The sequence below is a fragment of the Cygnus atratus genome, chromosome 2, assembly GCF_013377495.2.
Source record: "Cygnus atratus isolate AKBS03 ecotype Queensland, Australia chromosome 2, CAtr_DNAZoo_HiC_assembly, whole genome shotgun sequence".
NCBI lineage: Eukaryota > Metazoa > Chordata > Aves > Anseriformes > Anatidae > Cygnus > Cygnus atratus.
Genome location: NC_066363.1, coordinates 120,778,872 through 120,911,456, shown reverse-complemented (window position 1 = coordinate 120,911,456; position 132,585 = coordinate 120,778,872). Strand labels below are relative to the sequence as shown.

The window sequence follows — 132,585 nt, the reverse complement described above, 5'->3', positions numbered from 1 at the left end:
GAAATGATTTAGTAAATGGTGTTGTGGGTTCTCCGTCACTGCCTTTGTTTAAATCAAAATAGAATCTCTCAGCTGAAATATAGTCTTTAATTCAAAGAGAAATTAATTCGTGCCTGGTTATAATTGGTGTTATGGAGAAAGTTAGACAAAACAATTACAGTGATCTCATCTGGCCTAATAATCAATGAGTCTATTTAAAAGAAAAAATAAAATAAAATAAAAACCAACAGCATAACAAAACTCACTCAGGAGAAATGAATTTCCAGAAATCACACTTCACAATGGCATATTACTTTCCACTAATGCAAATTCGTATCTGGGATGACAGTGATGAATTTATCAAAAACTCTGTTTAAGGAGTTAAATTGCTTTTTAATGAAAGTTATTATTATAATTCCTGGATGAAGTCAAAGACTTCATGCCAGAAAAGACAGGAGTCCCACTGCTGCAGTGGGTCTGAACTTTATCTGTTTTTCCCTGCTTTCACCGCCATAAGCGTGGCTCAAACTGCAGTACTTTACAGAAAGATAGAGGGGATTTTCTGCTCTGCAAGTTGTGGTATTTCCTTTGGAAATGAAAAACCCAGCGTACTCTGGCTGAGTGGTTAGCTTTGATCTGATGATATCTTGAAATCAGGGATTAGATGAACAGAGAATTGTTGCTGATAATTTTCATCTACAGAGGTTTGGAGTTACAAGTGTGACATCCTCAGCAATAACGATTTGGTGTTTTTTTTTTTTATAGCCTGTCATTGAGAAGGACTCAAAATCAAAGCAAAAATACAGAGTACATGGAACAAATCACTGCCACCAGAAACTTAACTACTGATGTAAAGGAATAGGATGAGATTTTAATACTATGAAAGATAATAGATTAAGCAAAAGAGACAATGGATGAGCTCTCCCAAACAGTAGAATGACAACAACCTTCTTTATAGCAAAGTTACAATTTTTTCACTGTGCAGCAGTGGTCACAAAACTATTGGGACCTCAGCAACACAAATCCACATTGCTTCACTTTGGCACTCTGAAACGCTATCTCAGGGTGCATGCTGAATTGCCAGAGACATTTCACTCGGTGTCCAAGTATCCTGAAAAAGCCTCCTGTTCAAACCCTGACTGGGGCTGGCTGCCATGTTGAAATGCAACATTTTGATGCTCACATTCATGTTTTGAGGCGGCACTTCATTTGAGAGAGCAGTCAATCCAATCCCACCCCTCAGCAGCTGCTGACATGCAGCTTCAGAATTCAGCTGCCCTGTCACCTGAAAACTGATCTGTAAAAAGAAAATTCACTAGTCTCCTTTTATTTAGAGTTTTCAGTGGTTTTCATGAAACAGAAATGTACATATTTTACACATTTTACAAATACGTACAAATGTACATATTTTACATTTTATGAACAATATTTGTACAATTTTACATTTTACAATGTACATATTTTACAAAATTTTACAATTTTACATATTTTTTTTATTTATTTTGGTGGAAGCAGAGGCATATTTTCAGTAATGTGAGCTTTCCTGGAAAGCCAAAGAAGAGGAGACGGCAAATAGATACCTTTCCTGATTACTTTCCAGTTTCTATCCTGCATTTTACTACAGAGTACACTTCACTAGGTTTTGTAGATTTTTCTTGGGAAGAACTGAAAAAAGGAGGGGTTGCAACTGCTGTAAATTCCTGCTCGACTTTACAGATTAGCCTGAAACAACAGCTGGCAGCTGTGCTGACAAAAGCAACCCTGTGTCAGGAAGGAGCTCTCCCCAGAAAGACTGAGATCTCAAAATTCAGTTCTTAAAGAGTTTTGAAAGCTCCCACGGAGTAGGAAATACCGGTGTCTGGGGTGGAGGGGATATCTTGATGGCTGCCACAGAACTGTGGGCCTCAGGGACCCAAAAGGGAGTGGGCCCCTGGCCCCCATGTGCAGCATCTCACAGGCGTGTCAGGATGGGAGCTGAAGCTCCTGAGGTGTCCAGCCCTCCATCAGCTGAGCTTACTGACAGCTGACGAGCAGGGCCTGAGAGCATAGTGTTTTCCACGGGACACACTGATTTTGGTGACCATGAATTCTCCAGGCTCCAAACACCCACCCAGTTCAGGCACCAGGCGCCTCTTCCATGCTTGATGCAAATTGGTCCATCAAGGACGGCCAGCTGCTTCTCCATCCATCGCTGGCTGAGATACCATACTGTGTAAAAACACCTTCACTCTTTGTGGTGCCTGCTCTTACAGACCACGTAAGCTATTTGTGGTGGAGCAGGAGTTGCCAAGACAGACTGAAGCACGCATTGCTAGAGACAACAAGGCCTAACCACGCACAACACCACCAGGAGAGACAACTGTGTAATGGCTGCAGTTGTGAACACTCTCTGAAGGAGACTAATCTTGTGAAGCAGGCCAAAAGAGGACGGCTGCTGCTCTACCAAGTCCTAAAGGCAAAATGCGTCCTTATTTTAAAGACAGATCTCACGCTGCTTCTGAGCAGGAACCTCTGTGTGGTGGGCCATGATAGCAGAGAGTGGGCTGCAGAAGGCAGCAGGGCCTTAGGAACCACACCGCCATATTTACTGCTCTTTCACAACTCTTCTCAGTCAAAGCCTTTGCTAGAAATAAAACAGAAGTGTTTCAACTGAATTATTTCATTTGGGTTTCTTCTAACTTGAAAGTGGCATTTTTTTTTTTCCCTGTTCCACAGAAAGTTTTCTCAACGTCAGTTCTATTATCCGCTTTTGAAAAATAAACAGGGCTCAAAATTAGTTATTTCTTACGGGGAAATGGTCTGTCGGGAACACATTACACATTCCATTTCCTAATCAGAATCTTGTGATAATTTTTACTGTGCATTGCAAATACAGGCAGCCTGCATTACATCTGCAGTGCTCAGATAGACTGGAACTGCTCCAAAGTGCTTCTCAAACATTTACTTCTAAAATTTCCCATATATTTACCATTCTTTTATTCTGGTCACTAATGCATATTTATCCAGTGGACTATGTGCGTATTGATAGTTTAGTAGAGATACATGTGCCATATTGTTAACAGATAATAGACCACCTTTCAAAGTACATAGAAACAGTTGCCTAAAAAAATAAGTGCTTCAGCCTGAGGAAACTCAGATTAAAAATTTCAAGGAGGAAAGATAAATGGCCTCAGCTTAAAGGAACAGACACAAGAAGAAAACTCAAATTTTAGTGATATGCTTCGTGAAAGAGCTTCATATGGCTGGTCAATAAATAAAGTGGAGACGCAGGCTGTTGTCAGACAGATTTCAAGGGCAAGCCGAACTGGGAGACAGCTGCAGCTGTAATTTCTGCCTTCACCACTCATCAGCAGAATGATGAGGGCCAGGAGAGAGGATCTTCACCTCCTGCAGGACAGACATGAAAACATGGGTCCAGGAAAGAGATGTCAATGATGAAGCACAGAGCAAATACAGAGTGAGAAGCATGGCTCTGCAGACACGTACCTTCCTGCAGCGTGGTGGGAAGGGACGTGTGAGGACACGGCTCAGCCACTAAGGTCCTGAATGTGCCATTTCCCTCCATACTCACTACATGGCTGTAGAAATGCTGCTTCTTTGTGGCAGCAATCACGTTTGAGGTGCCACGCAGGGCAGGGCTAAAGAAGAGTGACAATTTTTTTTTCACCAAAAGCCCCTGAGGGAGCCTGCAATTAGCTTCTCTTTCAAAGAGGCCAGTAATTCCTTTCCAAAAGGATGCAGTTTAAAGGATGCAGCTCCCACCTCTGCTGTTGCACATCAGTGCTTCCCCCAGCGGGGGTGGTTTCTGGAGGGAGCTAACAAGATAATTTCCTGGACTCCTGGACCTTTTGCATCGTTCTCATCCCTGCTGTGTTTCACTGCTGCAAGTACAAAGCCCTTCAGTATTCTTATCTTGGCATCCCCCATTTAGGGCAATAAGGGAAGCATCACAAATGAGTCTGTAGGGATGTATCTGGAGAAAGGCAATAAAAACTAAAAAGCCGGCACTGGGGGCCAAAGGCAATTAGATCTTTTGGGAGCGCTGAGCAGTGAAACTGTTCAGCATTGCTGCTCAGGAAAGCCTGTTCACTTAAACACAGCAACCAGCTCTGTTCCTGGGGAAGACCTCATGGCCGAGCTGTCACCACCGATGCTGTTTTCAGGTCCCATTTCTGCTTCCCCTTCTGTTCTTCTACAGATACAGCAGCATCTCTCCCCACGCCGTCCCCCCGCAGCAGGCAGGACTCGAGCAGGACATGCAAACATCTAAGGTTGTTCTGAAAATTCATGTTCTCTCTCCTGCTTTCGTGTTTTGATGGTTTTATAGACAGCAAGCCTAGCACTTATTTCTGGAGCCTAAACACTTTTTTTTTTAGCTGTTGGGAGAGACACACATGCAATAGTCAGCATCTGTCAGGAAAAGCTTCTCTATGTGTTGTTTTAAATCGGATTTTTTTTTTTTTTCAGAAGAGCTTTGATTTTTCCATAGCCCACTGACCAGTATCTACTGAATCTAGGTGCTCTGCCTTGATTTAAAACACCTGCAATGCCGTTTTCTATTCAGCAAAATGTGTGTTCAGGAAAACCATTTCCACAGACCATTTCCACAGACTTTCAACACATTCCACACTTCCATGGCATTGCACGTGCAAACCTAGCATCTCCCCGAGCATCAGCTCTCTGTGTACTTGGGTGGGAACGAACCCATTAGGAAAATCTCTAATGCCACACCACAAGTGCCTCTGTATATGGACTCATACACATCCCCCAAACCCTGGCAGCACTGGAGTGCCCTGCTGGTGGTGGTGGAGGTGCCAGGATGGTCCCCTGCCCCTCTTCCACAGCAGATCTGGAAGGAGCACAATCACAGTGAAGAGGACACCTTTGAACAGTGAGCTCCAAGGAGCAGGGTCCGCCCTGAACATTTCAGAAATGAGCCTAAATAACCTCCAAGAAGATTTCTGATATCGCAGCTGACTACTTTCCAGTTTATTACTTAAACGTGGTTCTCGGTAGGGTCAATTTGTTTGAAAATAGCACATGGCTACTGAAACACCTCATTGGTGTTCAGAAATGAGCAAAAGGAGCACCCTTGAGGCTTGATATGAATATTGATGATGGCTCATTAGTCCCCAGTTTTTCCATAAGCTGTCCATTAGCAGTCCAGTAAAAATTCAGAGAACAGTTTCTTTGCTACCTTTGTGCAAGAAGAGACGTTGTGTGCTGGGCAGGTAGGTCCTGACACCAGTACTAGCATCTCGCTAAGTTGCACTTTGCCTCTTCTTTGCCTCACCTCACAGATCTACATCCTGTAGAAAAAACATTTTTTCATTAAGAAGTGATTAAGAATTTATTTCAGTGAAGAACATTATATTTTTATATATATATTTTTTCTGGGGATAAAAACAAATTGCAAAATTAATGATAGTCTAGGTGCAAAACATGCAGCTACAAAGAGCTTGTTTTTTTTTTGTTGTTTTGTTTTGTTTTTGATCAAATGCTCATGGCTACCATGTGACACACCTACAAGCCAGGAAGATGAATGAGTTCAAAGACAACACTGGATTTTCACCCTCTGGACCAAGTCAGGCCCCACTGTGACCTAGGCTGCCAACAGCGGGTGCAAAGCAGTGCTCTGTGGGTCTGTATGAAAGCAGGGGGGATGTCTGAAAGCAGGGGGCATGGCTGAATGCCTGTGCAAGATGTCACCATTCCCATGGCTCTTACTTGTGGTGCCTGGAGGGATGTCCTCCTCATTGCTGCTGGAGGAGACAGAAGAACAGATGAGGAAGCGGGAGAAAAACAACACATAAGATTCACAATAATGAAAAAAAAAATACAAAATAGGGTAAAATATTAAGCTCTGACAGTGGGTGAAGTCCTGCTCATCCCAATTACAGTCAGCAGTAAAATTCCCATTGACTTCAATGGGACCAGAATTTTGATAGCAGTTTTTTCATGGCTTTCTCAGCACACAGGTGTATTTTAATGTTTCTTCATGTCACCGTAGCGAAAACCTGCAGAATTTTGTTAACTTCTTTGCCTCTTTTTTACTCCACAGCATTTGTAAAAATAACAACAACAAACCTGCAATATCATTAGGAAACAGCAACAGGAAAAAAAAATCATTCCATGGTTTGACTTCTCTCTACCTCCAGACATCAGTATTGGAGCATATACTGCTTTAAAACTCCTATTTTCACTCAGGCTATAACACAGGGTTTGAAAGGCCTCATTTGTCGAACGTGCTAGAAACAAAACCATGGGAAATATAAAGCATTATGACAGCTCTTTGTTCGGAGTACTTCAACACAAAAGAAAATTCAGCAGATGGACTCAAATCCTTAAGCTCACAGAGCATTTTCAGGGGGCTGAGTTAGTTTTCTGCTGGGCACGTGTGAGCTGATACCTTCCAAGATATGCAAAACACGAATAAAGAAATCAGGCTTTTGCCAAACCTATTCATTTTCATGCATTCAGACACCTTAACTAAACCAGTCCTCCCAAGTGTTATTTGGGGTCAACATTAATAAATAAGATTATGTTAATATTTCCCCCCCCAAAAAAAAAAAAATCTATAAAGAACAAAACCAATATCCCCCCAAACTTCTTTATAAGGTTCATGCTCAGCTAAAGCTCCCCTTTATCCTACTGCTTAAGCCACTCCAAATCACTGTCAGTATGTTTCTAAATGCTCTGAGCTGAGAGTAGCAAAACTTTTACAGTTCGGAATGGCAATGGCAAGACCGACTTCATAAAAGATTAATATCCTTGAAAAGCAGGTCATTTATTAAAAGAGCTTTTAAAAGCTTCATTTCTTAAAAAGCAAAACTATCTACCCACTCCCACATCTCTTCTGAAAGCATTTGCATACATAGCTATTCCCTAAATTTCAACTTTTTTTTTTTTTAAAAAACATTTTTCCCCTTCCTCTTCATTTCTAAGCTACGAGTAACAGGCATTTATTGACACACTTGCGTGCTTCACCAGGTGCCTTCTGCTTCCAGGCACTGATGTGACCCATGCCCAGGTGACACACTGGTCCCCCTGTCCTGTTCACAGGGATGGGGCATTGGAGCATCAGTCCCAGGGCTGTGTTATGCTGCAGCCTGGGGATTTTGGCTTGCAAACCTGCTCTTACCACTGCTGGAAGTCTCCTGTAACAGCTGGGCAAAGGACAGACTTCTCTCCCGGATCTTCCATGGTCCCCTCACTTTACGACAGCCGCCTTAGGCAGCACTCTTCAGGTGGCAGCCGAGGAACCGAGCAGGCAGTGCAAGTGGCCTAGATGCCACAGGTGTAAAACACATCAGTACCGTATTACCAGATGGCAGAAGATAAAACAGTAACTATTGCTTGGACAGAGGGCTCTTGTCACTCTTTTCACTGGACGTTGTGTCACCTTTGCACACCCTGATCCTCAAGCCAGCATTTTGTATGAGCTAAAGAGGTAACGAGAATTTTCAGTGAGATATAACAGAGAAATACAGCTGATTTTTGGCCAAGGAGTTGGTATTTCAACAGATGTTTTCCATGAGTGTTTTCAATGACTATTTACTCCTGAAGAGCCACTTCTTCCTGTTAATCTTGCCTGCAAATATCATGGCACATAGTGGAAAAAATATCAATTAAATATATCACTACCTGTTTAGGATGTGGCAGCTCAATTGCAGCTTAGAAACACAGGCTGCCGTGATTTTGGGGTTGTAAAAGACAGGACAGGTTGTGGGAAGCTTGCTATGGGATTCAGGAGTATTAACCGAGCAATGATGCTGCTTAAAAAAAAGAGGCAGAACGGAGAGGTGTCCTTGGTCACAAACTTCAGAAAACAGAAGAAAAAGCCAGACAAGACAACAAAAGGATGAGCAGAAAGGAAGAAAAGGAGCTGGGAAAACTCAAAAAAGGCAAGACACCAAGAAGGTGGAGAAGACATGCAGTGCCAAAAGCAGGAAACAATAATAGCACAGATACTAGCACTCTTTTACTCTTGTCATAAGACCATCATGAAAATTACTTTAAATTTAGAAGAATGACATTTAAGAGATTACAGTTTTTGTTACATAAATGATTGTTTTTCGTGGAAAAGAAAAAAAGAGTCACCACCGATCATTGCTAAATTTTGATGGGCAGCCATGACCAAATTCTTAAGCGATCAAATATAAACTGTGCTCGAAGGCTGCTCATGCTTACCAGGGCAGGACAGATGGTGTGGCATGTAGGTGTCTCCACCTTGGATTGCTCTGCCCCCCAGATGGACATCATCTGAGATTTTAGCAGCCATCTACTGACTTTAACAAACACCAGGACAAAGGTATCGATCACCACTTGGGCTCCCAGGGAGAAAAATTCAAGGTGTTCATGGGTTAATACTTCTGACTGAAGTTTGCTTATTTAGAGCTTCACTTAACAGATGCCATTATCGAGAGATAAAAGTCCTTGCTCTGAACAGACAATTTAAATGGCTTTTCCCATTAAGCTATGGGTGATATATTTCAAAGGGCAGATTATTGGAGCCTTTCTGCTGACAGCAAGGAATGTCAGATGAACTCACAATACCAGTGAACATCTAAGACTTGGTTAAAAAAAAAAAAAAAGTAATATTACAATTCAGGACAAGACACCTTGACCAATTTATTCTCCATACAGCACAAAGGGACCTTACAATATATATCTGCATTTATATTCATTGCCAAAATAGGCAACGGACCCTTACTGTTCAGGGGAACAAAGCTCCAGATGCTCTTATATTCTCAGCCTAATGTGCTCAGCTACTGGTGTGGCACCATTAATCACATAAAATATGAGTTTTATAGCCTCAGAAAACTGGCACCTCCCAAATTTATTCATTTGATTGCTCTGCTAAATACAAAAGCTTCTCATGAACAAGCAAACTCTGAATCCAACACGTGAAACATTACCACCCCATAATCAATAGGTATTGGGAAGGGCGTGCTGAGGTTTAGCTCCTCTCCAGTTCTCCGGCAGACAGCAATCACTCAGCTCTGTGCTGCAGAGCTCCATTAAGCACTTTGTTTTGCATTGAATGGCTCGAATCAAACGCGTATGGCCTCCACAGATGGATAAACTGCTGTAAAAAGAGATAAGTCAGCAACACTGATTGGCCCCGTTGTCTGAGCGTGTCTTTTGATTTTGGGGTTTCTGCCAAAAGCATCATCGTTCGGGGTTTACCCTTCAAGAGCCCTCGGTCACTCGGATGCCGCACGCGCTTGCAGCTCAGCATTCTCCCCAGCAGAAACCAAATTCATCAAAAAGAAAATTTCCGAACTCATATTTATTGAGAGTAAATGTGTAGCACGGATCCCGTGTATCTAACCTTTCACGTTGTTATGAAACGAAGTAGTTCAAAGACCAATTCAAAGACTGTGCTGCCTATCTTTCGCTCAGAGGAAGGTTTATCTTTGTGCACAACTGCAGAGATTTGAGAGTGTACCTCGTTGCAGCATTTTCCTCCTTCTCTCATTGCAAATCAAAGTAACAGAACCACTGTAAGTCCTGTTTTTGTTGTTGTTTTGGGTACATATGCACCCACGCATACATGAATTTACACCAACCACTGAACACACGCTGTTTTTCATCACTTCTTGGGCCAGCGCTGTCAGTGCTGGGCTCAGTCCCGGCTGTCGCAGGATGCCACAGCCCTGCATCTCCCTCAAGAGCTGCTCGTACAGCAAAAGCTGCTGTTTAACCAGGGATGCTTGCTGTGCATTTTGCACCTGAGTAAACGCCTGCTGAAGGCAACAGGAACAAGACCAGAATGCATCCCAGGTGAGGCGTTTGAGTTGGTTACAGCCATCTGCAAATTCAGTGCTTGGCACTCGGGAATCTCCGAAAACAGCCACAAAACAAGGGACGCTCTGGAAATGACTGTTACCTGCCTGCAAAGGCAAAGCGGTTATTCCTGTTTGAAAACAAAACCAGCTCAGACACCAAATGACGCGGCTTTTATACAGACACACCAATAAGAGCAAGACTATAAATAAATAAATCCTGTCTGCATAAATGCTAATAAAGTGATAAATGAAGGCAATTGTTATCTGCTTCTTCAAAGCCTTGTGGACCTTCTGCAATAGATCTTTTCTTGTGATTTCTATTGCTGCAGCATCATCAGAGTTGCAAGTACGGCTGACTGAGGAAGCGTGGGTCCTGTAAAATCTTATTCACATGCCTATCCTTAAGAAGCAAGGACTGTGGGGTTGGACTCTCATTGAGCTGTGTCAGAGGTGCTTCTTAAGAGCCTGGGTGAGGAAATGTTCTCTTACAGACAGCTTACAAGCCTAAACCCTTGTGGCATTAGAGGGAAATAAATTTGGCTTCTCAGAGACCGCGGCTTCAGAGCAAACCTTGGGAAACAAATCCAGAATACTAGCATATGCGCTAATCCATTTTTCTCCTGACAAAGGCTTCTTTATTAATGTTTCTGGCTGACAACAGTTGAGATAAGTGTTTTAAGAATGATGATAAACATGCTAAGAGAGAACAATGTGAGTGCATTTTTATTTCAGTATTCACTTCTTTATTTCACTGCTGTACAGCTGCATTACACTTGGCTTTAATCCCTTCAGCATTATTTTCCTTGGCAAAATAGTCACTGAACTGAGTAGAACCTACTATTGGAAAAATATGCTTGAAAAACCAGCGTGATGTCAATGCCAACTGAAAGCTACGGAGCTTAAAATGTCACAAGTGTGCCCGTAGCCGAAATGCCTATCTCCTCATTTTTTTTTGACCAAACTAGGAATGTTGTAGTCTTAAGTTGTGAAGCCAACTGTACAAAGCATAGAGTAGCCTACTGAAACTGAAAAATCATTTGGAAAGCAATTTTATAAAAGGATGTAGGGTAATTCCACAGGCAACAAATGACTGCATCGCTCTAATGGTAGTCTTGCCTGCGTTAACTGTGGCTACAGGTCAGAAGCTGGGCTACAGACTTCTTAAAGAAAGGGTATAACTCAACTTTGTAAAACATCTTTAATAGTCAAATATATAAATAAGCACTACTGAGGAATAACTCAGAAGACTGTGGTGATTCATTATGAACAGATGCTATAAACAGGAGCAGTAACATTGCTAGGTAAAGAAGCAGCAAGCTATTTTAGGAGTCCTGAAGAATCTCTTCTAGTTCTTCAGATGGATCATGCTGCTACAGTTACTTTATAAAAAAAATGTATTCTGAAAAGCACTTTCAGGAAGAAACCTAACTGGGACTATTTTACTGGAACTATTATTTAACCAAGATCTTCTACAGCACTAAAACACACTGCAATTGAGTTCCCGATACAGTTTGAGAATGGGAGGGGTCAAAAAATGAACCAAGAACCCACCATACCTGCACCAGGAGCTATTTATTAGCATAACACTCTTCCTTTTAAAGATTTCATAACAACTGAAGTATATACAAAGTCTTACAGCATTTACACAATAAAAAAAGTTTCCTATTAGCTGATGAAGTATAAGGTAGTGCTGCAATTTACTTCGAAGCATGTATACAATAATAATGAAGCAGACCACTGTACTTTCAACTTCTCCGCTACCACACCAAAACTGTCAGTTGAAATGACAGTTAATTAAACCACTGGGAAGACACAGATTGTCAAAAGATTTGTAACAGGTTGACTTGCAGCACTAACCATCATAAGGAGGAAAAAAAAAAAGAAAGCTACATACTGTCATGTTTCTACACTTTTCTAGAGCTGTAACAAACTTTCACAGCCTTAGATATAACATATGCAAGACAACATAACCACAAATTTTCAGATATAGTTCAGCTACTGAGTGTATTTACTTCTGAATAGGAGGCGTTATATTGATATGGCTGTGTGTTTCCATTTTTGTTCATTAACTGTTCAAATAGGTCTACAAAAAAAAAAATTAAAAGACAGCATGGAGTTTGTAGTCATGATGTGTTCGACTAATAAAGGCATTCAATATCAGCTATAGGATCTAATCATTCCTGTCAAAAGTTTAAGACCAGGAATCTTAGAGTTAAAACCAAACCCACAAAATCCCCCACCTTCAATGTTTTTGTCTGTTGACTCCAACCCTCTTTAAACTTTTACCAACAGGGTAATACAAAATCATTACAATACTTACACCGAACCAAATGTAAGACTCATTTCGTTTACGAAAGGTCAAGCAGATTCACGAGACCGCTTCAGTTGTAAAACTGAGGGTGCTTTATCTAGAAACGGAAACCTTTACTTAACAGTCCCTCACCACAGGTAGGGATATATATTTTAGCAAAGAACAGAGCATCCTTTGCCTTTCAGAGACAGTTTTACAGGTGTCAATAAGCCACTTTCTACAAGAGATAAGGCTGCTTTGACTATTGTTGTATGTCTAAACCTCTTATTTTGTCCAAATTTGCCCCACCCCCCAAAGGGATTCTACTTCAGCTTTGAAGCCAGTAACGTCAGTTGACAATATCCGTATTAAGACAAAAAGTGACATATAAAATCCACAAGGAACCACATAAATACCAAAGAAGTCATATAACCTTTCCATGTAAACACTTTGATTATACTGAAGCCCTAATTAGATTCTTGTCTTAAACTTTTGGCAGATAATGTGTATGCTTAGCCAGGCTTTGCAGTTGGTTATTGTTCAAGTGGAAGCCAGGTCAGTTCACATGTTGACAGGCATGCAACTTGGAAACATTGCACAACAAGCAACACAAAGAGATTTGAGAAGTGTACAAGACTTCAAGTAGACTTCACAACCCTTCACAACTGAATATTCACAGACAAAGATACAGTCCTTGCTTTTTCTACTGTGGATTTTCTCTCACACATGGGACACTTTCTGTGACTCTCTAGCTTGCTTGATGCTATATAACCACTTGATGATTCTGGCATTCCTTTCAATTGCAGAAATACCATATGGCACACGGTCATTGGCACTGTCATCGTTTCTAAGGTCACTGTTGCTGTCCTGAGACTGTTCACAGTCTGAGCTAATCATGCTTGCACTGCGAAAGTTGAGGGATATAATATCAGAGTTAGCCCTTGCAAAGTTTTCCATCCCAAGGTTTTCAAGCTCTTCAGGATCCAGTCCGCAGTAGTTAAAGAATCGTTCAACGTCTGCGTCGACACGAAAGTATCTGTCGCTTAAGTCTGATTTTGACCGCTGCAGGGAGGGTCTTCTACTAACTCCGCATCCAGTCTCGACTGCCTCGATCTCTGGGGACTTCAGGGTGGCAATGGCAGCGATTTTGGGTTTTGGAGGAAGAGGTGGGGCTGAACTACTGCAGGGTATTGCTTTTAAGGGCTTTGCGCTAGTTACTTTCCTAATGTCTGAGGAGCTGTGAGAGACATGCAAGAAAGTCTCTGCCGACTGATCTAGGAGCCTTCTGCTGACGTTGGAGCTGCTCTCCTGCGGGCTGCTGCGGCCCTGCGTGGGGTAAACCTTCAGAGACTCGGCGAACGAGTGTCGGTTCAGTTCCGTCGAATCGGCTCTGTGGGGAGGCCAGTTTCGGGGACCGTGCTTGTGCCCTGAACCGGAGCTGGAGCCCTCGGAGCTGTTGATGATGTTCTTCAAAATCTCCAGCTTCAGGTTTTCTCTCTGGACGCCGCTCTCGGTCTTGGCATTGTTGCTGAAGACTTTCAAGGTGGGGCTCCCCAGCGCTCGCTTGGCCGCGGGACAAACCGGCGGCTTCACCAGCACCGCCGGCTTCACGGGCTCCTGCTTGGCGTTGATGACCTCCTGGCTTTTGACGTACTTGGCCTTGTCGGCTTCCAGCCTCTCCACCGCGCTCAGTCTCTTGGGGTTAGGCTCCGCCTGCCTGCGAAAGTAGTCTGGTCCTTTGTTCAGGATGCGGAGAGGGACGGCGGATGTGAAAGTCACGGCAGGGCTGACCGGCTTCACCATGCTACCTGTCGGTAGTGTTTCTGTAGGCATGTTTGGTGGTCTTTCCCCCGCAGCCGTTTTGGATTCTTCTCTGGGATCTCCTAAATGCACGGTGTAGAAACATGTACATTAAGCACAATGAATAGCCGATGAATCCCGGGATCTGAGCGTTAGCAGCAGCGCCTCCTCATCTCACAGCTCATTAAATAACGCTGCGCTTCTCTTTTAAAGGCAGCCTTTGTACCGCCAGGCCACCAGACGCAAGCCCGCGTTAGTCTGCTCCGCTGCCTCCTTTCTTCTCGCTGAAAGACGTGGGAGTCTCGCCGCTCCCTTTGTGCTCCGCTACAGGCAGCGATCTGAAAGGCAGAAGGACCAACCACACGTTAGCAGGAGCGCCTGACATCAGAGCGATAGCAACAGCCGACCGACCCTCCTCTCCCGGCCCTCCTCTCCCGGCCGGGCCGCAAGGAGCACGGGGAGGTGGCGCTGGGTGGGTGCTCCTCTGCCAGCACCCAAGGGCCCGGCGGGGGGAACGCTCCCTCGGCACCCCCAGCGTGGTCCCAGCACGCCCGCGCTGCGGAAGGCAGGGGAAGGAAACCCCAGCCCCGCCACCACCCACTTCTGCAGGCAGACAGGGGACGGGGATGCAAAGCATGGCAGGGCAGGGGGTCAGACCCGCGGGGCAGAGGGTTAGACCCATCTGCCTCCTGAAGATGGGTGAAAGAGCGCTTCCGAACTGCTAGCCTTGGCTTTGACCAGTTGATTTTTCTACCTATTTTCTCTCAAGCTCCTGATCAGCAATATACTCTGTATATCCCACAACTTCAGTGTTTTCCTTTTTTTTTTTTTTTGTTAAAAGCTCCAGAAAATGAGCTGGTCTAAAAAGCAGCAACCCTGTTGACATGTGACTTTTTAACTGCAGGGTACACGCTCCATCATTAAGCTACCAAGAAATCAACAACCACAAAGTAGGAATCATAGAACCATTAAGGTTGGAATAGACCTTTTCTTCAAGATCTCGCTAAAGCCCCATATTGCAGCTTTGAAGCCTGTTTGAACATTGGTCCCCACAGCATGGGTGCTCCAGCAATGAAGCAAGGATTTCCAGCTTCTGCTCATCAACTTACAGGCTAAACAGAGGGAAAAATACAAATAATATTAAAAATTAAAAAAAAAATAAAAAATAGCTTTGTTCTAAGAAAGATTTTGGAGCATGTAAAACATTCTGACTGGGCTTGAAAGAGAAGAACTTGTGTTCACGTTTGGATACAATTGTTCAAGCTTTCTACGAAGCACGGATTCCAAGCAAAGTTTACCTCAATTTAAATCCTTTTAAGTTTCTATCACTGGATTGTCACAACAATCTGAAATGCAACACCATGGATGACAGGACAAGTGCTGTAACAATTTTTCCCACATGAGGCACTGAAGGGCACTTATCAAGGAATCTACTTTTCAAGCAGTGATTTAGCTAATGGGTCTCATTTGTTTTATTACTGCCCCATTAATCTATGCTGTCCTTTTTAATATCCCATTTCTGCTACTACTGCGTTCTTCATGGAGAGAAGGAAAAGCTGCTGCTGCTTCTCCACTCATCCTGAGGTGCTCGAAGCAGCAGCCTTCCTGGTGATGACCTGCTTTCACGTACATTCCCATGCTCCCTGTGTTCATCCAGCAGCATCCAACTTACTAAAATAGGGTATGCCATCAGGATCCTGTTTGGACCAACAAGAAAACCACCCCCACATCCCACAACAGAACCCTTGAATTCCAGCTAAAGATACATTAAGAGTAAAAGAAAGCAGCCTCAAGTACTTACTCCCGGAAATACATGATACATACATTGAATATTCCCTCTAAATCACTCAAGGCCAAGGCAAGGAAATCAAATATATAAATGTTATAACGAGATTACAGAAAAAAAAGCTGAGCTTTCTCCTGAAGGCTCACTGTCGCAAGCATTCTTCAAATACAAACTAACATATTTAGGTGGGTGATAAACCAGACACGCGTTTGGTGCAATTGAAAGGGTAGTGAAATGTTAATTAAGCTTCCCTTTCAATGTTGTTTTATAAATCCTAGTGCTAACTCCTCAGCAGTTTGACTTCCTGAATTTTAACTAAGTCTTTCTGAAAAAGAAAAAGCTCTCTTTCCTCATTTGAATCAACATATTTATTGGTACTATTTTGAAATTAAGCATCGAATCTCCAAATGCACTGAAGGCAATTCCAGCACGCATCTGCTCATACACATTTCCATTCCATACACACAAATCAAATCTTTCCACGTCGCCAGCTCAGAGCTTGACGGCTAAGTGCTCGTAAAAATACCCGATCGGTGTGTGCACTTGATGCTCATGTGCAGAAACCTAATATATGAGAGAACATAGGCCTTGTCAGGAGGAAAAAAAAAAAAAGAAAAAGACCACCAAAAAAGACTCAGACCCATAATTCCACATACTATAACAATGATGTTACCCATCTGAGTTAATACCACTTGAATAAGAGACAACTCTGCATTTCCTCCTTGGACATGGCCATCGAAGGTCTCAGTGGTTTAATAACTTCCTCACTCATGACAGCCCTAGATGATGCCAGCCAGCATTGCTCAGAGGGTTAAGCATTCACCAACACCACACTTAAAAGGAAGAAAGAAGAAGAAGAAAAAAAAATCCCACTGTGCACGCATGTTCACCCGAGGGAACAAGAGTGCTTTTTCATAAGCACTTATGGGGCCAAGTTCCTCGAAGTCACTGGAAATATGCTGTGACTGGCAATGAGCTTCAGGCATCCTACAAAGAAAAGCAAAGGGCTCTGGGGGACCGAGGGCAGAGATGTTTACCAGAGCCGGTAACAGCCAGGGGATTATGTGGCCAGCCACAGAGGCTTTCTACCTGTGGGGCCACTGGTAAAAATTAAGGTAGATACAGCTACAAAAGAAGGATTAAAGTCCATTGTATTAAAGTGCGTTGTTTAAATTTTCCTGAGGTACTGCATTTAAATATCACAGGAAAGTTTATTCAGTATTCTCATCTCAGAGCGCTAGAAATTATTAACCAGACACCACTAGAAAAGCAGGTGGGATGAAAAAGGGGTGGGATGAATGCAAGCGCGAATCAAACAACTTCTGCCTGTGCTGTGATGGCTGCAGCCTAACTCTGCTGCTAATTGGCGAAGCTAGTGCAATGCCTATCAGCCCCTCTGCTGTCCATCGGCACCTGAAACACAGCAGTGACACTACAAGAGCCTTGTTACTTATAAATTTCATCACTAATGAAAAACGCTGAGCAGCAGCACTCCAGCGTAGTCCTAAAATGACTAAATTGTGCCACTTAAGTTTCCAATTGTGAAAACCATCATTGCAGCAACGGAGGTAAAACGGCTTTCTGGCGGCTTAAACTCCAGAGAAACTCATTGCTTAGCCATCTGAATTGCCTGTTGTGGACAGAACAACAGTACCGGTTTTGCACTACAGAAATTCAATGGCAAATTTTCACTCCCAGAAAATGCATGAGATATACTTAGGGACCTAAGTGATGATCCTTTTATTCTATTTTGTTTACATCCAGATGTCTATTCTGTAGGTGCATTTCGTCCTGCAGACCGGGTTGTGTTTTTCAGGATTTGCTCCAGATTTCCATTATTGTTCTTCTATATAAAAATCACTATACTTAAGAGATCATTTTAAAAAAAATGAAAACTTATGCAGCCATTCAAACATGGCTCATTTTAATACTATGCATGCACAGATAAAAGCTTAAAGTTCATACTAACTGACCTCTTCTAACATCAGCTACTCTTGCAGAACTGCTCAGCAGAATACAAAACATACAAAGGGGTTGAGGGTTTTTGTTTTTTTAAAGCTACATTTTCAGCCAGGCACTTAGATTCAGGATTCCTTTGTGGCAAAGGCAGAGATCCAAAGCACTTACTCATTCTAGGCATCATGCTCTAATCGCTCTTAGGTCTGCAATATGTTTGTCAGGTATTCACATTTAAGTAACAGGCTCACTACCTGCATGATTTAGGGGGAAACAATACAGTCGAGAGAAGCAATAGCTATATGACTAACAGTAACTACAAACAAGTTCTCTATAAAATATTCTTCCCTTGATTTAAAGTCAACACAGTAGGAGAAAAACTATGCAAAAACTTTGGAATTACAGTTCCATGTGTATTAAATATACATTTTTTAAAATTTAAACAAAATTTATGAAGTGGTCACACTGACAAGTATTTATTTCTAGACCTATTATTTTATTAATGTGTAACAATCAAGTTTATTTTCTCTCATACCTAAAACTGTATTCTAAACACAAATCGAATGATGCTATCTGACAGCAAATGCTGCACTTCTCTCCCTGCTCCTGTGTTGCCTTGTAGCTCCTGTAACTTGGCCAGATTTCAACCAGCCTTTGCCTAAAAGTCTGTTCTGAAAACCACCACATATTTTAGCAATATTCAAGTTGCAGCACAGCATCAAAAAACAACAGTGAAAGTATGGCCTAAATGACATCAGTGGAATTTTTACTCTTGACTTCAGTGAGGACACAGCTTCATCCAACAATGCCGTGCTGAAGCTGATGCTCTTAATTCATCCCTCTGGGACAGTGGATGAGGGGATTGTATAGGAGGTAGGATGAAGCACAGTGAATAAATATAACAAAGGTTGACAGCCTTTCCTCTGCTTTCCTTGGTATTTAAAGGCCCGTGTCAATTTTGTTTTCCAGATGGTAAAATGTAACTACCACAGTCTCAAGATGCACCATAAACATCACAAATTCAAGTGTAAGTAATCAACAGGTGATCTCAATAGGGCTCAAGGAAATCATAAAACAAAGTTTGCAAAGGAACATAGTACACAGATGAAAAATAACAGGCTCTGCTAATGACTAGGTGCACTTTAGAGTTGAAAGTCCCATTACGAAGATGCTGCTTTGGTAATAGTTCCTATAAAGCCTGTGAAGACTTCACTGAGAATAACTTGCTACAGTCTATGTACGAGGATATACTAATGTGTATGCCTGAAATGAAGTTAAGTTCTGTGGATGATTGTCACAGTAAACCTCGCATGTCTATCTTATGTTACTAAGTTTAAAAATACGAGCTTAGTCTAAATAAACTAGGCTTACATTGAAATAAAATAATCCACATCCAGAATGGCAACAGTTATTACATTTTTGAAATCAATTTTAGATAAGCATGTGCATGGGTGTAGACTTGGCCTCAGTTAACATTAGCTGTCAAGATAAAGCATGAGGAGATTAAAAGATCTTTGAGATCTACCATGACCCAAAATACTAATCAATGTGCTCCCCTTTGGGAACATGAAACATGAAACAGAGAACAACAAGCGAACAGCAGTATCTGTTCAAGGAGTTAAAGCCTTGGAAAGGTCACAAATATGGTATACACTGGCCTAAAAGCGGGAGTGGCACAGTTATTATAGAAGTGGGAATCACAGAATCATTAAGGTTGGAAAAGACCTCCAAGATCATCTGGTCCAACCATCACCCTACCACCAATGTCACCCACTAAGCCATGTCCCTAAGCACCACGTCCAACCTTTCCTTGAACACCCCCAGGGAGGGTGACGCCACCACCTCCCTGGGCAACCCGTCCCAATGCCTGACTGCTCTGAGAAGAAATGTCTCCTCATTTCCAACCTAAACCTCCACTGGTACAACTTGAGGCCATTCCCTCTAGTCCGATCACTAGCTACCTGTGAGAAGAGGCCGACCCGCAGCTCCCCACAGCTTCCTTTCAGGTAATTGTAGAGAGTAATAAGGTCTCCCCTGAGCCTCCTCTTCTCCAGACTAAACCCCAGTTCCCTCAGCTGTTCCTCACAGTTTCAGAAACTGGTGGAAGTTTCCACCAATTGAAAAGGTAACAACTTTGGTAAAGGCTACCACTTTGCACTGATGGTATATTACATACAATCAAAAAAACCCTTAAACACTTGCAACTATCATCAATTTTCTACTACTTTGCACAGGTGAACTGTACAACAGCTTGATATTTACACTAATTCAGCTCTGCTCTTGCATTACACTCAATGACACCCATTAATGCTGCATGCTAAACATGACTGTGAAGTGCTTTCAGGCTGTAAGTTTGTATGAGAAAAAATTCCTGTAACATAAAACTCTCCATAGACAATGCTACAATCACTTGACACACTTTTTATTTCAAATAATTTCAGCCTCTCATTTAAAAATACTTCAGGAGAAGGCCTAAAAAGTATAAGGAATGCGATGTAACTTATTATATTTGTAGTTCTGGCTTTTTGTGGATACTTCTACTTTAGTGCATATTTTATCAGAATATTTCTCTAAAACCCCTTGCGAAGCTTTAGGTGACACCCTTACCACTCCTTCATCAGCCAGTCTCAATGGTCCCAAGTACAAGTCCCAAGTATCTTAATTCTGCTCCTCTCCAGAACTACTGCATTTAAACTTATGCCTTCCTCCTTACAACCATCTCACAGCCCTCTATTTTGGTTTCCTGGCCCCCATACAATTTGCCCAGGATCATCTCTGTACTTTTAGAAATGAACACAACCACTTTTGTTAAAGAACACTTGGCTCCAGTGCCTCGCAGCATTTCAGAGTTCATCAGATGCCAAGACAGGTCCCAGCGGTTTGGTCCCTCTTCTCTGACAGAAGCAGAGTGAACCCTTACTCTCTCTCCTTCATCACCTCTTCACACAATTTCCCCCTTTCACCATCCCATTTTTGCAAGATGCAGTAACTCCCGTTCTGCTCTGGTTAAAGCAGCAGTGCTATCTACTACTCTCCTTTCTTCTCCTCCACCAGCAGGAACAGCCAGCACCTCAGGTCTCCTTGCCCCTGGCAGCTGACCTTCACAGCCACGCTTGGATTTGGTATCCTGGAAAACCACTTATTTTTCTAGCAGTAACATTTCAGATGTGGAACACAAATAATTAATTGGCCAGCTTTGTGTGTCATTGCTGCACACTGGGAGAAAACAGAGGGAGGCCGAACAACAAAGCATTTTTAATTAAGAAACTGAAGAAAAATATTTTAAACGGAACACTTCATATTAATTCACATCTCAGATTTCCGGTAATTCCTAACAAATCCATTTTGAGAGCGAGCAGTATTTTAAGCTACCCAAACTTCTGAGGTTTCTGTACATAATAGGTTCAGCATAAATCAGGTGCAAGTGCAAATTCAGTATAAATCACAGGCAACTGAAGAAGGAAAATCAGCATTTTCTATCTGCAAAAATGTGAAAATACAGCAAAAAAAGCACCCTTGTTCCAGCATTACTACACAGATACAGTGCCTTGCTAGCAGGGCTGGCAGGCTCCGTACATCAGTCACCTGCGTAAGCAGTAATCAGGTAGTCGGGAAACAGCTCGGTATCTTCTGAAGAGTGGTGCGTCACCAAAAAAAATGATCACCATTAACTCAGGATAGAACATATATTTTGCTAGCAATATTTCCAACTTGTAGTCTCATTTTTCACCATTTAAGTGACAGCAGTATTCATAAATTCTTGGCTAGCTGATACTTAGACTCGAGGCACCTGCTCCTCTGACAGAAATTTTTTGCTCAAGCCAAAAATGAGAATCACTTCTGAGCTCTTCCAACCCCATCTAGATCCTAACACCAAATGGGGTCAAAACCTGGACACCGTCCCCATCTCCCACACTGGACTTCCACAGAAAGGGGCTGTGAAAAGGCTGGAAGCAACAAGCACATGTAGGCCCAGCGGCATGCTAAGGACACAGGCCCGTGGGCATGCCCTGCTCCCACCTGCCACTCAGCATGGGTGCAGCCCTATTATTTATATTAATGGGCACGCACACAGCTAACTAAGCCTGATGGATAATTCCCAAGCTGTAGAGGAACCAGGGATTTCCTTGCCTCTCCTTGCCCATTCATACTGCCTTACCCAGCAGGTACCTTCTGAGTATGCTGCAGGCCCCAAAAACGCAGCTGGGGATAAGCAGGATGACACAAGAAGCACTTCTGCCTCTCCTTCATTTGGAGTGCAGACTGGAAGTCAACTTCCACAGCAAATGAATAAACTAGTATAAAATGCACGTAGAGACAGACCCTTCTCCAGCACTTCTGTTCAAAGTTTTCCACTAAAAGACAAATTTGCAAGCTTTAAGTTACAAAAAGAATGACAAAGCCCACACAGGGTACTTGGTGAGGCAACCTGGTTAATGACCCTACTCTAGCATAATTAAATAATTTCTAGGAAGTAGGATGGCTCCAGCTGAAATAGGAAGAGTCACCCAAGAGTGCCAAGCGGGTTCTTCCTCGGCACGTGGAAGAGGACTGGAAGCTGGACTTGCCCCAGTTTGGGGACTGGGGAATTGATCCAGTCTCCCATTTCTCAGAAGCGTGCAGTAACCAGTGATCTCATGGTCACAAATGGCCAGCAGCTGCTACTGCTATGTCATTTTTGTGGGAAAAAAACAGTTTACCAGACTGTCATAAAAGGCCTCAAACCCTGAAATCTCTAGTTGCCATGTTTAGACTATATTTATTGAGAAAGTTTTCCAAAACAGTTCACAATGAGAAATATAATGAAGGAACATAATATTGTAGCTACAAACATGTTTTATTTAAAAACAATAAACCCACAATAAAAATAGCTGCAGTTAAGCATTCTCTTGCAGTTACTAACACTGTAAAACTCCAGAAATGTTAAAGTACGTGAAGATCCAGAGTAAACAAATACAGCCCAGAAGAGAAACAATCCTAACAATTTATGCTGTGAAAAAAGATACCACAAAGAGCTCTTATAAATGGAAAAAATATATCAGACTTAAAATTTCCTTTCCTTTAGTAGTCAGAGATTTAATTAGTAAGAATTTTTAAAAATACTTAAACTTTCAATACTAAGCTGAATAGCTTCTTTCTGAAGTTTCTTACTGTTTATGAAAACATATTTGAAAGAAACAGTGCACAAGTATATGGAGAATTTCTTATAATACTTACAAATTTTTACAAGTAAAAAACCAGAAAGTCACATAGATTACACAGATATATTTTCTTTCTAAGTCTAACGGCTTGTTGTTACCTTACTATACAGAAAATTCTTTTTAGTAAACGCCATACACAAACACAACCATTTCACTCTTTAAAATATAGAAAATGATTATTTTCTATTACAAATCTAGAAGACAACCTTTAATAAAGTAGTTGGGGTCTGGAGTTAGATAATCTTTAAGCTCCCATCCAACCAGAGCCATTCTGTGATTCTACGTAGTACACTAGGCACGATTAAAAATTGGGTATGCTGAAAAAAATACCATTAGAAAAATGACAATGTTCACCCAGAGGAGTACAACAGAGTGGCCCAGTTTTGACAACTGAGGACTTTCAGTCACTTTGCTGATTAGCTGTGGGGTGTTGTTTGTCAAGTCTTTGTACTAAACATCCTTTCTATAACATGACATATTGCTGCAGTAAGGTCAGCATGGCTATTTAAAAATAATTTCTACACCATAATTGTCCTGGGCTAACCATTTATAAACATTCAGACTTTAAATACATGAAATATTGCCCATTTATTTTTTCTTAAATAAACAAACTCTAAAAGTTTTGACTAAGTAAAAACAAATTTTTTTTATTTTTTTTTTAGCATGTGTTGGTGTTTTTTTTAAGCACCCAATTTACAGCAGTGTTCCAGGGCACTGCAACCTTCAGAGTGACTCAGTGAATGATATCTTTTATTTTTGACTGGTATAGCTATGTTTTTCTCTAGATAAGAGGACATTTTCCCATACCACAGGATAGTTCATTCCTTTTTCTTCCAGCCTCAATTCTAAACATACATGGCATTGGAAGACAAGAAAGAAAATCAAAGGAGTGCATAGCTCTACATCTGCATATTTAAGATTTGTTTAAGCACATGGTTAAACATACCAATTTTGGCTCTGGAACACAATACAATTTAGGTCTTCAGTGATTCTAAGATGTTGCAATCAATATGATATAGCTGTATAACCCTACACAAGTACTATATTGTACACGCATGGCATGATTGCACATTTGTGTAACTCCTTAGACTATACCAGATGCATTTACTGTAGCTGCTAGAATACATTGACTATATTTCCTATTACTGACATTTAATGTAATGACTCTTCACTAAAATGGTGCACTTAAAAAGCTGAATTTATGAAGTCAGAAATGCCCAGGGTCTTCTTACTAAATGGTTTTCAACATATCTGAGGACCCTGATGAAGTTACAATTATGACAGAAGTTCTTCCTGGACACATCTTCTGAGACACCATAAAAATCACACTGTCTAAAAGAAAATAAAGTCTGTATTGAGTCATCATGACCAGGGCACCAGGGCATTTAATAAAGTGAGGAGGGAGGCAGCATAGGGAGGGTTGAGGCATCCCATCTCCAATTAAAAAACATAACAAAACAAACACACAAAAAAATGGGAACGGGGAGTATGGGGACGGGCACAAGAAGCAGGAAATGGTAAGAAACAAAGTCAGAGGAAAAATGCAGTTATTAGGAAAAGAGCAGAGAATAGGTGATGGGCACAGAGATGGGGGAACCAAAAGAGTGAGCTGGGAAGAAAAAGATTATAAGGACAGCGAGGGATTAAAGGAAAAAAGGAAGACACACTTCAAGTGTTCTTCCTCATCACCCCTGGCTCAACTCCTGTGTTCCACATGGGGAACAGAGATGTCTAAGGGTGCAGGGGAGAAGTGCAGACCACGTTGGGGCTGCAGCCAGGAGACACATCCCTTCCCTGCAACCTCCGTGCCTGGGACAGGTCGCCCATTGAGCCTGATGGGTTGGCAAGGAGGAACTGGCAGCGGGAAGGTTAGCAGAAGGAGGTGACAGAAGGAGACCAGCCTTTGAGCCCTGTATATTTTCAGGAGGAAAAACAACGGAGGAAATCCAATCAACCAGAAACACCTGCCAGACAATAAAACAAGTGCAGAGGTTTGCAGTAGGTTTCCTAGCAAAGCCAGTTCTTCCTTTTGGCGCTGCTTCAGCTGGCTTTCACGTGCTGTCGGCTGCTGCAGTGCCAATACAAGCAACAGACTTGCCCTTGGCAAGTCCTGAAGCTAGGATCACTGTTGACCCTCTCTACAGAAGTGCCTTGGACCACTGCTTACATAGACTGACTTGTTATTTCTCTACTCGTATCCCCCCAGATTACTTCACCATTGCCTACATATCCGTCCTTCTCTTGTAGCTGTGACACACGGCCATGTTAATAGCTCCCCTCTCTCCAGTAAGCAAAACAAATTCTCCGAACAGGACTGAATATGATTGCCCAAAGTAACAGAGGAAATTTGATTCCAGCCTAGAAATTGGATACAAGTCTCCTGAGTTCAAAGCTAATGCTTTACCCTGATAAATTGGTATGTCTTTAGAGGTGAATAGCAGCGAACTTTGAGTAGGTGGATCTAGAGAAACTGAACTTCAAAATGAGAAGGCCAAACCCCCTAAGACAAAAGAATTATGGGATGCTGCAATCAAGGTGCTGAGCCTCAGGTGAGGAGATGCAGTGCCAGCTATTTCACCTGCCTGTCCTTGCCACATAAAGGTAACCGTTCCCAGCCAGACCACTGTCCCTGCCACTGCCAGCCTCTCTAGCAGAGGGGACGCCCCTTGCTCACCAGCACCAGAGTGTCACTAATCTGGGCAGCCTGCTCTGGGTGCCCTGCTTGAGCAGGGGGCTGGACCAGATGGCCTCCAGAGGTCCCTTCCAGACTCAGCCATTCTGTAATTCTGACCTGCACTGGTCTCCACACATCCTTTAAAAGCGAAAAAATCTAGGAGGGCTGGCTGTGTCACTGCATCCAGGACCAAATGCCGTCATTATCATAAATCACAGACTCCACCTTTCACACTTCAGAATGTGCGCTATGTCTCCCACACAGTTACGGACCTCCCAGATCATCTGTATGAACACCAAACATTGAGTCCATTCTCTAAGACAGTGGAAATAAATTCCATACAGCGTGGCAACATGAAGGTAAAAACATGAAATGTGATGATGGAATTGGTGCAGGTTTGCTTCTAACTACAAAAAATGAAACAGAACAATTACAAAGCTTTGAATGTTCCTCATGTCAGTCCTTGCAGCAGCTACAACAGCTTTGCCGTTTTTAATTTCAGACCACAACATATCTGGAGTTTCACATTCTGAATTTTCTCAGCTGACAGAAATCGGTTTTGGGATGATTTCAACATTCTGGGAACTGATTTTTACCCTTATATTAGCCATCCATATTCTCAGACCTAACACTTTAATCTAAAATAAAACCAGCAGCGATAATTGTTAATTTAAGACCCCATGCGATGCAAATTTCTATTCTGGAGCCAAATACGGTGATTGGAAACAGATGAACATAAAATGCCTTCTACTGAGTGGAGTTAAAACTAAGTATTAGTGAAGCGTGTTGCTAATTTGATGCATCAGAAATTGATTACTGATTTCTTCTTTGCCACAAAGAAATGCTGAAAGTGCTCTACTAGCCTTTCGAGAATTGCATGATCATGGGTACGAAGCGCCATGCTCATATAACTGCTGTCTCCCTGGGTTTCAGCTGGTTTCCTTGTACTAACTGAGCACAAAGCTACTCAATATACAATATGCTTTCCATTATTTCCGATATTGGATTTTCCCCCTTTTGTTTAGCAGCTTTTAAGATTAAGTTAAAGATTTTAACATTTAATACTCATCTTCTGCTCCAACCTTGAAATCAGGCTCAGTGCGTTGTGGACAGACTCAGGGATGTTTAAGCTTTCCTCTGGTTTTGAGCACATATGTAGTTACCAGATAAATTACAGAAGGCTCTGGAGCACTAAGGTTACAAGGGATTGCTTATGCTGAAAGTCTTTGTTATGAAACAGAGTCTACTGAACTGGAAAACCATAACCAAAGTACAGGTTGGGAATAAAGAAGGAAAAAACACTGGGAGCTACTTGATTATTTTGAGAGAGGCTTCTGCCATGTTGACATGTCCGTCACTATGTGACTGAGGCTAACAAAAGTAAACCTTGATATTTCTGCAATAGCACTAATGAATCCACCAACTCAATCAATTAGTAAAGGTCAAGAAAGAGAGATTCATTACCAGAACATACCTCCCAGGACAGCAGAGGAGGACAAAGAAAAGTGCCTCTGGACCTGCCCTCCTATCAACCCCTGGATAACAATATGTATTTTAATTCAAAAGGGTACCTGTAAAAGTGCAAGGCCAAGCTCTTGTCCAGGCTCTGAATGGTAGGCTGTAATGCTGCAGGGGGCTCTGGAAAAAAATAAAAATAGTATGAAAAAAGCAGTTTAAAAAAGGAAAAAGACCAGAAATATGGCAGTGGCATACAGATCAACTGAAGGATGTGGAAACGAAGCACCAAGGCTGGTCCATGCCACTAGAAGGGAAGGAAAGCAACATGCCACCAGAGCAACCAAAACTATTCACATGGAAGACAAAATATGTGATGAAGTCAACATGGCTGCACACTGGAAAAGCTACAAGTTGTGTAATTATAACTAATTAGAAAGACATTTGGGAAACCTCCGATCATAAGGTCACATATGCCACAGTATCTCAGGTGCAAGACTGAGATGTAGCCATACTGTGGACAAATGCATAAATGCAAACAGGGCCAAATTTCAAAACAGAATTTAGTATTCACAGATGAAGGGCAACATAAAATTGCGCATTTTAAGTTCTTGTTATTGATTAACAAACACTTTTTTTTTTTTTTTTTTTTTTTTTTTACCATTTCCAGATGAAGAAGGGAAAAAATAATGGTAAAAACAAACAAACAAACAACAACGAAGCTATTTCCATGAAATAGCTTTAACAGGGCGTGGAATCAGTGTCAGCTACCCTGGTGGCTGTTTGTCTGAGGAAAACTATCAATACTTCAATGTACTTTGCAGAAGCTGCTAGTTGATTTTGACATGGAAATATGGACCCCACAATAATGATCTGTTTTTAAGTGACCTCCAATATTTACAGTCAAGTTCAAGGAGTTTCACTTCATATTGAGTATCATCTTTTTCTCTCCAACACTGTTAAGCAGTATTTTGGATTTATATCAGTTATTAAAATGCATGCAAAAAAAAAATCATAACCTTTGTATTTTGGGTCACCTGCTAAACATGTGTAAATATCTCCACGATATATTGGGCTGATGTAAAACCAAGTAATTTAACATTTTGAGACTATAGTCCTGTAATTAAGTATTTGCATACAGAAAAGTCAAGAGAAAAAATAAATCAGTGTACTAATTTTGACAGAAGAATAGTTCTGCAGAAGAACGCAGCTTTCTTCCCAAGCAGAAGTGTGTTGGTTTGAGTTTAGTTGAGTTCATGGTAATTTGCCAGTCCTGAACATGCAAAAACACAGACATGCTGTAAGGGCAAGCACCAAAGAGTATCTTTCTCATATCAATCTATACACTTTTTTTATTGATAGAAATATAAATGGCTTACTCAAATACTAGTAATTCAAATGGACTTGAGAACTATCAGATAGTAGCTATACACAAAAATAAAGCCCTTCAAAATACTGGCAATACTAGAACACTTTCTATCATTTCCTCAAAAAACGTAACGCTTATTTTAGATCATTATTTTGAATAGCAACAGGGATCAACACATTTATGACGTGACTGTCAGTGTGAGCTCTATAGCTGAGTATGCTCTTACTTTGTGAACAGCAGCGTATACTGTTTCAAAGATGTGTGGCCTACTGAATCTCCTATGTGCTAGAAAAGAGGTCATGATAATAAAAAGTGCAAGTATTAATACTGGAGAAGCTCTCGTACAGTGGATTGTCATAATTCTCTGGTTCCACAGTAAACATCCTCCTCCACGTCTCAAGGGTTTCTTGAGAGGATATGCATTAAACTGTGAAATTACTAGGAAGGGACACGCCACATGGGCTTCACTGAACTTGGATCTGGACCCAGGATAGCAATGAAAGAGAAAGATCTACAAACAAAACCCACACAGTTTAATGTTCTGTGGAGCTTTTAAGCACATTACTGGTTTCAACATTCATGATATGGAACGAAACACCGACGACTCCATTTAGCAGCCACAAAAAGAATGTACGGTGACAAAACTGTTAATAGATAGAATAATATGGAGTCATTCAGCTCACGAAATACAGATAAAATGCACAAAATTCAATTAAGTAGTTTATACAAAGCATGTTTCTAATGGCTTATACACACACATTATCTACATTATAAACATTCAACCATGTAAACTACTGTACTGCATTGCCACAAGGGCTCTTTGTACCATTCCCAGTCAGAAAGCGTATTTCCAAATAGAAACCTAAATATTATGCAAGTTCTTCGATCAACACCGCAGCACAATGCTCCCCAACCTACATGGGCCATCCACAAATGGGACCAACCATGAAGATCTACCTTGCGCAACCACCTAGGGGGGCTTGGGTGCCTCCACCAGCCAGGTGTGAGAGCAGGCAGAAGAGCAAATCCTCTGGCAGGTGGCAGTGGATTTTGTAGGTGCAGGAATGAACGGCCCAAGGCGGAACTATACATTAAGTTCACTGCTTGAAGTGGACGTATTGTTTTGGTAACAAATCTCCTCCAGCACTCTATCAGTCCAACACAGTGCCCTTCAGTGACACACTTCACAAAAACTTCTTTATCTACCCAACATCCTTAACACAGTTGAGAGGGACTAGGTACGCTATTTTATACGTTCACAAATGTGCAGCTGCAAGAAAAAACCTTGAGAAAACTCAGCATACAACCTAGACCTCAGCAGAAAATATGAATGAGGATTGTTCAGCATATTTGACAGGACAGCTAAAGGCACCAAATTCCCCTTTCTCAGTTTATCCTATCCACCCCTCCTTTTTTTTTTTTTTTTTTTTTTTTTTTTTTAAGTAAGAAAGAATGTAAATTTTATTCAGTTCTAATTACCCAGGTAGATTTAATTCTAATGTCTTTAGAAAACCTCATCCCTTCTGTCTGCACTACACCAGATCCTTCTCAGAAACTTTTGGTTCCCGTACCTATCTGTGTAGCCCAGCCACAGCTCAGACCCACCCAGGAAGGCCACCAAATAATCATTTATCTTCTCAATTAGGCAGAAGGAAGGTCATGAAGATGTTCTGCACCTTCTGGGGAATTAACAGTACGATATGCAGCCAGCCTTGGCTCAGAAGAACTCACGTACTTGTGACTAAAGCACTACCAATGACAGGCCTCCAATAACGCAACAGAGCTTATTACTGTTGACAACCAATGTCACTGATTCTTTGGTTCCTTTTAATGCTTGCTTGGATTTCGTCCTGGGCCCGAAGGTCCAGGATTCCACTTCCTCAGCAGATGTATGATTCAAGTAAAAATACAGCTAGGCGTGCTGCCATACAGTTTTTTACGTTGGACACGCAATACAATGTGAAAACATTTGCTAGCATGTGCAAATGCTAGCAGTGCTGCTTTCTGGGGATGCCCAGATCTGCTCCATGCAGACCGGGTGCAGCAGGCACCTGCCTCAACGTTAAGTGCAATGGCATGCACTGCCAGTTTTGCAAAGTTACCACTCCACCTATTCCTCATTTCAACTCTTAGATTTTTTCCCTTTAATCAATCTAACAAGACCAGTGATTGCAAATTCATATCACACCTCAACGGGAAAGACTGGCCTCCAAAATTCTTCCTTTTAGAAACAGCAAGTGGTCCAACAGCACTCCTCTTAAAAATCAGTAATAATTATGCTGATATAGTGCCAAAGACATGGTAGCTGAGATCTGTGCAAAGAAATGATTGATCATGAGCTCCTACTAGACAGGTGCATGGGATGTAGTTTAACTCTGGCCTCAAGGCAAATCATTAAAGCAAGTATCTTCATCTTTCCTATTCTCTTGTTCTAAAGAGTGGGGAGAAAAAAAAAGAAAAGAAAAAAGATTTTAAGATATGTCAGATCTAAAACAGCACAAGGAAAGTGATGTCAGTCTTGTAAAAATCACAGAAATCCATGAAACTGAACTGCGTACACAAGCCAGTTTACCTCCTGAGCTTTAGCTGAAAGATTTAGCATCATTTATAAGGGCAGAAGATATATAACACCTAGACAGGAAGCACCAAAATAAAAAACTGGACTGGAATCAGACTATAAGAAATGATAATTTCTTCAATATATTTCTCATCAACAATTTATACAGGTTTGAACTATCATCTTCTTCTCTGAACTGGTGTTTATCTATTGCTTTGTTCTCTAAAAAAATCCCACAGCCTCATTCAAATTTCTCTCAAAAAATCATTTTTGAATGCCTATAAAAACACTCCATAATGGCCAGGCAGCTGGCATACTGCAATTGCTTGTTATCCTAATTTTAACAGTCTCTCTCATCTGCTGGAAAATCAAGGTCAATGAAAAACATTAACAACCACTATAAGGAGATCTGGGGATCTTAAAATTAAGTTTGTAGCTAAATGCATTCTGAATGTTGCTACTATTTTCTTCTTTTTCTGTATTGTGTTTTTAATCATTTGACAAGCAAAAGGATATACGAACCGTTAAGGAAGGAATAATGCTCCTTTTTGAGCCTGACTAACTTGAAGAAATCCATACCCAGGCTGGATGCTGGCAGGACCGAAGTTCTCCTTCCACTTGTAGGCCTGGGACATTCTAGTAACATGCTACATTTAGAAGACTTATTAAATAATACATATCTTTGTAACAGGGTTGAGATCTTTAGGACTAAGAATCATTGAAATGCAGAGGTAATTACAAGAAAATAAAAGATCTCCTCCTCTTTCTGGCTAGCTTCTCTACTTCTTTCTGTGGGTCAGCATTATCCCTAAAGGTACCTGGATCCTCCTGAGGTCAAAGATGTACACTTTCAATTAGTGGAGCCAGAAAATTTCACTTTGTGAAGCGACTAAGTGGTCCCTTTAGTCATCTGCCTGTTAGTTTAGCATCCTTACAATGGAAACACTATGCTACGTGCAAAAACACTGAGGGGCCCAGATTGTTTCAAAATCTGAAAGGAACGGCCAACTTGTCTGCCATGCAAGCAAGATCCCAGAGAGGATTTTTAAAGAAGAGAGCCTAATATCTGGATTCCTTGAGATACATTGGAAGAAGGAAGAGACATCCAGCCCTGGATACTATGAGCAGAGGGACATAGCTCGTAACCAGTTCTCAAAGACACTGCCAAGGATGCGTCTTCCTCAGCAGCTCTTAACTAAAGAGCATGGTGAGCCCCATGCCTGCCATAAGCATACAAGGCATCACGGACAGGATTCAAGGAATTCCCATTTTTACTTGCTGGAAACCAGAATGCTTGGTTGCTGAGCCAGAGCCTGGCTTTTCCTTAGATATTCACAACCTGAAAATTACCAAAACCTATCTTACAGAAAACAATGAAAAAAAAAAAAAAAAGACTGTTTCGTCTTGTTGAAGAAAAATGAAGAAAAAAACAGAAGAAAGTTGTTACAAAACAAATTTTGGGTATTTTCTTGGGAAACACCATGTCACTGTTTGTAGCCTACCTTCTTTATGCAAAACTAAAATATTTACATCGAAATATGCTTTCCATAGTTGTTCTACTCTTTCCCTTCTTCCATGTTTAGTGTCTCGACCCTGAACAGCAAAACCACAGAACTGCCACAACAGGAGAAGTGCAAACCGCATGTGCAACTTTATTTGAACAACCTGGATGGCAAAAAAAAACTGAATCAGAACACTAATGAGTTACACGTGCAGACACAGAGAGAGGGGAACACTGTGTGCCCAAGTTGACCAAGGTGGAAATGAACAGAGAAGAAACCCAAAGCTGCTGCCTATGCTCCACGGAGGAGCACCCCATACTTTTACTGCAGTAGGTGGCTGGAAAGTGCTGGCACAAGTTAGGTGAGAGATAACAGCTTACAACATGTCTCCCATGACTGAAAACAAAAGCTGGAAATTGTGTGTTAAACACCTCACAACCATCTTTCTATGTCAAAATATTTTTCTCACTGATTTTTTTTTGTGTGCAAAAATGTCATAATGGAAAAACAGACCAAAAACCAAACAACCAAACAAAAAACAGCAATAAAAAAACAACGACAGGACAGTTACAGAATCACAAAAATTAAATGGAAAATTTTAACAGAATGAACTTTAAGTCATCAGTGATCTTTGCCTGCATGACTCAAGGGAAAATTTGGCTGGCTTTGGTAATGCCAGCAAAGATGCCCTAAAATATTTGATGGTTTATGTGAAATATTCGCAGCTGGGTGTGCCACATCCTTACCTCATTCAAGACGTGTGCTGGCATTTTCCATGATCGAATCCCGCATTCCTCTACTTACATTGTTAGAAAAAAGTCTTGCAAAAATTGCAAAAAGAATGATTAACAAACAGTTGCAGGTAGTTTTTTGTTCCGAGTTAACACCGAACAGATGTTCTAGCACAACTAACAGTACTCAGTTTTGCTTAATCTACTACAAAAGAAAACCGATTGTTGAAATGAATAAATGTAGCTCAAACAGCATGGTTGGAGCACATCCGAAGTACATTACCTTCCCCAACAGTTACCACATATAATAGATATAAAAACATTTCTATAAATGTATATATTTTTGTATAATTTTTGCAAAATGTGAACTCAAGTACTGAAAAGTTGGACTTGTGTTTTTCAAGGAAATGGTTAATTAAGCCTAAATTCAGAGACTCTCTGTGTCCTTTCAAGAGGTACTTAACATCCACAAGTTGAAGTGTGATTGCAGAGAAGGAGGAGCTTGGTGTCTCTGAAAAAAAATCAAACGTAGCAGTTCAAACTAGAGCGTATAAAGTTAAAGGCTACCGCTAGAAAAATGAGACCCCGTGCCCCTTTGCTACATGAAGAAAGGCACCATGCACGATGTAACAAACACATTCCTCCTAATCCCTGGTCCATCATCCTTGGCAGCAGATCATACACATCTGTTACTAACACCTCTTGGTGAAGAGGTGGAGATGAAAATAGGACTCCGCTACATTTGTGCTCTAGTACCAAAAGGGGATTCTTGCTTCCTCTCTGAAAAAAAAAAAAAAAAAAAAAAAAACTTTGATTTTAATGCAGTTACCTAATTAAATTTCACTGTGCATTTTTTCTGATGTCTAGCTGTTTTATGTTCAGCCCAAAATCAAAAGAGCACGCTTCCTTTTCATTAAAGGCAACCAAACCAAAAATTAAGACAAGGTTTTATCATATGTAAAAATATCCCCTGCTCTACTTCAGTTGTTTCCTCAGTTCAACCGGGGAAAAGAGATCACGCATGTAACTCCTAACTAGGCTACAAGTGCCACCTTTCTAATGCTTTATTCATGTGCCTTGTAAAGGAGTGCACATGATGCCAAGTTCCAAAAGGAGCATCACACTCATGCTACGAGCCACAGGAACCGATCAATACTGTGTTGGTATTACTGTGTTTTAGAGAGTGAGAGACGCATCCAGTATCTGCAGTCAGCAAGAAATAACAGCGTAAAGTCAGGTTGTCAATTTCTTGACATACTGTTTGTTTTAACCTATGGTCAATAGTTCCTTGACGAGTCTCAGGATTATTCCAGAGGAATTCTTAAGAATACCTATTAGAAGAAAATGTACTGTCCACGGCCTGAAATTCTTCATATCAAATTCATACACACATTAGACAACAATAATGGTCTGCACACCAAAAAAATTACAACCTACTGCTTCACATGATGTACACTAAAAACAATAATACGTTTAGAATTATATGCACAGAATAATTGCATAGGAATTTCCAGATGGAAAACGATGGATATCTTATAAAATCAAATTTGAATTCATCGGGTGCCCTAGCTCTCAGGTCATTAACCTGGATGTTTACCATATGCCTGATCCTCAGGGTTCCTTAGGAATCGATACCTTCTTTCAGATCAATACTCATCACAGGTGATTCATTAAGATTTAAAAAAACCTTTTTTTTTTCTCTCTCTCCTGGTTTGAAAGTTTTGGCTATCCCCCCACCCACACCATGCTCAGCACTGCTGAAAAAGAGAAGGGCCTTTGCAGAGGTTAAAAGCAGACTCTGGGCACAGAGCCAGTCTCCAACTGTGCTTTGCCCTGCTAAACTGTGTTTGGATTTGCTGCAAGAGCATACAATATCTACATAAAAGCTCTTGAAATACCAGAGGCAATCTAATCTGAACAAAATCTGGAAGCAGCAGACACCATTAAAGTGCCATTTTTCCACTTCAGTCATTAAGGGCATAAGATTTACACCCAAACCCTGGATCCGTAGTAGCATCCACCTGTCTTTCTGTTGGATGTTTGCTTTGGCTGATGCAGCGTTTTTAATTTCATACAAGCCAGCATGTGTTAAGTTCTTCAAGAAAAGAAACCAGGATCAAGGCTTGCTGAATGAGGACAGTTGTAAGAATGGACACTATGAGAGGAAAAAAAAAAAAAAAAAGAGCTCAGAAATAATAGGATGTGGTGCCACAGCATACTGTGTACGACAGTCTGATGAGTTTCCAGGTCTTCTCATACTGCTTGCTTTTTTGGAGATGCTGTACAAAAAGGTAGAAAAAGGGAAAAGATTAAGACCAGTTGAGATGAAAAAGGGAGCCGGTCTCTGGATTACATCTCGGGCGCTGCAGAGAAAAAGGAGAGCTTGTCCATTAGGCACGCTGCTTGGAACGATGCCGGCTGCCCGGCGCCAGAGCGATACCGACCCACTGGGGTGAGTAATGGGGTTGGAGCACATGCCATGGGAGGCTGAGAGCACTGTTTGTTCTGCCCTGGAAAGAGAGGGCTAAAGGGAGACCTAAATGTGGTCTGCGAGTACCTAACGGGATGGGACACAGACCCTTCCCCAAGGTGCATGGGAAATTGCAGCTCTATACAAGGAATAAAAAAACGTCTCTTCATTGTGAGGGAGGTCAAACACTGGAACAGGAACCCACAGAGGCTGTGAGATCTTTGGAGATCCTCAAAGCTGTCCTGGACATGGCCTTGAGCAACCTGATCCAATGGGACCTCGTTTGGCAGCAGGTACCTTCTGGAAGCACTTTCCAACCTACACAGTTGCTCTCATCTCATCTTGCTACCCCCTGTTCCAGTGGTAACAAAATCAGTGACTCTTTGCCTCATCCTATCCTCAACAATAAGTGACCCAAATGTGGGAAACATGGTAATAAATATCACCCTGTAGATGTCAAAATTCATCAACATAGACAGCCATTTCATTCTAATGCTCCTCTTTTCCACTCTTGAAAAAAATAAGATATTTGCTTCTCAGTATACAAGGGGCATTCCCTTTGTACTTCTGCTTTTTGCATCTCTCAGTGATTCAGTTGTCAACTGCACACAAAACAGAATAACTTGAGGAAATAAAGAAAGCAGGAGGAGACAGAACAAGGCCTACCTATACAAAAACGCATGATCTCTCTTTTTTACTAGTGGGCACCTATAACATTCAGCAAGGCAATCAGTTAACGGGGAGTGCTGTGCAGGACTTCTTTGCATTCGGCATTTTGGAACAAGTTTGGGAAAGGGCTGAGAAGGACAGGAAGCTGCTGATGTTGGTGTTAAACTTTCAGTGGAGGCTGAAAGAAGAGCTAATGTCCTTTGCCATTCTGTGCTAGCCTTTGCTGGCATGCTGTAATATTCAAGGTACTACAAGAACTCCAGATACATTGTACTGGTGATACAGCTATGCAGGGACATAGAAGGATATATAGGATATGTTGGGACAAAACTACGTGTTGGGTACAAAATCCTGCTATTTAGAAACTGTCTAATCAGAGAGATTTTCTGATGCCACCAAACAAGTGCCAGGGAGGGAAATCACTGAGGATCCCATGCGAAGTTCTGCAGTACGTAACACATCTACTGCATTAACTGATTTGATGGCAATGATGCACAACACAATGATGGTGTTTCTGCCCACAGTGCAGTTAGGAACATACAAATATTTGTAGCGATACAACTCTGAGGCAGTATTCTTAGCAGGCTTTGAGCAACAGAGATCACCAAACTCATTTTTTCTATTTAGTGGAAATAAATAATAGCATTATTAAAAACTGACAGAGAACAAACAAACAAAAGCAACAAAGCAAAGCAAACCCACGCAGAAACTAATTAAATAAATTCCATTTTTCACAGCACAAATGCCCGGAATCTCAAGACTGTGAAACATGCAACTCCTCCCCCATTCCATTTTCCTAACTCAGCTCTTTTTCTTCAGCATCCCAACCAAAAGCAAACTACCATTTTAAAAACATCCATCTTAAGAGATAAACACAGGTTAATAATGAAGCTACTGAAATTGAAGTGCAATCCTTTTTACTTGTTGCTCCTGCTGAACACCGCAGGGAAGAGGCTGTCCTTAAAGAGGCGGGTTTTTCTCAGTGGCTGCATATCCTAAAGATGTTCAGTGCCGGATCCCAGAGTCTGGTCTCGGAGTTATCTTCCCTGCTAATTACTGACGTATATGAAGCAAACTTTGCGATGATAACATTAACGTGCTCATTAACGAGCCTCCAAATAGCTTTATGCTGTGGATGCTGTCCAGACTGTACGTAAGCCATGCTATATCAAACACTGCTTAAGGTTAGTGAGGTTTCCATACAGCATCTCTGCACTACCAAAAATCTCTTCTTCAGTTTATTTTCTCACCAACTTGTCTATTGTGGAACTACCCAACACGATTATTACAACAGTATACTAGCAATCCACTAGAAAGGCATATTTTTAGGGTGGATCTGTTCTACTTCAGTATTTCCTAGGAAAGAATAATTGTATGCGGCTCACATCACTGCATCTTTGTTTTCAGATTCCAAGCGGTGTTACCAAGTCTTTTGATAAGGAAGTTATTATTTATGTTTGCACAACAAGAGCTGATGCTAAGGATTAATAACATATATGCAATGTTTATTAATTTTGTACTGACAACTTATTTGCACTTACAAGCTACACCTCAGTTACAACGACAGCACAGCTGCCCTCTATTAGTGGTCACAGTAGACGATCCCTCACCAAATCTTACAGTAAAGACAAAGCACCCCTTATGCAAAATTCTTCACTTCTGAATCGCTGTTTTAGAAGTTACAGTAGAGCACCTGCAATGTATTAATTGCAAACCGCTAAACCTGCTGAGGTCTCCTCCAGCAACCTGCACACCTGGTGTGGCCAAAAACCGTGGCAATGGGTGGCCAGGTGCAGCGGGTACCCTCCCAACAGCTTCTGCTCTCCAGGATGGGGCATTGAGGCAGGTGATGCTGGGGTACAGCTCACCTGTTAGACGAGAGCAGCTTCAGGTAGGATCGCCCCAGGACAGGGCTGTGTACCACAGCTCTCTGTGCAGCTGAGCACTGGCTTTGCAAACATTCTCATCCTGTGCCGAAAGCTGGATCGGCTGTGAGAGCAGAGGGAGGCAGCCGAAGTGAAGGGCGCTGCTCGTGCTGCAGGTCAGCTCCTGTCCCCGCTCCTGACAATGGCCGATCTCTTGGTCACGTCACTGGTCTGGGAACAGAGTATCATCGGGTGAAATTATAACGCCGTTTTAATGCTACCATTATTGGCATTGTCTTCAGACAATAAAATGTTCCGCCGTAGTCGTTGTGGGATGACAGCAGTGAACACACACTGAGTCACCCCACGTTAATTTAAATAGCACAACTGTGTGAACACATGTTCTTCAGTTAAATCCACACACACACAAGTAAAAATAATCAAATCTCCAAGGAAGAACTCACTTTGGACACAATGCAGCACCAATCCTTGTCACTGTACTTCTACTCCCTGAACAAACATGAGGCAGAGGGCTTTGTACAGCTACTACTATTTTCCAATCTGGTAGTAGACAGGTACACAAAACCACCCCTAGGGAGTTATGTCATTAAAAATGTATGTGCCTAAACCTGGCTTTATTTGGTGACCTCCACAGCAGAAGCAGAAGAGGTGCCACCACGATGCTGACACAGTGAAGTTTTGGGTTCCCCTCCTCCCCCTTCAAATCAGGGCCGCATCTTTCAAAGAGAAAAAAAAAAGGAAGAAAAAAATCACACGGATGTTTTCTCACCCTAGGTAATAACGTACCCGAGCTAGTGCATCGCATTCAGAGCGGGAGATACCCAGAAGGTTTCCAGATGGGGCACAGAGGGATGTCTGCTGCCCAGACGTTTGCCCTTATCACAGGACTTGCTGTCCTGCCAACTCACCACATCGTGCTGATACCAATGCATATTTAAAAAAAAAGTAAAGCCAACAACTGCTCTGTGTCTAGACTTGTCCACGTTTGTTCCCCATAACTAAACAGCCACCAGGAATAGAAACTGGACAAAGCACACCATTAATGACAATACAGAAGAGTTAAAGTGAGCACACTTTTCTTCATATTAACGCCTGTCAAACTACCCTCAAGCCATCCTCACCCCAAAGCTGCAAGGCTGCCTCAAGTGGTATAAAAGCTTCCTAAAACTAAACCTCCAAAATCTAATGCTCCCAACACAAAACTGCATTTACTCAAACCAGGTGCTGTTATTGTAAAACAACTTTGTTATCACAGATGATCCCAACACTGGGCACCTGAACAACTGCCTGTCTGATACAGGATGACTGCAGTACCACAAGGATTCAAAGCACATGAATGGAGGCCAACAGAGCATTCATACCCCCAGACCCGAGTTATCTCCACTAGATTCTGCTGTAAGGAGCTCTGGTACACACACCTTCAGCCCCTGCTCTTGCCTGGCTTCCTGGGGGAACTTCTCTTCCTCTCCGGTAATTCTCCATACACACGAGCTGGGGAAACACATCCCCTGGCTCAGGATTTTAAGTTCACGTTACACAACGTAAGTGAGTAACATAGCATTAAAAAGTGTTCCTATCAAGTGTAGATAGGGCTGCATAAGAAAAAGAAAATGCCAACAGAAAAGCCCTGTGTTTTTCCACAGAGGGTATCTGAAGGGGACCAAATCTCACAGGCAAATCCCTCCCTCCCTCCCTCCAAACAAGTGTCTATGGGAAAGAAAAGGGATTTTCTTGCCTAATAGCAAGGCATGGTTTCTTAAATACCCAAAACGTAGACAATACCTACTGCAATTGCCTACACAGAATAACATTAGACTGATATCCAGTATACCTTAAGCCCCATGTACGGCAGTGCAGGAGCCAGACACATGCTGGCAGATACCCTGGGACTCAAGTGAGGGCCCACATGGGAAGGAGGATTGCGGAGAGAAAGTTGTAGGTCCTTGCTTCAAAGTCTCTCCTGCCCTTAGGTTTATCATTCTTAAGCTCGTTTCCTTCCCCAAAGGAGGCCATTCAAGCCCTGGCTGCAAGTCACAGGCAGGCTGGCTGTCAGCTTGGATGTGGCATCCCGGTCCTTTCAGATTAGACAACTGAGCCAGAAAGTGCTCCTCTAACACGGAACAAAACCAGTGTAAATTACAAAGGGAAGCAGTACGGGAATGGAGCATGATCATAATATCGTATTCCAGAGCCAAACTTTTTAATTGGTCCCATGTCACTACCACAAATTGCAGGGTACACAGCTTCTGAGAAAGCTAGTTATAACAGCCCTTCACATTTTTGCATCAACATCAATTGACACAGCACTACACACTGACTAATAGCTAACTTGTAGTATTACTCACAGCTGTTTATACGTAATCAGGATGTGTATTTCTGATCATGCTTCATAACTGTTACCATTTTCATGTTAATGCTCCCAAGCAGACGAATACTTCAAATGACACTATGCAAAAACGATGTCAAACCTCAAAATTTCAGGTCAGTCAATGAAGTCTCTCCTACTTCACCTGAGACTTTTTAAACAAGGAGAGACTTGCAATGCAGAGAAGCAGTCTTCCAGAAAAGTTAACTTTCAATGACTTTTACAGTTTATCCTCTGTAGGTGACGGAAAGGCTTGTGCTCTAACTCTGTGAAAAGTTATTAGGTACGGTATGTTTCATGGTAAACATTTACATCCTTTTCTCCAGTGCCAATAACTCATGCTGATGTTTTAAATTGGACTCTGCAGACATGAGTCTTGTATTTCTGGCTTGTGTCAAGTACCACCCCCCAGACACCAACATAAACTTTAAGATTTATTCAGGAAAAAAAAAAAAGAACAATGAAGTTTTGCTGAAAAAAAGCTTCTAAGACAAAAAAAAAAAAACCCTGAGGCATTAAAATACATTAAAAATATATTTTTCATTTCACAAATTCAAACCTTGAATGATTTTTACTAGCCCCCAGAACATTAAAGCCTTGTAAAGTCAGACTGACTTCAGAAAATGAACCAGGCCCAGCTATAGCCTATGAAGTAGTGTTATAATACAAACTTCAGAAGTGTCAAAATCCAGTGAATTATGAAACTCACTGCTTCCTCCATTTTTCTTTTAGCTGTAATCACTGCTATAGAAAGCAGTTATCACAAGAACTACCTGCCCTTGTGCTGTAAAGATTGATTTAGTTATTTACAGCTGTAACTATGATATTAGAAGTGAAAACCATTCATTAAATCATTGACTTTGTGAAACTTTCTTAAAAGCTGGAATATCAGTATGAGCAGGTCTAGACTCAAATATGTAGATAAAAGCAGAAGGGACAAAATGAACCAGGAATGAATAGGTATATCAAAAAAGTCAGGTTTATAAATTTCATATTTTGAAATATATGCAAGGCAAAAAAGATAGAATGAGAGATCTGACAATAAAACATATTCTGACAGTAATGATACAAAACTTGCAGATTCTCTTTACTTCTTTTATGCAACGGTTTTCTTTTTGTATTCCTTCTTTCTGGTTTCTCTTAGATTTCTGTTTTTGCTAGAGGATTTCAGCAAAAACACAGTATTCTGGTTTGGGTAAATCTGTTCATTTTCTTCTCTGTAGATCAAAATGAAAACTAACAAGTATGAATTTCTACCTATTTTCCACAGGGCATGAAGGTCAACAGCTATACGTTATTTCAGAAGAAATTCGAGTATGTAAGTATGCTTTACCCAAAGAAATATGTGCATTTCATATATAGAAGCAAATTAACGGGGGGGGGGGGGGGGGGGAGCAACTTCTAAATAAATCTGCACGTGCTTTGTTTTCACATTGAAGAGCCAACTTTGCACCTGCACAAGGATAAACACGTAACAGCCTATGAGTGAAAAGTTCTTGATTTTTTTTCCAGTAACATCTTACTAGATCTTATCAAATAGCATTTTTTGCACTTGGATTGATTTATCTTTTTCATTCATCATCAGGAACTATAGTAGAAAATCAATAACAGATGCCAAACATTGCCATTAACTTCAGTATTGTATGAAAAAAAAAAAACAATTTAAAACTTGGAAGGAGATCATACGAAACAAACTTTTTATTTTTACATTACTTATATATATATATATACACACACACACACTTATAAATGTGTTATGATACTTATGTATTTTACACTGAACACCAGAAAAGTCGCTGCTTTCCTCCCCAGCATACCTTCTATCTTCTGCAGAAGAGATCCTAAGTAAAACATCATTGTTTATGATGCAGAATACTGTACAGAGAGTAAACACAATTCACCTGATAGCAGGGGAAGATAAGAATATATGAGAAATGTCTGAAATACTGCCAGAGACGGAGAACAAACCCAGGTCGTTAAAGAATGCAGTTACTTAGCTTCTCAGTTAAGATACCAAAGAATAAAACTAACAGAGGATTGACATCTCCACCGATTGCTAGGATTTGGAGAGAGCAGAACAAAGAATGCCTAAAATTAGAGGATACTGAATTTAACCATCAAATTTTGTGAAACTTTTATATGTTTCCTCTGGGATGTCAATTTTCCCCCTCCAACCACCTTTTCTTCTCTTTCAGGGCCATTTTCAGATGGTCTCCAGCAGAAGGCAGAAGCATAGTGAGCTATAACAAGAAACCAATTTACTAAATCCACTGCAAGACTGGATGCCTATGGAAAAGAAATCTCCTATTCCCAAACAAACAGATCAGATACATCAGTATGTTTTGCCATTTCTAATACAAAAATGTGTGTCAGCAAAACACAGTGTAAATTCTTGTAAGCCCCTGAGAGAATGCTGCTGTTTTCCTGTGAACTGTTCAACCAGCACAACCACCAAGGAACTTCTGATAATCAAGGAAGGATACATAAACAAATACCCACCCCAAATCCTCACTTCTGTTGGTTCAACATAACAGAACAACCAAAACATTTTTTTTATTTGTTAGATGGACCTTATAAAAATATTCCTGGGCCTTCACCACCGATCCTCAGTTTGTCCCTTGTTCAACAGAAAATTAAAACATCCCTTTTGTGGGATACCAGTGACATCATCAGGGCAGAAAAAGAGGAAATTGGCAGCATTTCACGGCCTGGAAGTAAAGCAAAACAAACAACCCTGCCTATAGGTCAAATCTGCTTCTTATCAGCAAAAGTAAAACAAGGCATGCTTCTACAAGCTGCATCTTACTATGCCTTACGAAAACCTGCCTGCCTCTTTTTGCTCTGTATTTTTCTGTTAGCAGGCACCACGATCAGCATGCGCGGGGGCTGTTGCCAAGTGCTCCTAAAACTTGCCCTCCTACACCTTGCACGTGTCTGCCCATGCTCACCATGCATAAAAAAGCAGCGGCAAACTGTGGTAACCGCAGCGCAGAGGAAGCACTTAGCACCGCCGACCCTGTGCTGAATCGATTTAATGCAGACTGCCAAGGTGCTCTCCAGCAGCAGTGCGCAACAGCAAAGCACACATGGTAAATAAAAAGGAGCTCCTTCTAAAAAACAAACAAACAAAAAAATAGAAATATTTTGCCTTCAGGCAACTTCTTGTTTTGCCTCCCACCTAGAAAAGCTTTTTTTTTTTTTTTTTTTGGCAACCCATTGCTATCATCCACATACATAAATCTAGTGATTTCACGCCTGATCTGGAAGTGAACAAATGGAACTGCCGAAACACACTCCTGTGTATGAACAAAACACAAGCTACTGTGCTTTGTGCAGGCTTCTAAAGTATAATGTTTTCTACATTTCTTTCTCTTGCCTTCTCCATTTCCCTCCATTTTGTTCTATGTTCCTGACTGACAAATTTTAGTTAGATTCAGGTGATGGAGACCTGCTCCTGAATTAAGGCATTTCTCGCTCTGCAGCTGCAGAGCACAGCCAGCAGCCCAGGGATGCTGGGTCAGCCGTGGTGAGCACAGCGCTGCAAATTTAGGTCACTCCTGTCAGTGTCATCCCAGCCAATGGTGACTGCACTTTTTTTTTTTTTTTTTTGAACACTTGGCTGTTTTCCTGCCAACCTGCCTATCAAATGAGATTGTCTAAAGAACAAAATCAACACAGAAGATGTTTACAGCTGAAGATTTTGGGAAAGGGCTGAGAAGACCAGGAAGAATTAGCTTTCCCAAAGTTCGCTGCTGTGTTGGAGGTAGAGGGCTGCGCTCACCAGAGGCCGAGCAAACATGGAAACTGCAAGAAAATGCATCCTTCAACTAGGATGCTGCTTGTATGACTGGGACATGGAGAGACAGACTGACGGCAGGTAGAAACCATCACTGTGTGAGGAAGAGACAAGCTGTTCTACTGGAGGTCACTTGAGGCCTCACTGGCACCGCAGCCCAGCCCTGACAGACCTGAGGACGGCCGGCACCGAGACTGGACCCAACTAGTGATAAACATAAACACAGTGCTTGAACTGGCCACTTACTCCCATCTATACAACAGCAGCCACACACGAAGCAGGGAAATGCAAGCCCTGGCATGGCCCAGGGCCTCCGGTTCGAGCACTCAACACTCAGCCTCACTGGGCTGGTGACGCCATCCCAGGCGATGCAGCAGCTCCTCCACATCTGCACCTACTTCAACTGCCTTCTAGTTGTTGACCTGACCTTTGTTTTTTCCCCCCACTGTGGTTCTTTTTAAAAAAACAAACATAAACAGCATTATATTCTGAGAAACATAGCAACTAGCATGTTTTTACGGAATAAGAGTTACTACACACCTGTGGTGTTCAACCATACAGGAATTCAGAGGGGAGAACCTTAATGGAGAGTGTTCCAGGGTATTTTAGTATGCCCTATAATTCTTGCTTGCCCAAGACAAACAGAGGGATCACCAGAGAAGGTGTACCTACGGACCGTTTGCTACAACCACAGCAGCCCAGCTTGTCAAAGGGCATTGCAAATGATTCACACAAAGGAGAAAAACAGTGTGGATGGATCAGATCGTGATGAGGAACTTTGTTTTAAGGAGTTTTGGATAAATCCACAGATGAATAAATGTTTTATCCAGAGGACAATTTTTCAGTTTTAGAAAAGAAAGGAAGGAGATGCATTAGAATAGATCCAACTTAGGGAAAAAAAAAAGTCAAGGAAAATAACTTATGGAAATAGATTTTTCTTGATGAAAAATTTGCAGGATCAGTGAGACAGGTAGTTTTATTATAACTTCCAGACACATAAAAGGCCAAGCAATTAGGAATTACAGACATCAAGAGTTGATCCCCTCTCCCTGCCAACTGAAGATTATTTTCTACCTTCTCTTAGCTAATGACTTGTTGGATCTACTTAGAGACCACAGGTTCTAGACCCTTTTCCCAATTTCTGTGAGAGATCACTCCCCAAGTTTATGTATCTGCAAGATAAGTATTAAAGAATCTGTGCTTATACTTTTCTCTGTTACTGCCTGAATCTTGTTTTTATCACCTATGCTGGTAATTTCTTTTGTCCTCTGTTTTGCCCTCAATTTTATTTCTTGCACTTGTGCTTCTCTTTCCTGAAATCCTTCCAATATTATTGATCTCTTCCAAGGGACAAAGCATCTGCAACTAACTGCATATTGGAGGTATCAACACAAGAGTTTGTTGCAAAGCCAACCAACATCAGCAGGGATCCTCCAACACCTTCAGCAGTGTCAACACCAAACCTTCAGATCCACTCCTCCCCACACACTCCCCTCAACTGTGCATCTTTATACAGACACTGTCTGTAAAACTCCCCACACATCACGTACTTCAGACCCTTGCTAGTATTATTCTCAAGATTTTTCTGGCACTACCCTTTCTGAAGTCTCTCTGTTGCATGCAATAATTTTTTGGGGGGGGGATTATCTTTTCAAAAGTTAAACTACAGTTAGATGTGCTTTTCATTTTATGTTTTTACCTCTTTATATTCTTTTGAATTTTAAGCATTTATCCAGACTTGTATTTTTGGTTCTTCCTTATTTGAATCTGTGTAGTACAGCAATTGAATCCTCTTCGTATCATCAGTTTAGTTTAGAAAAGACAAAACTAAAATCTTTCAGACTGGTGAAGCAGGACTAAACTCTAGAAGAGATGCAACAATTAAATCCTGCTTTATCACACTACTACCGTGCTATCAGATCACTTGTTGAAGCAATTTTAACTTCAAGTCCTAAAATACCAGCACAAATGAAATATAACCTCTTGTGCAGAAAACAAACTAACAAACAAAACCCTCAGACTGACTTCTTTACTAAAGCAATAGGAAACAGCAAACTGGGGAGAAACAACAAGAGAAAACATCAGTAACAGATGCATGGATCAGAGCTTATATTGACTACATTTAAGAAAAATAAACACCAACCTACTGGGAATACTCAATAACATTGCTGCTTTGAAATATAAGAAGTAGTAGAAAATAATTCTTCAGAAAAAATCATAGGTTAACTTTCACACCTGAAGAATTAGGTTTTTTTTTTTTTTTTGTTTGTTTTTTTTTTTGCTAGTTTAAGACCAAACATGCCTCTACACACAATATGCAGAAACCTGGGGAAGAAAAAAAAAAAAAATTGTGCTGAAGACTTGAGCTTGAAAATAAGGGCTGTTTCTGATGATTTTTTCCACAGTAAACAATCATACAAGACAAAGGTGATGTAGACACCATATGGTATGTTAATTCTAGCTCTGACAACAGCTCTATTTTCTGTCTATTCCTTTGCCAGACTGAGAGAAAACATGCAACTTGTGTCACTGACATCAACAGCAAAATTCATGGGACTGAAGTCTTCTGCCCGGCCTCATCAAGCATAACGAATATTATCACGTAGGTGAATAAAAGCATGGGACACCGAGAACAAAATTTCTGAATAAGCATTGCTGCAAGATGTCTCTCCTGATTAGGAGCATCGCTGGTGGACAAGGCACCACAGAACTTACTCTCACATGGTGAGGGAAGTAAGGATAAACCAGACACAAATATACTCAGGCACAAAGAGGATGCACATTGCCTTTGCAGAACAATGTATGACAAAAAATTATCCAAATAACATGCTTTGAAAAGGAGCCTGGGACACTTTTATAAAAATCCAACCACTCCAGACAGCACTGGTGCTCAAAATAATCAAACCTTCAGCACCCAACCAGACAATACCCTAAGGCCCTAGGTAAGGGCACTGCAGCTGTGGGAAGGGACAGCCCCACCACCACAGTGACCATGCTGAGCTGTCCCCACAGAGCACAGCGAGAGCTGGTGCCTCTGTTAAACACCTGGAGTTACGTGGGACACAAAAGTTGGTGCTCACCCACAGAATCACAGAATTGAAGGGGTTGGAAGGGACCTCGAAAGATCATCGGATCCAACCCCCCTGCCAAAGCAGGTTCCTTAGAGCAGGCTGCCCAGGTAGGCGTCCAGACAGGCCTTGAATATCTCCACAGAAGGAGACTCCACAACCTCCCTGGGCAGCCTGTTTCCAGCGCTCCGTCACCAAACCCCCAAACCCACTGTGTTTGGGGGTAGAACTGGGTGAGCATAATAAACCACAGAGATATTTGGAGCATTTTTACATTTTCTTGGTGCCACACACGCATCTTCTAGGACACACCTAGAAGTTGATGCTGTTGCTTCTCTGCAATGGGAACTTCGTGCTCCAGCAACAGCCTTTGACGCAACTTGACTCTTCCTTCCAAAGGGCTTGCATGGTACCATCATTAAGTGGTCTGGCTATGTAATAACAACTAGAAGAGCGAAAACCAGCATCGGCTTGCTGGAAAAAAGGAAGGACTTCTGAAAGGAAGGTAGGGAGGGGGCAGTTTGTTCAGTCAGTGCGATGCTTCATATATACCACAGGGCCTTTCATGGGGAAAAAATACATACGAACAAGTGCAATTGAAGAGCAGAAAATTGAGCCAGGCGACGGGATAGGGAGATGCCAGGGCAGAGCTGCCCCTGCCCGCACTTCACAGCCTGGCCCAGAACAGAAGGGCTGCAGGAGGCCGCATCCTGACTTGGGGTCTGGAAAGAAAAAAAACAGACTCTGCTTTCATGTGCTGCACCGCAGCACGGGCAGCACTTCTGTCAGAGGCAGGCTTTGGCGTTTTTTTTTTTTTTATGCCTTTATATCAGAATACATTTTAAGTCGGTTAAAAAAAGACAGTTTTTTAGCTCTAGAAAATGACAAAATTGCCAGCGCTGCTGTTACTGAGTCGTAAGGACCGCAGCGTGTGGAAATTTGATTTTTTTTTTTCTTGCTAAATAAAGTAATTCAGATTTTAAATATTCATTTACTTTTGCAGGGGGAAGGGAGTGGTGGGTGGCAGGAGGGATCAGCTGAAGCATAACTGGAATAGCTCGGCAGCGTGCGTCACAAACGCAGTCCCCCCACCACGAAATCCTGTGCAACCGCAGGCAGGACAAGGAAGGGAAGCATCATTTGTAACGTGGCTCAATCCCGGATGCATTTTACTGGGTGAAACTTGCTTTTTTCCTGTAGGTTTGGTCAAAGTGACGAATCCAGTTGTGCACATATACAGTGATATGTAAGACAAAAGCAAGTGTCATTTTCTACCGTGAGTGAACAAACATTGCCAAAAAACTATGAGAGATCTGATGGAAAGGGACATAACTGCCCAGCACCCTGCACGTGCCTGGCCAGTCCCACACCAGCTTCAGCAAGAATCACAATGGCTTGGGTTGGAAGGGACCTTAAAGATCATCTAACTCCAACCCCGACCTCAAGAGGGCAGAGCAGAGGGGCACAATCACCTCCCTCACCCTGCTGGCCACTCCTCTGGTGATGCAGCCCAGGACGCAGTTGGCCTTCTGGGCTGCAAGCACTCACTGCTGGCTCATGTCAAGCTTTTCATCCACCAGAACCCCAAAGTCCTTCTCTGCAGGGCTGCTCTCAGAGAGTTCTTCTCCCAGTTTGTGCTTGCGTCTGGGATTGCCCCATCCCAAGTGCAGCATCTTGCACTTAGGCTTGTTAAACCTCGTGCAGTTCATATGGGCCCACTTCTCCAGCCTGTCCAGGTCCCTCTGGATGGCATCCCTTCCTTCTTTGGCATCAGCTGCACCACTCAGCTTGGTGTCATCTGCAAACTTGCTGAGGGTACACTCAATCCCATCGTCTATGTCACTGATGATGGTATTGAAAAGCACCGGTCTCAAGACTGACCCCTGAGGGACACCGCTTGTCACCAGCCTCCACCTGGACATAGAACCATTGACCACTATTCTCTGGGTGTGGCCATCAAGCTAATTCCTTTTCCACCCTTCAAATTCACATCATTCCAATTTAGAGATTAGGATGGTGTGTGGGATCACGTCAAAGGCCTTACAGAAGTCCCGGTACATGACATTGGTCAGTCTTCCCTTGTTGACTGATGCAGTCGCTCCAGCACAGAAGGCCACCAGATTGGTCAGGCACAATTTGCCCTTGGTGAAGCCATCCTGGCTGTCTTGGATCACCTCTTTGTCTTGCTTGTGCCTTAACATTGCCTCTAGTAGGATCCGTTCCATGACCCTGCCAGGCATAGAGGTGAGGCTCACTGGTCTGTAGCTCCTCGGGTCCTCCTTTCTACCCTTTTTAAAAATGGGAGTGATGCTTCCCTTTTTCCAGTCACTGGGGACTTGGCCTGACTGCCATGATTTTTGAAATATGATGGAGGGTGGAAAGAAGAAACCAAGACTCACCGCAGCCTCACAGGGTGTTATGGGAATAGGTTCAAGTAGTTTAGTCACTGTATAGGAAATTACCCAATGTCAAGAAGTCTAACAGGTCATTTTTTGTGGTGAGATAGTGGAAATGATAGATATAGTAAGAAATAGTGACACAGACACCTCACTGAAACACGTATTTATCCTCCTAGTGTATATTAGCATTTCGTCCTCTCTACCATTCGCAATTCTAATTCTCAACTAACATAATAAAGTAAAAAAAGATTAAGTATATTGCCAGCTACATAGTATGTCAGTTGGACATCTGAATCACCAGTTGTTTTTTTTTTTTTTTAACCAAATACACAGAAATAATAGTAAAACTCAGCCCCAATATAAGCACAGCTGATATAAGTCAATATCATTGGAAAGAATCTGTGATCACATGCTAATAAGATGATGCAGAATTTGTTAATATCCAGCACTTGGAAAATGCTATACAGTCATTGGCAACCAAAATACATAACCTTTTCATAGAAGTCCCAGAATGGGTGGATTTGCCCTGGGAGCACACAGCCTGCCTATCGGGAGCAGGAAGCACATAATAACAGGTTCACAGTGGAAGCCCAAAGGTCCGACTCCAAGAAGGAAATAAAACAAATTAATAAGAAAAACACTGCAGTCATTAAGATAAATGAATATAAATCGCTTTATGGTCATAGACTTGCTTTTTTTTTTTTTTAATAATATTAGCAATATGACTCCTTGGCAAACTAATAAGAAATAGGGGGAAAAAAATCCACATGTATCTACATGGCTCATCCTAAACATTTAGCAGTTACTTTGACAGTAAGTCTTTTCACGTTTTGGTATACTAGTGCAACGTTAGCATTCTCAACACTAGCCCGAAGGGTTTCTAAATTAGTAAGTCTATGTTGCCATGGTAACATAATGTACTACCAAAATGGACCACTTTTTACATCCACTATAATCAAGTTAGTGACCAAGAAAGTTATAAAAATTCTTGCCTTTTCATTTTTTTGAGTTTGTTCTTTTTAAATATTATTATTAAAATATACACAGAATGTTTTGTTTCTTACACAGAAAGAGGTCCAAAAAAAAAATCACCACCACCAGCAACAAAAAACAGTTCTTCAGACTTGTTCTTGGGTCTCTTTAGCTCCCGTTCCCAGACACAGAAAGTTTTAACACGCCATGTCTGGTTTTACTTTTGCAGACTGTGATGAGCAGATGATGACCTTTCCTTAACACAATACTGTTTAAAACACAGTGACACCTCACCCGCAGAAATTTCTTATGTTCCAGGATCCTGCCCACCGTGCTGTCTCGGATACCCTAGGGCATGCTAAATGGCACTAGATGCCCTAAAAGTCAACCTGCCATCCTTGATCAGACAATCTTCAAACTGAGAATATTCACGTTAAAAACATTCTCGTATAAAGTTCAATGTTCAAAAGGCATCATCTTCACGGTCATCGCATCCACACAGACCAGAGGATCTGTCCTACATTTATACAGATTAGATAAAATATGACTTTCTTTATATCTCAAAAAAATAATCACCCTGACAGGAAACACACTCACTACAGCCAACCCTTGCCAACCAGCCATGCCACACAGCACAAGGGCTACCACAGGATCCCATGAGGCCAAGGAGCTTTATCCATACAAGCAAGTTTTCACACAATGGGCCTTATTCAAATGACATCAGGTATTTGCAGTCAAAATCTTGAAGACTTATATTAGGATATTTTCTTTTAAAAGATAGCATCTCATTGCATATAAATATTTTTTGTCATAAGCCTGCTGTAACAACCTCCTCAGGGTATTCCTGTGGTCTCACTGTTCATAAGAAGTCTTTTAAAATAATTGAGGCTATAAACATGAACTTTTTCTGACTCTTGCTGCAATGAAATTAAAAGGGAGAGAAAGTCACCAGTTTATGGTTGTGTCAATAAGAGCTAGACCTACTGGTTTATCATAACACTTGCCAATAGCGCTACCATTCTAAGTCTGCTGCCGAGTTCAATGATTTGTGAAATTAAAGGTATTTTTTAAAGGAAATTAAAAAGAATTTTTATTCACTTTTATTAGTGGAAGAATACGTCAAATATTCAACTTCTCAAATTTTGACCCAGCTGACTGGTTTTTATTCTTTTAGATGATGTTATCATTTACAGTTGGGAGTTAATGCCAGAGCATTTTAGATTAATTTTCTGAAATAATTTGCTATAATTTATATTCCCTTCAGAAAGCTGGGGGGGGGGGGGGGGGGGGGGGGGGAGAAAGAAACAGTGTCCAAAGACACTATGAAAATCCCTCCCAAAAGACTCACATGAACACAGTATTGATCCTCGCGCCTTCCTTCACTACACAACGTTGCAGTGAAGCAGAACCAGGGACTATTGCTTCTCTCCACCCCCAGCTCTCCAAAAGTAACATCCAGAAAATATAAAGAAGAAGTTGCTCTCCTGTTCAAAGGATCTTCCTCCTGGGAAAGCTTATCAGTTGAATCATACTATACACAACACAGAGTTATGCAACTATAGTTTAACTTGTGTGATTTCCAATCTGGATGCACTTGTTTGAATGACTTTTTGCTGCACTCTTTTTGTCATTCTGCTGGAAATGCAATGCCTATCTGTGTGTGTAATTGGGGGCGAGTAGAGTTCATCATCATCATCAAAGAAAACCACATGCATGAATGGGATGCCAAAGTAAAATTACATGTAAAGATCAAATCTAGCAATAACCATCTACAGACCGGTCAACTTCCTGACTTTAAATGGCTGTTTTAGCAATAATTTTTGTTTGTGTTGCTTTCTCTCCTTCTTATTTATGTTTCTCACCTATAAATAAAAAAAAAGTAATAAAGGTGGCTAAGGGATTCTCAGCTGAACACCTGGCTGAGCAAGAAAGTTAAAAACCTCACAAACTCATATGTCCAATTAAAAGTTTACAAGTAAAAAGTCCTTCATCTGTGAGTGCTCAAAACATCACAGGAAAACTACGTTCAACGGCATTATGCATTATCAAACATACATTCCCCAAGTATATCCCAAAACATGCATTGTGGGAAAATCCTTTTATAAGAGTCTTCTCTGAATTGTTAATTTAATGCAACTTACATGAGAACAGAAAGACCAGATCATTTCACATGTATTGTCAGAAAAATAAAAATCACATTCTGGGGTACTTCTAATCTATACTTTGAGGTATCACAACCAGATCTTTACCTGTCTGGTTTTGATCCTTACTTCAGGACTATTTCAGTTATACCATTAGGTAAAATGGTCACCACCTTCCAAAACTCCTAATAGCTACAACGTAATTGTAAGGAAGAACTGGTAAGGAAGGTAACCAACAGATGCTGACACAAACTAATCTCTGGATCATAAAGCCCCATGTAGCTGCACTCCTGTCATGCAATACATGAGTTGTAAAACTAAGGTGCTTGAAAATAAATCAAACACCAAAAAGAAATTACTGCCAGCAAGGACATCATATTTCAATGATAAAAATGCACATGACGCCAGCCAATTTCAAGCTGCAATAATCTGAACATAATCCTCGTATGTAAATCATAATTTATGGGAAATCATCTGAAATACTGATGGTAGAATTTATATCTTAATAGCTAGCATGCTGACGGCTAAAATAGTTCACACATCTGGCAGTTTTTATACTAGGCAAACTGCCGGGGTAGTACAGAAATAAAGTTATTTCCATGTGATGTGCACCCCAGGAGCGTGCCCCTCCTCTAACAAGGGCTGGGAACCGGTCAGCAGTAGGAAAGTTCTTATTTCAAGTCCCTTTGCTGCGTATGTGATTGCCTGTCCTAAGATACAGAAGTTTTACTGTAGTATTTCACTATCTGTCAGAGGAACGCTTAAAAGACAGTGTCCTCTCTTGTCAAGGATAATATTTATGTGCATTAAAAAAATGGAATTGCTGTGACAGTATGAAAGAGTTATGAATTTACAATGGTGGCTCACAGCAAGAAAGTTGGGACTCTTCTCCATCACCTTGGAAGTGACACTTGGAAAGATAGCTGCTGCCAGCCTGAAACTCCACACAGCCCAGCCCCCCGCCTCCTCTCCCTGCCCCAAGGACAGTCCCAGGGTAAGCAAAAAAAAAAAATATAATTTTAGAGTGTTTTTCCAGTTCCTTGGCAATTGCTGGGAAAACCCAAAAGATTTCAATTGACAAACTGGCACACAAGCCTCTAAAAGCATAGATGGTGACACAAGAGGTGTCACTGCTCTGTTGGACACACAGTCATGGAAGCATAGAGTGGTTTGGGTTGGAAGGGACCTCAAATATCATCTAATTCCACCACCCGGCCATGGGAGGTTGGATGGGGCTATGAGCAACCTGGACTAGTGGGAGGTGTCCCTATGGCAGGGAGTTGAAAGTAGATGGTCTTTAAATTCCTTTCCAAACCCTATCCACCAACGCTGTAACCCCATCGTAGAAGGCCACGGGATTTGTCAGGCACGATCGCCCTTTGTGAAGCCATGTTGGCTGTCCCCAGCCACCTCCTTCATTTCCATGTGCCTTAGCAGAGTTTCCAGGAGGATCTGCTCCATGATCTTGCCAGGCACAGAGATGAGACTGAATAGCCTGTAGTTCCTGGGGTTTTCCTTTTTTCCCTTTTTCAAAAGGGGTTATGCTTCCCCTCCTCCAGTCAGTGGGAGCCTCACCAGGCTGCCACGACTTCTCAAATACGATGGACAGTGGCTTACCATCTCAGCCTGACCCCTCCACCCCCTGACCCCAACACTGGCACACATCTCCTTGCTCATCTACTTCGAAACTCCCAGAACCACAGGGAGACAAAGCCAAGTGCACTGCTAACAAGATTATTCTTAATTGCAAAGAGGCCCGGCTCCACCCTTCCCTTGGTCACCACACCCCTAATAAAGCAGCACTGTTTTAAAAAGTAATCGAGATTCAGAAGTTGCCCCCAGAGTAGCCCTTCTGTGGTAGATACTGGGTTTCTAAGACATGCAAAGCCACTTGTCCTTCCAAACCATGCAATGTACAGCAGCGACCAGCACATGCAGTTCTCATGCCTGTTATCAGTTTCAGTGGGAAGTGATGGCAAAATTGCACAATTCTTTTGGACTCCATGATCACACAGCATCTTCCTAGCTGGAGTTTCCAGATTTTCAAAACCCTCTATCCACATGTACACATACATGCAGATTTTGGAAGAGTCTTAGAAGAATCTCTGTTCCTCATCATAAACCACCTCTATGTTCACAATTTATATGAACTTCAAGAGATGATATAAGGAAGCTGTTTGAAAATAAATCTTTTCTGCTTTAGAAGCTTCACGCCACAGAAGGAGGGAAAAAACCCACTCTGTAGTGCTTTAAATTATACATCCACACTGCAGGAGAGAGACATGGCCAGAACTAGAAATTGGCTCATCCCCTGGTTTTGTGCATTTACTGTGTCTGTTCCAGCACTCGTGCATTTCTCTCACATACTACCTTTACAGTAAAGTAAGCAAAAAAAAAGTGCTGTACCCTCTGTAAATCCAAAAGAAATATGCCACAAAATTTGTAAGAAACACATCGGAGTTGTATCTGAATTTTAAAGTGCATCTCATTTCCAGCGCTTACTTCAAAACCTTAAAATGGGAATTTCCTTAGTTTTAGTCTTCCCCTCTTCCCATAAATTAGTGCCCACTACCTTTCAGAACAGGCTTCCTGCTCCAGGTCATCACTACTGACTTGAGCTGTACTTGTGGCTGTGCTCACACCCCTGTGACAGAGTCTCAGAAACATCTCACTCAGGACCTCCATGGAATCTGTTAAATTTTTAATTTACCAAAAAGAAATAAAAACTCTTTAAGTAAGAAGTCCACTGTTTGCTGAGAAGTTTTCTGATTAGCACCTTCCCAATTATTTTAACAGTCATATACTCCCAAATGTTTTTATGGGAACACTGAAGATATAGTTAAAGATTTAGGTATCTCAACAAATAAGATGATTATTGTATTTATTTATCATAAATGCAGTTACCACACAGTAGCATTGCCAACTACCTTCTCTGGGAACTGGTGAATGTAGCACTGTTTTAAATAATCTGGCAGACAAGACTGGACTTAAGACTTTCAGGCATCCATTAAAAATAAAAACAAAGGCACCAAGGACAACAACAAAAACCCCCTGGCTTTCCAGAATGGTATTGAAGAGTTACTCAATGCTTGGAACCGCACTGTGGGTTGGACCAGTGTCATTCCCGTTTTGTACATGGAGAAAAGCACTTGCTCAGTGGAACAGAAGTGCAATTATTATTCCAGTATCTGGCTCCTGAAGCAAGGCAGCTTCCACTCACTCATATTAGGCCACAAAGCAATGCTTCAAGTCTGCCAAAATAGCATGGCTACCTTTGTTCCCACAGTACCTGCACAAATTACTTTGTGAAGCACCAGAAAACGCATACCCAGTTTGTTTTGGATCTTCAATACCAAGTAGAACCATAAAAAAGTTGTACTTATTTCATCATTCTTGAAGCTGTACCTCATCTGCTATGAACTTTACCCTTTAACTTCCTTCACAGGACAATTTGCTTTTCTAACTGATGGTAATTCTCATGGCATGCAAATCTACTCATCTCGAAATGCCACTGGACCAGACTTGTTCTCTCTAATCAGCGAAGACACTTAAGCAAGTTTCTGTTGTGTTACACGCTTTTGCATAACATCTGCACAGAGAAGTCTTCCCAGCAGATACCGTTCTCGAGATGTGCTGCTACAAGTACAAATCCAGGGCTTCTTGAAAAGACTTCTTTTCTAGGTCTTAATCGAAAAGTTAGTCATACTCGTTTTGCAAGATTGCTGTGTGATACAAGGTAAATTAAATACCACCATGACACAGGGAAGCATACTGAATCGATTTAACAGTGTTAGCTCTTCCCAAGTGGAAAGGATGTAAAACAAAGCAGCACCACAACTGTTCAAAAGCATAAGGGCAAAGTGACATTAAGGAGACAGAAAACCAACATTTTGATAATAAGTGAGAGATGATAGATAATGCTAGGGTATTATATTGGAATTTCAGTATTGGCTATGACAGAGAAGAAAGAACTAACAAGAAGATGTAAAGAGAGATGATACGATCAAAGCCACAGGCTTGGGAAATGCACTTTCATGCAATATTCAGAATTGATTTAAATGGGACAAGACTGCTTTCATCCAGGCTAGAAAAGTGATGGCGAGGTACTTTAGTAGTAAGATGAGACAGGCGGATGGAAGATTTCACAGCATGGGCAGATAGGGAAGGCTGTACCTTGGACACGCAACACCAGGAGAACAAGATACAGACTGCACCGGGTTGCAAAAACCTTGACAGAATTAAAGCAGGGGTAGGAAACGCTGAGCAGTTTTTACTCCACTAATACTGTATTCGTATAATACAGTATACCAGTACTGTACACTGTATAACTGCTTTTTTGTGCATTCATTTTTCATTACCATTTTAAAAGATTAATAGGTTTAAGGGAAGAATAGAAATATTTTCTGATTCAAGTGGATTGCAGAATTTTTACCTTAGGGAGAAATTTAGGAAGCTAGTAATAAGAGCTACTTTGTCTGCAAAGTTCATCATAAGGGCTCCTTAAGACATAAGGCTCTCAGTAGGTTAACTTAATAGCAACTGCACTGGCTATGTAAGAAAGTGACCTTTATTGGTAAGAAATATTAGGACTCTTCAGGGGTTTAAAAGACCCCAAAAAGAAATTCAAGATATCAGCTGAGCAGAGGACAACTTGGAACAGACTCTTAAATTTTAACTCTGTTTTTATATACTTACAACTTACACAGGCAAAAGTCACATCTATTCAGAAATAAAGGCCGTAAATTACCCATATCAGAGGCAACTCAACCATTCAAAACGTATGCAAACTATTTAAGGATTTAGTTTCAAGGGAGAGCACATTTAAAGAAATACAAACCACCTCAGGTGACAGCTCATGTGAAATAGGGATGCTAAGGAAATCCCCCTGGACTCCAAAATTATGCTAAAATCATGCTAGATACAATGGGGACTGAAACAGGATTACACCTAGCATGGTTTTGCTCTTTGTGAGGGAAAAATTCAATTATTTTTTTGAGGCTGCATCAGTTCTGCATTTATAACTGGGCCATCTGATTTCTCCCACAAGTACAAAAAGTTGAAATGAACCAATAGTAAAAATAAACCTCATCAGCCTGTTTTCTCAGTATTAGACATTATTTTCTTAACACAATAAACACAGCTCTGTTTTAAAGACAAAATGCAAGTGAGGCTGCCATAAAGGATCACTCTCCCTGGATGTCTGTCCTCAGATAAACAGCCTGAACTGCCAAACCTTTCCATATCAAGCAAAAGCCCTGATACTGTGGTGCAAGGTGATGAGCCGTGCTCTGGCCAGTATTTCTGGCTGAAAACAACCAAACGCTGCAAGGATCTCAAGCTATTGTCATGACCTCACGAAGTCACACCTCTGTCCAAGCACTCCTTCCAAGAGCATCTGGTGTGGATCTGCCTTTGTACAGCATCCGATGATTGTTCTCAACAACCCCGTGCCTCTAACTGGCAGATTTCAGCAAGAAAACATCCTAACAAAAGGAGCTGATACAGCACCCTTGTGCTTAATGAAAACTCATTTCCAGCTGTGAGGAAAAGAAGGCAGCTTGCACCCTGGTGCACTTTACTGCCAGAAGCAGCAAATCGCTAAAAAGCATTGTGAAGAGCTGGGAATCGAGTTCCCAGAACTAATAAATCCTTCCTTGCTATTTACGTGGCACTCCCTAAGTAGCCAAAGGGGAACCCTTTCTGCCACTTCGGTCACCTCTTCCCTGCAGAGTTTGGAAGGGCAGCACCAGGCACGAAGGTGACAGTCACAGTGGTGACAGCCTAGTGCTCGCTGCTGGCAGTGCTGAGCCACCTCCAGCTTTTGGGGCAGCTTGATTTAAGGGCAGGTCCCAGTTCTGTTGAAGAATTTCACATCAAACATTTCCAACATTTCTAGCTGTATCACATAAAGGAAACGAGAAGCAAGTCTTACACTTGTAAACATGGAACTGGACTTTTTCTTCTTGCTCCAGACAGCCAAACAGTCCTTGCAACTGAAATCCACAGCACAGGTGAGCATTATAGATTTGGGAAGAGAGGGAGCTGGAATACAAGACGACGACAGGACGGTTTTAAAACATATTTGCAGGAAGGGGAAAGGAGAGCAGGGAAGAGAGAGACAGCCCACCAGTACAAACCCATCTCCTTTTCAGGCATGTTTGTGACATCCAACAAGAAGAGACTTCTTCACTATTACAGATTACCTCTAAAGGATTTTTGAAAGACAGTCGTATGGACCAAAGAAAATAATCTAATCAAATGTAAAAGGCCTAACTGTTAAACTAAAATGAAACAAGCAGGGAAAAAACTGCCCCATTCATAAGGATTAAAGGATTTATCTGATTAATTTTTCAAAATTCAACAAAAAAAGAATTTCAGAACTTCTTACTGGCTGTGATTGAAGCTAAAGCAAGGAACTAAGCAAGCTCTCAAATAGAAATTGGTTTCTTTCATCTTCAAAACAGATTTTTTTTTCCAAATGCCTTCACTGCAAGAAATGTCTATGTACCATTTCTAAGATGTTATGTCAGAACCTGTAAACAAGCAGGAAAAAATAAATCCCTCACCATATTTGAGCACAGAGCGTCAGAACAGAAAATATGGCAGTCATGTATTTAAACAGTAAAAATCCAAATGCTTGTCAGAACAAAGATAATGTTTCTGCCACTTCAAATATAAAACCTCAGGTCTGCACTCTTTGCCACTTGTCTTGGCCAAGATGTAAACAAAGACGACCTCTTCAGCCCCAAACAATGTAATACTAATGATGGTGATCATTTAAACAAGGAGAAAATTACTTTAATTGGGGCTGAAAAGAAGAAAGAAATCTTGTTAATATTATAAGGCAGGAGTAATGGCTTTGAAGGGATGGGACGAAGAGCTTTGCCCTTCTCCCACAAAGTTACCCAAAGCATACTAGAAAGGATGCCTGTAGACAGCTTCCTCCAACACTGCCTTGAGGGTCACGTGGTGCTTTGTTTGTATGTACCCAAAGACTAAATTTAATTTTTGTAGTCAGTCAGCCTTGTCCAGCTTTCCAGTTTTCAGCAGTGACGTCAGACCTACACACAGGCTACAGAAACGGGGCTAAAGCAAGCAGAACGGTAATTAGGTGCATTTAGGACTCCAAAAAGTATTTGCATAAATACAAAGTGTCTGTAGAGTGTTCCCAGCTCTCCATGTTTGCTATTGGATTTGGAGCTATGCTTTGTTGGGAGGGGACTCCCACTGAGGGTGCGCCTCCCTCTTCTGGCCCAGAACCCTTTATTCTCTTCTTTCTCTCATGCAGATTTCCTTCTGTGCACTTTCTGCCCACTTAAGCTTAACACGGTCCCTAACAAAGATGTAATTCTGTATAAGTGGTGCCCAACCGAAGCCATCTAAGAAGAATAAAGCTTTCTGTAAAGCAATTTTATATAGCGCTTTTGACTATACAGACTTAACATATTATTGTGGGAGGGAAAATATGTAAGAAAGATTTACAATGGCTGCATAAAGCATGGAAAATAAGTGTGGTCTGTATGAAATGGATTTTTTATATGTAAGAAAATATATAAAATAATCTCCTTAAGCAACCCTTTCTCATCTCATTTTCTCCAGTTTGTCCTTGACTCCAGTTATGTTTATACAGCAGCTAGAAATAGGTAGATGTATGCTTATCGTATGTACACATGTGCACACTCACACATAAGGATAGGTATAAATGAAGTAATTTTGGATAGCAGGACTAATACAGAAAAAATAACTTGCCTAGAGGTGAGAGGCCTTACTTGGGTCAGCTGTTGGGAGATCTCTGATTACAGAACTGCAGAACAGCTGAGCCTGGAAGGCACCTCTCTAGGTCGTCTGGTCCAACCTGTTGCTGAAAGCAGGGCCACCTACCGCCTGTTGGCCAGGATCATGTCCAGACGGCTTTTGGAGATCTCCAAGGACCTTTCTGGGTAACCTGTGCTAACATTTGTCCATTCTTACATAAAAAAAATAAATTATTATGCTTATATGGAATTTCCCATGTCTCAGTTTGTGCCCATTGCCTCTTGTCCTGTCATGGAATGCGTCTGAGAAGAGCCTGGCTCCATCCTCTTTACTCCTCCCCAAGAGTTATTTATATATGTTGACAATTCCATACTTGATTTTGGCAAGAAGCAGAAAAAAAAGCTCTGTATAGGATCCTACTACCTCCAGTAGTATGTTCCACAAAGTCAGAAGAGCTGCTATAAATGGCAGATGTACGTATTTCTTGGAGATGAGGGAAGCATCAATCCAGTTTCAGCATGCTTGCAAAAAAAAAAAATCAATAGTAATTCAACACCAGATGGATTCAGTATTTGTAGATGTCTTCTAAGAATGGATTTAAGACTTAGTTGCAAACACGCTTTTGATGCAAGTTTAGGCTTCAGAGTCATGCTGAAGTAAAATAAGAAAGTGTAAGTTGCTTTGTAGCATAAGGAAAGAGAAAATACTTGCAGAAACTCAGGCTCTTTAGAGAGCTAAGAACCACAGTCAATAGTATAGAAGCACCACAGTTTTTCAACACGTACCATAGGAAAAATCCCTTATCTAGCCACACTACAGACAACGAACCCAAGCCCTATATACTTCAGCCAAACTATTTGCTTGGCTGTTGCTCTGCAAGGACTTGATGTAAGCACACACAAAACCTCCTCCCGGCGCAGAATCAGAGCTGTTGGCCTCCCGCAGGACCCTTTAGGCAGCCAGCGCAGCAAATTCGCCAAGTAGCCAGCAAAGAAGAGCAAAACCGACGTGACACTACGCCAGAAAGCACCCACACGGTTCGCAGCCCTGTAGGCAGCAGCGAAGCTGTGAAGATTCAGGTCAGTGCTGTGCTGCTGCTGCCTGAGACACCTACAAGAGAGGTAGGAGCAGCTCCTCAGGTCACCACCTTATAGAGGCCCCGAGGATGTGGGGTACCTGCATGGAGACGTGATCGAAAGACATGGGCCCTGTTTTCAGAAAACAGTCAGCAAAACTCATTAATCACTTTGGAAAGCCCTCATGCAGAGATGACAGGGGGATGACAGGAAGATGAAGAGGGACACTTGTTTTCAGTAAAGAGGTAAGAGAAGAAAAGCAGACATGCCAGACGTGGAAAGGTCAGGAGTAAGATTTGTGTTTGTCAAAAATGAGCTTTCCATGCAGGAGCCAAGGACATCTTCCATCAGTAAGCAACTAATTAACAAAACAAGGGAAAAAAAAAAACAGGTCTTTTTTGGTAGGAGAACTTGAATTCTTCACCTGCATGCCCTTCTTGGCCACCTCCACCTACAAGGTATTTTTAGATATTGCCCACTCAATAGGGAATGGTGATTGTGAAGATGTCAAAGAGCAGAGGGTTGAATGGCAGATAGAAGCTGAAAGGCAGAGAGAGCTTGATTGGAGAAAAGTGAATACAAAAGAGAAGATGGATTTGAATGGGAAAATGGGGCAGACGAATTTAGAAAGGAGATAGGGAGGAAAGAGAACTGAATGTTTAAGGACAATGGGGCCATCTACTACTTCAAGGTCCTGTTCTGTTGCACCAACCACGATAGCTGCCTTCCACATTAAATTATCAGCAAGCACACTGTCTCCGCTGGGCTTCACCAAGTCCCTGGGGACTCAGAGGCCAAAGCAGCAATCTGCATTCCACAATAATGCCAAAGGAAAATGGGGGGGGCAGACGGGAAGGCACACGGATTTCAATAGTGTTGATGAAACAGTAATAAAAGAGAAAGGGATGCAATTTATCAAGTCCCTCACACATCTTCTGATTAGACTGCTGTTGTAAGATCACAGTAGAAATACAAAGCTGCACACTCGTTTCTGGATGACTGCAGTGCCCAAAATACCCAGTGCCAATTATGACACTGAGACAGAAGAAAATCATCCTTATCCTGGCAAGTTTGTACTGTCAGTGCTTACACAGGCAGGAGCAGTTATACTGATCTTTTTTCACCCTTTTAAAAGACATTTGCAGTGATGGTTTATGACCCTAAAGCACAGACTGTTCAGCCTACCTTGCAAGCCCACAGCCTGCGGTCACATAAAAGACGCTTCGATCTTCATCTCTGTTTTTTCTCTTCCTCTCTTGCCTTTTTCTGTCTAGATAATGCAGGCAGAGAATGCTTTGGGACAGAGGCCGTATCATATTGTGTGTCTGAATTATCAGCCATCTCATCATATTAATACCTCTCCTTTATTATCATTACTTTATTATCACTACCTACAAGAACAGTACCAGATTTTAAAAGAGCTGATTATAACCATTGACTGCAAGCAGATACAGGAGCCAAACATTCCCAAACTTCTGAAAACATACGTACCCATGCAAACCTGCACGTTCAAATTTCTCTCCATTGAAGTGGCACTATTAATCCATATAGGTTGTACCACACACTGCATGACTTGGATACTGAAAGCATTCATACAGACTTCCTAACAAGGGAACAGAATAACCTGATCTTTGGGCTAGTCTACCAACTTCCCAAATGCTAAGGTGCTCTAAAGGAAAGGCAATAATTTATCATCCTTTTCTTTTTTGTCATTGAGATTTTGTAGTATGCACATTCTCATTAGGAATGGATGCAGTAAAAACCATTCCACAAAACCCAAGAGATATACAGCCAATAAAATAGATGGTCATATAATCATCAGCAGTATAAATAACATACTGCTTCAATTAATAAACCAATATACCACAGAAGTATCAGGCACAACAAGCAATGTCAGTTATGGAAGGGAATAGATGATTCATGTTTAAAAATGACATGTTTACAAATTGAGGATCTGGGTTGAAAACTTCAGCTGCTCTGTGGAAGGACTGCAGCAAGCAGCGGTGCCTACAGGTGGCTGAAAGACATCCACAAAAGACAAGGAGAAATGAGACACGAATCTTGTTGCCAGGATTACCCAGACAACAGCAACCATGACTATGATTTGCCAGTTGCATTCTACATTAAATCTATCAAGCCACGTTTAATACCTCAGGTAATACATTTATGAACAATTAAAATTAATTGTTACAGGAGATTAAACGTAGGAAAAAAATAAAGATATATATCCGTCTTGTTTTCAATCCCCCCTGCCAGATGTATACAACTGAGGGAAAACATTGCAGTTACGAGAACCACAGCAAGAAAATATTGCTGCTTGCGTCCCCCTGATCAATAAAACACAATCTTCCTTTATATATTGCAAACGTTTGACACAAAGGTGCTTAGAGGTATGCATGTTTCATCCTCTATATGTCTCCAACTCCACACAGTTAGCCCGTGGAATGAATTGCAGCAGGCAAGCGAGAGGCCCACAGGAGAGGAAGCGCAGCCCCATCGGAGCCACTTCCCATCAACTGCTCGCACTGCCTGGCAAGGATGGGAGCTTTCTTCTCACTGCCCCTCTTTGCCCAGCCATCTCCACGCAGGAGACACGGTCACATTTTGGATCCCGTTCATCAGTGTTCCTGGAGCGGTGCTGTAAGAGCGTGGGGGCAGTGAGGCCTCCTCTACTTACCACACACCTCGCAAAGGACGTCCCTCATCTTCTCGTCCAGGCCCCTCCTGCTCACCCCAACCCCAAAGTTATGAGATTTACAAGAAGAAAGAGACCTTCACCCAACAAAACACAGGGAACAAACAGGCTATTGATCTCCCATGAACTTTCAGTGTGTTATAAGCAGCACTTACAGATATCCTATTGAATGTGTTGACCACTTAAGCAGACTGACATTCCGTCAGCAGAGTAATAATTGGAGTCGGTTCCAAAAACAGAGGAAAAGGAGAAAGGTGCCTCAGGGCACTGTTCTCATTTTAACGTAAACCTTTACAAAAATCACTTACTGCTACTCAACTTTAAAAACAACACGGCATATAAGTGCAAATCCTGCAAAATAAACATGTTGGTAATACCTTAAATCCCTATCTTGACCGTTCTTCTGGAGTCTCTCATTGCTTACAGACTGCAAAAAAATGCATTAACCTTAAGCATCACCCTTCTCTTTTAGGTTTGGTATCATTTTAACTGATGCAAAATTCACTTATACATGTAATGCTAAAAAGACATAATACCTTAATAAACCAGAGGTAGTGTAACGCTGTTTATTACTGGTACTCAGCTTACTGCATACATCCATCTTCAGCTAGCAGCCAAAACCAAAGCTTCTGAAAACACACGTCTTCAAGGAATATGATTATTTCCATTGGGTTATAATGAAATTACCAGTATGACACTGAAAGCGTTAACAACATACTCATTTCTACACAAACATATTTTAGTGACAGATGACTGAAGTGACTCTATGCCAGTTATATACATACGATGAAACATTCCAGCAGCTGAGATATTCATTTTTGTAACATACTTTTCTGCTATCACCATGCGTATACATACCACACACCGCATTCTGGGTTGGAAATGGAAGTTTCCCTTTCACATAACAAATGACTTATAGATTTAATTACAGAGCAACACATCAGAAGTAAGGGCAGTTTGCAGAGCCACACAGCAAACGTGTACTGCACACAGCTCCTCATAAAGAGCAATTAAAAACTTAAAAAACTTGCTGGCAAAACGGGAATATAAAATCTCATGAAGAATAATCTGAAGCGTGCTAGATTTCCTGTAGCAATAAGCTGGTTATTGTTAAAATATGTTTATAGCAACAAAGATGGCAACTTTTTTGTTGTTGTTTATAGAGAGCAGTCCATATGAACTGTTGCTTCAATTTCTTTGTTTACCAAGAAGAAAAAAGAAGTTGTTATAAAAAAAAAAGAGAAGCAATAACAACATAGCTTATTCCTTGCTGTTAAAGCACTGCAAGTTTCAATTATAGTGTCACCAGCTCTAGTTTCATGACTGTCATTTTTTCTGGTGACACTTGTATAGATCATCACAGCTCTTTTTGGAAGTAAAGAGGTCCACACCTTAATAGCTACTGGTGCAGTATTCCAGTTCCATCAGGTGGTGGTGGTAGCTGTATCCACCACCACAAATATGCTAACTTTTATAGCATTTTGTCCAGCTGTGCCTTTTGTTACTTACAAATATTGATAGCTCAACACATGAAGCAGAAAATAAAATGCAAGATATGTCAGCCTCTCCTGAAAATAAGCTGTCTGGATATGGTAAATACGTAATTCAGCTGGAGATTTTACTTTCTATATTTATTTAACTAACCATTACTTATTCCTTCATGGGATGCTGTAACAAAGGTCATGAAGATATATACTTCATAAAAGCCTCTTAAAAAGGTAGAAGGCAAAAGTTAGCTTAAAACCTCTTAAAGAAGCTTCTGGTTGCTAATTTGGAAGCAATGAGGGAATACGTGACACCCTGAGAACATGCCTTCACAACCTGGGACCTCCCTGTCTGAGCTTAACAGCTATTTTCCAAGTCTGCATAAAAGAAGTAATGTTGGAAATAAAACCCAGATGAATGCAGACAACAAGGTAACTATTCTAGTCAGTAGCAAAAATTCAAAGAAACTGTTAGGTGCCAGCTGTGATTTAAACATCCCAAACACTTTTCCTTTTGAATACACTGTCACAAATACAAAGCATGCATAACTGTTGTACCCCCAGCCATATAAAGTTAAAAAGTGAGCATTTATCTATTTGCTAAGGGCATCTATTCAGGAGGCAACGTAGTTTCACACCTTTTAGTTTAGGAGCAAATGACTTGATTTTGCTTTAGTCTATGCAGGAGGGAGAAGAACATCCTCATTGAGAGGTGTGGAGGGAAGAGTGAAGGCTAGTACCAAAATAGCTCCCGTTCCTGACACCTTTCTGACACTGGCTGAGACAAGCGACTCGTACCTCAGACGCATGGTGGCAGCCAGCCAGCCGGATGACTGGTGACTTAATACACAAGTTTATGTGGGCTCTGGAGTCTGACACAGACAAGGGCATCAACTTCCAAATCTCAACAGTCAGCCTCAGTATTCAAACACCACCAAATGAAGCATGGCTATATTAAGACTTATATTTATATATATATATATATATATATATATATATATATATACACACACATATACACACACTTCGTGCTTGCTTCCCTCTGTTCTGAACAGCTTTCACTGTAAGAAGTGCTCATTAAATATATACGCTTTTTTATTGGAAAAGTTGTGATCAATTGATGCGTAGGTCAAGAATGAGAAGAACTTAGATGAGTATATGACACTGATAAATACTGTAAAAATAGTCTCAGAATCACAGAGGAAAAGACTGGCATATGCATCTTGTTTCATTCTTCTGCTGAAGGCAGTTCTGACAATAAACAAGGCTTTGGGCCAAAATTCAGCCTTTGAAAACAATACAGGCATTTACGTCTATACGTGTGCAAGCAAAGGATATACTGCAATCTACCAGGCAGGGTTGCTTTAGTTTTATTTTGAAAGCCAATGAAAATAAAATCCTGTGGATGAAACAAAGAATCCACCCAGACATGAAGGCTACAGCATCTTTGTTGAAAGAACAATAGAATATTACTCCTCATCCCTCTATCTTTCTGCTAGAGCAGCATCAAGATAGTTATTGCTCTGATGAAATTAAAGAACGCTTCGCAGAATTACTCTTTAAACTAATCACTGTTCAGAGATTTCTCTTCATGTACCAATAGTCATAAATGCTCTAATTCAATCGCTTTGCAGAACACATCTCAATAAAAGAAATATTTCTATTAGCATTACAAAAGGCAACCAGTAAAATTACTCCAATGCACAGGCTCAAAATTTCACATGAAAACAATATTCCCGCACAAATACACTCTATTTTTGTACTAAATCCACTCTAATGACATTTTGTAATCTGACAGCTCTCCCACTGGAGTACACACAATATTAATGAAGGCGAGATCAAATTAAACAGATGACATGATTAACAGTATTCATTTCATGCATGACTGTGTTTTACCGGAGAGATAAAGACCTGAAAGTAATTACCACGAAGTAAAACTCCTCCACCGACCTCTCCGCTCGCGGCTAGCAGTCCTTAAGCACTGATGTTTTATAACAAAGACTAATGCCTTTCATCTGCGGGCTTGCTTTTACGCTACGAGCCGAGCACCTCTACCGTTGCGTGCACACAGTACCTCTGTATCTATGTCTGTAATGCAGCACGAAGATGACTGGGGAAACCTATCAAACCGGCAGGCAGCAGCATCGCCCGCCAATAAGAGCCGGGCACATGCAGGATCCAGCACATGCTCGCTGCGGCTCCCACCCGGCCAGCCCAGCGCTGCTTAGCGGGCTGCTAAGCTAATTATAGCTGCCTGCCCTAGCGCCGAGCTGCTCAGCCACCCTGCTCGGGGACCTACGGCATGGGCACGTCGCACCTGCCAGCCGAAAGCGTTGGGATTCGGGGCTGTTAGTCAGCCAGGTGCAGGAAAATAACAATAATAATAATTCCTGTGCATTGCTGTTTTGGCTTTTCGCCCCCTACCCCAAAAATGATTTGCCTCTGAGGGGGGTTGTATCCGCCTCTGAAAAAAAGGATATATTTAGGAGTGTGCTTTCAGAGCTGACCACTTGTGGTTTGCTGGATCTATTGGAGTGAGAGAACACAACGTAGTAGTGGACTGTCAGTAGGGATTCTTGTTTTGAATGCACACATTACCGATGTAATAAACACAGTAGTTCTCAGACTGATTTATTTACTGTAGTTCACAATCTACAAGGCAGACCTTTGACCAGCAAGGTACTAAATGCAGGCTTTCAGTGCACAGTAGCCCTACAGAAGTCAACAGGACCACCTCTGTCCTTTACATTCACTCATGGGCAGATATTCAGATGACCTGAGGGCTTGTGTGTGCACTGGCACATGAAGTCCTAACTAAGCGTTCACGAGGCTTCGGTGGAAACGCCAAGGAAATTTTCGCCATTATGCGAAACAACTGAACTCATTTGGAAAACACTTTCAGCAAGCCAACACTCCTTAGAAGTATGGGGAACTTATTCAAGTAAACCTTACATGCATCTTATAAATATGCAAGTCCACAAAAGTAAGGAATGTTTTGATCTAAGAGACCATTGCGTACTAGAAAGATGCCAACAGCTCCTACAGTTATTCAGGATACAAAGTATTGGGTAAATAATAATGAAAAGAAGATACAAGCACTGCAACTTAGTATTCCTGAGCGGTATATTACAATAAATCTTCTTTCTGATCAGCACAACAAAATTCTGAAGTCTCCTGTTCCTCTATGGTTCATATATTCACTTGTTCAATAGTGGCCAAATGGTTTCTAAACTTCACCGTCAGGATGGAAATACGCAGTTGGTTTTTCTAAAGTGCCAGGTAGCTAAGCTGCCTCTCATAAGATACAGCAGATTTTTCAGGATTGATATTGCCATAGTATCATCCTAGTACAGAGTTAGGTGTATATAATTTTAAAACACATTGTTAAGATGTTCCACTATGTTACACATAAAACATATCCATAAACGTTACACTTACAACATCCACTGCAATAATGAGTTTCTACATGCCCACGCTGGCATTTTTCCCCCCCCCCTTTTTTTTTTTTTTATCAGCACCATACAGTATCAGGTACAGTCCAAGTACATGATACTAAAGGTTGTTCATAAACATTTATCTATTGTATTTTTACTTCAGTACAAAAATAATGTTTGCTGCTGCATAAAACGTTACCAATGGAACAAGACTTCCATGTGGTAACAGTGCAAGGCCGTATTTATTGATAATATGCAAATAGCTGTGTCACAGCTTTCTTAATCTGCCAGGGAAAATTGCTCATAAAAAGAATCATTCTGCGCTAGATGCAGACTTCATTTCTATAAGAAAAATATTCTCAAAGCTATATATTGCGAGAAATAAAAATGAAATGCAGGAAGAGTGACATTTTGCCCCTTGAGTCAACTTTCAGTCAACATTAAGTTTTGTGTTGCAATAAACTAAGGAGTTTATTTTATTAAGTCTTCCTTTTCGGATTACATCATCTAAGGAGCTCATCAATTTTTATAAACCGTGCTTCTTTAAAACTCTGTGGAATATTCCAAGTTTCTCAGCAGCATGGCTTGAATCCAGAAAACTATATATTTCATGAATAACAGCAGGGGGCTGTTACACACAGGTTAAAAACTTAATTTAAAGAGAGTTCAGGAGATGTGAATCCCAGTGAAGAAGATTGACAGTTCTTAGACGATCAGATCTATAATGACTTTTCTAACAACATTTTGCCAAAGGTACCAACAGGGGAACGAGCCTGAGAGTCTTGACCCCAGCCCTCTGATCCAGCTTATGGGGCTGTTGTGGTTACTCCTGTATGGTAAGCAAAGACAGACACACACAAAAGGCTCTAAAGGCATTCTTTTAATCCAATCCACATCCACAGGCCACCAAGCCACCTTATGACAGCTAACAAAGAGACCCAGAGTCCTTAAAGAGAAATTACATAAATTTCAGCTGCACATCCCCTGCTGGCCCAGCAGCTCCCCAGGCCCTCACAGATCGCTCCTGCACAGGCCCAGCCTCCTGCCTCCTTCCCATGAGCTGCTGGCTCTGAAAGAAAATACGAAGTGTTCTTTTTTTAAGCTGTAAACTGTAGTTGGGGGTCAGCCCTACCACATCCAACATGACATGGCAGCTCAGGTCCTCCAATACAATGCTTCCTGGTTGACAACTGCAAATCTGGTATTTCAAGAGACACCGATTTTCCGTTCTGCAGCACAATGAACGCTCACTAAACCTCTGTGGTTAGCTTAACAGGCCAGCTATAATAGTCTGAATTTCTGTATCTATTCTGTCAGTCACTTCTACCTCCTCAGACAATCTGGAGGGAAAAGGAGGTGCAGGGAACAGCACCTCGGGTCTGATGTTTGGAGCCTGCGGTGGTTTACGAGGGCAAAGGCGGTCAGCTAAAACCCCTGCTGAGCACAAGGCAGAGCTCTGCCAACCTCCTCACCGCCCGTGGTGACCGCACACAAGTGCCTGGATCACACACAGGACCTGTGACAGGATACGGCCATGAGTATGCATGCCAGCTAGGGAGGCTGGGAGAGGTTTCCTGAGGACACAGTAACAAGAGGCTTCGCAGCCCCAGCAAGTCTCTGTTGGAAGTGAGCAAGTTGTGAAAGGTAGGCAAGTTGGCCAATATTCGGCAGGCTTTCATAGAAAGCAAAAGCCTGTCCCTGGCACAAAAGATCCATCCGGGCTAAACTTCGAGTTTCCTGCTCCTCCGCATGGAAACAGAAGGGCTCTACAATGTTTTTAGAAATGAAAAGCAAGGTAGGCTTTTTCCAGCCCCGTTCTTGACAGAACGGTTTCAATCAACAGTTTCCAAAACCATATGGTCCAATGCAGATGCCCATCATGGAGGGGAGAAGAGAGGAAAACCTATGGATAGGATGAATTGATATGAAACCAAAACCAAATCTTAAAACTGAAAATTGCCTAGCTTGCACATTAATAAATTTTACACGTCATTTAGGCACTTCTAAGTGAGTTAACAGATGGATGTCTATTTTGGGAACAAAACTTTTTCTGTGCTATGAGAGCTTTTTTAAGTACTTAAACGTACAGTGGTTTCAATTCAGAAATATTTTAAAATAAAAAAAAATCTGATGTGCCTTATGACTGAACAGGTTTCACTCCGGATAATAGTTAACTTTTGACTTAAAAAATACCAAATATTGCTTGGAAACTGCTACAGCATTTACTTAAATGGGTTTTGCAAAATATAGTAAGCATATGGAATGAAAATGAGTTGAGTAAAAACGTTGTTGAATCAACATGCTGCATTTCTAAAGGCAACAGTGTGTGTATTTCCAAGCTGTAGCCTTGAGAGGTTGAACTGAACCAATTACTCTAATGAATATTTTACTTGGCTTGGTGCATTCATTAGACTTTTAGAAGAAATCAAGCTAAACCATCCCCTGGTTATGTATACATAACAAACAACAACAACAAAATCTTAAGATTCATGTATGTTGGTATTTTTTTTTGCATTTAGATTAAACGATGTAGGGTTAATTTTTTCTTTCACAAATTTTTCTAGATTTCAATTTTGATTTTCACAAATATTTATCTAGCATTATTTTCTCTTTCTTGTGGAAACTACCTTTTTGACTTCACAGTAGTTACTTGGTGTGTTCTCTCCCTTCTCAGCAAGTGCTTGAAGTTTGGGCAGTCTGCAGGCTGGTGGTAAATGCACCACGAACACCATCATCATTAATGGAGGGAAATAAAACACAAGCCTAGTGTTTGCCAAGTAAACCTTTCTCAGGAAGTCACAAATATCAGCCTACAGGTTTGGCACTCAGTGTAGAAAAAGATATGTTCATTTTAAGGAGCACAAGGATATTTTGTGAATTGATCCTAATTTGAATCTGGTAAGAAAGCAGTTACCAGTACATGTGTGCATGCACAATACACAGAAATGGTACTGATCACGTTTCAGAATTAGTAAACTAACATCCAACTTTAGGGCTGATTCTCTTTTCAAATATGCTAATTATATCCCTAAGCGTCCTAGACTGCTGCTTTAGGTACTTAATAACAGGTAGAACAGTCCCAATAACAAAACAGGGATTCTCTGCAGGACACCACTAAGACTGATTTAAAAACAACTTTTTTTTTTTTTTTAATAGCATTCATTTATTCCTGTCAAAGAAAAAAAAAGCGAACCCCCCCCCCCCCCACACACACACTCTGAAGACCATCACCATCCCTTACCTCCACAGATGTACACATTGGCAGTATCTTCACTGAAAACCCAGCTGACCAAAATGAAGACATCAATCTGCCACTACCACCTCTGAGAACCACGGGAGGAGCAGTCAAGCTGTCAGTAAGGTGTGTTTCATCCTGCCACTGATGGATGCTTCCAGTACACACAGCAGCATCTGAAGTGAAGCCTGTTGGAAGTTTACTACTCTGAGCACTTACACTTTGCCCACACAACCAGACATGGGAGAATGCAGATGTTAGTATTGTTCTGGTTGCACCCTAAGAACACAGAAATCCCAAATTCAAATGATAGATCATTTATAGGCTTCATGTCATCACCCTGAAATACATTTCCTGTCACACACACCACTCTGACACCTCCATGCCAATATCAAGCTTTCATTTCTCCCCAAGATCCTTCCACTTCTCCTTCATTGTAATGTTTTCTTCCACCTCTACACCATATTTCTGCAATCACACCAAACTACACAAACATCTTTCGTGTCCTTTTCTCTTTCCACTCCACTTATTTTTCTATACTTTTCCTCACAGCTGGGTCCATTAATTCCCCTTTCTCTGATCAGAGATGCAATATGAACTGTTAATTTTGAAGTACTACACGTTTGTGAGCACAATCAAGACTTTTAGAAGACTAACGTGTGCCTCTTAGCCACCACTTCATGACTTCTGTCCGGTCGGCTAGATGGCCATGAAGCTGGTGAACCACAGAAACGGACCACACTGCTCATCAATAATATGGCAAGCACAAAAATAGTCCTAAATAGTGGATCCATATAGCGTATGCTTGACTTCCATAAAAACAATGATCATGACCCCAGCGAGCCAAAAGCTGTAAAATATGTTACAGAAATAGCCTCTGCCTTCAACAGTCAAGTGAAAGTGATGCATTAGCAGAAAATAACAAAGAGGTTTAAAAAAAATAAATCGTGACTGATGTAAGATTCTGAAGTCGTAACATGAGGTATAATGGTAGCAAAAGTCAATTGCTCAAAAGGACATGGGAGGTTAAAACTACAATGAAACAGGCCACAAGAGGGCTTCATAAGTGGGGATATGTCTTTTGTACTCACAGTGGAAAACAGGGATCCCAAGAATATCATTTAAGCCATAAAGCTGACACACAAGTACAGACCTGTTCCTGGATTTTCCTCAGTGGAAGCACAGAAGGAGAAAATACAAGCATGCACTACAGTAAGTGCACTCCAGTACCTCCACAGTATTATTCTTTATCACAACTGCAGGCACTTTCTTCTCTATTTCTATTCAGTATCTTCTTCACTATGACTGGCTTACCACAATCTGTGACACAATCTGATGCTGAGCATATCTAATCAAGACATCTATAGATTGGCCCAGGAAAACTTTAAATGCAAGTCTTCCATCAGAGGACAGGTGTAATTTTTCAAAAATGCTGTGTTGCAAACAGCACAATAGCTGAAGAACAAGGCGCAGCATTCCTTCCTTCGAAGGAAAAATTGTCAGACTTGCTCACTTCTGTAATTAAGGATGTTATTTCCAATTCTGGGTAGAAAGTGCAACTTTGTGGCTTTCTTTGATCTTCTGTGACGACAATGAAGACCTATCAAGCTCTCTAGAGCCCATTGTTTTGTTTTTTTTTTTTTTATTCTTCAAAGACTGTTTTCCGCTCTCTTACATCTCCCTACACAAGAAGGTGGTTATGTTGAGCTGCAAGACACAACTAGAAAGCAAGTCAAGGTGCGACTGTCAGAACATGAAGCGGTTCTTCGCGGACACTAGAGCGTGCAGGCTCCCACTCGAAAACCGCCCCGCTGCCAGCAAGTTCGCTGGGAGCTGAGATGGAAAACCTTTAAGACTTCATGTCTCCGGTCCACACCCATAATCCAGAGTTTCAGAGCAACTCTCAGACCCCAGAACTGTACGCAAGAGCTGAAGATATTCAGCACAATGAATCCCAGACAAAAACTAGCTTCATATGCAATGGCATTGGTTATCATTTCAAGGCTAATGAGTCTGAAGACAGCCTACTAAACTTCAAGCCTTTTTAGTACAGTGTAAAATAAATTTCGATTTCAATCTTAGAAAGATTGTTAATTTAATGACTAGAAATTGTATCCATGTAAAACCAACAAGTGTGACTCTGTACAGAGCCCAGTCTCACAGTCTTCATACAAGAAACCAGACGCATTTTGCTGGCACAGATGAAGAAGCCTCTCCACGAAGAGAGGCTTAATTATTTAATGGAGCAAGGCAAAAAGCCCTTGTATGAATAACTCTTCAGGACTTATTCCATACAATGTTCCTGAACATGAATGCACTTATACCTTGGGCAGCTTATACGCCTAGCAGCTGGAAGTTAGTGGGGCAGATAAGATCTCAGACCCTGCTTCCACAACTGCTTGTGGCTTTTAGCCAGTGCTCTAATGTAAAACGTGCAAAGAATTCACATAACTATGGTTATGAAAAATTAGTATAAATGAAGACAGATGAATGCCCAACCCTAAAGCCTGGAGACTCGCACTCCTTGTTTGCTCCCCCTCCCTGACCACTGAACAGACGCTCCTTTTCCAGCACGGTTCTCCACCTAAAATGAGGGGACAGTGATGATCCTGTCACAACCAACACAGGGGTTGCCGGCAGGGAATGCTCCTAAAAAGATGGCAAATGCACATCAGGGGAACTCTGCAACATCCTGGGGACAAATCACTTATCGGTCTGCCTTCTCAAACTCTTCCCAGCCAGAACAGCAGGCATTTTCTTCACCTTCCCCTCCCAGGCCTGCAGGCAAAAAATGTTGCTCCATGTCCTTGAAGCACATGACATACGAACCTCATTCAAGTCACCAGCTGTAACACTACTGCCATCAGTACTATTCAGGTGGCCATCCACAGACTCATCCTCAGCTGGGGAGTCCCAAACCAAATGCTGCCTTTTCTCCCTTTATCCCAGCTGCAAATCCCCAGTGCTTCCAGGATAAGTTTCTAAAAGCACAGGCATCGTGATCTTCAGTCTTACATTCAAAAAACACAAACCAAACAGAAAACACCACCACAACAACAAAAAAAAACACCTTTGACACCCTGTTACTGTAGTTTATCACTGCTGACTACACATCGCTTCAGCGGGTATTTATTTTTTTTGGCATGAATTTATGTCAACATAAGATTAGGCACAATGCAGGCTGATGGTTCCAGGCCTTCATGCAGCATCTTTCCTAATATTGTACACTGTAAAGGATGGCAAATTTTTTTTTAGATCATTTGTTTCCTGCTTCCTCAAGCGGATGATGTCTCAGTGGTAAGTCTGAGAATCCCAAACATGCCAGAGGTGGAAAGGGAAGTCAATAATCCTGTAATAATATAACATAACTTTTTTTTTTTTGTCCCTGTAAAAATTAGGTAGAAAACCACTGGAAAATAAAACCAAAAGGCAAGTGGTCAAAATTAAATTAAATCAGAACTGGAGCTTTCAGTCACTCTCAAACATACACGTTCTGCATGCTCTGTAATAATGTAGTCTTTAGCCGAACAAGAAAGTCCCTCCATGCTCCCCAAATGTCCCCTTTAACCAGGATCTAAAAAAGAAATTGCTTCAAAGCTAATCGGCAAATAAAACAGACATTGATATTTTCAAAGCAAATTCCAGCTGGCTGTAGTCAAAACACAAGCAGCATAACCACAGTAAAAGGGCTGCTGGAGAAGGGAAACATGAGGAAATTTCTAGGTTGCGTAAGTGTTTAACATTTACTTCGCTGTACATAGTATTCATATTTATAAAAAATTTATGTATGACCAAAAAAACATTTCTGTACTCAGCTGCATGGCCACATGCAATCCTAGCAGATCCCACTCACTAACATAAATATCCTTCCTTGGAGGGACCAAAGGGAAGCAATGTAAATAACCCTACACACAGGACAGTTTTCATACTGAGCCGTCCAGCACACAAGTTATAGTGTACACATGCCTAACCTGCAAAATCTAATCATTTGTCTCATTTAAAGTATTCAAGTTTCTCTGAGTACTTACAACCACACCATTTATATAATTCTGTATCTGTTTCATTAAAAACAAATTGAAATAGCTCTGAAATATTGATGCTCAGAAGACTTTAGAAAGCTCATTTTCTCTTTAGGCACTTACAATATAATCATTTCTTGTGAAAAATTAGTACAGTACTTCAGGAAACAGTAGCTTCTACTATTGCTTTGTATCTCAGCAATAAAATGAGACAATCACATTAAATCTATGAACACTTTTTTTTTAATTCTACTTTATAAGTCAGTGTAAAAATTGACTAGATTCAGAAGTCTCTACTCATTCAGCATGTGGGATTTAAATTAACATTCAAAGATTGAGCATGCATAAAGGAGATGTCCAAAAATTATCTTTCACCTTTTGCAGTAATTACAATTTTTTTTTGGCCTCTGTATACATACTTCAACTTCAACAGAAGAGAGCAGCTGGAGTAAGATCAGAGACTCCAAGTCTTCCATTGTATACTAGAGTATCTCACATCAAGTAAATAAAAATACGAGAGGAAGAAGTATCAAACTGTGCTAACTGGGAATACATAAAATGGACTGGTGATTTAAAAAAAAAAGTTATCTGCAGAATATGCTGGCGGTGGAAGAGATGCATAGATACACTTGACAAGTTTGTTATGTCTAAAAAGCCCAGAACAACAAAAGCAAAAGGAAAATGAAAAAAGCACATGTCCAAAAGAAGAAGAGGGCAACTAAATCCACACCTAAGTAATATAAGGAGGCAGAGAATTCCAGAAAACAAAGCATGCCTTCCAGCTGACAGTACCTCTTCACTCACCTCATCAACTTGCAAAGCCTGCTGGAGGCAAATCTACAAAATTTGTGAGGAAAACCAAAAAAAAAAAGTTACTGTTGCATACATTACTTGCATCTTGCTACTACAACTCTCAGGGGAACGTACCCATAGCTACTTACGTACAAAATTATCTATACTAGATCCTTCCCAGCAACAAACCCAAGCAGCAGTTCGTATTTGCTAGCTGTACTTCTAGCAGTGTGGATGTAGCTTTTTTTTTTTCCTTCTCCTCTTTACACAGATAAACAGTTTTAATTCTCATAGTCTTCAAGGCAGCCAGATGGAAAAACAGTATTGATTTCTTGTCTGAACCCCTGCAAGCCAGCACTTGGATCTAATGAGCTAAAAAGGCAGACATCCCGACCCATGGTTAAGTACTGCCGTCTGTAGCACACAGCATTTCCTCAACGAACGAGGAAAGTAGTTAAGGCTGGGGTCTGGAAATCTCTGATCTATCTTTTACAAACTAAAAACATGTTCTTAAATTAATTGGTTCCCGTTTTCTCTGGGAGTTTCACTTGCATCACTTCATTGTGCGTTTCTTAGGGTTCAGACAGCCTGAATCAAACCCCCATGGGACCATCATCTTGGCAATGCCCAACCAGCAGAATGAAGGTACCACTGGAGCTGGCCCGTATCAGGGACGCCACAACCAGGACAGAGCCCACAGCAAGTAGCAGAAGGAAGGCACCTCTTTTTAAGAAAAGTATCACCTCCAACTTGAAAGTGTTGCCTGCTGGCAGGTGGGGTTATGTACCTTGCGTTTAAAGGTACTGTGAAAGAAGCTAGAGGACCTGTTCTCCACATCCCCTGACCATCAGCAGAAAGAGCCTTTGAAGAGCCTGAAGGGGCTGTACTCATGAGAACACTTGGGAACGCTTCCCAGGTTGTTTGGGGTTTTTGATTTTCTAAACATTGACGAAACTCACTGTAGCTTCCAACTGAGAAAATTAAGATAGAAACAAGGATAAGAAGCTAGAACAAAGCTAAATATAGGTATAGTTACCTGATGCTTTAGATAACTAGTGAGTCATTCGAGTACTTGCACTAGAATTAAAGCATTTGAAAATTAAAGGGTGCTGGTGCTCAATCTATAGAAGAATGGAAAGCTATATTACATGCATATCCAGGCTTCACCTTACAGGCCTTAGTGCTTCTCAAGATTACCCGTATTTTATGCTACAAGACAAATCCATTTTGTTCTTTACACAAAGTTCTTTAACACAAGGAGTACCATTAATTTGAAGTGACTCAAAATATTAAGCTAACGAGATATGAAGTAATCATCATCCAGGACTCTATATAAACACTTTCTTCTGCTTCCCTTAACACTGAAATTTAAAACCTTGCCTGTGACTAAAGTAGGTGAGTAAGAGCACTAACTTGGCAAAGATCATAAGCAATCATTCAAGAAAAATGTGATCTAATACTTGTAATTTGAAATTATCTTGCAATCTGACTTACAAAATAAAGAAAACAAAAATATCACTCAGATGAGTCAACATTTTCATTACAGGCTGCCTATCATAGTGAAAACTCAAGTGAACGAGCATTGCAAAAGACCGTGTTCTTATAGAAATGGGTTATCAAGATGTAACTTGAAACAGTCACAAATTAAGCATGGGGTATATAGGTTTATCCATTCCTTTGAACCTACCTGGTCTTATTAGTAGAACACCAAGGAGAAAGACAATGTAAATACTAGAAAGCTCGACAGAGGACAAAACCCCTGCAGGAATAATCCACAGGTAACAGAAAACTTCATCTAGAATTGATGTGAATATATCAAGCTTGGATATGAGAATAATTAAGTTTTAATGCCAAGCAATTCTGGGCAGAGATAACTTAAATCACACTGAAGTGACTGAATAGTTTTTGGCTGAGGTCACTTATCTAAGGCTTGCTCTCTGCTTAAACGGTTCACCACAGAGTGCTTCTTATCACATACTGTTCGTGTGACACATGAGAAAATACTTTCACTCCTCTGGAGGCTTACAGCACCTAATCTAATATAAGTTACAAATTGTGGTTGCGGCAGGCAGCAGCACTAAGACAGAGTGAGTCATTTTTTATTTTTTTTATTTTTAAGCACTATTAAACAGATCTATGCATAAACACGTCTCTTCCTTGAAAACACCTTATAGATCAGAAAATTATTTTGAAGATGTTGGCACGTACAAACCAGGGAAGGCTGATTTAGGTGGCAGATTATGCATTTATCTAGCATAAGCATTTATGCTTATTAAGTCCATTAAGAACCCTGTTATTAAGGAGTTTATTAACTGCTAGGATAACAAGCTCTTCTAATGCAACGGCAGGAGGACTCGGGGACAATGATGAAAAATGAAGTCAACTACCAATGAGTTCGACGAAAAAAATGATTTTCTATTCTTTGCATGCTACAGAATTCATACAAATCAGACAGCCTGGTACTAGGTTCTTGGGAAAAAAATAAGCAGGGTTTATTTTCATTCAACACACCGTCTAAGAAACTCCAAAAAAAATTAAACAATTAAAAATATACTGAGATGAAGCAAACTATTTCAACAGGCCTGAGTGGAAACATTTTGTCTTATCACACAGCAGGTAATTCTGGATGACTTACCATGATAAGCACCATGACATCAGCAACCCTATGGAAGAATAAGGCCTATCTCGACAAGCTACGTTCGGTGGAATAATGCTACTTCTGGCAAGTTGGGCAACAGCGCCAGAACTGGCAACCACGGTTGTAAAATTGCAGGAAGTCCGCTTAAGACTCCCTATTTAACATGTATGGAGAGCTTTCCTCCTCCATGAGGAGCTCCTTCCAGAGCAGAGAACGAGGAACCCCAGCTTTCTGAGCAGCTCAATGCCCCATATTGATACAGGTCAGCACTAACCAGGGCTAAGTGAAAAATCCACGGCAGGCATTTAATGCTTGAGATTAGCAGACAATTGATTAACGTGACCTACTGGCCCCATTTTTGTTTGTTTGTGGTTTTCTGGTTTTTACATCAAGTCCATTATGCGACTAAGTCTGGTAGATGCAATAGTAGGGTTATGCCCTCTAATGCCTTAAATTCGTGAACTTTCCCACTCTGGCATAGCCCCCAAAAGATTATGGTTTTAAAAAAAATATTTGATTCACCACAGAAATTAAATTCCTTTACAATGGAGATAACATTCACTGTGTTCAAATAAAGAGAGGGAGAGGAACTTAATTAGTCCTCCTTTTAAAATTCTCACAAACTCCAGAATTTTGTTTATTGCTCTTTCAGGGAAGTAATAAAATCATATACCTAGTATTTTAATATTGTGTTTCTGCAATCATCGTAACTGACAAATTTCATCATCTCCGAAAATGTATCCACTAAGGAAACAACATGAACTTCTGGTTAGCTTGTTCATTTACTAGGGGAGTGCCATGGGTGGAAGATTTGTGCATCTCTTATGACAATAAATACTACAATAGTCAAGTTGAAGAAAAAAGCTTCAGAAAAATAGAGCTTATAACTCATCCTGAGTCATTTCTGCATATCAACAGTGACTAGTAGCCGGGTGCTTATCAAACTACTGAATTTTTAAGAAGAGTTCAGTTTAGGAAAAACAATCATACAGAAGAGGCAATCCACACCCCTTTCCCTCCGAAGTAATTTCCTCTAGAAAAAACTAACTGCAGAAATTCAGGTCTTTACAAGAAGACGCACAAGCCACAGAACGGCTTTACATGGGATGTGCTCCAGCAGCAAGAATTCTGAGCCACCCTAGGGGGTGAGGCAAAGCTCCAGACAGGGACCCCCACACGAGTGCTCCAAGATTTTCCCACCCATCACTGTTTTCTTCACCACCCTGGTTTGGAGAAAACTAATGAAGTGTAGGATATGACTTTTGGGGGGGGGGGGGGGGGGAGGGGGGGGGAGGGCTGCTTTTTCCTCCTTTGCATTGCCTTAATTAGGTCAGAGCTCCAACACAACCAGGCGGAAAAGGCAAAGACCACAAGGTGATCCTCCTAGCACCGTGGGGCACCTTAAGATTTGAAGGCCATGTACAATGCAGGAGAAACCCAGCTGGGAAGTAGAGTTTGTTTTTTCTTTCTGCATTTGATGACCTTCACATGACAACTCCGAGAAAATAAGAAGTACTGAACCCAGGAACTGCAGCAAGGGCCTAACTAAAGCCCATAAATATCTCAAAGAAGTGGATTGATGTTGACAAAAGCTTATGCAATCCAAATAGCAGACAGACTTTGACTGTGCAGAGCTCCTTGGATATGACTTCACAGCAAAGAGGCTTTCTTGTAGTTCTAGGACTCTGATTATGTAACAGATATATAGAGATATGTTTGTCTTCATACTATTCACTGACCTTTCTCCATATACAGTGAGCTTTACACTCTTCTTTTTCCATCATCAACCTCAGGCCACATTATAGTTGACCCAAAGCACAATAATATGGCTGGGTCTGAAATCCTTCAAGGGTAAATAGGCAGACACCAAAAAAAAAAAGCTGAAGGAAATCATTCTAGCAGGGAAAGAAAGAATCATCTTATTAGATCTTGTCCCTTCCTTCTCTCTGCTTCTTGCAACCTTCCCCGTCTTTGTATGCTGGCCCACCTGTTGCCAAAAAGGACAGCCCATTTTGGCTCATTCTTTACCTGTCAGAAGTGCCCTGCTGGGCTCTCTCATAAGCCTTCTGCAGCCCTATATCCCTCCTCTTTTCTGGTGTTTCGGAACACTAACAATGCTGCAAAGACAGCAATTTGGTGAACTCTGTCAACTGCTTTACCTCCACACACTGTCCAAGCCTGGCTCACTCTCTAGCGCCATCTCTCCACCAACCTCGCTGCAATGCTCTGTCCTGAGCACACTGTGGTGTCCCTCCTTCCTTGCTGTGGCACCACGTACCTGTGCTGCCATCTGCTCATTCCCCTCTTGCCCAAAGCCTGTTTTTCCTCCTCTAAGGCTTTCCCCACACTCTGAGGCACCAACTGACCTGCGTGCCTCAGTCTACCCCTGATTAGTGTGCCTTTACCAAGCAGCCTCCAAACACGGCTCAGCAAACTCAGCCTCACTGTCAACCACTTTCTGCCATCACTTCCCCTCTTCCAGGGCAAGATGTTTTTCTTCTACTACTCCTGTCAACATCGCCTCCCTCAATGCACAACTGCTTTGCTCCTGAGGGCCACCATATAGGTATTTTTGATAATTCTTTGTTAGGTTTGAAAATGCATGCCCCTTATCCCCACCTCAAGTATAACGTTTTCGAAGAATTTTGACAGCAAAAATAACTAAGGGTACATGAAAAACTGGAAAGATAAACTGCAACATATACTTGCAAAACATATATTGGGCTTTACTAGTCCAGAACCCTTCCTTAGCACCAATTTTTCTAGATAATGTCAGTGCAGTATGTTTATCTCTAGACTCATAAAACATTTCACATGATGCGACAGGAAATTATCAGTTCAGATGAAGACAATCACTACAGAAGTGGGAGAAGAGCTGAAGCAACTTATAAATGTGACCAAAATAGTTACTACAGAGAAAAGGCAAGAAATTAGTTTGAAAAGGAAAAGCTCCTACTTCAACAAAATTATGCTGGTCCCAGCCTTTTTTCCGTTTTTCCTAAGATGCCTTGCTATAAGTTAGGAGTGTGCACAGACGAGCCTCTCTGACGACACAAAGCTGCAAGGAATCATCAAGACAGAGAAGGACTGAAGTACCTACTGCACTAGAAGAAACAAGTAATCTCATGAGTTAGAGTAGCAGAAATGGAAGGAATTGCAGTAGCATAAAGTGCAAGGTCAGGCACTTTCACAACAGTCATCAAAAACTCTGCTAAAAACCAGCATTCATCTGCTGGAAATATGAAAGGAATAAAGATCATGTGCACGTCAGTCTCAAATGAGTGTAAGCTGCTGTTATGATGCAGTCTGTGATGGAGGTCTTGGGCAAAGGTTATCCCAGGAAGACAACAGCATAATATGTGCTCAAATTTCAGTAAGCTGGAGATAGGCAATCTTTTTCTCACAGAAACAGAGTTAAAAGAACAGCAAGACATTTAACCCAGAAACAGTCGAAAAACAGAAAACCACCATAATTTTAAAGACGCTTCACCAACTACTCCAATACAATCGGTAGAAATACTTCAGCAGACAATCAAGAGGAGAGCTTGCACCTTTCAGAGGTGCACACCAAGTGAAAACCATGTTGCCAAGAAAACATGATTTATTCACCAACATTTCTCCTTTCAATCAGCAGGGATACAACTGTTTGAAACGCAGACTGGAGGAAACAGCCATCCATTTTGAGGAAAAAGATTTTTACTGCTCACAGAAAACAGAGCCTGATCACATATGTAACACATAATATAACACGTTACCTGCAGTATAACCAGTAAAATGAGTAAAGCACCAGTGAACTGATGCCTCAATATTCTTTCTCATAGGAGCACAGTCATATTTTTGTATCATATAACATAGCTGCAAGACAGTGCAAGAAAAGCTCAAGCCAGCAGAGGGAGGCAGCTGCTCTCCAGGACACACATCCTTCACATTCCCCGATGCACAGTAGGAAGCCAACGAGTTTGTTTTTGTGGAAGTGAACTCACCCCTCAGCCATTGTGTAAATGTGGCTTTAAATCAAGCTGTAATTAGATTTTGCTGTATTTAACAAAACCCCTCTTGTTGCTCCTCTTTTCCAACTCTAGACAGGAAATAAATGCATTCGTGAAAGAAAAAAGGGAAAAAAAAAGTTTATGCCTCTTCCCTGAGCATGTTCTGGCACGCATGCAAAAGTAAGTACAAAACATAAAACAATAAACTCAACAGGACACTCGGTCTTCACATTACACAGGAACACAAAGACCTCTTGCATCGTCCACTCTTAAACTTTAGCTTCTTTTTTTATCAATATTCTCCTTCACCACATTAACCTTGTTAAAAGATACTAACAAGTCAAACACTTGGAGTCAAGCTTTTCTTCATAAATTTAATTAACTTGGCAGAAAACACAAATGGAAATCTTCTGCTAAAAACTCAGGCAAAATAAGACTGCCACGTACTCATTTTAGGATAGATCTTTTCTTTCCCTCTTATTTTAACTATTTTGATCGCAGCACTCCTGCTTTTAACCAAACAGCTTTATTTCCATCACAATCGTTGTACAGGCCAATACCCTAAAATTTACCTATGTTAAATGAAATCCATGTTACTGCAATACACGTTGCACAAGCTGGTTTTATTTTGTTGATTGGAGTTCTTTATGGTCTAAACTGTGTATTTCCACTGCAGTTTACATTGCCATAGGAGTAAGTGCATAGCGAATGAAGTTGAGTTTACTCAGAATAATGAACAGTTTCTATAGTTTTTTTGTTTTGTTTGACTCCAAAGCTCTCAAACTAGTTTATGGTGGCGGTTGCAGCAGTGGATACAATGGCAGACTGGTGCAAGCAAGTCAAGAGGACATGCCCAAGGCCACGCAGCAAGCTAGCTGCTAATCAAGGAACAAAAAGTTTCTGCTCTTAATCTAGACCCAAGAAAGCTTCTTCCCCCTGAGTCAAAATGTACTGATAACTATCTGGTCTTTGAAAAGTTTTAGATTCCTTAGAAGAAAGGAAAAAAGACCAAATGCTAATTACTTACTTACATGTATACAAACGTTGCTTAGGATTATTTACAGAAGTTACTCATTTTTAGGGCAGCTGGAAAAGCATGCCTCTTCAAAACAAACTGATTACAAGAACATGTGCTCTAATGCCCTAATTCTGTACAAATCTTCTATTATGCTGCAAGTTTTAAGAAAGCTAAGGCAGGTTTAGAGAACTCAAACAATAACTTCATTCTGAAATCAGAAATTCTCTTCATTCATCTAATTTTGAAAAACACCAGGGCTAGGGAGTTTGTCGAGTGTCAGAATAATTTTCCTTTCTAAACAAAATGAGGCTTGGAGAAAGCAGCTAAGATGGTTAAGGTTATGGAGATAATATGACAAGAGCCTAAAAATAGTATGAACAAGGTAAAAAGCTATATTCAATTATTAAAGATACATACTTGTATGCATTAAGATTTGCATGGATATATTTTAGAACAAGCTACAACTTTAATGTGGAAATCTTTATCACAGAAGTTGGTAAGACCAAAATTTTAGCAAGATTCCAAGAGCTAGATATTCATAAAGCAATTATATTATTGAACATGAATTATTAAACTGATTGGTTTGAAGTTTAATCTCCAAACAAAAAAAGATCAAGGTAAATATTGGGAGCAGATTATCCTCCTACACCTGCAGGAGATCTCTTATATTTGTTTTTGAAATACCTAATGCTAGCTCTTCCTGAAGGCAGGAACATGAAGTTTGGTTCAGTCTCAATCCAAACAGACAATTCAGAAATTCATATTATATGCACAGAAATTCATCTTCTGAAACCGTAAATGAGCTGAGGAAAAGATCACAAGAATTTAGGATTCTAATCTCTACTGTATCTCTACTTTCATAAAACATGTTAAAGTGAAACATCCCACATTAAAGAAACGTAAGTTTACCATTGCCAAACAGACTAGGTGGACGTGTATTTTCACCTTCTTTGACCCACAAAAAGCAAGAGCATTTTTTTTCCCCTGGAAGTCTGTAAATTGGCACAGAAGGGCAATAATCCACAACTGCATGAAACACTATTAATATTAATGTCTTCCAAGCCAACATTTCAGAAAAAAAAAATCTGGGGAGAAATGCAATAAGGCACATGGCCAATGGTATGGGGCCATAACAAGGAAAGGGAAGTTTCTATACTAGCTCCTAAAGTGGAAGCATACAATAGGATTAGCCTTATCTTATTTAAGTTTCTTAAAAACAGGTCTGCATCCTCCAGACAGTTTTCTGCTTGCAGGAGGACTCAGATTCTGAGTAGGAGTCACTCTTACAATGAAGCAGCAATAGCTATGCTTGGCAGAGCTGGAAGCACGAGGACAACATCAACAGCAAGAACAGTGATTCACGTTTGACTTCAGAGAAAAAAAAACACAAAATTTCAGGCTAGATAAAAATTCTTCTTTTTCCATACTCAAAGCAGCTTAAAGACTACCATTTTTATAGGTCGTGCCCTGTACTTTTGCCTGCTTTTCGATTTATATGTAGGATGGTAAGATTATAAAGTGGCTTCCACTATGGCATTTCAATTCAGATTATTCTCCACATAATAATTACTGCCTTTCTTCTCATCACTTACATACTGTTTTGCTAGTCTGAGAATGTTTTGTATTTATTCATTTCTGAAAAGGTTTTTTAATCCCTTCAAAGTACCAGAGTCCTAAGCGGAGCTAATCTCATGCTCCATGAACTTTAGTGCAAACGCTATAAGCATTTCTTTTTTTTTTTTCCTTAACAACTTCATTTTATAAGGGAATACAGCGTTACTACTGTAACCAAGCAAAGCAAATATGCTGCAGTAAACGTAAACTTTATTCAAAGCGTAGCTTTAAAAGTGTTATGGCATATTTCAGCCTGGACTGCCAGTGTTAGTACAGGGGAAAAGGCAAAACGAGAACTAAATGACAGACCTTTCATGTCAACAAGAATTTTAGAACAGTTAAAGCAGAAACCTATGGACTAAACATACTGCCAAAATGTGTCAACCTGCTTGTTGAAGCCAACTGCATTTCAGTTGCAAATGGATAGTTTAAGTAGAATTGGTTGAAAATACTGGGAAAAAAGAAAAGGAGGGTTTGGAAGGGCGGGGGGAATTATGCCTCTTTCTTCTTCTCAAGATTCACGTGTTGCTGCTTATAACACTCTATTTTTAAAGAGTATTGGTGGGCAATACCCCTGGTAATTTGATATTTTGTAACACAAGACAAAATTTGCAGAAGAGCAGCCAGGGAGAAATTTATGACTGAACAAACACTGAAGATCCAGCTTTGTCACAGCGATTAAGTAAGGCTAATACTGAGGCATTTTGTCGGTCTTCAGGAAGCATTTCAGAAAATAATTTAAGCTGTTCAAAATTTCTTGGTAATATCTGATATCTAGAAGTCTCTTTATTATGTCTAAGCAAGCAGATACTGGATATAAGCTGTCCTTATGTTTATACAAAACATAACAATCACACTGTCTCTGTATGCTCCTCCATACTACTTTCAAAAAAAACTTTCATAGCAAAAGATACGTTCAATATGTCTTAAAAATTCAGTATTTATACCAGAACTGCTCTGTTTTTCAAAAATTTACAAGAATGTTTAAAATTGTACTGAAATTCAGGCCTGTAGATCTGATGTTTTCACTGTTTCCTCTAGATAAGCATAATCCAAATTATAAATTTTAAGGATTTATGTACTTCTACTAAGTCTCGTGTGGTAGCCTTTTCAGAGAGAAAAACAACTATCAGCAACTGTGCTGTCCATCTTAATTGTGTTCATTATCACATTCTCCATCCTCTCAAGAAAAAAAATAAATAAATTCCAAAAAACTCAGCCCAAGACTCTTGCACAATTTCAAACCGCATCTTCCTCTTCACTACCATGCACCCTGAGCCAGCCCAGAAAGAAGGACCTCAAGCCTACCTGTCATCTTTAGCTGCTCTAGGGAAGGCCTACATAAATCACCTGGTTCAATTCCTCTACAGCATCTCCTCATGCTATTTACTCACCATGAGATTGATAAGTCTATGGGAGAGAAAAATGATTAGAGAATTGAAACCTGCGTTAAAGTTACTAGAGAAATGGAATTAGCAACAAGCAAACAACCAAAAAGTACTTCTGGAAAGTAATTATCTAGTCATGATTTTCCTTCTGGTAGTTATCATGACCACAGGGACCACCACCAGCAAGAGCCTTCCATAGATAATACATACACCACTAGGGGAAAAAAGCACCGTCAGGGATCCAGTCCTAAAGGCTATCTTAGAAAAGAATTTCTGCCAGAAGTAAAATGCTTAAACAAGACAAACCCCACTGGGGAAGAAAATAAGGGAAAACATCAACTGCCTCTTATAGGACAGAGTTTATTTAAAGTCCAAGCAGAATCAGTGAGGGCAGAGGGGAACAGAAAAGGAAATAAAGGCATAAAAGTTGTTTACTATGAAAATCTGCACTGCTTGTTTCACTTTTTCAGGGAAAAAAAAAAAATCTATTGTAAGAACATTTTTGGACTGAGCCAAAACAACAGTGTTGCATTTTGCCTCCTCTGGCAGGAAAAAAAAAAAGCATTTAATGATCAGAGCTTCTTCTGTACTAAGTGGAAAATTATGCTACCCCTTAACACTTCATTTGAATGAAGGTCTGCTTTTTGGTTTTGCCTTTTTTGCGTGGAAAAAGGCCCCACAGACAGGCACACATCGCATATACACAGAGCTGTACTTTAATTCAGGAAATGCAAAAAATAACTGAACAATTTGAAAAAAAAATCATAAGCAGACTGAATTTGCTATTTTGAAATTCCAATCTAGCGTTAATGGCAGTAAATCAGAGAAAAAGCTATGAATAAAATCCAACACCATAATATCTCAGAGATACAGCGATGCCTGAATAAATCAAAATCATCAGTTTTGGTTTGCGGTACAGAAGTTTACATTCGAATGCAGCTGGATTGCAGTCAACTAGCCAGCTCCCATAACAGCACCTTCAAGCTGTATTGATTTCTACAGAAGGAAAGGCACCATAAATCTGCTGGAACAGCATTGCGTCATCCTCTTGGTTGGCTTTAAGAAGTAAATTAAATGTTTTCCATTAGTATGGTAAAGAAGCTATACAATTTTGTTTTTATTTCGGATACGGTCTCAAGTTACGGAACACTTGAGCTAGCTCTGTGGCAAGGACTACATGTTTCACGTTTGTAAAGCCAGCAATTCATGCTTATGTGAAACCAGATGTGTATACTGCACGGTTCCCAGGGCCATGGATTATTTTAAAATATGTTGTTGTCGATTAAAAAGGAGAATCCGCTTCTCAGTAAATCATGGAGCATGCCGAAAGAAAAACAACATGTTCTTGCAGAGAAGAGAGGAGAGGGGGAGAACAAAGGGGTGGGAGCAGAGGAAAACTTAGAGGAAAAAACAGCAGTGCTGTAGTGTAACAAAGAATAACACACTTCTGAGAAGCAATAAGCATAACATTACTTGAGGTAACAAGAACTCCTTGATCAATTATTCATATAATTTACACCAACAGCTGCATCAATGAAAAAAAAAAAAAAGAGGGTAAACAGAAAATCTTCCCAGCTAGAAAGTGCCCTTGATTTTAACTAGAACATTTGGCTATCTCCTATCATGTGTTTCTGGTTAGCAACACACCCCTCCAACAAAGGGAAACAAGAGAGACAGAAAGACAGAACAAACTGATTCGCTGGAGGTAGTAACAGCCTTCAAGGCTGCGTTTCAGTCTGTAGGCTGTGCATCACCGAGAGCTTAGGGCACTTTACACTTCTGTGCATGAATCATCACCACCACCACCCCGCTTAAGTACATTCATGCACCCCATACCATTATGCAAATACCTTCCGTGAATCCTTACGCTCTCAAATGTGTAAAACTGCACTTTTTACATAATATTCAGAAGAAACTTTTTTTTTTTTTTTTTTAAGTTCATGGTTATCTCAGCTTCTCTATTGTTTCATGTAGTCCTACAGTAAATGTAACAAAAGGGAACATTAAGGAGAGAAATTTTCTTTTTTTTTTCCCCCCCTCCCATTTGAAATCACTGTATAGTTACCGTTTTTTCTGCTCTGTCAAGGTTTCAATACAATATCCTCAGTTGTTCAAGATGACCTTGCTGGTAGACTGAAGAAGCTCAGTGAAATTGAACTTAAAGCCGTGAGAAGCAGAGAGAAAGGGAATGGCTTAAGAAAGGGCTCAGCTGGCCTCACCAAGCTTGGTGGTCTTACTGCCAAGGCATGTACAACATATCTCATGAAGGAAAGTTATGGGGTGAAATGCTGACTGTACTAATGGGAAAACTCACACTGAGTTTGGTTTTATTCCATTAATGTTAGGATGATGAACTTTGGTCTAGTTCAGAGCCCTAATTCAGAGAAAGATCAATAAAGGATTAACAAGAAAAATCTGCAATTCTTCTCAAATGAATCAAGGAATTTATGGAACTTTCCAACTAAGAAGTTAACACCATGCATAACCTATCTTAAAACTGCAGAAGCTGGAAGACCTTTAGAAGGACCTACGTTTAATTTTGAGGAATTCTGTGGAAAATGTTCCTACTACCTTTTTTTTTTTTTGGCCAATCTTCTACATAGAGTTCAATTAATCTCATCAGTATAAAGAAAAGACTATGCATGTATCACCACCACATTCAAGATCCTGACTATTTAATAAAACCATAACTTAGTAAAATGCCCAAAAGTGCCTGTATCTGTACTGCTGTCTGTAGGTTCAACCAAGTTCTTGGTGTCACATTTTGTCTTCACCCATAAGCATTTTGCCCTTTACAAGTGAGACTGAGTTCTAGATGACCAAATGAAGAAATAATTATAGTGCTGGTAAACAGAAATTCATCAGATGCAAACCTCATTCTTCTGCTGTTGCTGGAGACATCTGAAAGTGCTTCCATATTTTGTGGCCACTCAAAGTTAAGTTCCAAATGCAGCAATTAAGAAGGGATACATTTCTAAAAACTGAGCACACTGTAGAGCTCTGGAAGTCTGTTCCTTTGTCAACATCAAACCACAGATACATCTTTCTACTAATATCGTAAGGAATTATTTCTGTTTCTAACCTACAATGCACTATGTTGTTGTTTCTATTGTTTCTATTGTTTCTATTCTACCCCCCCACCTTTTGCTATGACAACATATGTACCAAGCAGCAATCCACATAAGAAGGAAAATGCTCAGAGATGCATTGGTGTGCTTATTTAATAAGGAGGGGGAGGAAATATCCTCTTCTTGAAAATCACATCAACCACTTCAGATTGCTTGAAAAATGAACCTCTTTACCTTGATGTAAAAATCCTGAGCTCCTGCTAAATCTGCCTGGTCTGCTTGGAGGTCTTCACCTTTAGCAGAGGTCTCCCAGGGGAGGCAGGTCTCTTCACCCTGGAGCTCCCGGCGGCTCCTTGCAGCAGTGCCTGGCGACACAGCAACAGGGAAGGAAGGCTTTTAGCTTCATCATCATCATCATGTCATCAAAGCCAGTTTTAGGGCAGCCAACACGCCTCCCCTTAGGTTCAATCCACTGGCTTAAACAACAGAAGCATAAACTCTGGAAATTAGAAGTATATACTTTGGTTTTTATTTTTCCTTCTTTTTTTTTGGGGGGGATGGGGCGGTTCAGGGTAGGGAGAAGGCTGCAAAGCGGTGGCTAGTGATACCAGATGGGCATCCAGCCAGCTGCAAATGTTCTCTCTCATTTTTAAGTCCCAACAGCAGAATCTCCAAGCTCTGCAATTGTAACAGACAACCTACGGGCAGGTATAAATTCTCAGCTTCTCATGCCATGATTTTCCTACACTGGAACTGCTCAGAGACATGCTTCAGGAATGGTTCAGAGCAATGAGCACAAGTGGTGAGACATCTTCTCGGGGGATTTGCTGAGTGCTGTGCAGCTGCAGGCAAGAAATCCAGCCTGTCCACCATCTTACCTCCTTGCCTATGACTTTCACCCAGCTGAGGGAGCAGCCCTTGTTAAATACATACTCCAACACACTTTACTTCACTCAGAAAAAAAAGAAAAAAAAAATCAAAGTCCTCCACCTCCATCATCACACGGGAAGAATAACAGACTGCCTTCCTCAAATGAATGTTTATTAAAAGCTGTTTCTTATATGCAAAACAGCCATACAAAATTTACAAGGTACAGGATATGACCTAAATCTCTGTTTAGGTTTATGTTCTTTTTCCTCAACATGCCACTTGAGGTAAGACCAGCTCTAACTGTAACACACTTAAAAAAGAAGCACTGAAACACCTGAGTTTTCTGGAGTTTGGCTTTATTTCACAGTTATGTGCTCAAGCACCTTTACTGGCACAGCAGATGGCACAGCAGCTTCTTTTAATCAAGTATCTCAGAGCTTCTCCAAATGACGTTAATTTTCCAAACACTGGTATTCACAGCAACAGGCCTGCAATCAGGCTGCAGTTACGATGAAGCAAAGAATTCCTTTCCTAAAAATGTCAGAAATCTTTGTAGAAACTATTTAAGCACAAATCCAAAGAAACAGTCGTCTCACACAGTCAACACACAAAAGAAGCAGCAATATTTGCCAGTCAATTACTTCATGTTTCCCAACCCCAGTATTTAGGAAATCTGCTTGAGTTTGGGTCTTGATATTCATACACCTAAGAAGAGGGGTTCATTTGCTTGCAAGCATCTCTGTGTTGGGCAGGTGGATGGGACCTAGCACAATTTGCCTTGAAGATTTGCTGCTATCGAAACAGCAGTACAACAGAACTGAGCAAAAACAAAAGGGAATTCAGGGACAGATGGGTACCTTCTGGAAGTGCTTATAAATTAGAAGAAATAAGACAAACATGAAGGTATGAGCATCATTATGACTACTTGATTATTGTGGGGATGCTGTAGTATTGATATTCTGGTATTTGGTAAAAGAAGAAAAAAATAAATGTACTTTAAGATCTTAAAAGAGATGGTGTGAGGGAGGGGGGGGGAAAGCTTCCCAACCTTGTCTTGCCTAGTCCAGTCCAACAAATTCCAAATAAGTATTAAAAACACACTCCTATTTTATTATTACAAATTATTCTGATAGTCCAAGCTACCATATTTCAAGCAACAGCTCTGAACTGACATTGTACAGTCCCAAAACTAAAGCAACTTTGCAGGGAAAAGAACAGAGCAGCTCATAGTCTAAGATCCACATAAGTTCATATTTGACTTATGGTGAAGAAAGAGGGGAAGAAAAAAAGGGAGCACAGCCTTACTTTCACAGGTAGTGAATCTGTTCCAGCCATGTTTCTTTACCAACAGCTCCAGCAAGTTCAAGTACGCTTGCTTTTACCTCCAAGTCAAGTGACAGCTATTACACCTACCAAGTGGTCTTGGCAGGACAGAAGACACCTCCAAAATCCCTAGGAGGCACTGCTTAAAAGAAAACCATGACAAAATTTTACAGAAAAAAAGTTTGTCTTGTTGTGTAGGGAAACAGCTTCACAGATGAATTGCCCCATTTCTGCCCTGCTGAAGTCAGAGCTCTTTGCTTTCTGCTTCTCTGGCAAGTGATGGTCTCTGTGTTAGAGTCTGCAACGAATATGGATTGCAGCTCCCAGTTTACATCGGTTGCTGGTAACGCTACAGTCTCCTGCAGGAAATACACATCCTGGAGTTTAAAATATACTAATTTTTAAAAAATAAGGTATGGTATGAGTGCATGCATGTGCATGCACATGCACAGATAAATTCACAAAGTATCTCCAGAGTTACCAGTCAACAGCTTCTGAGACACTCAGAATTGCACTAAGGAATATTTTTATGAAATTTGTTTTGTATTTATAGACTGCATCTTCAGCCAACAAGCTGGAGCCTTTCATGACACATGCTGTTTCCTGCTTCACTGTCCAATATCAACAAGTTTTTGGACTTCCTTTCTAAAAAGAATTTTCAACCTCATTTGCTATGTTCCTCTCTTCTTTCATTCTCTTGCTAAGTATGAAATCAAAGTTTTAGTACTTTCAAAAATACACGTCTCAAGAAGAGAAGCCAAACCTAATTCAGAAGGATCCGTGAATGAATGAATGGACTTCTTATTCGAACAATCTCAAAGGCACCTACTTAAACCTTCAAACCTCACTTGAGTCTACCCTGAGGTTTCCATAATCCAAACTAAAGGCTTTAAAAATGTAGGATTTCTTAACAAAAGAATAAGTTGATATGGGAACTCAGCAGCAGGCGATTAAACATTTGATAACTTGATGCTTTGATGAGGCGTTACCTTAATCGCTGTCACTGGGGAGAAAGTGAAGTCAGGAAACTGAAACTAGGCAGCTGGAAGTATCTAGCTACTCAGATGAATCAGATACACTTTCTGTGCCAAAAGAGATATCATTGCTTTCTGCACCCAAACAGAACACAGATCCTTAGGAGAATAACGTTATTTAACAATGCAGATGAAGTAAAGGAGACCTCAGCCATACCTATAACTAGAAACAAGGAAACATTTGCCAGCGGGTTTTATGCCAGAAAGATTCAGTCTGTTTAACATATATTCTAAATTTTCACAGGCAGGAGTGCTGAGTCACTACTCTTTACATCTCTAATGATTTTGGATAAGAAGCTCAGATCAAACACAAATTAGAAGGTGTAGTCAATTTACTGAACATAATTTTCAGAAACATCAATTAGCAGTTTAGTTAGGAAGGGGCCACATCCACTAATTTTGGCAGTTTCTACTCCTGGAGACAGACATGTTTCCATAAAAAAACAACATCACAAAACTGTAATCTGCTCACCTATATACAGCATTAAACCACCAAGAAGATGGAGAAATCAAACTGAAGAAATCCAGAGAAATGAGGAGTCAGGCTTCCCATAAGTGATGCTAACTTGTTTGTTCTTCCCACAGTAATATGGTATTGCTTTAGACTACCTATGCTGGCAAATACATGCAGAAACATCTTGGACGTAGGAGGTTTCACTTCTGAGCTGGGAAACATGACTTTCATATTTTCTGACTTTATACACAGCTGGAAAAATTCACCTCACTGAAGATCAAGGATGGTGAGTTTCATCCCAAAGTAAGACACCCACAGTCTAAAAGCCTTACCCTCCTTTCCACAGAAAGTCTGACAAAAAAACCTGCTAATTTTCTGGAGCAAAAGTTGCATCAACTGGAAGGTAGAAACTTCTTCACAGGTCTAACAGTTTCACGACCACTATGCTTGTAGCTGCAAGCATCTCACTAGAAGGCTCTAGATCAGCGCAGCCACTATATACTGTCAGGGGAAGTTATGAGTGCACTCACAGAAACAGGAGGTCCATTAATCTCCCAGATGTTAATTACACTGTCAGGAAGCTTCAGCAAGAAGCAGATTACCAAGTCCAGCACACTAATTTTTCTTTTGCTGCTGTGTATGTATGCACGTTTGAAAAACAGATACAGGCAAAGGAGAGACAAAAAGCAAAGTTTAGTTTAACTTATGTTTGTTTCCTACCCGTGTTCTCAGATACTCTCTTTTCTAGTCTTACAACAGGGTTTCACTTAGGATTTGCAGTAACAGATTAAGCATCCTATGTGTGCGGAAATGCATGCATCGGGTATAGACAAGCTGTCATTTTATAATCAGCACGTCCTGTTGCACCATTTATCAGTAAAACAAAACAGAACTGAGTCCTTAATTCAATCATATGGTTGCTAACAAAACTCAGAGCTTCTGACCTTCCAACCTTCCTCCCTGGACTTCTTTTAAAGTTAACTTCTTATGAAGTTAAAGGATAAAATACACATTTATTCTAAGAACTTTTTAATGAGAAGTCTAGCATCTTCCTGGAATGAATCATGAACAGTCATGAAAATTTAATAGACAAAAAAAGCACCCAGAAAAACAGGTTTTCTGGCCAGTGTGTTACCTGGTGCTGTAGGGTGTTTTTTCGTTCTAGAATTACAAAAAAAAAAAAAAAAAAAAAAAAAAGAATGAGAATAAGGATAGACTTTATATAATAGAAGAAATCAGGGTACTTAAGCATCAGTGGGCAGCCACGTAAAACACAACTCCAAATGAGTAAGAAGAGATGTAGTGTCTCTTGAGGAAGAAATTGCCTCGGATGGCAATGGAAGAACATGGCAGAGCACGATACTCGCAGGGAGGTTACAACACCGGAGCAAAGCAACCATGCAGGGCTGGATGGAACCGGAGGATTTCCATCCTGTGACTCAAACTGATCAAATTAACAAGAACAACAAAAAATACGGGCAGATTTGGGTCTGGTAAAACAAGCAGCTGGGGCAGGCAACTATCAAAGAGGATGGACACAACTGTCATGGTGAACCATTCCTCCAAGAAATGCCACTGATAAGCAGCAGCTGATTGAAAATACTCCTCCCAGGCTGAACACACAAACAATTCCAGAGGCACGAACTAAAAAACACAACTGTGAATATATGAACTGAGTTTATATGCCGATGTACAGTCCTACTGTTTTCAGCCTCTGAATATTCACCTCTAGTCAAGAGTCTCAAGAAGAAAGCCTGAATACTTATGAATGTTTTGGGTTTGGTGACAATGGGCAAGCTAAGAGTTCAAAGGAAGGAGGTGAAATGGTTAAAAAAACATTAGGTATAAGATGAAAAGCAAGTATAATGATTCAAGTGACAACAGAAGAACAGAAGACAGACTTAAGGAGTAGACCAGTATGCCAAATTATCTAAGTAAACATTACTACAAAATTAATTCAGAACGATCACATTTCTTACTTTTTTCCTTGTAAAAGGAAACAGAAAGATACCACGCTGCCTTATTGCTATAAACGTTACTGAGAACCATAAAATACAAAACTGAAGTTGAAATTAAGGCAAAAGAAGAGATCCTTCCTAAGAGTTTCTGTTGACTTCTACAGTAATTAAAAAAAAAAAAAAAAAAAAAACACTCCTAAATTGCGCTCCTACAAAGGATAATACAGCTGCAATATTAAAGTAATTAGAGTTACTCTTTCAGAGATACTAATACGTATGCCAATGAGATTCATGACTTAAGGGGTCTTTAAGATGGTTTGAGACTTGGACACAGCCACAGCAATTTCCGTCTATAAAAAACAGCATACCCTCTTGAGTCTTTATCGATCATTCTGGGACCATACACTATCTTAAGGAGTTACAGCCAAAACATAAAGGTTTCTGAATGATAGCCTGGGTATAAAACCTGAAATAAACCAAATTCTGAACTATCTTCAATTTTATGCATATAGGAGAATGGGAGGGGTGATCTATATTTCACTGATTGTGCTGGATGCCCAGCAGCGCATGGCATATATCGCTTTAGGAAACACTTTTTTTTTTTTTTTTTCAAGTTTGCAATTTAGCTTTATTCATTTTTCATAGTCCCTATGAAAGCAAAACCACTTTTTAGCTCATAAGATGCAAGCTAAGTAATTTGTTTGACTTTAGGACAGACATTACAGGCAACCATATGCCATCACCATCTTTGCCTGTTATTTGAGTGAAATCTTAAGACAAGACAGTCATGAAAAAATACATGACAGTAATTATATGCAGCTGAAGTGGGAATCAGATACACTACACTACCCTGTTTGCATTCTCACAAAAAAAAAAAAAAAGCTTTTCAAAAATTAGTAGCACTTACTGGGTAAAGCTAGAACTCTACTAAGCATAAGAAAAAGCATGAAACTAAAAGCATGAACTAAGAACGAGAAAGATTTTTAGACCTGATAATTGTGACATCTCTCTCTATTTTTCAACAGTGACACCATTTATCATTTTAAGACAGACACTCTGGAAGACATGGACGCTTTCAGAAGTCTTTACAACATCAAAGTTAGGCAAATGTCACTTAGTGCCTTCAATAGATTTGGACTTATTATAATTCTTGTTGAAAATCCAGCCATGTTTGGGGAAGTAGAGTTTTTATGCAAACTTAGAACAAATTGGCTGTGGCCTCTCATATTCCCCATCTTGCTATATCCACCTAAGACAAGCTGTGCAGGTGACATTGAAGCCCCAAGCCTTGTATCCTGGTACTGAACCATCCAAGATGCGTTAGTTCTCTCTTGTGTATCTTCAAGGGATAATGACCCACATTCAAAACAGTAACAGTGACACCCAACACCATTAAATGATCAGATCAATACAGCTCTCAGGTTTTCAGGTCTGAGTTAGATGCTGATGTAAAACTTGCCCTAACAATTCTGCCAGGGAACGATGCCAGGAAGCTGCCAGGATGGCTCTGCAGCATACCTGAATGACCAGAAGCACCACGGCACTTTTGTCAAAACTATGGGAACGCAGTAAGTATCCAAGTGTAGGAAAGTTACTAAACAGTGAGCAATGCACACATTTTGCAGGAGTTTCACACCTTTGCTTGCTCACTCCCCAGCACAAAAACTGGATTCACTCTAGTTCTCAAGTTTGTATTGTAAGTACAAATAATTAATGAAACATTTACAAACACAGAGGTCAAAAAAATAAAAAACAAAAAACAATTATGCACTTCAGAAGAAAAATGAAACAATTGGCAAGGGGAATCACCTGAGGGAAGCAGTCATCAATTCATCTGTTCATTAAGCACAAATGAAATATAGACAAACATTATAGCCTGGAAAGGCACATTTTCTTCTGGCCTGACAGCTTCTCCAGCCCACACATCTAACACGCACATTTCCAGTTAAGAAATTTTCATTAGTAAGTTATTAAAACTCAAAAATGGCAAGAATTTAGTTTGATTTATATGCCCTTGAGGACAGCCACTTGCTTACCCTGCGTTACACCGAAACCGTGCATCTCCTTTGCAGTACACCACAACCAGTACAACCTGAATAAGCTGGTTCCTGGTTATTCAACTGTAATTGTTTCTCTTTGGATGTTTTACAGCTGGAAAAGGAAAGGATACAGATGGGTGAACTCGGTTTTGGACTTCATGTCAGTCAACAGATAAAATGTTAGTACTAGACGACATGAAACAGATATACTGACCATGACAAGAAAATACTAACACTATAGCTAGGCTTCAAAAAAGGCACAGTCCACCTTGCTAGAAATAAGAACATATGCAACATTTCAACTTTGGGTCAGGCTACAGGTTTAAACGTGCAAATGCTGGACTACAAAGGCAGTGTAATGCCTCTCTTCACGACCTGTTTCAATACTTCACCACCATCACTGACAGGAACAATAAAACGGTATCACAACTCGGAGGAAAAAAGGGTACTGGATATAGGATAGCAATGATCCTATTTTAATTGGGTAGCAGAACGAGTCGCGACCCCCAGCAACCCACAGACACGGGATGCCTTACCAAAAGCCTTTCTTCCTGCATCTCAGGAATGCAGCCCACCCTTAAGCGGTGGGCTCCATCCTTGGGACAACCCAGTAGATGTTCACGTAGGCAGGAATTATGTACAAGTTGTCGGCTCTGCAGACTCGAACTTCATTAGAGGCATTTAATGATAATCTTTTCATGCTCCATGCCACAGTTTTGAAAAGCAGAGAAGGAACCAACTTCTAATGTGGATTGAATTCTAGCTTAGAAACAGACCATTGGAAGCACTGCCGTTTACACAAGTAAAAATATTTAAGATACCATGATTGTTTTCCTTTGTTTAGGACTAGCCATCAAAATCCAGTTATTGGTTAAAAGATTTAGATTAAAATACAAGTTACTGCTACCCAAAATTTCAGTGCAGTGCTACAGCACTTCCATATCGAAGAGCAAACGGATCCAGGCAACCGCTGCGCTCTAAGTAACGGGAAGCTGGCAAACGCAGGCAAGGGGCAAGCAGCCAAACCTGCAAACGCTCAGAGAGGTATAAATCAGCATTCGGAATCAGGTTCCTTTCTGAGGACTTCAGCCCTTACTGCTTCTTTTTTAAACGTTTATCAACCTTCTATCAGGTCGCTATAGAAAGGCACGGAAGAGGCAACAGCTGCACAATACCTCCCTCATCATCAGCTTGACTTTGCTTTGGGCCACTTCTTTTGTCAAGTGTCAAATCAGGAGTGAAGCTTAAGACACTTGTATTCTCACACAGTTTGTTAACTCATTAGCTTAAGCTTCAGACAATACAATATTTTTATTTGGACAGAGCATACAATATTTTTAAAAGCTTTTAAAATAGAACAAAGTTCATAAAGTAGACAGACTTCATCACTAAGAAGTAGAAACACCATAGATGCAGTAGTTCACAAGACCTCTACTCAGATATTTCACAACAGAAGACAGAGAGAAAGAAGAAAGACATATGGGAAAATGCTGTGCAGTGGCCCATAAGGCAAGGTCTCTCTTCTACCCCGAAGCCAGCAGGCAATTGAGAGCTCATCCTGCACTGTCACTCATTGTGCAATTACCTAGCAATTCCTTTTTAAACAGTAAAGATGGATCAAGAAGGCCCACTCCACTGACAGCTGTACTGGTTTATCTTATGTCAGATGATCTCGTCGCTGAGAAAATAATGCTGATCATTTGAGATATAAACATCTTCAAAAACACACACATTTTCATACATCAAAACATGTATTTTTCACTGGAGGCAATTACATCTCCTAACAACAGGAGCAGTTGGAAATTGATGATTTTAAGCTGACAATACATATTTTGATGATTCCACCAGACTAAAAAAAAATGTCAGTATGGCCTCATCCCTGTAAGACTCGGTAACATTTATGATACCAGATACGTTGATGTTCCTGCAGAAAATTCTGTATAAAATGAACTATAAAGACAGGCACCCAAACAAGTATTAAACCCTAAACACTGAATTTGAACATTCTGAATTACAAGCTCAAATATAAGAAGCTTCTAAGAAGGAGTTTGCATACAGTACAAAATTGTCAAAAGCACTAAAGACAAAAGGAATAATCTTTTTTAAAAATTACATCATCTAAGGTGAGTTCTACCTTGATCTTTATGGCAGTGTTATCGTTTCTACTGCTACATTTTCACACTGTACAAATGATGCATTTCAATTTCAAGTTATGTTTGTGTGCTAGGAAAAAAAGGGATAAATTAGGAGGATATAGTCCTGCTTAGATCCTACTGAAGGGTTTCACATGATGTAATTCAAGACAGATCTTCTCATGAAATAGGGAATGCTTATTTTATTAAATTTCTTTAAAGAAAAAATAGTAAACCAAAAGTCACCATTTGGTCACTAACTATAGACGTCACAGTAAAATATATGGCATATGAATAGAATTTGATATATACTTAAAATACATTTGACATTTTTCCCTCCCATGCTCCCAGTTTTAATAATCTCAAAGTTTGCTCATTCTACATGCAAATGTAACTATGCAAATTAACTTTTTAACCCTGGAAGTTTCAAGTGATATTCAACATAAGAGGGACTGTTGGGAACAAGCTTTCTTTGTATTGACGCTACCTTAGCACTTACACTGCACAGCAATTTATTCGGGATGTTATAATTTAATCCTGTGTGGGTGTCAACTGACTTGCTTCAAAGTTTGCCTCACATCTACAGCAGTTATTCAAGAAGATGCAATTATATTAGTCATACGGGCTGACTATTACGTGTAAGGCTTCTGCACTTCTCATTTTGGGAAAGTTTGGACCTGCAACTCCACACGTTTGAAGATCTGAAAAATCTCTCAGCACAAAACCAAGTTTTTGGGGCAGATACGTATTGTTGACAGCTCCTGCAGCAGCAGATGGGCAGGCATCCTGCCCTCCTCCCACATCCACACTATCTTGGGCAAGAAAAGGAGAAAAGGACAGTGCAAAAGAGGAGTCTTGAACGCAAACTTTTTAACTTAGTGACCTTTCCTCTCTCAGAATTGTCCTCCTTTATACCATGCTGCATACAGAAATACAGACTAGCTCTCCAAACCTTGAAGTCTGAAGTCTGACTCCAGAAACATCTTCAAGAGGCCAACACAGATGGCATCTAACTTAATTCTTTTGTCAAGTACAGCAGCCACATCTTATAAACACTGTATTTTAGAGAAGCCTCTTATCTTGATTTACAGAACTTGCAAATTGGCAGAAAATTCATTACATCCCCTTTGTAAGCTATCCCATGATTAATTATACTAATTTAACTACCTTTCCTTTTGGTTTTAAGGCGAACCAGAAGCTTTAAGGAAAATTAAGGACTTCAGAACAACTGTTTTCCCTGAGGTTTTTTTACACCCCTAATGCAGGGGATTGCATGGAGGCAGGACACCACAGTGAGGGGCTTTTGGAGGAGCCCCAAGGCTGACACTCTCATGACAGCCCAGGAAGGTGACACTGGGCACGGACACCACAAAGCACATGGAGCAGGCCTACGGGACAAGCTCCAGCTGAAATAATAGGTCACCAACTGGCAAGCCAGCGGGGTTGGAAAGCCAGACATGGCCACGGAGGAGATTGAATGTTTTACAACTCCCAGTTTAATTCGTTGGGAGATACTAAGTTGGCAAGCTTTCTCATTTACTTACTTTGCTGACGTGAATGTTTTCCACCAAAAAAAAAAAATATATATATATATATATATATATATATATTCAGGCCCATGGCCAGAGTTTATTTTAGCAACATAATGAGATCTGTTTTGGGGGGAATTTGCTTAATTTGATTACCTGCACATCTTGGCCAGCATGGCCATGGACAACAAAAGGCAATTTTACATTTGCTTCCAGACTGAAGTTTTCTTTAAAAAGTAATAATTATAATAAAGGGCAGACCCCACAGTTTGCTGAGGTAAGACCACACAGCTGCTGCCATGTCAGGTGGCCAGAGGTGAAGCCGCAGCCGGCTGCCTGTAGGGCACCGGTCTTCTCCGGCGGTCAGGAGAGGTGGCCACGGGACAGGGCCTACAGGAGCAGAGGATGGTTCCTCAGGTGGTGGTGGTGGGGAAACACCAAGGGTCCCCAGCTCCCTGATGCACACCAAAATGGAAGGCTTTCCTGCGTTTCTCAGCCCAATGTCAGCTCTAGAGCAGAAGGGAAAAACATGCCCCCCTGAGCTTTCAGGGTTGTTATCAGAAAATGCATGAAAGGAAGATGAATGTTTTAAAACTGATAGAAATGAAAAGCTCCCATTGATGTTTTGGGGCAGCACTTCCTCCCCCCCACTGCTTCTCGAATCGGGAAACTTCCTAGCCATGGAGGAAAGATTTTGTTGAATAAAGCCTTGACTTATTAATAAGAATGAAATCTCTTGACCTAGATTTTCTACTAGCTTAAAAAAAAAATCTGTATACACAAACACACAACTGTCCTCCTCTACAAACACTAACATTATACCCATATTATACCAAAAGCACTTCAAAACAGATACTTCACAATGAAAACATAAAAGGCTTTTCTCACCCCTCCCTTACCCAGCTTTGCGTAGAAGCATGAATACAGAAGATATTCGATTAAAATAGAAACTTGAACCCCAGGTTGAATGTATTTACTTTTCAAAAGCATTTTACAATTTGATTTTCTTCTTTCCTGCTGTGATAATTGTTGAAAACTACACAGGGATTAAAATGAGCACAGGTGCGTGTCTCCATGGTTCAAAGAGATTTGATCCGAAATGAAAATAATAATAAAAAAAAGCTCCAGTATTTTTAATAATGGATTTAGCATAGCCTAACCAAATAAGCCTAGATTAAAAGTAAGATTTTACAGTCCAGACTTTATATTACCAAAATTTAAAACTCATTTAATAGTGTATCAGAAACTTTTGTGAGCCATACCTGATTTAAGCAGGTATTAACAGCCCTCAATAACATAAGTGTCAGACTGGATCCAGAGGAAAAAAAAAAAAAAACACTAAAAACAGAGCACTAAAATACAAACAGTCAGGTACAACAACAGACACTTGGCACTAAATCAACATTATTTTTTAATTTGAGAACAAGGTAAAAGGAAAGCCCATGAGCTGAGAATATTTTACTGCCAATATACAAATCTGCACAAAACCTGTGCTTATTTTTCTTTGCCAAATTTATACTGCTACAGCTGGATCACAACTTCCTTGTACCCGTGAGGTCAGGAACCGTTTGAAAAGAAATACACGATACAGCTAATCTTTGTGCCAGCTAATCATACCTAATGCAAAAAACGTGAATTTCCCCATTTCTCTGACCCAGCCTCCTTCTGCAAAGCTAACTAGCATGTCGCTAATCCCAAATTTGTTGCACTACTTTGTTAAACAGATTTAAAAGACAAATACACACAAATCACACAGGATAAAGAACGTATTCTGTGCTCAAGGCTTATTGCTGAGCTTCTGTGAGAATTGAAGAAAAACGGTATTCACTTGTGTAGAAAACAAATTAATTTGTCTCAAAGGCATGCCAAGGCATCTCCATTTCCATAGGTATTTTTATACAGCAGCTATTTTCTTGCATAAACTACCTCAAACATTGTTCCTACAATAACATATATTCAATCTTCTTTTTGAAGCAGAATCCAGTATATTTTTAGGCCTTTGAATAGCAATAGTAGGAGATTACACAGATGTATCAGAGATGGAAGATATCCCTTCCCTCCCCCAAGCAAGGGGCATCTCACAGCTCCCTCAATGTGGGACACAGAGCTAATTAGCACTACTTCCAAACAAGCTTAATTTTCACTCAAGCATCTCTTTAAATAGTGAGAATGAGGAAACGTGGGCCATCCCTTTGCAGAAGCGCACCAGTGAAATTGTCAAGATCTGAAATTTTCCAATTTTTCCATTTAAGTATGTTCAACTCCGTATGTTTTCATGTATGAGCTACAACAAATTTATATTGCTAGTGTTCATACTGTGTATATTTATTATAGATATCATATTGTTCATAAAGGAACCATATTTACTGGAGAATTAAAAAATAACAGAAAGTAGACTAATAAAAGCATTCATTAAAAAAAAGAGATTTCACATCCTAAAAAAATTAGTTAGAAATAACCTCAATCTGAAATTGTTATCATTTAGTTTTAATTAACAGATAACCACTTCTTTCTACTGCATGAATTTGCATAGCACATGCATAACAATTAGTCAGTGAAGAGTGGGGGGGGAAGGCACAGATCTTAATACAGTTTATCAATACAATAAATATCAAAACACCATTTAAAAATTAACACAATTCCATTCAAATGTAGTAGTTTTTTTGTTTGTTTGTTTTTAATTTAGACAGGATGGCACAAATAAAACCATGTTCTTTAACACACAAGCAACTGAACAGGAATAAGACTCTGAACCGAATCTGCACAGGAAGCCCAGGATTAGGGCTGAAACTCTACTCTAATCCTTCTGTTCACAGAGGGAGTGATCAGCAGCCACACACGGTCCGGGCTCTGCACCTGCAATACACAGGCAGGATTGAAAATGCTTACAGAAAGATCAAGCTTTGTCTGACAAAAGTTTCTTTTTGGCTTAGGAAGTAGAGTATCTGCCTTCCTCAAAAATAAACAGTAACCACATGCTGCAGCCGGTCAGTGATTTTGCCAGGATACCTGCACATACGCTGAACACATCACTCCTGGGAACAGGCTTGATGGTGAGAGAAACGTGCAAGAGAACAGAAAACTGTTGTTGTGCTCCTGCTAAACAACCCAAGTTGATCACGTCACTCCATCATTAACTTTTCTGCAAAGTCCTAAGGTAATCGAAGTCTAAGCACTCGGTAAAAGCCTCCACAAACCAGGCAGGAGAGATCCTTTCAAAACAATGGAATTCCCATAATAATAAATTTATGATAAAATACAGTAGCATTTATATGACATTGCAAGATGCCTAGAAAGGGGGGAGGGGGTGTACCTTTAAATACCATCTCCTTTTGCCTCATACAAACTTTTCTGATACTTTTACACTATGATGCGAAGGTGCTACAGCAGGAAACACCCAGCCAGGCTTGGGACATCAGGAATTACTGATGTCCCCAAATGGGGGGCTCTTCTGTCGCACCTGGAAAGTGGAATGAACATCAGCTGTTCAGCTGATTGGTACTAGTTCCAGGGATCACTTGTTTTATGGAAATATGGGGTCACTTAAAAAAGTACATGGGGAGGGGGATCTAAATCCTGTGATTATAGCTTTAATACAGAATAGAATAAAAAAGAAGAGAGCCAAAGATCACCACATGGATGCTGAAAGATACTCGGAGAAATAAAATAGCACTTCAGCTTTCAAACTAGAGACTTTTACATAATTAAGATATTTTTACATAATTAAGACATGCAAATGAGAGGAAAAAGAAAAACAAAACCTCTTTAAGGAATATCTAAGAGTCCTTAACAGTGCAGGTCCAGCCTGCATCTGCAACCATTTTTCTACTTACAAAGCCACACCCTTGATTTTCAGCTCGGTAGGAAGAAAGGCTCAGAGAGATATTTGTACCTGCTAATTCTTCAATATTATACTGTGTTGTTGACAACAATCAGGTATTAATACTAACGCTTACTTGAAAGTTCATAATTACGTAACTTATCCTTTGTAAATAGTTTACTGTATTAAATGCTAAACACTTTTATCCTGTGTAAAAATCGAGCCAAAAACGCAGCAGAGCATCTTCAATGCAGTTCTCAGTTTTTCCTTTGAAAAGCAAGCAAACTCATTATGTTCTGTAAAGAGAACAAAGTCTCTAAAGGAAGACTAAATTCTTTCTTTCTCAAAAGCAAGCTATGAACTGATTGCATAAAAAAGATTTTATTCCTGGCTCAAATATGAACATTTGGGAGTTAACTGCTTTTGAGCAAGGACTCACCCACTTAAAGGCTGAAGCATTTATTTTGAAAAAACGGTGTGAAATTTTGGGAGGGGGGGGGAACCACACTATTTTACACTTCCCCGCTTTTGGTAATTCTCCAGATACAACAAAAAAAAAATCTCAAAATAATCTCTTCCCTATGTAATTGTTTTCTCATAGATACTGCCAAGTTATCTTACACCACCAGTGAGAGTTTCTAGAGGATGTAACTACTTCCAGACAAAGCAACTCTGAGAACAGACATTAAGTGAAAGCTGAAAGCATTTGAGGTGTTTTAGAAGATACCGAGGGGCGGGCTGTGGAATTCATCGCACTAGACGCCCACCACGCGCTGCTCAATGCCATCAGAAGCCATCAGGGCATAAATGCCTGAGGGCTCAAGTGCCACCTCCTTGATACCCTGGGCAGATGAGTTTGAGCCCAGCCCCGCCATGCAGGACTAGATTCCTACCTCAGCTAGCGGTCCTCAGGGGAGCAACACTTCTCCTTTGGATGCAGACCACGTACTGTAACTGTTTTCCCAGATTCAGCCCAAACCAGCTGCAGAAAGGGAAAGCTCATCTAGAAATTAGATCAGGTCCCCACAGAAACATTCAGGGCTTCTGAACAAAGAATATTATTTGTGTGTGTACACACATGTGAACACCATTGTGCTACGGCAAAAATACCAAGGGATGGGGAGGAGGATTCAGTCTGTTGTCTCCACGATGACTCAAGACTACCTGGAGACATCCATGTAATGTTTCTTGGATGCCGAGGTATGCTGCTGGTCCCACGGCCAGCGGTGCAAGTCATCAACCAGAGCTCCCTGGTCAACTCCCTTTCCCTGCCTCATGTGCACACACACCCCTGGGAATGTTGTTCTGGTTATTCTCCCTGTATTTTATGTGAAGGGATTGCTACTTTCTCTCATCTGTGATGCAAAAGCTTGACTGTGACCTGGAAGTGCTCTGCAAGCTACACTTACAGCAGCAACTGAAAAACAGGCCTGAGATGCTGAATATTTTGACAACTGCATTCATTTCACAAATGTCAGTCTCCAACTAAAATTACTGCACTGGGCAACAGCTCGTCTTTTTTCCTTTTTATTTAAATACCTGCAGCCTGCAAAGTACATTAAGACATTTTTACTATATAGGTCAAGTCCTGACCTGTACATCTACATACATTAGCATAAAGGTAAGAGTACTACAGACATCAAAAATGAAGCATTAGTGACTAGTTTAAATACTCATCCTGCAGATTGCTAGAAGAAAAAAATAAATAAGACAACAGAAAAGTAATGACTGAAACAGAAAGACAGTGCTTAATTTGAATTTTCTCCCAAGAAGATTTTTCCTTGTGACTAGTTAGTAGTATTTTACAAGCAAAGTAATAAACCAGGCATCTTCATTTTGCATCACTTTGCATTTCATATGTATTTAGGCTGAGGACTAACTACATAATTCACGATAATTCAGATCAGTTTTGCAACATGCTTTTAATTACCTGAAAAAAGCTGTACACGGGTTTCCATACAGAACACATCCCTTTTTCATGAAGAACACATACTTTTTCTTCCCAAGTCAGAAAAGAATTGGTTAAAACAAAAATTATCATGTAATTGAGAACAATTAAACATGTACATTCTGTAATTTCTCAACAGAAGAAAGAAGTTCTCCTTCACTTCAAGCTGCCAAAGGCTGTGAAGCTGTGATCAAAGACGTGATAATATCAAAAAGAAAAAGACGACAGACGCTGGACAGCAACCCAATGGCACACTCCCTACTTTCTCAGGAGCCTTCAGACATACAAAGCCCAGCAGCCAGAATGAACCCAGCCATTCTCCAACACTGTAATTGCCTTCCCCTGTGTCCTCACCATCCCATCCCTGGAGAACACTCACTGGAAGTCCCAGTGAACTTGGGAGGGTGGCGACCATAGAGTCTCTTATGTTCTCGTTTATACTTTATTAATTGTCATGCCAAAGTAGCTGATCATGGATAGTAATTGTAAGAGCTGTTTGACTTGATAAACGAGATAAGCAGCGCTAAAGTGAGGTATAGCTCACTGTCAGAGACCTCAATCTTTGCAAGTATGAAAAACTGAGTTCTAACATGGACTATAAAAAAAATCCCAGCCTAGCAAGAACCGCGCAACTCAACACAACTGTGTAAAAGAATTTCAAATAAAGCAAAAAGACATTGCATACATGTGACTGCTCTATCAAAGAACAAGAGAATATTTTCTACGCTCCAATGTATCAGTTATTATAATAATGCTTAAAATTGATTTTAGAAGTTGTGTGTTCTATATATTGCCTAACAAGGGAAAGGTATTAAGCAAACAGTGCTAAACCCACTGTTTTAACTCCAGAAACGTCACATAAAAAAAAGACTATTAACAACAAAGGGCAGAACTATTTTATTACTTCTTCCAGTTCAGGATATTATAGTACCAAGTTACACTTCAATGAAGGACGGCTTCACTGAGATGGTAGCGCTGTTCAGGCTGTTTCAATGCTGAAAACAGCAGGCTTTATCTTCAAATATTAGGCAGCTTTCACAATTCTCACCAAGCCGAACGAAGCATTCCGTGAAAGCAAGTCACACTGATTAAGGAACAGGTTTTGTTTCTCATTAGAAATTCCACTTTAAATTAGTGGAAGTTTGAGGCATGGGAAAGAAGTAGCAGAAAGACGGGAACCTCACAGCAGCTCGCTTTGCATCTGGACAGCGTCTGTATCACAACAGCCGTAACACCAGCGCTCCTCCAGATAAGAACGGCAAGCTTATTCTGCAATTACTGTGTTTGCTAAATACCTCTGAAATTAATATAATGGTGTATATATAAACCTCAGTCATGTGAAGGGCAATAGTAAACACCAGACAACTGATACAAAACAGAGTTCATGTCAACAAGCAAACCGTCTCCTTGCCTTCCTGTCCCACTCGGACAGTGGCTCCTTCGCATTCGGACCGCAGCAATGGGTGCTGCGATTCCACTGCAGGATTACCAGCTGCAAATGCCCCTGGGCACTTTGGATATCAGTCTTGGACCCTTCAGTCTCCAACACCTACATGAAGGAAAAGGTTGAGGAAAATGTTCCTGCCCCGCAACAAAATGGAAACACAGGGCACCAGGAGAGGGAGTGTGGATCTGTGTGGTGGACAGGTCTTCCACTCATCGGCTCCACCGACTCCCTCTGACCAAAACACATAATACTATCATGATATTCAGCTGTAAAGTAAGCCTACTGCAGTTAGCAGCATTTGGTTAGCGTGGACCACAACGACACACGATGCAGGGAAGTGCACGCAGGAGGTGGAGCACAAGGATCTGATTTCAAGAAGGGGCTTTGTGCCTTATAAAACATCTTCTCAGTAACAGCGATGCAGAAATAATATGGAAAACAAATTAGTCTATTCCACCAATCTGAACAGCAACATTTGATACCTTCACAGCAGTTCTCAGATAATGAAAGCTTAGAGGGAGAAATTTTATCTCTTATTAAACTCAGTGTCACTGAGGGACAGGGCCTCTCCTCATGCATTTTGCCTCTTGAATTTTGGGCCACGTAATGAAAACATTACTGCTGCTTAGCCAGCAAAGCCCGAGTTGATTCAGCTTCCATGGCCCCAAAGCCTCTAATTCTCTGGGCTAGTCTTCATGAAGAGCACTTAAAAATGAGTGAAATATAAGATGAATGTCCATATAGCCACCTCCACAAACACCACAGGCAGTACGGATGCTACTTCAGAAGGCACTGTGGCCTCATGGTTCCCCCGTTGAGCACCAGAAAGATAAGCAGGTGTACCTGTGGGGTCAGTACATTAAAGCAAGCCTGGTAAGCAATGTGTGTCCTCACCTTTCTGCTATGGACAAGCCTATTGCAATGATACAGCTGTTTCAGGAGTGGGCAGGATCAAAGTTACAGGAGGACACGGTTTGTGAATACGGTTAATCCTAGTGCACGCTGTAAGCATCCACGTAATTTGGGGACAGAGCACAGACAGAGACATCGCAAGGTGCAGACTGAGGAAATTTCAAGCAAAGCCGAAGAACTGCCTGAGATGTCAGGAAACGCTAGGTAAGGTACACCCTGTTCTCCATATAATACTTACAAAGGTGTCCTCTAGGTCAGCCCTATACCATGGTTTTAGCACAATGTCTGACTTCCTACTCTACAGTACATAAGCCATTACCTCCAGGCCTTAAGTGAGACCTCCTTATTTTTTCACATTCACATTTAGCATCTACTTGGACAATTTTCCTTCATCCTCAATCTCTCCAGCCCCCATAACAATACAGGTGATTGAGAACAGCAGGCCACTGACGCAATTTTGCATTTTTATTACATTTAGGGGAAAATATGCTGCAATAATCTTGTTCTCTCTGAGCATTCCTGCTCTTTAGTGTATGTTCTGAATAAAGCCTACTCAGGCAAGTTAGCAGGGCAATATTTCATATCGTTCTTGGTGCCCATGGTTCATTCTCTTACCTGCTAACGGTTCCCGTCAGTTGCCAGGTTCTTAGATCAGTAAAGGGTAATTTGCACACCTGGCTACTGTAACAGCTGTCTTGTGAAAATTAGGATGGATGGCTTCACAACCCCAGCCACAGCATCAGAACGGCCCAAAGATGTTGAACCGTGAGGTTTTTAGGAGGAAGTGGGTTCAAAAAAAAAAAAAAAAAAAAACTCAGAAAGGCCAGAAGAGAGCATTTGATTTTCCATCTTGCAGAGTTTTGAAATGCCACTTTTAAAGTCCCTTCCCCACCAGTGAGGGGCCAAAGAAGCTCCAAGAAACGTACACAGCAAATTTTCGCCCCGAGTGCTCCTAATTTTACACTTGCTGAGTGAAATCCATATGTCTATTTGTGTGCATTTCTACAATTGCACTTTTTCATTCACTAAGATGAGAAATCACTTCTTTTATGCAATCTGCTACTATTCAGATAGCAAAACATTGTGATGTCTGGTAGCAGGCTTGCTGTTTTTGGCTTTAGGAGGTTTCTTTCCCCCCCTCTTCCTGTGAGAGGAAAACTTTTCCCAAAGGATTTAAGTGATTTCATAAAACAAATGTAAAAACAAAGACACTTTTGTTTAAGGACTGCAAGTTTTGTTTTGTTTTAAGGGGGATAGAGAGGGAAGGAAGAAAGAAGTGACACTGATCATCTTTCAATTAAACAGAAAAAAAGCAGATCTCATTCCTAAAATAGAAACTTTTTGATAGCACAAGCTTGCTATAATAAGGAGCTCATCAGAAAAAAAAAATCAAGTTAACATTTGTTTCTAAAAATACACATTTTGTTTATGACAATCACAAGTGAATACCTGAAACCATTATAGCAAAGACAGAGGAAAACATTTTCTCGCCAAATCTGCGTGCTTACATTGTGCATTCCTATACGCTCTGCTTCATTAGAGTCAGTTTCTTCTTTCCCTCACAGTCTACCAAACAGGAAGAAAGGGAGAAAAAAAAAGGCTGAAATGTGTGACTTTAAACACACAAAGATTTTGGACATTCAATTCAGCTACAACTTCGAAAGCTTAACCTAGTATGTATAATTTCATTTATGCAATTATGGCCGAATACTATAATGGGAGTAATCCCCCTGTATTTGCACAGCAAACATTGCAAGAAGGGGACAACAGTAAGAATAAAAAAAAGAACTAATGAAAGCATCAGAAAGCCTTCACCAAAGCTTGTGTTGTATTCTTGCAAGAAACCTTCATATCTGCAAATGCTCCCCAAGCATCTACACAAACACGCTGCAGAAATGTCTGGTGTTACAGAACTGGGACTCTAGTTTCTCACTAACAGACATTAGTTAATGGAATTAATTATATTTATCATTAAGTCCCTAAACATTGTATAAAGTTCTATTACATAGAAAACTCCCACAGCCACAAATGATCTTCAGTGCGAAAATGACATCCGTACAAATGGAGCGAAAGCAAGCCATAAATTCCCATTCACTCTGCCTACCATTTCAATTCACTCAGGATTGTCACTCACTGCAATTATCATTCGGCATCTAGAAGTAACTCACTGGGAAAACTCAACGGCAATATACTTCGGCAATATTGCAAGCTCAGAAAGGCAAAACAACTCAGATAATAAGAATCTTGCAATTAAATACAACACACAAGTGAAATCTATCACGTTTTAACTACTCATACATACACAACTCATTTATCTAAACAAAGTCTCATAGAAGTATGTGCCTGCATGGGAAGTGGCAAGATGTTCTTAATTAAGAGAGAAACAGGTCAAAAAACACTGGGGGTGGGCAGGAGAAGTTAACAGTCTGCCAAACAAATCACAGAAATATTACTATACATATACACACATTTAAAATGCATGTTATCATCTCAGAGTGCTCACCCAACCATTCCCTAAATTATTTTCCCACATCCTAGTTTAAGCTGCACATACATACATCCATCCCAGCATGCACAAACACATGAGAAATAGTTTCATTTCTAGTGGCCCACTGACCTCCCAAAGGGTAACGCGCCCTGATTAAGTTGTCAAACAGAAAAAGACAACAACATACAAAGGTCATCACAAATCCAAAGGTCTGGATTCTTTGGGTTCTTCGGGTAGTTACAGAGTGCAGAGGTACTGGACAGAGACAACGACACTGCTACCAATCATCCTTTCAACAGGAAAGGACACTCTTTCAGCTCTTGTTTGCATGCACACAAACACACACACACCATGTGGAAAACGGGAAGCAAGAGGCCAGTGAGTACTGGGAGGCTGCAGAACAACTTTTCTTTCCCCTTTCTTCTTCCCACAATTCTTCTCTTTTCCTTTGCTTTGTTTCTGAACTATGCAAAGTGCCACGTAATCTGCAGATGCTCACACCTAAAAGGATCTCTCTCAGTTTGCTGTAAGGTTCTGCTTTGTTCCTTCCCCTGCAGTACTGTCTTCATTCAGATACCTTCTCTTGAATAGTGCAACCCCAACCAGCTAATGGATATCCCAGTTACATCACAGCGATGAATAAAACATGAGCTTTCCAATTTTATTCAAAGAGGAGTTAATGTGCATACTGAGTTCAAGTGTGAGACAAGCATTTCTCCACCATTTCCCTATTCACCCAGTTTGTTCATTCAGTCTTTCCATAATTCTCATTTTGTCAATCACATTCCCTCCCGTATTTTTTTACTCATGCATGTTCCAGATTAATTTACCTCCATCTCTTTAAGCCACTTCCTCCTTGCTCCAGTCCATTTTGCTGCTTCCCAGTCTGACCATGCTTGCCATGACCACTCTCAGTTCCTTCACCTATTAACAACATCAATAAGGATATTTCTTTCCACTTGCTTGAGCTGCAGACAATACTGGATGCGGCCATTATCTTCCCTGTCCAATAAAGTCATCAAACATTTCCTCCCATTTCTTAATGCAGACTTTTCCAAGACCTCAAATTGTTACAGGAAGTTATTGGAGTGATTTTGTTTTTTCAGGAGCCCAACAAATCATCAGGAGATGCGTGCTCTGCTCTCTGAACTGCTAGAGACTGTTCAAATTTAGGTTGACTTTACAAATCTGAAATAATAACTTATCCACCTCATACATTAGCATCTGGAACACGAAGACTGTCGATGAAAGACACTACACAAATGCAAAGCGTAGCCTTAGTCTCATCTTTTTTAATGATACACCCAACACTCATATAAAAGAGCAACAGGAGCAGATGAAAAAAAAAAAATCACAATAAACGAATAGCCTAATAATACATGCTAAAAGCCACTGAGACAATAAATTCAATTTTCCCTGGGATTGTTAAATTATTCTTTTGATGGCTCAACACAATCTTTTCACGTTTATTTCCTACGGGAGATGCCAACACATTGAACTCATTACACAACTCCTCTTGAGGAAAGGGGAAAAAAAAAAAATAAAAAATAAAAACACGTGCATTTAAAGCAAACATTAAAAACGTGAACTATGAGATTTTAGGTAGACTAGGCTGGGAAGGAGCTTGCAGATGGATATTTCTAAAGGAAGTTAGACACCTGCCTTATAAATTCAAAACAGACATAAAGCAGTATCAAGACACTGATCTTGCTTTGATGTACAAACATTCTCAAAGCATCTTACTTTTTTTTTAAAATGATTCTTCTAAAGGCACATCCACACAAATGACATTCGTCTTCCTTTTTGAAGAGTCCTCTTGAAGCTTCCAGAAGTTTGACTGTGCATACAAAGCCCAGCCACGGGAGAGCTTATAAACGGACAGACCCTAATGCTCCGGTAGAGATCAAAGCCAACACGGTGGGGCCTTCAAATCACACACTCATTAGGCTTTCTATGAGGTACAGAGCTTTTCAGTTTGTACCAGACATGCCCTCAGCTGAGTTTAGACTACAGAAAGCATGCACGAGGTATCTGAGCTGGCATGTCTCATACCTCAGTGTGTTCCTGGTGGTTAGGTCACGCTGGTCTTTTCTCAGCACCAGGCCTGGGTCAGGTACTATCCGGTGAAGTGAAGCCGTAGATGAGCACACGTCCTCCTGGCTGGGAGCCCCATCACCCACTGCACCAGGCTCTGCCCGAGCCCCCTCCCAGGCAATGTCTCCCTGCCGGTGCTCACAGGAGCACAGAATGGCTTGGGTTGGAAAGGACCTTAAAGACCATCTAGTTCCAATCCCTTCCACTAGACAGGCTGCAGGGACACCTTCTGCTAAACCAGGTTGCTAAACCAGGTGTTTTACTTGGTAGAAATTCCATTCACCATCAAGTGAATGGACTATAGCTACTCCCCAAAAATAAGCATTTCTGTTCACCTCGCCTCTGTCATGGAAGTGTCTTCTATTTCTGTTGATTACCGGTGAGGATTGAAGCACCAAAGTTATGGCAGCTTGAGTTACCTGAGCTGCATGGTTCTTCAGCAGTCACATGCAAACTTGAACACAAACTAGGACTTAACACAAGGACAGCTGGGCGGGCATCCCAAATTCAACAGCTGGGAAACTCATCTTGGTTTTCAGTGAACGTGTACTCCAACATTCATTCAACAAGTCATCCAGTCATCCTCCTGTACGACAAGCTTTTAATCCAAAACTACAGATGAACTTCAGTTTATGACCTTTCCAGTTCTCTAAGAATTTGCCCCAGGGAATTTATAAGCAGATGCTATCTTCCTTCTCCGCCCTTACTAAGCTACAAAAATCTGCACAGCTTAAGTTCTAGCCTCCTGTCTAGCTCCAGACTATTCATGCCACATCATCCTTTTAGCCTGGACGCTCTTGTACATGTTCCACCAAGATTTTGTCTTTTCTGTACAGAAGTGACCAGAACTGTGTACAATATTTGACATGAAATCTCTCCAACGCCTTGCATAATAACTTGTCTATCTCCATTGAAGAGATCTCAGTGAGGATCACATTTTCTTTCACTTCGTGCCCAGCATCAGAGTCCATCCTTGTTTGACTACAGCATTTGGGCCTTTTCCTCCAGGCCTGTTTTAAGAGATGACTGCCAACTGACAGCAGATATGTTGTTAATAATCACTCAGCAGAAAATTTGTCTTTTAGAGCTATTTAACATCCTGTCATTCATATTGCTTCAGTCATCATAGACATCCAATTCCCCCTGTGCAACAATCCAGCCCTTCTCAGTGCTGACTGTACTTCCTAACTTTGCCTCATCAGCAATCATCCCTAGCACAGTTACCTTACCCAGTATGAAGGAAAAGGAGCAGCCCTCCAGCAATACCTACCCGAAGCAGTAACTCCTCTATCCATGCAGCCAGAGTCACAATTTTTCTCCTTTGGGTTGCTTACCATTCTTTAGCCAACCCCACATTTCCAATTCAGTCATTTTCAGCGTAGCACCATAATGCTCATGTTGAACTGAAGTCTTCTACTCCTTTTGTCTAGGACATCCAGTATTTATCCAGCAATAATACAACTTTAGTCTTCCATGACCTAATTGCAGCAAATCCATGATGCATTTCATCCAGTTTTCCACTTACCTTTGTATATTTAATGGCTTTTTTCCATTCCAAATTTCTTCTAAATCCTTGAATATCATTAAGACTAGAGCAAAGAGTGTGAATGGATTTCATTCTCTTCTCCTTTTAAAACAAATACAAGTATAATTGTTTTGCTATATTGCTGTCACAACCACTACACCCAACTTGATAGACAACTTCTTTTTTTTTTAACCTGGCTCTGAAGGAGCTGGAACAGAATGCCAGAGTCCTAAAGCAGAGACTCTTTGCTTCCTTAAATTGACAACACTAAATCTAGAAGCTAGTATAAAATCTAATTTTGTTACTTTTGTATGTCACCCTGTTTTTCTCCCATCTTCAAATCCTCTTCCCTATAGAAAATTAGTCGTAACTAACTAATTTTGGAGGTGTCCAAGCCACATATCCTTCAGCTACAGCCTGGTCCTCACAATATCACAACCAACTTCTCATTTCCTCCTCTTTTTCTCTTCTCCCCTGTTCATCTTAAATTTCTTTGTGCTCTTGCTTTTTGCAATTCATAGACTATCCCTGTAGTTTCTGCTCTCTGATGATCAGTCCTCTCCTTCACTTAATTTTATACAGGCTTTCTGGTAACTTGTGGTATCTTTTTCAAGGTACTTACTATTGCAGCAAGGTCTGCAGCCCCTCTCAACAAACTTTTCATCCTGCTCAAAATACAGCTTCTAAGCAGATGTACCTTTCATTTAAGACAGTCCAAGCACCTTTTTTTTTTAATATATATATAAAAAAAGAAACCTGAAACTCCTGTAGGCCTTCAGTCCAGTGGACTTCACAAACCAGTTCCTCTAACTTCTCCAAACTTGCCCTTCTGAAATAAAACTTCCTTGAAATAAAAGCACTTTGTAGCTGACATATATTTATCCTTCAGTTTAATTTAAAATGATTAACTTGTGGCTAGTCAACACATATGCCTTAGGTCTTGCAGTACAGAGCTGTAATCTAGCAATGGGAAGCAAGATCCAGTGTCAGCCACGGAGACATTCCAGAACCACAGCATCCAGCTCTGGGCAGGCTGCAAATACGAGCCTTAGTTTATTGTGCATTCCACTACAATTAATGGTCAAAATCCACCTGATGATACTTCGATCTGCCAATATCCACTGCATGTCACCGCCTGGAAACCTACTTGCAAATCACACCATGCAGAAATCTTCCTTTTGTATGCTGCCACCATATCTCAAATAGGTCCTGTAGCTCTGAGCAACCAAAACACGCCTGCAAGGCCACGTTTTATAATTTGACTCATTAAACGAATGTCACCCCTTCAGATTTTGGAGCATAACATGAACTTTTAGTAGAAAACCTCATCAAGACCACACCTGTACTGAGCACTTCCAGCAACAATCTGCGGTCACTTGGCTCAGATGCACCACCAGCCCACCAGGAGCTGGGAAGGAGGGCGCTGATGGCCACGTGCTACAGCAGGACATGGAAAGAAGTGCTCCAGTAAAGTGACAGTGAATGGTCTCTGGTGGAAAAACACCAGTTCCCTCTTGGCTTTAACTTGTGATACAATTTTCTCAAAATCAACAGGGATGCCCTGGCATGAGGGCAGCTCAGACCTTCCCTGTAATGTGTCAAGCTTGCTGGCACAGACCATCAGTTCTATCAAGGCAGTAAATCATGCTAAAAAGCACATTCCTGGTATGTCTGGTACAGATGGGAAACTCAATATCATAGCTTGAAACATCAACCATCAAGACTGATTACTGACCCATATAAAATGGGTCTGTGTGAGGGCACACAGCTCTGCCAGCTCTCCGAGCCCCAAATCAGGCTGTGGCAAGAACCACGTGCTGGCCCCAAAGGACCACTGGTGGTCTCTGCACCCACCACCACCCAAAGGTGCATCTCCCCAGGGAGCATTCACATTGCCACTGCTCTTACCACCATCCCGCCAGCTCAAGACAAGGCTTTACAGAAGGGATGTACTTGCCCACCCTTGGGACAGGAGCACAGCTTCAGCAAAGCAACTCTCTGCGTGAGTCCCCCACCAGCGAATAATGCAACGCTTTCTACTCCAGAAGTGCTTAGAAGTGTTTTATTTTGTTAATTCTAGGTCAGTTGCATGCATGGGTGGCATGGACTACACTGACCCTTTTAGAGCTCTAAACATTTTTAAGTAAGTAGGACACTTGACACTAGACACAAGGCACGCTGTACACCCACCGCACACCACACACCAAGAACAACCAGTAGGCTTTATCGGCAGGACCAAGAACAAGCTGCTTTATAAAGCACGGTCCTTATGGCACATAAACATGGATGCAAAATGAGCTGTAAGTGCCAATTCTGACCCAGTACCACATTAAATCAATACGGGCGTTTTGGAGAACAGCGAGGTTGAACCGAAGTGACCCCTGCAAAGCCACCCAACAAATCAGCGGCAGATTTAAAAAACACAACAAGCATTTACAGCCGAGTGATAAAAGGCCCGTGGTAAAGATAAAAGTCGTCTTCCTGCTTAAAAGCACAATAGCCGTGTCATTTCAAGCACAAAGGATACGCTTCATCCTCAAACATCTGAACGCTGTAACTGCAGATTTTACGTACAAGCAAGGATCAGCATGCAAACTACAGTAACTCGGGTTTAAGTAAGTTAACGATAACATTGCATGGGAGGTGTTGATTTGCCAACACCAGGTTTTTGGAAGTTTTAACCTTCCCTGCCCTAAAGGTGCCATACACACAAGACCCCGGGACACAAACAGCTCCAGTGCCATTCCCTCACTTTGAGAGGTGCAGCACTGCCCTGCCTGGGTCCGGGAGGGAGGAGGAACGGCCATTACACCAGTTACCTTTCTCAGCAGCCTCCTCTCTCCCCTATGAAGCCTCCTTGGGGTCAGGGCAGCCCGCGGGCGGTGGGGGGCAGCGCGGTGGCACGGCAGCAGCGGCCCGGGGGCGATGCCATGTGCTCGGCCCCTCGATGGGGCACAAGCACCCCCTTCTCAGCACCTCGGGGTACCACCTCGGAGGGGTCCAGCCCGCGGTTCCCCCAGCCCGTTCCTCCCGGGCCATGCCACGAGCGAGGGATTTCGGCAGAGCCCGGCCCGCCGGGGGCCGGACCCAGCGTCCCGAGGGTGCGAGCACGGAGCCGGCTCCGCTTCCCCGCCGCCCCCCACCGGACCGGACCGGGTCGGGCCGGGCATGGCGAGCTCCCCGCCCGCTCTCCGCCGCCCGCGGGGGGTCCGCAGCGGGGAAGAAAGAGCGGGGGGGAGGCGCCCGGTTCAACCCGTGGCGCTGCCGATGCCGGGGCAGCAGAACAGCACGGCACGGCACGGCACAGCCCTTACCGTCCTCGCGGAGCCTCCCGGCGAGGAGCGAGGCGAAGCCGCGGGGAAGAGCGGGGAGCCGGGGCCGAGGAAGCCTCCGCCGCCGCCAGCAGGATCAGGAGGAGGAGGAGGAGGAGGAGGAGGAGGAGGAGGAGGAGGATCGGCCGCGGAGGGGAGGAGACGGGGGGCGGGGGAGCCGGGCGGCTGGCACCCGCCCGCCCGCCGCTTCCTCCCGACGCGGGGCCGGGCCGGGCTGTGCCGGGCCGCCTGCGGGGGCCGGGGCCCGCCCAGCGCCGCCGGGCCCTCACGGCACCGAGCGGCCCCGCCGCCGCTTTTGTTCGGCCGAGGGAGGCAGGGAGGCAGGGGAGGAGGGCGGCATGCCGGGCGTAACGCCGCCCGAGCGACCTGGGGTCTGCCCTGACAGCCCCCGCTCACCTGGGCCGAGGGGTGCTCGGCACCTTGCCGGCCCTGAAGGCAGCCCGCACGCAGCCTGGTTGTGCCTGAGCAGCTGGCTGGAGGCTCCCCTCCTAAACTGCGGTTCCCACCCTCCTTTTGTGAAGGCAACAGTCTTAGTATTGTGCACTTGGCAGCCACCAACGACTGTAAGATGATTTCAGATGGCACCTTTATCCCATTGTCTGGGTGCACAGGTTTTCTTTCAAACACTGCCACTCATTTGCTTATTGATGTACGATCCAGTTGCCTGCTGAGCATTGAGGTACCTTGTGAAAACACATCTCTTCACCATGCTCCATCAGTCATTCCTTAGCCCCAAGCTTTTTCCCCCTGATTTCAGCTCTTCAGTTCGGGTACTCAAGTCAACACACCCTGTCCCTTCACACCAGTTAAAGTGGTAGAAAGGGGAGGACTTTCCCTCCTTCACTTCCCACTTAAAAGAAACTTAAAACTCTTGCATGAGGCCTTCTCCAAAGGGCACTTAGAGGCTTCCATCATCTGGACAGAAGTGGTTCAACCTACAGGACCACCTACAAAGTGAACTTTTAAGAAACTGGTGACAAAATAAAACTAAACTATCCCAGGTTTTTAAGACCTCGAGGCTGCTTGGCAGCCTTCCTTAAAAGCCCTTTCCCCTGATGCTCATTAGGAGCCCTGTTGAGCCCCAGCAGCACAAGATGGCACCTGGGAGTCCCCAGTGCTTGCCCGGAGTGCAGTGGCCTTTGCTCCCTGTCGTGCAAGGGTCAGGATAGCACAAGGCTTTTGGTGCCAAGCCAGTTCACGTTGTTCAGCACCAAATGAAGTCACTTTGACACTCCATGGACTCTTCAGACAACAGGCTATGATCAGCTCATATAGCTCTTGCCCCAAAATGATCTGTGAGGTGTCTGTTGCAAGGCATAGGTGTGCGGGGAAGGAAGGGAACGTGAAGCGCTTGGGATACTTTCCGTAACTGACAAGAACCTTCTGCTTCCTGCACATACTAGCACTGCTGCGTTAGAGAATGGGAAATAAAAGTATGCGACCTGAACCTGACTTGGGGGTAGGATATATTTTCATTTTTATTAAATAATAATAATAATAGTAATAAAGAAGCAGGACTGATATCCTCCTGAACATTGAGGGGGAAAAAAAAAAGCCTGAAAATACAAAACAATGTAATAAACGTGGAAAAGCCTGCCCAAGCAATCAGGCAGCCTTAAACAAAGCCAATGTGCTAGAGGCATAAGCTACATCATATATCCCTGATGCTGCCAAGACCTGCTTGCTGCGTTACTCGCTGGGGATGGAAGCCAACCACCGGCCCCACAGGCTGTGCTGAAGGGAGTCCCTGCCATGCAACGGGACACACATCTGTCACGTGCTCAGCATGCAGGCACCCCTCCTTGTGTGAGCAACTTTCACAGGAGGTGCATCTCGTCCTTCACTCTTCAGACTGGGTGGCTGCACTGGCGGAGGAATAGGTAAATGCAGCTCACCTCGTTCTGTGTGAAAAATCAGGTGACCTGTTCTGGTGAGAAGATTCTTGGTCAAAACAGAGGCCTACCACAATACATACACAGGCCAATACACAAACATTTGTTAAAGAGCACTTCTGTTGTGTGTGCCCTTCCTGATGAAACAAAAGGAGTTGGCGTTGTTTCTTACACTACTGAGCGGTAACTTTTTCACACCCATACATCACATGATGGATAGCTTTATTAAATTATGCCACACTGTGCAGCTGCTGCCTCTGGGAAGAAGTATGGAATAATACAATTAATGTCTCACCCTTTAATTTTAATAAAGCTATTAAAATATTCATTCTCGTCATCAAGATCGGTGACAGCCGAGCCTCCGTCTCTGTAGACAGATGACTAACCCACTAAAGCAGTCAGTGGCTGGAGATCCCCCAGCTGCAAGGCAAGCCATAGACCTGAGCCATAGACGTGAACACCCATGGACTTCACCGTGTTGCAAACCCTTTTAATGAAACCAGCACTCTGGCTCCAGGATGATGTTTGAGGGCACTTTAAATGATTATCCTTACACTCTGAGCTTTGTGTTTTGAGATGCTGTAGCCCCTGATTTACAAGTAGTGTCTGAGGCAAGAAACTAATTCCATGAACATGCACGTACCTGATTAAGCTCATCTGATTTAGTAAGACTGCTTAAAAGGAGAAAAATAAAGCATGTGCATAAGAAAAATTGTTTTCTGAAACTAAGCTGGGAACCTTTGAGATGAGCATAAAACTACCTGGTTCCAGTCTTATTTCTTCTTTACGCTTACCTCTGAACAGATAATTATAAAATGAATTAATCTTGTCAGTCCATTAAAATACTTCACAACCTTCAAAAGGTTTTCAGATACAGAATTTTAAAAATCCAGCTACTGATTATAACTGCCTTCCTAAACCCGTACTCTTTTACAAGCCCAAGAATAAAGAATTTGTCACTCTGATCAGTAGGTTTACTCAGAAACAGCTGACACTGCTTAAAATAAACTTGTGTTAATTAACACAGGTTCTCAAGGTCGTGCTGTAGTGCAGCACAGCTCACCAGTGCAGACGAGCTCTGTCCACCATAAACGATGTGTTGCTTTTGTTCACGCTCCCTGAACCCACCATCAGCAGCAAGTCTGCGTGTCACTGCTGCTTCTGAACCCGAGGCCTGCTTGTGTTCGAAGGGAATTTCAGCTGTATCTTGGCATTGTATGTGCCGTTCACAAAGCAGCAAGCAGAGGGAGGAAGCAGTCACCTGCGGCTGTGTGTAAGGACAACCGAGGATAAAGAAGCTCAGTTCTCTCTTGTTAGCTCTCTGGGCCTGGCTGCGGGATGTTTGGGTTTGGGATCTGTTCTGCTTGTGTAAATGCATGCATAATGATCAAAATACATTTCAAAATGCAGACTGCTGCCTGGATTACTGTGGCACTCATGCTGAATTAGCCCCAGCAGCTCAAGTACTGCTTGACAAAGCTCTCCTCCCTGCCCCTCTGCCCCCTATGCCTGTAGGATGCATTGGCTCTGAGTCCCACCAGTCCACAGACCAGGAGGTGTGAACTGAAATCAGCAGCAGCCTGAAACAGCTGCACCAACAGCATGTATGTTAGCATACTTGTTCTGGGTTAAATCCATGAGTAAGATGTGTATGCGGTCTCTGATCCTTGTCCTGGTCTGCCTGCTCAGCCTATCCATCTGCCGCAGCCACACCTGGAGAGCTGGGGGTGAGGCGGCTGGAGAAAATCACAGCTTGAACCATCACAGCTGAATCAGCCAGCCCATGCTTGAACATCCCTGAGCTGTACGTTCAGCAAATCCCACTGACTGGTACTTCAGAAAAAAGACTGAGCTCTCCATCCCTAACCCACAATACATCCAGCTGCTGGCGCTAACAAGGTGGTGCAAGACCCCATAGTCCTGTATTTGAGCATTGGGAAGTAGTTTTTGAACTAGTACTACTAATTACTAGTAAAACTAGTAATAGTAGAAAATACGTATACTTCGTGGACAACATGTCAGTGGGGCTACAAATGCTGTAAGTATTTAGGTGTGCTGGGAAAAATGCTTTCTCAGTATTGTTTGGAATGGGGGGTAATGGCAAAGGATAGGAGTGAGTCACGGTCACCCATTCTTTTGGTGCTGAAATGCCATCATGGTCAAATGAGAAGTGAGCCAGAAAGCCCTTAGCTCCCTGAAACTCTCAGCACTACACAGGAGGACCTACCCTTGTCTTCTGTCAGTCACTGCATTCGCCCTGTCAATTTGAACGTGGCTGCATTTAGGATCCAGTTTTGTTCCTAATTTTCTCCACTCTCACCTTAGGCAACATATCCAAGGCTGTTACAGTTGTGTTTAATATCCGGTATCAGGACGTGCGTGGAAGTAACCCCAGCCAAAATGGAGGAACTGAAAGGTGTGAGGATATGACTACATCACTCAACATATTGCCTCAGCCCATGCAAGCAGGGAAATAAAGACGCAGCTGCTCCTTTTCCCTGCATGCACATACTTTGGAAACACAGATCCATTAAAGCTGAGCCAGACAGATATCAGTTCTTTAATTAGGCTTGTCCTTTTAAGTGCCCCGGGAAAATTATTATAAGAAATACCATACGATTGCCCAAGAACAAATGAGATATGGTTTTAAACACCCTTTATTACTAACATTGCATAAGGATTCTAACAATCAAATCTAACAGTTTGTTATCATAGATGCAATCCCTTTGGCTTAGCAGTAGCAAGATGAATAGCATGTCATATCTGTTCTCAGCAAATAGCTGCCTGCCTTTGTAAACAAAACTGTCAGGACCGATTCTCCATACACATTTGCAAATTATATCCATTGGTTATGTGTCTTGCGGCGTATTTAAAACGCTGGCAGAGGAATGTTACCCACACAGCCCTTTCATATCTTACCAGCACCTTAGTGTTGTCAAGGAACAGGCACCTTGGGAACTATGGCTTGAATTCACCAGTGCCTCATACAGGCCTCTGACGAGAAACCTGCTCATTATCTAGTTTACAAACATTCAAACCTAGCACGTAAATGCACTCCAAGAGTGTTCGCTTTGATTACTCCATTAAACAGGAATCACATGGCCTTAAACAATGTGATTATGTACTTATTTCAGTCCTAAACCTGTTGCAGACAGTAAGAAACTTTTAGCTACACGTCTGAACATCAGTTTGCTTTCTGTGTGTGTACCTGCCAACGCAAAACATTTCTGCAGTAGCAATGGGTACTTCACTATACTCGTCCTCAGTTAAATCCACGAGTGAGAAGCGTATGTGGTATCTTGCCAGTCAGCTGTGAAGTTCACAGCCTTGCCTCCTCATCCCAGCGCCGGCATCTTCCTTACTGGCTGGCCTGCAGGAATTCACCTCAATTCTTTGTCTCAGTTTCACTGTGTGTGATAGATAACAATATTGCTTCTTCACAGAGGAGGAGAGTAAATTAGTTAATGTGTGGACCTAGTTAATCTAGGAATATACAGTGAGCTATGAGCCTAATATTGTGATTTCAGCCCCCCCCCACCCTTGGCATTTCATGTTTTTGTGTGTGTTTTGTTTTTGTTTTTTAATTGTATTTAATCTGCATAAAATGCAGAGGACAAAACTGATCATCATTGGCCTTTTTAAAAGCAAGAATTCCCTTTTTATGATTTTTGTATGGCAAAAAATCGTGTCTATCTCTTTAACAATGATCTTAAAATACCGATATTTAAAATACTCATACTGATATTTAAAATAGTTATATTACAAAGTGCTGTAATTTTGTTGATTTCACTTACAAAAGTGGGCCTATTTTTCATATAAAAACATCTATCATGCTAATTTTGACATTTTCTGTTAATGATACGTAATAAAGAAATGTCATTTCAGCAGAGAGTTCTAATTAGTTGCCAGTAACACAGTATAGTCCTTTGTAATTACAAATTCTGTATGTGAGGAGAGCTGCCTTGTTCTCATTATAAGGACTGAAACCACATAGCATCATATTTCTCGTTATCCTACCAGAGGAATGCAGGAGCACAGTAATGATTGCATTAGGGATCAGCACATAATAACAGAATCAATAACAGATATAAAATGTGATGACACTAAACTGCGAAGAAAAATCTGCCCATAGCAAAGCCACCGCCCTGCTTGTGTTGTTCACGTCCCAGTGCAGCTCTCTGGTTGTTGCACAGCTCTTGAACACAAGGGCAGACGTCTCTTTTCTTCAGCTAATCAAGGCAGCCTGGGGAATGATGGTACCAAGGGAGGGCTGGATCAGAAAGGGGAAGAGAAAGATCCAGCAGTTCCTATAGGACGTAATAAACACCACGGGAGAGGCGCTATGGAAGTCATTTATCGCCTGTTGTGTGGCTTTCTCCTTTAATTACCAGGAGCTTCAGCATTCAAGATGAGCAGAGGTTGGTCGATATTGTCAAGTGTGACCAGGTTACAGTGCAGATGCCAAATTGTGAATAAAGCCAGAAGCTGTGAGGTTCTCACCATTGCTAAAGCAGATCTATTTTTGTTTCGTATCTTGCATTAGCAAGATATGCATTCTGAGCATTAGCTCAGAAACAGCATGGGAAACAGAACAGAGCAGCACACCTTGTGTTCTCAACAATTAAAATGGTTTGGATTGCTACAGCATTGATCCAGACAGCAGTGTTTGCTTTTCTGGAAAAAAATAAATAAATAAAAATAAAAAGCTTGCTATAGTCCTTTCTAAAGATGCATTTACTTAATTTCCTCAGAAAAGAAGGCCAGCTTTACAAGGATCTCAGGAATGGTAAGGAAAAAGGAAGGGCTATTAAAACATGAGCGTGAAATGATTTATACATAGAAATGAATTATTTATTATTTAAACAACTATGTTATGTCAAAATAAAGATAAATCAATCATAATGTTTATCTCATGGTATCTATTATATTTGTACAATTTTATGAGGACAAGCCAGTTATACTGAAGTTCTTGCAATCAAAGTAACACACTAATGCAGTGAGCCAAAATCTCAGTTAAGGGCTGTGTAAGGTCAGACACATGAAACCTCATATTGCCTTCATAGCTATGTGCAATTTTTTTGTTGTTTTTGTTTTCATTTCATTAAAACACCGTCTGAAGGAACAGGTGCCCCTTTCTCAAGAAGTCACCTGTAAGAATTCCTGCCCTGAATCACCTCTTTCCCATTTTTTTTCCTGTCTACAGGAAGAGGGGGGCAGAAAGCCAATGGTTTTAGGCTGCATGAGAAGTTTGACTTCCCCACTGGCCCAGAGCTGGCAGCGAGGCTCCACACTCTCCCTGTGACCCAGATGGTGCCAGGATCCTGGGCAAGTCGTGGTGATGACCCTCTTCAGTTAGACAGTCAGAGAGAGCTTATTTAAAATGGTTTTGCAGAACATGAACCTATCTCACCTTCCATAGCTTGCTTTTTCTTTCTCGCTTGGATTCTCCACCAGGAGCAGCTCGGTACAAGGCGGCCTTATTAATTGTCTAACCCCAAGTGTGCCACGCCTCCTGCCCAGGTACTCACCCACAGCGTTCCTCTGCTGGAGCTCCAGCTGCCTTCCAGGCACTGCTTCCACCCAGCCCTGCTTTCAGGAGTTCAGCAAACACCCTGGCAGGGACAGATTAGAAAATATCCACCCAAGCTACTGCATTGGAGGTGCTCAGAGGGGGCTCGCCACCCCCATTGTTACCAGCTCCTGCTGCTGGAAGTTACATGGCCCACACTTATATAGTGCGGGTGGGTGGTGACTGTGTCCCTTTCTGTGCTGGCTAATCTGAGAGCTTCTTTTGACAGCTCAGACATGAAAAGATTTTGTTATTTTTTGAAATGTGGTGGTAGAGATGTTATACTCTGGGCCAGAGTGTCAGTGGAGGCTCTGCGGGGACGCACGCATTCGAAGTGACAAGCGGTGAATAACTGACATCAGGCATAAGTAATAGCTGTGTTCTGACTTTGGTATGTTATTCTTAAAAACAAAACAAAACAAAAAAGAAACACAACAGTCTGTGAATACGGTCTACATTTGTTAGCTTGAAAGAAGGGAAAGGGGATACAGGAAGAATACAGAAGAGAGAAATGAATAACCAAAAAAAGTAGAAAAAGCAATCAGAAGAAAGCTAATATAGAGCAAATGGGAGAAGATTGATTAAAAGAGATGATGTAAATATATAACTGGATCAAAACTGATGTAGAATTGCAAGAAGGCAGGAAAGAAATTGAGGATGAAAGCAATCACAGCATTGCAGATGAGGAAAAAAAATAAATCTGAGAAGAAAGTGTTTGCAAACTTCCTCTGATTTAGAGCATACAACCAAAAATGATTCCAGCACCCTAGACAATAAGGACTTGGTTTTGCAAAACAAGTGTGTGCTGAAGTCCCATTGACTGTGAGACAGCCTGTTTTGAAGGTTAACAAGAAATCTGTGAAAAGACTTAAAATATAGAGCAGGAGTGGGTGGGGCAGCGGGTATATGCAGCTTAGAAGCAATTTGGATGGCGATGAAGTCGCACTGTAAGACAAATATTATCTTTAACCACCACAGGAACAATGCCGTTATTTCAGCAATAGAAGCGTTATGCAAGGGAAGACATTTGAATTAACTCGTGGGCCTCTTTCAGTGACTGCAGTGAAGCTGATGACTGTATTTCCATTCAGACATTTTGCTTTTCTTTGTTAATCATCTGTAGAACAGAAACGGTGATGAGAGCAATAAGCTGTGAGGTGGTATGTACTTATGCTGTGTTCTTTCTCTACACACTGCCCCTTGTTTTCTTTGAAATGTATAATCTACCAGGGCACAAATCTATAAAGTCACTGCAGTATTTTCCAAAAAGGAAATATTTTACATCAGAAAACCAGAAGAAGGAGAGCTGAGAGGCTCCCAGGACAGTTCAATGGCTGAAGCAGAGCATCAGCTCCCATGTGGTGGTCTCATTATCACCCTCAAACAGCACTTTTACGTACAAGAGCTGTCAGATAAAACATCGCACTTTTTCAACGCGCTGAACATAGTAACAGGAGAAGAGTATGCGTCAGCATGTTTAGGCATCATGAATCATGGAAGAGCCACAGTGCCCATCCATCAGAAAAAAATAGAGCATTTTAATATCGTGTTTTGGAACTGAAACATCAACGTCCTGCCTTTTGTACTTGGCTGTTCATAGGACTTACTCAACTATACCAGAAAAAGACACATGTTAAATTTTTGGAAGGGGATGGAGCCAAGGCTGGGTACCACAGGGCAGTGACTGCACCCAGCTCTGCTTCCTGAGCAGCCACAGGTGTCAAAGAGCTTCCAAAAAACATATGCTAGCATTTTCACAGCTGTAAGTGGAAAAAAAGATGTCTGTGCTACTCTTCCTGGTGTTGAATAAATATTTGCTATTTCCTCGGTTCACATGGCCTCTGCAAAAATATGACATGATAAAGTTTGTAAATAGCAGGGAGATCTTGGGTAGAAGGCACCACACACAGCTATGTACTTAACACGAGTACTATACACTAAATTAAATAAGGGAGTATTATACTGCTTAACTGTCTGTCATGTGAACTGTCTGTCATGTGAAACAATTAAAGTATTTATTTTACACCAGATAGATTATTTGTAGATATTTGGCAGAAATGGCAATGACTTATGGAATTATCTTTAAAAGTGTGTGCAAAATAACTATAAAAGAGGCTTTCATGAGGAAACGAACGCTATGCAGAGGCATATTATAGAAGTATTACAGAAACTTAAAGTAAAGCTTACAACAAAAAACAGGCCATTAAACAAAAAAAAAAAAGAAAAAAGAAAAAAGAGAAAGAAAAAAGAGAAAGAAAGGGACAAAGGGAGAAAGAGAGAGAAAGAGAGAGAAAGACAGACAGAAAGAAGAGAGAGAAAGAGAGAGAGAAAGAGAGAGAGAGAAGGAAAGAAAGAAAGAGAAAGAAAGAAGGAAGGAAGGAAGGAAGGAAGGAAGGAAGGAAAGAAAGAAAGAAAGAAAGAGAAAGAAAGAAAGAAAGAGAGAGAGAGAGAAAAAAAGTGATTTCTTTTTTCTTTTCCAGAATTCCTGGATTACTCTTAATGTAATTCCCATCTTTTCAAGTGGGAGATGTTTTATTACAGTTACCATATCCTGGGTCATCATCCATTTTTCAATTAGCAAAGAGGAGATTTTATTTGAATGAAATGATGGGAACTATTGGTGCATGTGAGGAAAGATTCTTTTTTTGTGTGTTTTACAACCTGTTGCAAAAGCTTTAATACAATTCACAGCTGCACCAAACCCACTGTGCAATATTTAATGACACATTGCTATTGACTATGCATGGGACTTTACTTACAATCATAATTCCTAATTCTGCAATGTTTATTAGAGATACCAAGGACAGCCTCACTGCAAAACAGCATCCCTTTTCAGAGATGCCTCAAACTTAATTAATTTTTAGTTCATGCTTTCAGTGATAGACTTGCACTACTGCCCAAGCATTTCCTTGAATTTTGACCAGGTGCATGCAGTATTCATAATCTATTAAACATACAGACAGAACACATTTAGTTATTATTTGTTTGTTGTTAATGTTGCAGTTTTAAATTTAAGCATATATTCAAGAGGTACATACATCTTTAAATAGCTTCAGTGCTGCACCAAGGAAAGTTTCTTCAGAGATAGGTAAAATAGTTAAGAAGACTGCATACAGCTGATTTCAAGGAGAAAAATAAACAAATATTTTTCCCTATTAAAGTTTCTGACTTTATTATATGCCTTAATATATTGTACTCTACCTTACTTAGTTTTACCAAACTGTTCTTAATATGTTTTATTCATAAAAGAAAATGACAAAACTGTGTTGCTAAAACCTTCTGACTCAATCATAAATCATTACTTGTTTGCTGTTCTACAATATGTATTTTCAATAATGCAGAAGCAAACTTGAGTACCTAGGTAATAAAAGTCTCCACGTAAAAAGGGGGCAAAAGGGATCTTGAGTCTTTGTAAAGTCCCTAGCACTTCGATAACTTTTGGGGACTCCACGTGTGGGCTCTGTTGGTCCCCCCATGCTACGCATTGCTGTGCAGGGCCCTCGTACCACCAAGGGACAGCTCGGGTTTGCACGGTCCAAGCGAAGGACGTGGGGAACGACGTGCTCTGTCCTTTGCCTTTTCAATACATTGGAGGCTGATTTATAGCAACATCTACTTTGTTTCACTAGAATGGCTTTAAGTATACTGGGCAGGAAACATTGGTGCAACCGTTGAGTGCATCCCGTTTATTCCCCAGTGGGATTCTGAGAAGCATAAAGCATATAGTATGGGATTGGTTAATAAGCAGGCGCCAAACATTTGTTGGTGCTTTAATTATTCCCTTTCTTGAGCAAAAAGGAATTAACATTCTGCTCTTACTGTGTTTTGTGCCTTGACTTGATACCCTACTAAAAGAAAATGAAACAAAACAGTTTTGTCAAGATACCGGTCCGAGTTACGAAGTGCTGGTCCAAGGCCCCATGACAAATCAAACGCAGTTTGTGGTTATAAACACCAGCCTCTTGCCAGTTAGAAGAGGGAGCAGAAGCTATAAGTCATAAATGTTTCTGTAAACAAGATTATTGCCCAATAACTTTTTTTTTTTGCTGTTACAGTAAAAATCTCCCTTTCTGATATTTTAAAGTATTGCCATATTTATTGAACTGATCTCCCTTTTGATTATAAGTAATGACAACTATATATTTTCAGTATTTCCCTGTGCTCACGCAGCCCAGAGCAAGGTGCTGTAAGCAGAGCAGTGTCTTCCAGCTGGTCAGAGGGAAGTTCATGAAGCTGTTGAAGACTAATGGGACTTCTATTGTCTTCACCCTTTTTTATGTGTCCTCTGTTCTGGGGACACTGGATTTTGGTTGGTTCAGTCAAACCGCAGGCAGACATCCCAAGGATGAAGGGGTTTACAAGCATTAAACAGATTTTTGCTTTCCTGATAAGAGGGAGTCCAGTCCATGAGGAATTTCTTGCCATCGTGTGACCCTACCATGGTGCCATCCCAGTGGATGGCGCATCACAGGGTGTGGTTTGTCCTATTGCTGTGGCACTGGTTAAGAAGAATAAAAGCATCAAAACTGGCCATTGACTTCAGCACAGTAGCTGACATATTTCCTTCTGTTTCGTGACACCTTGTCCCATTTTTTCTTCTTTTTGAGTGCATTCACTAGAATAAAACAATCTTAATAATGTTTTCTATTTTTTTTAAGTTATGACAAAAAAAAATCTTTCTTTTTCTGTTATTATATTGTAGATGTAGGGTGTATTTAACTTGAAGTTTACTTTTGCTAATGATACAGGATATTCAAAATGCAGCTAGTCCAGATTTTGAACCATTTTTTTTTTCTGAATCACTGTCCCACATCCTACAGATTGCTGCCGTTCATAACAAATTGTATATTATAAACAGCTATCCTCTTAGGCCTCGTGTGACTTTATAGGAAAGCATCTATTCCCTCCGTGTATTCTCTCAACCTTCTTGCCAGATGGCAAACTTGACATTTTGAAGCAACTTTTTGAAGCAATTTTTGACTTTTAAACTTCAAAGGATTTTGCACCATTGGCTGTGCAGGAAGGTTTGCTGACTTTATATAATCTGTATTTCTAATATTAAGTCTTTTCCATTATATGTGCCAGTCATAGGAAGAATGATGGAAACTGTGTCCACCCGAGTTAAGTCCGATCATAAAAAGGCACTAAATGCAAATC

General features: G+C 41.1%; 1 protein-coding gene across 6 annotated transcripts; it reads right to left on the bottom strand.

Annotated features, from left to right (window-relative positions):
• Positions 1-12,491: 12,491 nt before the first annotated feature.
• Positions 12,492-120,095, bottom strand: FAM110B (family with sequence similarity 110 member B). Of its 6 annotated transcripts, XM_050709088.1 has the most exons (5): positions 119,950-120,095; positions 98,738-98,852; positions 91,297-91,427; positions 27,049-27,115; positions 12,492-14,198 (listed from the first exon to the last, which is right to left on the bottom strand). In XM_050709088.1, exon 5 carries the CDS (start codon positions 13,891-13,893, stop codon positions 12,781-12,783), a length of 1,113 nt encoding a protein of 370 aa, XP_050565045.1. In that variant the 5' UTR covers positions 13,894-14,198; positions 27,049-27,115; positions 91,297-91,427; positions 98,738-98,852; positions 119,950-120,095; the 3' UTR covers positions 12,492-12,780. The 6 variants fall into 6 exon arrangements, with proteins under 6 accessions (XP_050565045.1, XP_035409155.1, XP_050565043.1 ...); XM_035553262.2 differs by lacking the exon at positions 98,738-98,852 and having other exon boundaries at positions 119,950-120,056; XM_050709086.1 differs by lacking the exons at positions 98,738-98,852; positions 119,950-120,095 and adding an exon at positions 38,099-38,326 and having other exon boundaries at positions 91,297-91,566.
• Positions 120,096-132,585: the final 12,490 nt, after the last annotated feature.

Coding starts and splice junctions, on each gene's coding strand:
- FAM110B (XM_050709088.1), bottom strand. CDS start 13,893: ATGCCTACAGAAACACTACCGACAGGTAGCATGGTGAAGCCGGTCAGC.